Below are 120,817 nucleotides of genomic sequence, written 5' to 3'. Positions count from 1 at the left end.
TTGTGGGAAGAAAACTGGAGAGAGCAGTTCCTGCTAAGGGTTGTATGAACTCTGACTCCAGGAACAACCAATCAGGCCAGTACTGAAGCCCATTCCCTTCCACTTCATCTTGCCAGCACTGCTCTTACTCCTGCTAGGAAGCTGACTTCTAGTTCTAGAGCAGGCCAAGGGAGTGGACAGTAGAGAATAATGCCCCTCCCTAGAGCCTTGGTCAACCTTCAGTGCCCTTTCAGCTAGCCCCTTCATGCCTGCATCTCATATGGTCATGGTCCTTAACATTACAGAGTTTATTGTCACGTTCCAGGGTGAGGGTGGGGCAGGCATCTGTGGGGTAGGGTACTCACCAGGACTTTCCATCTAAGCCCATGGGGCTTTATATTTAGGAAATTCTTTAGTACATAATCAGCTGACTCTACCCTACGAAATACTTACCTACTCAAGAGTGGGAATCCTTGTTCTCTGAAGCCTTTGCTATTGGGCTGTCTTACTATCTTCAGAGGACACATATGTCCATAATCTTACCACGTCTTTCCTCCTGAAGGATTGGCATAATCAGTCACACACTTTAGACCTTACAGCCCCTGGGGTACATAGTGGAAAGATGTTGAGTCTTGGCAAAAGAACGTACACTGTGTGAAACTGGCAAGTAGTGAGGCCAACCTGTGCGAGATACGTGAACTAAGTATGAGAAGAACACACATTCTGGCCAGGCGCGGTGGCTCACACCTGTAATCTCAGCACTTTGGGAAGCCAATGCAGGCGGATCACCTGAGCTCAGGAGTTCGAGACCATCCTGGGCAACATGGTGAAACCCCGTCTCTACTAAAATACAAAAAATTAGCCAGGCATGGTGGCACGCACCTGTACTCACAGCTACTTGGGAGGCTGAGGCGTGAGAATTGCTTGAGCCCAGGAGGTTGCAGTGAGCCAAGATCTTGCCACTGCACTCCAGCTTGGGCTACAGAGTGAGACTCCGTTTCAAAAACACACACACACACACACACATACACATGCGCGTGCACACACACACACTCCATGCATGAAACTAATATCTGAATAGCACTTTATAATATGAAAAGCACATTTACACACATTATCGGTTACCAATGCATCATTGTCAGGATAAGCCCTCTGAGTTATACACGTGGATTTGCATTGTTTTAACATTCAATTCACCAAGGATTAAGCTTTTATTTTTTGCCAAGAAAACCTATATGGATATCTCAAAATGCTGTGTAGATCCTGAAAGACTTAAAAATGAATTCCATATACTTAGTGTAAGAGATGTGGGAGATAAACAGGTACTCTCACACGTTATTGGTATGAGTGTAAGATATCGATGTACATTTTGAAAGGTGATTTGTTAGTATTTGTGAAAATTAAATTGACACACATTGTGTCTCAGAATTTTAACCACCAGAAAATTTTCCTATGGAAACATAGTCACAATTACACGAAGAGTTATGCATAGGGGTGTTCATTGCTCCTCTATTTATAATGGTGAAAAACAGGTAACTTAAATTTTCATCTATGGGGAAATGACTAAACTGTAACAGTTCTGTAATTGGAATATTATCTACCAATTAAGAGGAATGGGGTAGCTGCATACAGCATGTGCTGAATGAAAAGATAAGGGACAGGTCAGGTGTGGTGGCTCACGCCTGTAATCCCAGCACTTTGGGAGGCCAAGGCAGGAGGATCGCTTGAACTTAGGAATCTGAGATCAGCCTGGGCAACAGAGTGAGACCGCGACTCTACTAAAAAGAAAAAGAAAAATCAGTCAGGCATGGTGGTGTGTACCTGTAGTCCCAGCTACTTGGGAGGCTGAGGTGGAAGGATCACTTGAGCTCAGGAGACTGAGGCTGCAGTGAGCCATGATCGCACCACTGCACCCCAGACTGGGTGACACAGCAAGACCCTGTCTCAAAAACTAAAAAAAAATTTTTTAAGTGACAAAAGCAAGTTGAAGAATAAAATGTGTAAGATGAAGCTATAAAGAATCATTCAAAATTTGGAAGCAAGAGTAAGACGGGAAGAATAATGACTACCCCCACTTAAGATCTCCGTGTCCTGCTCCTCAGAACCTGTGAATATGTTATGTTACATAGCTGGGGGAATTAAGGCTGCAAATCAGTTTACCTTGAAATAGGAGGGTTACCTTGAATTATCCAGGTGTGCTTGATGTAATCACAAGGATCCTTATAAGAGAGAAGGTGATGCGAAGATGGAGGCAGAGAGATTTGAGGATGCTATTCTGTTGGTTTTAAAGATGGAGGAAGAGGCCACGAACCAAGGAATGCGAGAAAGCAGCTTCAGAAGCTGGAAAAAGCATGGAAACATTCTCTCATAGAACCTCCAAAAGGAACATGGCCCTTCTGACATGTTGATTTCAGCCTTGTGAAACAGATTTCTAACTTCTGATCTCCAGAACTGTTAAGAGAATAAATGTGTGTTGTTTTAAGCCACCCAGTTTTTGGTAATTTGTTACAGCAGCACTAGGAAACTAATACAAAAGGAAAGATGACTACTTGATGCTTTAATGTCATGTTAAGATAATTTTTTTAACAGGCCTCTCTGAGGGTCATCTGACTTTCTAGGTCTAGATAATTGCAATTTAACACAATTGATGAGATTCTAGTCATTTTACAATTCTGTAAAACTGGCAAGATGCAGTGACATTGTTTTCTGTCCACCTAAAGAAGACACCACAGGGAGAAGGGGAGGGATGAATAAGTGGAGCACAGAGGATTTTTTAGGGCAGTGAAATTACTGTGTATGATACTACATTGGTGGGTACATATCATTATATATTTGTCCAAACCCATAGAATGTACAACATCAAGAGTGAACCTTAATGTAAACTATGAACTTTGGGTGATTATGATGTGTCAATGTATCTTCATCAATTGTAACAAATGCACTACTCTGATGAGGGATGTTGATGAAGAGGGAGGCTATGGACTTGTTGGGGGAGGGGATATATGGAAAATCTTCCTACCTTCCTTTCAGTTTTGCTGTGAACCTAAAACTGCTCTTAAAAATAGTCTTTTTTAAAAGAAAAACCTGGACTATAACATTATTGGATGAAACAGACAATCAATTATGTTAATATTGACAATTGATTTAATAGCACTGTCTTGGCTCTAAAATTGTAATTTTAAATGCATCTTTGTAGAAATAAAACTATATCTTAAACTATGTGTTCATTAAATTATTTTTAAAAGACACCACTATTTTGGTTCTTATTGCCCTGTAGAACATTAACCACCTTTGATTCTAATTTAGCAATCTTATTTTAGCATTCCTTTGGTGTTTTTACTGACTGTATATAAAATACTAGTTTTCATATCCTCTTTTGAGTTGGCTGCCGCCTTACTGGTTTCCTCCTCAATGAGTTAAATAAATCTTTGATACATATGAATTCTCTATTTGTATGAAATTTATGTTTCTTTGTTTTAGATTTATTTTGAGAATCATATGTTAACAATGATCCCATTTTTGTAAAATAGAAAACCAACAATATGGTGGGTTAGAGGAAAATGTTTCAAGCTTTTTTCAGCAGTTCTGTTTGGGAAGGTGGGAGAGAATACTAGAGATTTCTCCTGTGTTTAGTGTTTTGCAACATTTAGATTTTGTATAAATTTACACGATATTTGTAATCAGAAAAATACATTGCTTTAAAAAGTAAATATGTATGAAAATGATTCACACACAGTGTGTGCTCTCAACAAGTTTAAGATCTGGCTAAAGATAGAGACGTGCTTCATTCAACTAAATAGAAATACAAGGCCAGTTATGATAGGTGCCTTTGAAGGAAGGGGGCTATCATCTGTTGAGTGCTTATGAGATACCAAGGGCCATCTTGGATCGTTAATATAGATTCATTTTATCATCACAATGACTCTGTGAGGTAGATTCTGTCTCTCTTTTTCATATAAAAAAGCTGAAGCTGAGAGTAACTTGCCCACGGTCACACAGCTACTAAGACAAAGAGCCAGAATTTAAGCCCTGGTCTTATTCCAAAGCTCATATTCTTTCCATTTTACTGTACTACCTCCCATAGATGTTGGGACCCATGGTCTGGACTGGGTAGGACTGAAGTCAGTGAGCATTTTATACTCATTGTTGGCTCTTTAAATTGGGGCAGATCTATTCATACATCACACAGAAAACAGGCAAAAGGCCTCTATTTCTAGTATTTATCCAAACCAGCTCATGGCTTAGCCTGCTCTATGTGGTTCCCTGCCCTCCATGTGCTTATATTCTTGGCTTTGGGCTCCAGCCCTTCTTCCTTTCCTGACCCGTTTGGCTCTGCTTCTCTAGTTTACCAACTTCTACCTGCCTCGCTTGATTTTCCAACTTGCTCTTCTCCATTGGATTGGCTCACTTACCCATAAGACCTTCCTTCTGCCAGTCTCAACCCCCAGGTATCAACACCTGCTGGACAAGCTTCCCTGTCTCCCAGCCAGGAGAGTAGGATTAAACAGGCATAGCCAGGTCAGAAAACTTGAACTTTCCTGGGAATGGCATGGAAGAATCATGTGCTTAGGGGGCCAAGCCAGGAATTCAGCACCAGAGCAGGAAAGCAGGAACTTATTTAATTAAGAATGAAGTTGAAAGCTTTTTAATTTTAATGAAGTCCAGCTTATCAATTATTCCATGGATCATACCTTTGGTGTTGTATCTAAAAGGTCATCATCATAACCAATGTCATCTAGATTTTCTCCTATGTTATCTTCAAGAGTTTTATCATTTTGTGTTTTACATTTAAGTCTCTGATCCATTTTGGGTTAATTTTTTGAAGGGTGTAAGGTCTGGGTGTTTTTTTGTTTTTGTTTTTTGTTTGTTTGTTTGTTTGTTTCTGCATGTGTATGTCTGGTTATTCCAGTACTATTTGTTGAAAAGACCATCTTTGCTCCGTGGTATTGCATTTGCTCCTTTACCAAACATCAGTTGACTATTTATGTGAGTCTATTTCTGGCCTATCTCTACTGTCCCATTGATCTATTTGTCTACCCTTTCACCAATAGCACACAGTCTTGATTACTGTAGCTTTATAGTAAGTCTTGAAATTTGGTAGTGTCAACCTCTTTGTTCTTCCTTTCCAATATTGAGTTGGCTATTCTGGGCCTTTTGCCTCTCCATAAATACTTTAGAATCAGTTTATTGATATCCACAAAGTAATTTGCTGGGATTTTGATTGGGATTGTATTCAAGCTATAGAAGAATTTGGGAAGAACTGACAGCTTGACAATATTGATTCTTCTTATCCATGAACATGGACTATTTCTTCATTTATTTAGTTATTATTTGATATCTTCCATCAAAGTTTTGTAGTTTTCTTTATATAGAACTTGTACATATCTTGTTAAATTTATACTTAAGTATTTTATTTTGGGGGGTGCTAATGTAAATGTGCATATGAAAAGATATTTGACATCATATGTCATTAAGGAATTGCAAATTAAAACAACAACAAGATACTACTACACACCTGTTAGAATGTCCAAAATCCAAAACACTGATAATACCAAATGCTGTAGAGCAACAGGAACTCCAATTCATTGAAGGTGGGAATAAAAATGGTACAGCCAGTTTGGAAGACAGTTTGGTAGTTTCTTACAAAACTAAATATACTCTTACCATAAAATCCAGCAATCATGCTCCTTGATAATGTGTTATAAATTTCAAATTCTACTTGTTCATTGCTGGTATATAGGAAAGCAATTAATTTTTGTATATTAATTTTGTATCCTGCAACCTTGTTATAATTGTTTTATTAGTTCCAGTTCCAGCAGTTTTTTGTCAATTATTTCAGATTTTCTGCATAGAAAATTATGTTAACTACAAAGACACTTTTATTTCTTTCTTCCCAATCCACATACAGTTTATTTCCTTTTCTTGCTTTATTGCATTATCTAGGACTTCCAATATGTTGGAATGCAGTGCTGAGATGAAACGTTCTTGCCTTTTTTTGTTGTTGTTTGTCTTTTTGTTTTTTTCCTTGTTTCTGATCTTAGCAGAAAGCTCCAAGTTTCTCACCATGAAGTATGATGTTAGTTGTCGGTTTTTTTTTTTTTTTTTTTTTTAATAGATGTTCTTGGCCAGGCACGGTGGCTCACCACTGTAATCCCAGCACTTTGGGAGGCCAAGGTGGGTGGATCACGAGGTCAGGAGATAGAGACCATCCTGGCTAACATGGTGAAACCCCGTCTCTACTAAAAATAGAAAAAAATAGCCGGGTATGGTGGCGGGTGCCTGTAGTCCAGGTACTCGGGAGGCTGAGGCAGGAGAATGGCGTGAACCATGGAGGCGGAGCTTGCAATGAGCCGAGATCTTGCCACTGCGCTCCAGCCTGGGCGACAGAGCAAGACTCCATCTCCAAAAAAAAAAAAAATAGATATTCTTTATCAAGTTGAGGAAATTCCCCTCCATTCCTAGTTTGTCAAGCATTTTTACCATGAATGGATGTCAGCTTTTTTCTGTATCTATTAATAGGATCATATGGTTGCTATTTAGTCTGTTAATATGATGAATTACATTAATTGATTTATAAATGATAGAACAGACTTTCATTCTTGGGATGAATCCCACTCGTTCTTGATGTATTATCCTTTTTTATATTGTTGGATTAAATTTGCTAATACTTTGTTAAGAATTTTTGCATCTATGTTCATGAGAGGTATTTGTCATTTTCTTGTAATGTTTTGTCTGGACTTGGTATTACGGTAATGCTGGCCTCATAAAATAAGTTGGGAATTGTTTCATTCTTTTCCACTTTCTGGGAAAGGTTATAGGCAGTTGGTATCATTTTATATCTTTCATTTCTAATATATGCATATAATGCCATAATTTTCCCCCTCAGCACTGCTTTCACTGCATTCCACAAATTTTGATAAGATGTATTTTAATTTTCATTTAGTTCAAAATATGTTTTAATTTCTAGACTTATTCTTTGACCTGTGAGTTATTTAGAACTGTATTGTTTAATTTCCAAATATCTGAGAACTTTTCAGCTATCTTTCTGTTACTGATTTCTAGCTTAATTTTTTTTTGTCTGAGAATGCATTTTGTATGATTTCTATTCTTTTAAATGTGTTGAGTGTATTTTATCATCTAAAATGTCATATCTTTTTTTTTTTTCAGATGGAGTTTCGCTGTTGTTGCCCAGGCTGGAGTACAATGGCGCAATTTCGGCTCACTGCAACCTCCACCTCCCGGGTTCAAGCAATTCTCCTGCCTCAGCCTCCCAAGTAGCTGGGATTACAGGCATGTGCCACCATGCCCAGCTAATTTTGTATTTTTAGTAGAGACAGGGTTTCACCATGTTGGTCAGGCTGGTCTTGAACTCCTGACCTCAGGTGATCCACTCGCCTCAGCCTCCCAAAGCATTGGGATTACAGGTGTGAGCCATCGTGCCTGGCCTCAAAATGTGATATCTTGATGAATGTTCCATGTGCACTTAGGCAGAATGTATTCTGCTGCTGTTGGGTGAAGTGTTTTGTAAATGTCCATTAGGTCAAATTGGTTGATAGTACTGTTAAGGTCATCTGTATCCTTGCTAATTTTCTGTCTGATCTTTAAATTACTGAAAGAGGGGTATTGAAATCTCTCACTTGTGGATTTTTTCTGTTTCTCCTATCAGTTTTACTAGTTTTCTTTCATGGATTTTTAGGCTCTGTTGTTGCATGCATGTTTAGGATGGTATGTGTTCCTGGAGAATTGACCATTTTATTATTATGTAATGCCTCTTTTGTTCAAAGACTTTTTTTGTGAAATTAACATGGCTACTCCAGTTTTATTTTGCTTAGTGTTTGCATGGTATATCTTCATTCTTTAATTTTTAACCTAATTCTTTATATGTAAAGTGAATTTCTTATAGACTGCTTACATTTGGGGCTTTTTCTCCCGTTATTCTTTCTTTATTATTTACACTTATGACACATGATATATACACACATATGTATATAGATAGATACATACACACACACCAATGGCACCGACTTTGGTGTACATCAGAGTTACTTAAGGAGCTCGTTAAAAATGGAGATTGTGGGCCAGGTGCGGTGGCTCATGCCTGTAATCCCAGCACTTTGGGAGGCCGAGGCGGGCAGATCACGAGGTCAGGAGATCGAGACCATCCTGGCTAACATGGTAAAACCCCGTCTCTACTAAAAATACCAAAAAAATTAGCCGGGCGTGGTGGCACGTGCCTGTAGTCCCAGCTACTCGAGAGGCTGAGGCAGGAGAATCACTTGAATCCGGGAGGCAGAGGTTGCAGTGAGCCGAGATTGCGCCATTGCACTCCAGCCTAGGTGACAGAGCGAGACTCCATCTCAAAAAAAAAAGGAGATTGTGAAGCTGGGTCTCGAGGATAGGGGCCAGAGGTCCTACATTCTTAAACCCCCCTTCCCCTTAAGGTGTTTTTATACATATGATAAATTCAGTCTTTGAAAACCAGTAGGACATACATTCTTTTTTTTCTTTTTTTTGATTTTACAGAAGCGAGGGCTCAGTATCTTGCCCAGGCTGGTCTCGAACTCCTTAGCTCAAATGCTTCTCCCACCTCGGCTCTGCAAAGTGCTGGGATTTTAGGTGTGAGCCACCATGCCCTGCCAGGACATACATTCTTAAAATGATATCAAATATTAAATTGTGGATGTGATCATTCTTTATTACTTGGGGACAAAAAAAAGTAATTGTCAAAGACAACAGAGATTTTGAGTCCAGGTAGCTTGGAGAGGAAAGGTATTATTAGTGAAAAAATAAGGACTGGGGCTGGGTGTGATGGCTCACACCTGTAATCCCAGAACTTTGGGAGGCCAAGACAGGAGGATCACTTGAGCCCAGGAGTTCGAGACCAGCCTGGGCAACATACTGAGACCCCCATCTCTACAAAAAATAAAAAATTATCCCTGACTAATGGTGCACACCTGTAGTCTCAGCTACTCCAGAGGCTGAGGTAGGAGGATCACTTGAGCACACGAGGTTGAGGCTGCAGTGAGCTGAGATTGTGCCTCCCAAAGTGCTGGGATTACAAGCATGAGCCACTGCACCCAGCCAAGTCTTTCAGTTTTGTTTTTCTTTTCCAAGATTATTTTGGCTATTTGGGGTCTTTTGCAATTCCATTTAAAATTTACGATCATGTTTTCCATTTCTGCAAAAATGATGGCTGAGATTTTGATAGGGATCGCATTGAATTTATAGATCACTTTGAGTAGTATTGTCATCTTAATATTAAATCTTCCAATTCATAAACATGGGATATTTTTCAATTTATTTAGGTCTTCTTTAATTTCTTTCAACAACGTTTTATAATTTTCATTGTACAAGTCTTGCCCTTCCTTGGTTTAGTTTACTCCTATGTATTATTTTTTATGCTATTGGAAATGAAATTGTTTTCTTAATTTCACTTTTACATTGCTTCTAGTGCATACAAACACAACTGAATTTTTGTGCTGATCTTACACAGCGCAACAGGTTACAACCTGTAACTTTGTTTGTTTATTAGTTCGAATTGTTTTTGTGGATTCTTTAGAAGTTTCCATATATAAGATCAAGTCATCTGTGAATAATTTTACTTCTTCCTTTTCCATTTGAATGGGCTTTCTCAATTTCTCTCTCTCTTTTTTTGAGACAGGGTCCCACTCTGTCACCCAGGCTGGAGTGCAGTGGCATGATCTCGGCTCACTGTATCCTCTGCCTCTCAGGCTCCAGTGATCCTCCTGCCTCAGCCTCTCAAGAGGCTGGGACTACAGGCACGTCACGACACCCAGCTAGCTTTTGTATTTTTAGTAGAGATGAAGTTTCACCATGTTGGCCAGGCTGGTCTGGAACTCCTGACCTCAAGTGATCCGCCTGCCTTGGCCTCCCAAAGTGCTGGGATTACAGGCATGAGCCACCATGCCTGGCCTGTTCTTAGTATTCTCTTAAGACAGTTTATTTAAAATCTTTTGCTAGTAATTCCACTACCTGGGCTTCCTCAGGAGCAGTTTCATTCATTTCTTTATTCTTGTATACATATGGGCCATGCTTTCTTGTTTCTTTGCATGTTTCATTATTTTTTTGTAGAAAACTGGATACTTTGAGTATTAAAAGTTGGAACTCTGGAACTCGGATTCTTCTCTATTGCAGGATTTTTGTTTCTGCTTGTTGTAGATTGTTGTTTGTTTAGTGACTTTTCTAAACTACTTGTTAAAGTCTGATTTCTTTGCTACATGTGGCCATGAAGTCTGTGTTCCATTAGCTTAGTGGTCAGCAAGTGTTTTGATGAAGTTTTCTTCTTAATGCCAGGAGTCAAAAAAATAATAATAAAGAAAAGAGAAAAAGAAACTAATGCTCTTCCAAGCCTTGTAGATTGGCTCTTTTGAGGGGGGGTAGTCCTTCAATGCTTAGCCAACACATTTGCAACTGTGCCTCAGGCTTCGTGTCCTGCTTATGTGGAGTCTGATGGTCAGCCACCGGTGAAAGCTTAAGGTTCTCTCAAACCTTTACAGAGCATGTGTTCAACCCTGGGCATGTGCATGGCCTTCTTGTTTTTTTTGTTGTTGTTGTTGTTTAGGTGGGAGCTTTTGAAATCCATTATTCCCCTCAGTATCTCCTTTCCCAGCCTCCTCCTTCCCATTCTTTTCAGTCTGTATATTGCTTGTCCTAACTGCTATCTCTTGCCAAGGCTGCTGTGAAATGCTTTTGGCAAATCTTCCCAGTAAGCTGCCCCAGACCTTGGAACATTTCAAGTCAGTTGAAAAAAAAAAAAAAGGCAAGCCCTTGCACCCTTCCTTCAGGGAGTCACCAGACAGGTCAAAATACACATCCACAATTCTTTGAGAATAGGTCTGTATTGTTTCCTCTGGCAAAAGCAACTTGCACCAAGAATGTAGGCTGCCATTTTCATAGGTGCCACTGATCTGGTGATTGAGGACAGCAGACAGGCAATTTTAAATGCCAGAGTCTTCAATTATTACAATGTAGCAGCTTCTTTATACATTAAGCTTTCCCTTGGTTGGTGTAAATTGTTGACTAGATTCCAGAGTATTGCAAAAGTTGCTTCTGACAGTTTGACAGCTTATTAGTTACCTTTATGGAGGACAGAACCCTGGAATTATCTACTCCACCATTTTTAGTGACCTCGGCTTTTAATTTTTTTGTAAGGACAGCAATGCCACTCTTAACATGCCTGAGTCAAAACCAGATGTCCCTTCATTATTTTTATGCACAAATTGTCTTATCGTTGGCCAGTAGAATCCCCTCCAAAGTGGTTCCTTGTTTTTTTGACAGAATCCCAGTAATCTTTGATAGCTTCCTTGCTTTCTGCAGCAAGATGTCCTAGGCTCATCTCATACATTTACTGACCCTGACCTGGATAGCAATTTCTCCAAAGGACTCTGACTCCTTTCAGTGGGAAATGGTATTGAAAGACCAAAGGCTGGGTGCTAAAGGTTTTTTTTTTTTTGCTGTTGAGTTGTCATTGCTTCTGGGCTTTTCAGTAGAAAGAACTAGGAAAAACATATATATATATATATATATATATAATTTGTGGGATTTTTTTTTTTAAGACAGAGTCTTGCTCTGTCGCTGTTGCCCAGGCTGCAGTGCAGTAATGTGATTTCAGTTCACTGCAACCTCCACCTCCCCGATTCAAGCGATTCTCTTGCCTGAGCCTCCCGAGTAGCCAGGACTACAGGCATGTGCAACTATACCCGGCTAATTTTTGTATTTTTTGGTAGAGACAGGTTTCACCATGTTGGCCAGGCTAGTCTCGAACTCCTGACCTTGTGGTCCACCTGCCTTGGCCTCTCAAAGTGCTGGGATTACAGGTGTGAGCCACCGCATTTGGCCGAAAAAGATATTTTTAAATGTAAAAAATATAATGAGTTTATAAAGCTATTTCCAATTCAAATTTAATAGTACAGGGTTTTACCCAATTTCTTTATCTTGTACTTGTGTCTTTTTTCTCTTACCCTGACAATCTTTGTTTCTAAGTATATTAACCTCATACTTATTTGCTTAATTCTAAACAAACCAATAATAATTTAAAAATAACAATACCAATATTACTATTAACATTAAGACTGTGGAAAGTAGTTTAAGATTTGTTTGTGGTTCATTTTGTCCTTAGATCATATATCACTGGGGATGTACGGTCCAAATATTGTTTTAAAGTAATTTGAAGGTATTCTATTTGTATGATTATGCCACCAACTTGATAAACAGTGAGGTTCATTTGTTTCAGTTTGTTTTCAGTTTTTTGGGATTGATTCTTGTTTTCCTTTTGAGTTAATATTATTAAAATTTTTTTCTAATACTTTTTTTTACATAGGGTGTTACTCTGTCTCCCAGGCTGGAGTACAGTGGCACAATCACGGCTCACTGCAGCCTCAAACTCCTGGGCTCAAGCAATCCTCCTGCCACAGCCTCCTAAAATGCTGGTATTACAGGCGTGAGCCACTGTGCCTGGTCACTTAATTTCATTTTTAATTATGCTTCCAAAGATGAAACTAGTTAACAAGATACATCCAGAGAAATTTAGCTTCCATTCCTATTACTTCATCCTGTTCCCTCCTTCCCCCAGTTTTGTAAGATTGTGGTTCATACTTTTAATGTTTCTTATTTAAAAATATAAGCAAATATATGTATAACCACACATGTATGTGTGTATTTCCCTTTTTGTAAACAAAAGATGATGCATGATAAAAACTGTTCTTTACCTTGATTTTTTTCACTTCATACATCCAGAGATCATTCCATGTGAATATATGAGGATTATTTTCCTTTTTACAACTGTGTATTACTCCATTATGTGGTTGTATTGGGTTTTTTCAGTCTTTTAATATTATAAATAATGCCAATAAATAGCACTGGGCATATGTCATTCTGCATTTTTTTCCAGTATGTCTTTGGAATAGATTCCAGGAAGTGAGATTGCTCTATGTATTGACAAGTTCCCCTCCAAATGGGCTATACCATTTTGCATTCCCAGCAGCAATGTGTGAGAGAATCCAGGTCTCTTTACATCTTTCCACAGAGCCAGTGTGGACCAAATTGGTAACTCTGAGTTTTATGGCCTGGGAGAGACTTCACCTCCCTCACCATTTATCCCACAGAAATATACCACAGCTCACATCCTATTATTTTCCCTATTACATACCCTGTGCTTAAAACAAATGGGTTGCCTAGCAGGAGTGAGCAACCCTTTGTGGCAAGCCTTGTCTTGTTATGAGCCACTTCTCAAGCTTGCCTGGCTGCCTGTGGCTGAGGAAGGTTCTGAAACATGTTAAACAGCCCTGACAGCCTGATTGCTAATGAGTCTACATTGTCAGCTGCCTACACTAACCAAGTGATCTTGCCCATGAACCTGTGTTTGGAGGGTATACCCCAGTATACACAAGGCAGAATGGAACATCAGATGTTCATCTTTCTGATTCTCTGAAGTACTTGCTTTCTGTTCATTATTACCAACATTGAAATAGACCCAATGGAGGCCCTGCAAGACAGACCCATCATTGTTTTTGTTGTTGATCTTTCACCTGTGGTGCTGGCCTTCAGTTCCATTCGCTGCCTCTCCCTGTGTCTCCTTGGAGCTCTCGCCATCTTGTGGCAGGTCAGCAGGCTTCAGGACGGAAATGTCGACTTTACCTAAGTGTGAAGAAAATCAAATCCAAACTCCTTACCATGCTATACTGTATATGTTCAATGTATGCTGTTTATAATTTGCTTCAAAATGCTTCAGTACCAGCTGTGTGATATACCTTATTTCATCTATTCTAAAATGCCTATCTTTTTCACTTTTAATCAACTCTGAAATTAGGATGAATTTTACCATTACTAATATGTCATAATTTAATTAACAGCAAATTTTCTTTCTGGGTGCAGAAAAGAATGATGAATCTTACAACCGATGACATTTTGGATTCATGAATTAATTATTTAACAAAATATTGTGTCTGTCTATGAAATGATCTTTTGAAATACCAGCGTAGACTGGGGACAGTGGAGGTAGAAAGAAGGGGTGGATTTAGTATATACTTTGAAGTGGAGGAGAAACCGGTAATGTTTATTCATACTGATAAACAATTTTTACAATTCATTGTTAATTAGTTTTAATCCACACTCTGGGGGTGGTTAGTTAACATTCGAATTATCCTAATCATGAATACATACTCAGGAGTGATTAGTTATTATTTGAAAGATCCTACTCAGGTGTTTACATCCTGGAAGTAATTATACCCCAGGATATTCACTTTTTCCTATCTGAACTTGCACTAAGTCAGAAATTCTTATACTTTATTTTTGCCATGGTCCCCTTTGGCTAACTGGTGAACCCATTTCAGAGTCATGCTTTTAATACCCAAAATAAAATACATAGGATTACAATCAAAACCAATTGCGTAAGCCTGTAATTACAGCACTTTGGGAGGCTGAGGCGGCAGGATTTCTTTTTTTTTTTTTTTTTTTTTTGAGACGGAGTCTCGCTCTGTCGCCCAGGCTGGAGTGCAGTGGCGCGATCTCGGCTCACTGCAAGCTCCGCCTCCCGGGTTCGCGCCATTCTCCTGCCTCAGCCTCTCCGAGTAGCTGGGACTACAGGCACCCGCCACCACGCCCGGCTAGTTTTTTGTATTGTTAGTAGAGACGGGGTTTCACCATGGTCTCGATCTCCTGACCTCGTGATCCGCCCGCCTCGGCCTCCCAAAGTGCTGGGATTACAAGCGTGAGCCACCGCGCCCGGCCAAGGCGGCAGGATTTCTTGAGGCTAGGAGTCTGAGACCAGTCCGAGGAACACTGGAAGACCACCCCCCCATCCCATCCCATCCCACTCCTCCCCACTGCCTCTACAAAACATTTAAAAATTAGCTGGTCATGTTGCTGTGCACCTGTGGTCCCATCTACTTGGGAGGCTGAGTACTTCCCTGCCATCGCTTGAGCTCTTGGGGTGGAGGCTGCAATGAGCTATGGTTACACCACAGGCTGAAAAAACACATAAATGCATTCAAATGCAGTTATCAAAATATTAAAGATACAATTTATGACATTAACATGTCCTTCTTCACCCTCAGCTTTATTAAGGTATGATTGACAAAATTGTATGTATTTGTGGTGTACAGCATGATGTTTTGATATCTGTATGTATTGTGAAATGACTAAGTCAAGCTAATTTAAATAAAATTATCTGACATACTTATTATTATTATTTTGAGACAGAGTCTCGCTCTGTCGCCCAGGCTGGAGTGCAGTGCCGCAATCTCGGCTCACCACAACCTCCCCCTGCCGGGTTCAAGCAATTCTCCTGCCACAGCCTCCTGAGTAGCTGGGATTACAAGCGTGCGCCACCATGTGGGGCTAATTTTTGTATTTTTAATAGAGATGGGGTTTCACCATGTTGGTCAGGCTGGTCTCGAACTCCTGACCTCGTGATCCGCCTGCCTCGGCCTCCCAAAGGGCTAGGATTACAGGCGTGAGCCACCACACCCGGCCTACTTTTTAAAAAATTTTTATTTTAGATTCAAGTAGTACATGTGTATGTTTGTTACATGGGAATTAAATGTGTAATGGTGAGGACTGGGCTTCTAGTGTACACATCACCCAAATATTGAACATTGTACCCAGTAGGTAATTTTTCACCCCTTCCTCCCCTCCCACTCTCCCTCCTTTGGAGTTCCCAGAGTCTGTTTTCCCCATCTTCATGTCCATGTGTGCCATTTGTTTAGCTTCCACTTTTAAGTGAGAACATGTGCTATTTGATATTCTGCTTCTGTGTTGGTTCACTTAGAATAATGGCCTTCAGCTGCATCCATATTGCTGCAAATGACATTATTTTGTTCTTTATTGTGACTGTGTAGTATTCCATGGTATATCTCCACCACATTTTCTTTATCCAATCAACTGTTGGTGGACACTTAGGTTGGTTCCATGTCTTTGCTATTTTACATAATGCTGTGACAAACATATGTGTGCAGGTGTCTTTTTTATACAATGATTTCTTTTCCTTTGGATAGATATACAGTAGTGGGATAGCTAGATTGAATGGTAGTTCCCTTCCTAGTTCTTGGAGATATCTCCATACTGTTTTTTTGTAGAGGTTGTACTAATTTACATCCTCACCTACAGTGATGTGCTTATCATTTTTGTGTGGTGAGAACATTTAAGATCTACTTTCTTAGCAATTTTCAAGTATATAATACATTATTATTTACTATAGTCATCATGCTGTACAATAGATCTCCAGAACTGATTCATCCTCACTGAAACTTTGTACATGTTGACCAACATCTTTCCGTTTCTCCCACCCCAGTCCCTAGTAGTCACTATTCTACTCTCTGCTTCTACCAGTTCAAACTTTCAAGATTCCACACATAAGTGAGATCATGCAGTATTTATCTTTCTGTGCCTGGCTTATTTCAGTTAGTGTAATATCCTCTAGGTTTGTCCATGTTGTCACAAATGAAAGGATTTCCTTCTTTTTTTAAAGCTGAATAGTATTCTGTTGTGTATACATACCACATTTTCTTTATCCATTCATCCACTGGTGGACACTTAGTTGATTCCATATCTTAGTTAATGTGAAGAATGCTGCAATGAATTTGAGAGTGAAGGTATGCCTTCAACGTATTGATTTCAATTCCTTTGGATATATACCTGGAATTGGGATTGCTAGATCATATGGTAATTCTGTTTTTAATTTTTTGAGAAACCACTTACTGTTTTTCATAATGGCTGTACTAATTTACATTCCAACTAACAGTATGCAAGGGTTCCCTTTTCTCTATACCCTCACCAACACTTGTTATCTTTCCTGTTTTTGAAAGTAGCCATCCTAACAAGTACGAGGTGATATCTCATTGTGGTTTTGATTTGCCTTTCTATGATGATTAGCGATGTTGGACATTATTTTTTTATATCCCTGTTGGCCACTTGTTTGTCATCTTTTGAAAATGTTTATTCAGATCCTTTGCTCATCTTTAATTGTTTTTTTACATTTATTTTATTTTTTTTTAGTTTCAATTTTCGTGGGTACATAGTAGGTATATATATTTGTGGGGCACATGAGATGTTTTGATACAGGCATGCAATGTGTAATAATCACATCATGGAAAATGGGGTATCCATCCCCTCAAGTATTAAACCTTTGTGTTACAAATATTCCCATTATACTCTTTTAGTTATTTTTACATGTACAATTAAATTATTATTGACTATAGTCAGCATGTTTTGCTATCAAATACTAGGTCTTATTCATTCATTCAAGCTATTTTAATTGAGTTATTTGTTTTCTTTCTAGTGAGTTGTTTGAGTTCCTTACATATTTTGGATATTAACCCCTTATCAGATATAGTGTTAGGAAAAATTTTCTCCCATTCTGTAGATTGTCTGTCTTTGTTGATTATTTCCTTTGCTGTGCAGAAGCTTTTTAGTTTAGTGCAATTCTATTTGTCTAGTTTTGCTTATGCTTTTGGGGTCATATCCAAAAATTTATTGTCTAGACCAATGTCAAGAAGTTTTTACATTATATGTTTTTCTAGTAGTTTTGCAGTTTCAGGCCTTATGTTTAAGTATTTAATCCATTTTGAATTTTTTTAATATAGTATAAGAGTCCAATTTCATTCTTCTGCATGTGGATATCCAGTTTTTCCAACATCATTAATTTTTTTTAACTTTCTTTTTCTTTCTTTCTTTCTTTCTTTCTTTCTTTCTTTCTTTCTTTCTTTCTTTCCCTCTTTCTTTCTTTCTTTCCCTTTTCTATAAATAGAGATGGGGTCTCACTATATTGCCAAGGCTGGTCTCAAACTCCTGGGTTCAAGTAATCCACCTGCCTCGGGCTCCCAAAGTGCTGGGATTACAGGCATGAGCACCACGCCTGTCCCCCAAAATCATTTATTGAAGAGACTGCTGTTTCCCCATTGGTACCTTTGTTAAAGATCAATTGACCATAAATGTGTAGATTTATTTCTGGGCTCTTATTCTGTTTCCTTAGTCTATATGTCTGTTTTTATGCCATTACCATGCTGTTTTGGTTACTATCTCTCTGCAGTATAATTTGAAGTCGGGTAACATAATTCTTCCAGTTTTGTTCTTTTTGTTCAGGATGGCTTTGGCTGTTCTGTGCCTTTCGTGGTTCCATGTATATGTTAGTATTTTTTATTATTATTTCTGTGAAAAATGTACTTGGAATTTTGATAGGGGTTGTATTGGCTCTATAGATCACTTTGGGTAGCATGGACTTTTTAACAATATTGTGTGTTCTTTTTTATTAACCTAGTAAATAACACGATCTAGAGCAGGTCTATAATCATCACAATTTTTAAATAGTGATGAGCACAACTGATCTTATGAGATATTTGCAACAGCTATAATGTGATATGAAAATATCTTTGATATATGTTGGTGAGAAAGTTGCAGACACTGATAATGAGACTGTAATTTGTTGACTACATTCAATTAGAAATGAATAAAAATAAAGGTGTAATTTTTCCCATCAAAGTCCAAAGAGCACCCCTAAATTCTATTCACAGAACCTCAGGGGAGGAAACCTTGTACCAGAGAGTCCATTAATTAGTATAAAGGGTGTAAGAAATAATATTTCATTGGTGAAATGAATTCTGTTAAAAATATGTGCAACGGCTAGAAATTTTGTCCATGTACCTTCATGCTTGCATGAATAAAAGATAAAAATCTGGCAAGCCAGCCCAACAGTTCAGCATGTTCTGGAATGGCATCTAGGCCTCAGACTTTGTATGATCCTATATAGAGCCAGTTTGCTAGATGTCCCTAGTGATAATAAATGTTGTTTTCAGCCATTACATGTTGGGGGTAATTTGTAACACAGCAATAAATAAATAAAATAAATAAATAGTAACACTTAATAGAAGATTTTCCTGTTCCAACCAGAAGATAAGTTGATCCTGTTACCATAATATTAGGCCAACTATTTCATGTGGATTTTTTATGCAAAGGACTTGCTGGAGTTCCTAAAGATCAGAGCATGTATTAGGTTGGTGCAAAAGTAACTACAGTTTTTGTCATTGCTTTTAATGGCAAAAACCGCAATTACTTTTGCAGCAACCTATACTTGACCTACTTTACAAGGAGAGACTGTGTGACTGTTTTGGTCCCTGATTGCTAATAACTGTATGTGTCATAGAATTCAGTCTGACAATTACCTTCATTTTAATATTCTACCTAGTAAGGAGGTTGTAGGAGAGGTGACTTATGGCCCTCGCCTACCTCTAATTTTCAGAAGCTTCCTAAATCTACCAAAAACAATGAGTTTAGGTCCATTTGCAAAGCCCTAGGTAATCTGACTTTTATCTACCTCTCTGAACTTACCTCTCCCCACCTACCCTCACTTCTGTCCAGCAACTCTGGTTGTATTCATTTGCGGGGATGCCATAGCAAAGTATCACAAATTGAGTGGTTTAAATACCAGAAATGTGTTGCCTCATACTTCTGGAGGCAGGGTTTGTTCCTTATCAGGGTCTCACTCTGTCGCCCAGGCTGGAGTGCAGTGGCACAATCATGGCTCACTGCAGTCTCGACCTCCTGGGGTCAGGTGATCCTCCCACCTCAGCCTCCCAGGTAGCTGGGGCCACAGGCACGCATCACCACACCTGGCTAATTTTTGTATTTTTTGTAGAGATGGGGTTTCACCATGTTGCCCAGGCTGGTCCCAAACTCCTGGGCTCAAGCTATCCACTCACGTCAGCCTCTCATATTGCTGGGATTATAGGTGTGAGCCACCACGTCTGCCTGGGTTTGTTCCTTTTGAGGGCTGTGAGGAAGAATCTGTTCCATGCCTGTCTCCTATCTTCTGGTGGTTTGCTGGTTATCTTTGGCATTCCTTGGCTTATAGAAGCATCACCCTGATCTCTGCCTTCATCTTTACATGGTGTTCTCCCCATGTGCATGTTTGCATTCAAACATTCCCCCTGTTTTTAGCCAGGCACAGTGCCTCACACCTGTAATCATGGCTACTCGCAAAGCTGACGCAGGAAGATTGCTTGAGGCTAGGAGTTCGAGACCAGTCTGGATGATCTAGGAAGACCCTGTCTCTAAAAAAATAAATAAATAAGTAAAAAAAATCTGCCCCCTTTTTATAAGGACACAGTCATATTGGATTAGGAGCCTACCCTACTCCAGTATGACCTCATCTTAACTAATTACATCTATAAGATACCTATTTTCTTTTTTTCTTTTTCTTTTCTTTTTTTTTTTGAGATAGAGTCTTGCTCTGTCACCCAGGCTGGAGTGCAGTGGTGTGATCTCGGCTCACTGCAGCCTCCACCTCCCGGGTTCAAGCAATTCCTGTGTCTCAGCCTTCCGAGTAGCTGGGACTACAGGCATGCACCACCATGCCTGGCTAATTTTTGTATTTTTAGTAGAGATGGGGTTTCACCATGTTGGCCATGACTGGTCTCGAACTCCTGACCTCACTTGATCAGCCCACCTCAACCTCCCATAGTGCTAGGATTACAGGCATGAGCCACCGCACCCAGCCAGTTCCCTATTTTCAAATAAGGTCATATTCTAGGGCACTAGAGGTTATGTCTTCAACATATGAATTTTTGGGGAGACACAATTCAACGAATAACTCTTGCCTTCTTGCTGTTCCTCTAGCACACTAAGCTGATTTTCATTTCAGGTCCTTTGTACATGGCAAGTCTTTCTGTCTAGAACCCTAAAGAAGCCTGGCTGTTCCCTTCTCAGCATACAAATGTTATCTCATATGCCACCTTCTCAAAAAGGCCTTCCCTGATCACTCTATTTAAAATAGCCTCTCCAGATAAGTTTGTCAGCTGGCTCCTTTCTGCCTATGGATGCCAACAAAGAAGCATCATTAAAGTCTCTCTTCTCCCTTCCATCGTGTCTAAGTCAGAGTCTCTTAAAGAGCCCAAATAGCTGAGGAAGCTCTTCATTGGAGAGTTGAGGTTTGAAACAACCGACGAGAGCCTGAGGAGCCATTTTGAGCGATGGGGAATGCTCACAGACTGTGTGGTAATGAGAGATCCAAACACCAAGCGCTCCAGGGGCTTGGGTTTGTTACATATGCCACTGTGGAGGAGGTGGATGCAGCCACGAATGCAAGGCCACACAAGGTGGATAGAAAAGTTGTGGAACCAAAGACAGCTGTCTCAAGAGAAGATTATCAAAGACCAGGTGCCCACTTAACTGTGAAAAAGATATTTGCTGGTGGCATTAAAGAAGACACTGAAAAACATCAGCTAAGAGATTATTTTGAACAGCATGGAAAAATGGAAGTGATTGAAATCATGACTGAGGCAGTGGCAAGAAAAGGGGCTTTGCCTTTGTAACCTTTGACTATCATGACTCCGTGGATCAGATTGTCATTCCGAAATACCATACTGTGAATGGCCACAACTGTGAAGTTAGGAAAGCCCTGTCAAAGTGAGAGATGGCTAGTGCTTCTTCCAGCCAAAGAGGTCAAAGTGTTTCTGGAAACTTTGGTGGTGGTTGTGGAGGTGGTTTCGGTGGGAATGACAACTTTGGTCATGGAGGAAACGTCAGTGGTTGTGGTGGCTTTGGTGGCAGCCATGGTGATGGTGGATATGGTGGCAGTGGGGATGGCTATAATGGATTTGGTAATGATGGAAGCAATTTTGGAGGTGGTAGAAGCTACAATGATTTTGGCAATTACAACAGTCAGTCTTCAAATTTTGGACCCGTGAAGGGAGGAAACTTTGGGGCAGAAGCTCTGGCCCCTATGGTGGTGGAGGCCAATACTTTGCCAAACCACCAAACCACAGTGGCTATGGTGGTTCCAGTAGCAGCAGTAGCTATGGCAGTGGCAGAAGATGTTAATTAGGAAACAAAGCTTAGCAGGAGAGGAGAGCCAGAGAAGTGACAAGGAAGCTGCAGGTTACAACAGATTCATGAACTCAGCCAAGCACAGTGGCGACAGGGCCTAGCTGCTACAAAGAAGACATATTTTAGACAAATATTCATGTATATGGGCAAAAAACTTGAGGACTGTATTTGTGACTAATTGTATAACAGGTTATTTTAGTTTCTGTTCTGAGGAAAGTGTAAAGCATTTCAACAAAGGGTTTTAATGTAGATTTTTTTCCTTGCACCCATGTTGTTGATTGCTAAATGTAATAGTCTGATCGTGATGCTGAATAAATGTCTTTTTTTTTAACGTGCGGTGTAAAGTTAGTCTACTCTGAAGCCATCTTGGTAAATTTCCCCAACAGTGTGAAGTTAGAATTCCTTCAGGGTGATGCCAGGTTCTATTTGGAATTTATGTACAACCTGCTTGGGTGGAGAAGCCATTGTCTTCAGAAACCTTGGTGTAATTGAACTGATAGTTACTGTTGTGACCCGAAGTTCACCATTGAAAGGGACTACCTAAGCAAAATCATGGAATTATTGGTTATAAAAATGATTGTTGGCACATCATATACAATATATCTAAATTGAATAATGGTATCAGATAAAATTACAGTTGGGAATGAAGCTTGTGTATCATCCATTATCATGTGTAATCAATAAATAATTTAATTATCTTGAATGAAATGACAACTCTATGGATTTGGGACTGGCAGAGATTTGGACTTTCCCTACCCACTACCCCTGATTATGTTGAATGCTTCTATCACAATTCAAGTTCAAAGCTCTGCCAGGAATAGAAACTTGCTGCTGGCTAATGCTGCTCCATAAACCCACAGATTTGAAGTGTTTGGGTGGACTTTTAAAAATGACCATATCAGAAAGCATTTTAATGAGGATAAAGATAGGCTTCCATTAAAAGAAAAAATAAATAAAATAGCCTCTCTACCACACACACATCATTTCCTACTCCCTTTCCTGTTTCAGTTTTCTTCATAGCACTCATTACTACCTGAAATACTTTTATTTTCGGTTGTTTTTATCTGTCCCTCCCAACAGAATATAAGTTCCTTGAGGACAAGAAACTTGTTCATCTTACTTACTTCTGTATCATTAGCTCCTAACATAATGCCTGTTCAAAATTAAATATTTAATAAATGTTGAATGAACATTGAATGAACACTCACTTTGTTCTCCGATTGAATCTCTAAAAAATCCAATAGAATCAAGTTTCCACTGAGAAAATACAGCTTATTTCAAGCTCCTAAAGACATTCATTTCCCCCCTTTGAAATAAACTACACCTATCTAAGAGACCAATTATAAAACAATAAAATACTCCTCTCTCCCACAGTTGCCTTTTTTCTCTCTTCTTGTACTACCAGGAAACTACTTAATGGTAGCAAAAATCAGAGTGAAGAGAGGTTAGTTCCAAGACAGAAACACATTGTCAATCTTTACTCAAAGATTGTCCATCACCTGCTCTCTCTCCAGCCTGGCTAGCTCTTTTCAGGCCCGATAGGCACACATTAATGGGCCTGGCTAGACCACCTATGAGACAGAAAAGGGTGATCCCTTCCATTAGATTAACAGGCTCAGAAAAGGCTAGGGAACTAAGCTGACTTCTTTTTTTTTTTTTGAGGCGGAGTCTGGCTCTGTCACCCAGGCCGGAGTGCAGTGGTGCGATCTCAGCTCACTGCAACTTCCATCTCCCAGATTCAAGCAATTCTCGAGCCTCAGCCTCCCGAGTAACTGGGACTACAGGGACTACAGGTATTAACCACGTCTGGCTAACTTTTGTATATTTAGTAGAGACGGGGTTTCACCATGTTAGCCAGGCTGGTCATGAACTCCTGACCTCAGGTCATCCACCAGCCTCGACCTCCCCAAAGTGCTGGAATTATAGGCGTGAGCCACTGCACACGGCCTAAGCTGACTTCTTCTTTTTTTTTTTGAGACAGAGTTTTGTTCTGTCACGCAGGCTGGAGTGCAATGGCATGATCTCGGCTTACTGCAACCTCCGCCCCCTGGGTACAAGTGATTCTCCTGCCTCAGCCTCCTGAGTAGCTGGGATCACAGGTGTGCCACCACCATGCCCAGCTAATTTTTTATTTTTAGTAGAGGCGGGGTTTCAGCGTGTTGGCCAGGCAGGTCTTGAACTCCTGACCTCGTGATTCACCCACCTTGGCCTCCCAAAGTGCTGGGATTACAGATGTGAGCCCCCGTGCCCAGCCCTAAACTGACTTCTAGCTGAGATTTCTGAATGTAAGAGCTTTAAGTCAGAGCAATGGCTATGTTTTGTTCCTCAGAGGTTTTTTAAAACAGAATTGTCCACTTCGAGTTCTGACCTGCCTGAAAATTGAGTGGTGAACCTAATGACCTCCTGCCTGCTGCCTCCCAGCTCTTGTATGACTTATGACAATTACTAAGACAAATTGAGATCTAAACAAAGTCTCTTGGGGATTTTTGATTATTGTTTGCTTTCATATCTTCTTAATGATCAAAAGAGGACTCTAACAGGAACCTTTGATGTTTATCCAAGTAAGTTCAGGCTTTTCCTGCAATAATGAAAGTAAGCTTGTTTGTGGTTTGTGAAGATTTAAGCAAGGGAGGAGAGAAAAGTTGATTTTTAAAAACTGTTTCTTAAAAGACAAATCTTTAAGTGAACACAGGAAAGAATTTAATTTAACAATTTTCTGAGATCAGGTTCAAACTTTTTTCTATTTAATCTTTTTCCAAACCTGCTTAAGTCAGTAGTTTTTAAGCCCTTGTGGGTTGCAGACACCTTGGGACAAAGCATCTCAAATTTAATATGGGTGTGAAGCACCTGGTGGTCCTGCTAAAATGAAAATTCTGATTCAGTAGGCCAGGGGAGGGCATTGTTGGATGGATCAAATGCATCTCCAAGCTTCCCCACTTGGGCACCCACTTTGGCTTCAGCCCACCTCCAAATGCCCAATGCACTCCTGTTTTTCAAAGTCCACTGCTGCAGTATCCCATTCTAACTATTAATTCTTGTCAGATGCCCCTGTTACAAATCTTTCTGTTTGTACTTCACCTTCAAGTTTACCTCTGTTAGGTGTGTTTCTCTCTGGACCCTACTCTCAGTGAAAATATAATGAGCAACAGGTGATCGTGGGTTGATGAGTTATTTCTCTTTCTCCCTTGGACAGAAGACCAAGTCCACTCATCCCTCCACCACCACAAGGTAACAATGGAATTTAACTATAGCTTTCAGGAACAAAGCTTTTCTCAAAGGAAAAATTCCAAATGGTGAAATTTTTCTGCCTTATAACACACTAATGAAAAGGCTATTTTTTAGTGGTTTGGAGAGGAGGAATAGAATTTCTAATTTCTCAGAAAAAAAAATCCATACAACCTACCTAGGTAACTGCCAATCTGACCTGCTTACACTCTGCTCTGCCTCTCATCTGCTCTGGTCTCATTGAAAGCAACATTGTCTTATTTTAGAAATGGAACCATGAAACTGTTAAATGACCAGTTATTTCATGGTTATGTCCAAAGAGGTTGAAATTCCAAAGTAAGGGAAGCAACCAATTTATCTTTTTCTTTTCTTTTTTCTTTCTTTTTTTACTGAGAGATCTTGATGGCCCATGGTGAAGAGCTTCAAAGCAGCGTCCAAAGTCTTAACCATGAAAATATTTTTCTTAACTGCAAAGAGGGCTCAGTCTTCAAAATTCAAATTGTCTCATCTTGTACTGTCCGGAAGGGAGGGCAAATATTTGCATTCTGTTATGGGAGAGGTCCCTTCCGCTAAGAATGTGTTAAGTGCTCCTAATACAACAAAGGAAAAAGATTTTTTTTTAAAGTAGTTGCATTTCCTTATTTAAGAGGCCAATCATTTACATACTGCCTTACTTGCAACCAAAATAGTTCTAATGCATTTATCCACAGCACATTATGCTGATGGTAGGGACTGTACATTGTCAACCTTTAGCTCTGAAAACTTGTGACTTTATCTTTTTTTTTTTTTCTTGAGATGGAGTCTCGCTTTGTCACCCAGGCTGGAGTGCAGTGGCGTGATCTCAGCTCACTGCAACCTCCGCCTCCAGGGCTCAAGCAATTATCCTGCCTCAGCCTCCCAGGTAGCTAGCTGGGATTACAGGTGCCCACCACAATGCCTGGCTAATTTTTTGTATTTTTAATAGAGATGGGGTTTCACCACGTTGGCCAGGCTGGTCTCAAACTCCTGAGCTCAAGTGACCCGCCCGCCTCGGCCTGCCAAAATGCTGGGATTACAGGTGTGAGCCACTGCACCCGGCCTATCTTCTTTCCCAGGCAGAGTAGTTAGTTCAGAGCCAGTAAATATGGTTGCAGGAAAGTCTTTTCTTTACCATCTGTATTACTTTCCTATTGCTGCTATAACAAATTGCTATAAACTTGGTGGCTTAAAGCAACACACACTTATCATTATCTTATGGTTCTGGTTGTCAAAATTCTGCATTGGGTCTCACTGGGTTAAAATCAAGGTGCTGACAGGGCTGCATTCCTTTCTGGAGGCTCTTGGGGAGAAGTTCCAGCCCACATTCCTTGGCTCCTGGCTTCCTTTCTCTATCTCCAAAGTCAGTAATAGTGGGTCATGTTCTTCTCACATCTCGTCACTCCGACATCTGTGTCCCTCTTCCATTTTTAAGGATCCTTGTGATTACATTAGGCCACCCATATAATCCATAATAATCTCCCTGCTTTGGGGTCAGCTGATTAGTAATCTTAATTCCACCTTCATTCCCCTTTGCCATGCAAGGTAACATATTCACAGGCTTAGGATGTGGACATCTTTAGGGGGCTATTATTCTGCCTACCACACCACCACATGACAAATGTTTATTGAACATCTACTGTGCATAGAGAGCTTTGTGCTCTGCCTTAAGGGGCAATCTGGATAAGATAGGACTTGTTCAGAAAAGGGTAAATAACAATGGGAGGTGTCACAGGCTATGAGAGAGGTAAGAAGATGAGGAACTCATGCTATGTCATGCTATGAAAATTGGAAGACAGTGTGGTATGATGACTGAGGTGGTCAGAGAAGACTTCCTGGAAGAGGCAGAGCTTAATCGGTCTTAAAGAAAAGGCAGGAGTTGAATATTGTTTCTGAGCTGAATAAGTCTTACATATACACTTTTGAGGGCAGATTTCCAAAGTAGCAGATGTAACATGAAAGTACTCACTGCTATTCTAGTGATGTCTCTATGATACTTATTGGCCTAAAAATCACTGTTATACATACTAGCTCATTTGATGCTCACCACAGCCCTGTGATGGAAGTAGATAGAACAGGGAACTACATAAACCTTTCCATCATTGAGTCCCCAGGTCCCTTTCCAGGCCTAGGGCCACCCCCAGTGTCCTTTCTTCCTTGTGGCCATGGGGATACCACCTGTTTCCTCCTTTGGTAATTATCTCCCCAAGCCTAGCTGAAGAATAAGACAAAAACTCTGCACCTTCCCAGTTTCTTTCTACTATTGAAGCCAAGCACGCAGGCTCATTCAAAATTTGCTAAACTCTGGAGAAAACAGGGTAAAACCGACAGACATAAGGTGGTGACAAAAGTTTCATAATCTTACAAAGTTTGTATAATAATGGTCTCTGATCTATAGTTTCTGCTCCCCTTTTCAATGGCAAAAGAAAGTACCATTGAGTTTAGGTCCTCTGCTTATATTTTCTTAGGGCTCATCATCATCATCATTATTGTAGCAAGCAACTATGGAGTGCTTTTTATATGTCAGGCAGTGTTCTCATTGCTTTCCATACTTTAACTCATTTAATTCTTATAACAACCCATTTTATGGATAATGAGGCAGGCTTCAAACCTAGGTAGACTGGCTCTGGAATCTATTTCTAACCACTACACCATACTGCTCTACCATCTCTTCCGTACCACCACTTTGCTTTCTGCCTGTCAATATAGGCTACAATTTGAACACTTTCTCCATGAGGGATCAGTATGCTAGGTTACAGATGAAGAAACTGAGGCTGAGCAAAGTTAGACTTTTCCAAGGCAGCATTAATAGTGAGTGGGGAGCTGGAGGTCAAATCCAGCTCCATCATACCATGTTGCCTTTAAGAGGTGCTACTTTGGTGAGGTCTGGTTCTGCTCCAACATAGTAAAAAGAATTGATTTCAAATAATTCCACATGTATCAGTCCCTCTTATCATTATGGAATGTTCCATTTTTGGACGCTGTAATCAAGACCAGATTAATACCTTGAAAGGCTCTAAGATTTAAAAGGAATGAATGTCCTCCCAACACCATCTTCTATGGATTCAAATTAAAAGTAATTATAAACAATAAAATAAGTAAAACAAACTATCATTTTCCCCATGACTACTTAAATTTTTGTTTTTGAAAACCAACCATCAAATTCTTTTATAAATTCTTAAAATAATTCTCAAAACAATTTTTTCTGATGTCCTAAGCACACGTTTAAACTGTTATGTAATTCAACACTCTCTGTTATATATTAACTCCTGGAAGAGGTGTAAAAGAGTTGTAACTGTAAAGGCAAATTTGGGACAAATGAGGACAGACACAAGTGATCAGGAAGAAGACAGAACATGCAGGTCAGGTAAGGGCTTTGTGTTTACAGTTTGCAAGAATCCACCTACCATGGGTGGGATCAACCGTCTACAGGAAATCTTTCCGAAAGACTGCAGTCTATGGTAAAACTGTGAATAAGTTACTGATGACATTTAAGTACTCCCTAGAGATCTTCAGGAAGCAATCTCAAATTTAATCAATGCCGCATAATCCATAAACCTGGGAAATGCAAACATTAAGATAGGTGAAGCAATACAGGGTGGAGGAGACTATTATAATGTCTAGAGCCAACAGAAGGAAAGCAATTCTTGGAGAATTTACAAAAAAGGGAGGTTGATGGTGAGAAGTTTCGTTTATTTATTTTAACTTATTTTTATTTTACTTTAAGTTCAGGGATACATGTGCTGAACGTGCAGGTTTGTTACATAGGTATACATGTGCCATGGTGGTTTGCTGCACCTGTCAACCCATCATCTAGTTTTTAAGCCCTGCATGCATTAGGTATTTGTCCTCATGCTCTCCCTCCCCTTGCCTGCCACCCCCAACAGGCCTCAGTGTGTGATATTCCCCTCCCTGTGTCCATGTGTTCTCATTGTTCAACTCCCACTTATGAGTGAGAACATGCAGTGTTTGATTTTCTGTTCCTGTGTTAGTTTGCTGAGGATGATGGTTTCCAGCTTCATCCATGTCCCTGCAAAGGACATGAACTCATTCTTTTTTATGACTGCATACTATTCCATGGTGTGTATGTGCCACATTTTCTTTATCCAGTCTATTATTGATGGGCATTTGGGTTGGTTCCAAGTCTTTGCTATTGTAAATAGTGCTGCAGTAAACATACGTGTGCATGTGTCTTTATAGTAGAATGATTTCCAATCCTTTGGGTATATACTCAGTAATGGGATTGCTGGGTCAAATGGTATTTCTGGTTCTAGATCCTTGAGGAATCACCACACTGTCTTTCACAATGGTTGAACTAATTTACACTCCCACCGACAGTGTAAAAGCATTCCTATTTCTCCACATCCTCGCCAACATCTGTTGTTTCCAGACTTTTTAATGATCACCATTGTAACTGGCGTGAGATGGTATCTCATTGTGGTTTTGATTTGCATTTCTCTAATGGCCAGTGATGATGAGCTTTTTTTCATGTGTTTGTTGGCCACATAAATGTCTTGATGGTGAGAAGTTTTTAGTGTGTCTGGTATTGCCCAAGAGAGGGAGGTTTCAGATTTGGGGCATGGATATTTTAGTTGAATTTGCTGGTGTAATCTTATCTTGAAAAGGGCCAAGTGAGTTTGCTGCTACAGCTTAATAGTAATATTCCGTTAAGATCATCTGACTATCTTAGCTCAGATTCTGTGATCACCAGCTTATCAACGGACTTCCTAGTACTCTGATATTGGGAATGGGGGTCCTACCTCACAGACGTAAGGGTCCAATCAGCATGGCATACATAATTCTTTAGATAATACATAAATTGTCATCCAGATTATAGATCATTCTTTTATGAATCACAGGATCTCAGTGTTGGAGTATATTTAAGGGACATTTAGTTAACTATCCACCTGGTGCTGATATTCCCCTTATAAAAAGCTGACAAGGGGTTGTCCATTTTTCCTTGAGAGTCTCAAGTAATAGGAAACTCATTACCTCTTTACTTCTCTGAACACCTGTGTTGGAAAATTCTGCTTTATATTGAAAAAAAATTGTGTTACTTTATTTATTTTCGTTTTTATTTTTTGACACAGAGTCTCGTTCTGTCACCCAGGCCGGAATGCAGTGGCGTGACCTTGACCCACCACAACCCCCACCTCCTGGATTCAAGCAGTTCAAGTGCCTCAGCCTCCCGAGTAGCTGGGACTACAGGCATGCACCACCATGCCAGGCTAATTTTTGTATTTTTGGTAGAGATGGGGTTTTGCCATGTTGGCCAGGCTTGTCTCAAACTCCTGACCCCAGGTGATCCGCCCGCCTCGGCCTCCCAAAGTGCTGGGATTATAGGCGTGAGCCACTGCACCCAACCAAAAGTGTGTTACTTTAGAGCCTCTATTGCTTGGTTGACTCCTTGGGTCACATACAAAACAATCTAAATCTTCTTTAAAAAAATGTAGATAAACTCATGTCCCCGATAAACCTCTTTCCAGGCCAAATTCCCTACACTCTTTAAATCCTCCTAATATAGGATGCTTTCAAGTCATTACATCATCCTGGTCACCCTTCCATGGACAGGCTTTAGTTTCTCTTTTAATGTGTGGTCTTGGGCATGGGCAAGTGTTTTTGTAAAATTTACAAATGTAAAATATTTTCATCGCTAATGATTGACTGTCTCTTACCACTCCAGCTTCCCTCTGTCACACTTCCCCTCAGGTCAAGTGATGCTGGAGCGGCCATGAGCATTTCTGGAATACAGATAAGAGGTTGCTGTGTTGGTGGTATATTTAGTTTGGATTTAGGAGAATATATATTATGTGGTTCACTGACACTTCTATATCTAGTTAACTGATAGCTGCCTTAGTGTAGAAATGGCTTCCAGGAAAACTCCTACCACCCACTGTGCCAATTTCACCTGGCATTATGATACTAAATTGCAGGTGTGTTCGGTAGCTAATGAAAATGTTATTTTTATGGGTTTTGTGATGTTGAAGAGATTTTTCAGCTTTTTACAATAAATAGAAAATGTGCTGTGCATTGAGCTATACTCCTTATAATGGGAACATTTCATGGCATATAAATTATACCTCAATAAATCTGTTAATTGTTCTGTGCTTTCTTTTCTATTTTAAATAAATATTTGCTTTTGTGCCTAAAGTAAAGTAAAATAAAAATATGTAGCAGGATATCTACAAAACCTATACAAAACATTCTACTTAAGGGTGAAATGGAAGAATCCCCTCTGAGATTGGGAATTAGGCAAGGGGATCACTACTTCTACCTTTGTGCAACATTGTACTAGAAGTTCTAGTGAGTGCAGTAAGCGAAGAAAAAGAAATAAAAATTATAAGAATTAGGAAAAAGAAGGCTGGGCACGGTGGCTCACGCCTGTAATCCCAGCATTTTGGGAGGCCGAGGCGGGCGTATCACCTGAGGTCAGGCGTTTGAGACCTGCCTGGCCAACATGGTGAAACCCCGTCTCTACTAAAAATAGAAAAATTAGCCGAGCATGGTGGTGGGCGCCTGTAGTCCCAGCTACTCGGGAGACTGAGGCAGGAGAATTGCTTGAACCCGGGAGACAGAGGTTGAAGTGAGCCATTGCACTCCAGCCTGGGCAACAAGAGGGAAACTCCGTCTCAAAAAAAAAAAAAAAAAAGAATTAGAAAAAAGAAATAAAACTGTGTTTAGAGCGAAAAATGTGACTTTATAGACAATCTAAGACAAAATGCAGAAATATTATTACAATTAATAAGTGAGTTTAGCAATGTTGCTGGGCATAAAAATCAATATGTAAAAACAAATTGTATCTTTAACAGCCATCGTTAAAAATAAAAATAAAATATATAATTTACAACCTCATGAAAACATATAAAGTTCTTAGAAGTGGATATAACAGGCCGGGCACGGTGGCTCATGCCTGTAATCCCAGCACTTTGGGAGGCCGAGGCAGGCGGATCATGAGGTCAGGAGATCGAGACCATCCTGGCTAGCATGGTGAAACCCCGTCTCTACTAAAAAATAGAAAAAATTAGCCGGGCGTGGTGGCAGGTGCCTGTAGTCCCAGGTACTCAGGAGGCTGAGGCAGGAGAATGGCGTGAACCCGGGAGGCGGAGCTTGCAGTGAGCCGAGATTGCGCCACTGCACTCCAGCCTGGGCGACAGAGCAAGACTCCGTCTCACAGAAAGAAAAAAAAAAAGAAGAAGAAGTGAATATAACAAAGGAGACGCAAGAATTTGATTATAAAATTTACATGAAAATGAAAAAGGCCAAGAATAAAAACAAAACACAGAACACCCCCCAAAAAAACAAAGAAACAAACAAACAAAAAGCCAAGAATAGCCAAAGCACTCTTGAAGAACAAGGTGGGGAAACTTGTCTTATTAGATGTCAAGACTTAGTAATTAAGGCAGTGGCATGGAAGAACTGAAATGGAGAGCTCTGGAACAAACTCTTGTATATAGACATTTCATATATAATAGAACTGACATTTTAGATCAGCGAAGAAAGTATATTTTTGAAAGTACTTTCCAAAAATGGCTGAGCACGGTGGCTCATGCCTGTAATCCCAGCACTTTCAGAGGCCCACGTGGGTGGATCACATGAGGCCAGGAGGTCAAGACCAGCCTGGCCAACATAGCAAAACCCTGTCTCTACTAAAAATACAAAAATTAGCCAGGCATGATGGTGCTTGCCTGTAATCCCAGCTACTCGGGTGGCTAAGGCATGAGAATCGCTTGAACCTGGGAGGTGAAGGTTGCAGTGAAGGGAGATCACACCACTGTACTCCAACCTGGGTGACAGAGTGAAACCCTGTCTCAAAAAAATAAAAATAAAAAGTACTTTTCAAAAATGATGCTGGAGCAATTCGTTTTCCATATTTAAAAGTAGTAAATTGGATACCATACATGAAAATCAGCTCCAGGTGGATTCAAAACATAAATGTAAAATGCAAAAATATAAAATTTTAGAAGAAAATATAGAAGAGTATCTTGATATGTGGGTAGTGATGGATTTCTAAAACAAGACATAAAATGCATAAATCATAAAAGAAATGACTGGTAATCAGAGTGCATTAAAATTAAGAACTTCCATTTATCAGAAAACACTATTAAGAGAGTGAAAAGACAAGCCATAAACATAAGCAATAAAAGATTAGTATAACATTATAAACAGAACCCTAAGAATCTAAAAGCAAAAGAAAAACCAATAGAAATACACATCAAAAAGTAGAATAGGCTCAGAATAGGCTCTTTTAAAAAGAGAAAACTCAAATGGCCAGCAGTTGAATTAAAAGATGCTCAAACTCATTAGTAATCAGGGAAATGCAAATTAAAATCATAATACAATAGTTTTCCACACTTACTTGAATCATAAAAATAAAAAAGTCTGGAAAATACCGAGGGTTGGTAAGCATGTGGAGGAAGTAGAACTCTCATTCATAACTCTCTGTAGTATACATTTAGGTGGTCACTTCGGAACGGGTTTGGAATTATACAGCAAAGTAGAATATGTACAAATCTCAGGATCCTGGAATTTTACTCCTGGGTATATACCTTAGAGAAAGTGTAGCATATGTGTGACATTCTATCAACATTGTTCCATCATCATATCCATCAGTAGTAGGATGAATGAATACATTAATGTATATTCATTCATGCAATGGCATGTCAGATAGCAGTGTAAGTGAACTGCAATTACATGTACATGTATGAATCTCAAAAACCCAGTGTTGAAAGACGCAAACCACAGAAGCATGCATACACACTGCCAGGTTTCATTTACAAAAAGTTCAAAAACAGGAAAAACTAAACAATATATTGTTTAGGGATGCAATTATAGTTAGTAAAAATATAAAGAAAAATAACAGAATGATTACCCCAAATTTCAGGATATGATTACATCTGGTGGGGTAGAGGAGGGGAAGAAGATAGATGTGATCAGGGAGGGAAACACAAAGAGCTTTAAGATACTGGAGAAAAATAGTCTATTTTCTTTAACTTGAGTAGTGAACACATAGATACTTATTCCTTAAAATTATTCTGTAAGTTACATATGTATGTTATATATACTCTTCTGTGTATATTTCACCATTTTAGAAAAGGGAAAAAAATCAGTGCCCAGAGCTGAACATACAACTCTAGTTAATCTGCCCAGAGCAGAACACACAACTCTAGTTAATCTATCATACTAGAAGACAATCATCTCCATTCTTCTGAGTGCTCTGCCTCTGTTTATTTTGAACCAAAGTGTACTTTTATTCTTGTTAAAATTTCTCTTGCTCTATTTAGCCCTTCTTTTCACTTGTCCTTCCAGCCAGTCAAGCTCTCCCCAAAGCCATCATCATATATGTCAACCACGGATCATCCTCCAGGGGAACTGGTATACTAAAGTTTCTGAGCTAGCCAGGCTGAAATCCAAATGGCAGCCAGCAGATGTGGCAACACTTTGAAAAGTGCACTTTGAAACAGCTTCCTTACCACACACGCTTCCCTCCCTACTTCTGAAGTAATCTGTTTATAGACCCAGACTAATAATCTTTTTTATGAGAAACTTTAGCAAATCTTTTATCTAGGAAGGAAATGCCTCACATTAGGTCATGTTGATAAGATGATGAGAGAGAATATTTTCATCCAAGAATGTTGCTATTTCCTGAAGGGGTAAAATCCCCACAGGTAAAACCCCTGTGGTTCTCATAGGTAGGGCTGGTCTATCTGAGCTGATAGCACAGTTCGTCCAGAGAAGGAAGGCAGAATAAACTTATTCATTCCCGGGAACTCTTGGGGTAGGTGTGCATTTTTGACATCTTAAAGACTCACAGACCCTGAGCTGGACAAAGGTTCCATTCCTGAAGGACCTTTCCAGAATCCGGATTGCTGAATCTTCCCTGCTGCCTAGAAGGGCTCCAAACCACCTCTTGACAATGGCAAACTGGGTGGTTAACCACTGGTTTTCAGTTTTGTTTCTGGTAAGTGATGTTTGACTTCCTATTAATTAGGAAGGATTAAGGAGAAATCATGTTTTTTAATATTTGTAAAGTAATTTGAAAGGGAAAGATGATTCCATGACGATTATTGGGCTCATCAAGACCAGTTAGTTAAAAAATACAACTCTGGGTCAGATGAGAGGACAGAGGCAAATAACATGCAATTGTTCATGTTGTCTAATCACAAGTATTTGGAATTTCAATCCGTTTTCGTTTTCTGTCATCTCCCTTTCTCTTACATCTCACTTCTAACTACTACCATGAGTGCTGATTTCTATCTTTCCTATACTGGTCCCATCAAGATTTCAAAAAGTCACTGAATGTTTGAGATGAAAGTGATCTTAGAGATCATCCGGCCCAGCACTGACCACTAGAAATATAGCAAACCACATAATGTAATTCCTTAAATTTTCTAATACCTACACCGAAAAGGTAAAAATAAACAGGTGAAGTTAATATTTAACAATATAATTCATTTAAACCAACATATCAACAAATCCTTTCAGTATGGATTCAATATTGAGAATATTAATAAGATAATTTACATATTTTTATTTTTACTGAGTCTTTCAAATCTGATGTGTATGTATACCCACAGCACATCTCAGTGAGGACTCGCCACATTTCAAGTGCTCAGCAGCCCCATGTGGGTAGTGGCTGTGGCATTGCATAGTGCAGATGTAAACCAACTTATTGATTGTACAAAGGAAAATAAGACCTAGATGTCGCACAATGAATTGACTGGATTGGCATCACTCGAACCCAGCTCCCCAAAGACGTTCAGGCCAGAATCCCTTTATCACCTATGTATGCACAATCCCTTTCTCCTAACACTTGAACACCTCCTTCCACTCTCATTCTTCCATTTCTGAACCACAAGTGAGCCTGGGGCTCCCTGTGTCCTTTCTCACTTTCCTAGATTCATTACTCTTTCTCTTTTCTCCTGTTTTGCTTTTGGGTCCCACAGGCAAAACAGAAGAGAGAAGGTGTGATGCTTCTTTTTTCTCCTGTCTACCCCCCCGCCTCCCCACCAGGTGCTCCAGGGAAAAATATGTGGAGTTTCCCTGGAGGGTTGTTTGTTTTACATTTAACAAAAGTGCTTATTTTGTCAGGTTATCCCATGACATATTTTAAATGCTCAATGCCTTATATTGAGTTCCTTTTGCACTATAATGGAAAGAACACTAGTTTAGGAGAAAGGGAACCTGGCAAGTACTTTGAATTCTGCTACTAACTGGGTGACCTTGATCAAATTATTTATCCTCTCTAGACTTCAGGTCCTGTGTGTGTGTGTGTGGTTGGGGGGAATTGGGCAGGGGAGGGGAGCAGGGGATTAATAAAGTGAGTATATTAGATACAAATATAAGGGTGTTTCTAGCTCTAAAATCCACGTTTACCTGCATTTTTTTCCCCTCTCTTATTTTTTGCTGGGAGAGTTTACCAGCTATGATGGTGACTCACATTTAACTCTCTAGCTTTGAATTTTCATCCCCCACCAAACCAGCTGGCAAGCTTAGACTTCTCATTATCTCTGACATGTATTCCTATGCACTGATTTTTAAATAAAAAATAAATTACTTAAAAATAGTTTTATTCCTCCTTCCTCCCAGGTCTTGTAGTTTACCTTCTTTGTCGTTCATAGTGGAGGAAATGACAGCTAAGATGGGGAATGGAATGCCTTACTCCTAGATATCACTGTATTTCATCATTTGCTTTGCCTACAATTGATGATGGGCTGACACAGTTATTTGCCCCTGTGTCTCTTTGTGATCCAGAAATATTTCTGCTCCCTCTAAATAAACTTCTGTCCTCTGTCTTCCAAATTCTTGAGGTATCTGTGACTGTTGACTTTCTTTTCTTTCAAAGACGTTTCTCTGGAAGACACTCAGCTCTGGAAAAGGGTAACTGAGCAAAGGAAGCAGGAAGAAATTGATTGGTAAAGCAGGTTCGGTGGTGACACAACTCTGTAGCTAGCACTTATTGATCTCTTACTAAGCCCCAAGCATTGCATTAATCACTTTACACACATTATCTGATGTAAGCCTCATAGCATTACTATAAAGTAGGTCCTGTTATTATCCTCATTTTACAGGTGAAGAAATTGAGGTTTAGAAAAGTTAAATCACATGTCTGTCTGAGATTATAGAGCTATTAATTGGTGATGCTACAGCTTGACTCCAATATCACACTTTAAATCACTATATTATAGTACTAAAGGTGTGTGAGTGGTCTTGATCTGCGGAGTCTGAATAGGCCATGTCCTAGGCTAAAGGCCCTTTGCCTGTTGTGCTGAGATGGTTCTGACTCATACTGGGTCGACGGATATATACTAGCGCCCTGGAGACCTGTCAAATTACAGACTAGCACCTCCACACTTGGGCTAGAGACCAGTTGGTTGGTCCTCAAGGCAATGGGCAGTGAGTTCCAAATTTCACCTTTAGCCAGTGCAGAGACAGAATTTGGGACAGGCAAAAGCAGTCTTAAGAGCTCAAACGAGTCCAAAGGAAAAATAGATTAATTTGAAAAAAGACTCACAGTCTGAAAACAGAAAAATGTGTGTCAGAGTGTAATTAAAAAGGCAGGCCCATCTGGAATGGTTTAGTTCTTTTCAGATAGGTATTGTTATAGGTGCTAAATTTGTTCTTTGTTTCTTCAGATATCCATTTATTCACTTACTGCCATCTTTTAGGTGCAACAGTTTGAATGCTCTAGTCCAAGAAATGGCAAATGTTTCTGTAAAAATCTAGATAGTACATATTTTAGGCTTTGCAAGCCATATGGTCTCTGTCCCAACTACTCTACTCCATCATTGTATCACAAAAACAGCCATAAACAATACAGAAATGAGTAGCAGTGGCTAAGTTCCAATACCACTTTATTTATGGTCACTGAAATTTGAATTTCATATAAATTTCACATGCCACAAAATATTCTTCTTTTGATTTTCTCAACCATTAGCAAATTTGAAAATATAAAATATAAAAAACCATTCTGAGCTTGCAGGCTGTGGCAAAACAGGTAATGGGCCGTGGGCCTCAGTTTGCTCACCCTGCTCTAATCTAATGCATGTCTCAAAGTGCTAACTCACTCTGAAAGCCAGTTAGATACTGGCAGGATTGCACTCATTTAAAATGAAAACAAGTAAACACAAAATAGCCAAAAAGGCGACACTATTCCTATCCCTATCCCTTATTTACTCCTTCCCATACTCAAATTTCACTTTATTCCTTGCATGTTTTTTTTTCTTCCTCTAGGTTGTTTGGTTAGGGCTGAATGTTTTCCTGTTTGTGGATGCCTTCCTGAAATATGAGAAGGCCGACAAATACTACTACACAAGAAAAATCCTTGGGGTGAGTATTACGGTTGTCATGGATAGAATCTCTATTTTTTTCCTTATCTCTGATTCTGGCTTCTTTGTGACCCAATGCCCTGATATTCTCTAGGGCTAGGGTTGCCAGAAAAAGTACAGAATGCCCAACTGACTTTGAGTTTCAGATAAATGACAAATTATTTTTTGATATAAGTGTGCTCCAAATACTGTATGAAACACAGGTATACTAAAATATTTATTTTAAAAAGTCTGAAGTTAAAATTTAGCTTAGCATCCTGTATTTTTATGTAATAAATCTGATAACCCCATCTGGGGCACACTACCCAGACCCAATAAAGGAAACATGCAATAAAGAAAACTATTAGGCAGTGGTTTTCGAACTGGTTTCCAGAAACTCAAGTGTTCCTACGGGGTATGAGGGGAAGGCTAACTGGGCAGTGCTCCTGCTCCTGCTCCTGCCCCTGTTTCAACCAAAGCAGCCTATGTCTATCTATGAACATCTGCTTACAATTTTAAGAAAGAGTTTGGTTTTTTTTTTTAAAAAAAAGGAAAGTAAAAAAGAAAAAACAAACACAACTTGAAAACACTGCTGTCATGGAAACATACCTCTCTATCAAATAGGAGGGATACTTAGGGGAGTCTCATGGGTGCTACAGAATTCAAGGCCTGCAGAAAGGAGGGCTCAGGTCAAGGTTACAGAATCTGAGAAGCTTGGGGAAGTGGCAGATCAAAAACAGAAGAGGGAGGGAGGGAGTGGGTAGGGCACAGGGGTGTGGAGGTGACCAGCAGGAAGCATGGAGTTGAGGATGGTTCTCTCACAGGCTGATGAACCCGGATGCTGCCTGGTTAGAAGAGCATATTTGACTGCTACCTCTAGTCTATTATGCAATAACAGATAGAAGATTTTAAATCACTTTCATCTTGACAGTGTCATTTTTTCAGTAGCTTTCGGTATCCTCCCAATGTAGGATACCTACATGTTTAAAGACAGTTTGTCCTTTTAAAAAATGCTTTTTTCTCTCTCCATAATCAAAGAATCCATGTTGAGATCACAACTAATTTGAACGTTCTGTTCATGGTTTATTTCACCCTGCTGTTTTCCATTTTAAATGTTCATCCTTGATCCTTCTTTAGAAACTATAACTCCAAAGGAGGTATTAATTTGCTTTAAAAATAGCTTTTTACTAAGAGAGTGATGCAATAAATGTGACTAGTTATTAACAGCTTCATTACTACATGACCAAAATGTCAGCAGCACAAAAATAAATTATGCTGATGTCCCATGGACATTTTGTTTTTTAAAAATTATTTAAAAATTGTTTATGTATGTAGGGGGTATAAGTGCAAGTCTCTTTCTTTCCTTCTTTCTTTTTTCTCTTTCTTCCTTTCTTTCTTCTTCCTTCCTTTTCCTTCCTTCCTTTTCTTTCTCTTTCTTTCTTCTCTCTCTTTCTTTCCTTCCTTCCTTCCTTCTTTCCTTCTCTCTTTCTCTCTTCTTTCTTTTCTTTTCTTTTCTTTCCTTCCTTCCTTCTTTCTTTCTTTGTTTTCATTCTCTTTGAGACAGGGTCTTTCTCTCCATTAGCCAGGCTGGCATGCAGTGGCAATGATCATTGGCATCTCCTGCAGCCTCGACTCTCCCAGGCTTCAGCTATCATTTCCCACCAATCAGCTCACCTTGAATACAGGGACATCACTAGGTAGGTGCTGCAAGGAAATCCATATAAAATTTTTTGCCAGGTGCGGTGGCTCACACCTGTAATCCCAGAACTTTGGGAGGCCGAGGTGGGCGGATCATGAGGTCAGGAGATCGAGACCACGATGAAACCCCGTCTCTACTAAAAATACAAAAAATTAGCCAGGCGTGGTGGCGGGCGCCTGCAGTCCAGCTACTCGGGAGGCTGAGGTAGAAGAATGGCGTGAACCCGGAAGGCAGAGCTTGCAGTGAGCCAAGATCACGCCACTGCACTCCAGCCTGGGCGACAGAGCCAGACTCCATCTCAAAAAATAAATAAATAAATATTTTTTTTTTTTTGTAGACATGGGGTCTCCGTGTTGCTCAGGCTAGTCTCAAAACTCCTGGGCTCAAGTAATATTGCCACCTCGGCCTCCCAAAGGCCGGGTATTACAGGTTTGAGCCACCATGCCTAGCCACAAGTGTAGGTTTCTTACATGCATATATTGCATAGTGATGAAGTCTGGGTTTTTAGTTACCTATCACCTGAATGAACAATACCATGGTCATTTCCCTCCTCCCTCCCCCTCCCCAGAGATATCACCAACACACACAACACCAACAACCACAGTACACCAACACCACTTGACATGAAATATGCCTCCACCAAGATGGTATCAGACACATAGGTTTTGTTTTTGAGGTGGGTACTATTGTTTATTCACTTTTTCATTTTCGTATAGTAAAATTTGCTGTTTTTTGGTATACAGTTCTATGAGTTTGGGTAAACACATATAATAAGACACAGCTTTTTGTTTTAACCAAAAAAGGGATCGCTTTGTAGATTTTTTTTTTTTTTTTTTTTTTTTTGAGGCGGAATCTCTCTCTGTCGCCCAGGCTGGAGTGCAGTGGCGCAGTCTCGGCTCACTGCAAGCTCCGCCTCCCGGGTTCACGCCATTCTCCTGCCTCAGCCTCTCCGAGTAGCTGGGACTACAGGCGCCCGCCACCACGCCCGGCTAAGTTTTTGTATTTTTCAGTAGAGACGGGGTTTCACCGTGGTCTCGATCTCCTGACCTCGTGATCCGCCCACCTCGGCCTCCCAAAGTGCTGGGATTACAAGCGTGAGCCACCGTGCCCGGCCCACTTTGTAGATATTGGCTGGAAATTGCTTATGTTAATATATCTCAGATATCTTTCTTTCTTTTTTTTTTTTTTTTGAGATGGAGTCTCACTCTGTCGCCCAGCCTGGAGTGCAGTGGCGCAATCTCTGCTCACTGCAGCCTCCACCTCCTGGGATCAATCAAGTTTCCTGCCTCAGTCTCCCAAGTAGCTGGGATTACATGTGCGCACTTCCACGCCTGGCTAATGTTTTGTATTTTTAGTAGAGACGGGGTTTCACCATGTTGGCCAGGCTGATCTCAAACTCTTGACCTCAAGTGATCCACCCGCCTTGGTCTCCCAAAGTGCTAGGATTACCGGCGTGAGCCACTGCTCCCAGCCTCAGATATCTTTCCATGTGAGTGCCTAACCAGTGGTGTGCTGAAACCAGCTCATACCAGGTTGCAATGCCAGTTGCGTGCATCTCTTCCCAACTCTGCATTCAGTGGTGTTCAATGACATCAAGTTAGTGTCTTGAAATCTGCCATGGTGGGAGTATTTACATCATCAAAATTGGCAAATGCTGGAAATCAGGAGTCCCCCTCCTCCCAAAAAGCTAGTCATTAAAACATTTACCGCCGGGCGCAGTGGCTCACGCTTGTAATCCCAGCACTTTGGGAGGCCGAGGTGGGCGGATCACAAGGTCAGGAGATCGAGACCACGGTGAAACCCCGTCTCTACTGAAAAATACAAAAACTTAGCCGGGCGTGGTGGCGGGCGCCTGTAGTCCCAGCTACTCGGAGAGGCTGAGGCAGGAGAATGGCGTGAACCCAGGAGGTGGAGCTTGCAGTGAGCCGAGATTGTGCCACTGCACTTCAGCCTGGGCGACAGAGCGAGACTACGTCTCAAAAAAAAAAAAAAAAAACATTTACCATCACTGCATCACTGCATAGAGCTCTCAGCCTTTTAAGAGAATAACAATTCATTGCATTGATATGCCATAATTTATTTAAACATTCCACAGGTTATTTCTTAAATTCATGCTCACCTTGGGAAAATACAGAGAACAATTTGATTCACTATGAAGTAGAGCAGATAAGCAGCAGAGGAAGAAGTTTAAATCCATAGTCAATTATGCATTAATGACAGCAGGAGTTCAATTATAACCCCAGTGAGGGGATCTAGAGAAATGAACATACATTGGCGTATTTAAATGTGCTGCAATGAGGAAAAAATGTTTTCTCTAAAAAGAATTCATCCTATACAGATAGCCACCACAGAATATGGAACTGTGAAATTATAGTCCTATATTTTCAATTCACTTGCCAATTTTAGCTTTAAGAAATCTCTATGATTCAAATAAGCAAGTAGTGGGAACCAATGTGGAAATGCAGGATCTCTGAGATGAGCGGAGGAAATTTACTCAGAAATAGAACAGGCTGTCTGTACCAAAAACAGTCGGAGCGTGACTCAGCAGAGGGAGAAAACACAGGTCATGTGGAAAAGCCAGAAATGGAAAACAGTAGGGCAGCTTTTGTTCACCACATTGCCTGACATTCTTAGTTAGCCATTATAGATACTAGACAGATCTTGTCCTGGCTTTTTAAACTAATATCACATGTTCCTGGGTTTACGATGTAAGGAAAACTCAATTTTGTGCTTCATAGGTAACTACAAAAAGGCCAAGAAATTGTTAACCTTAACCCATATCCCTCCTTTTAGAAAGTCTTTGACAGGCACACAATGTAAGGCTGGCCAGTCAGCAGAAGTGCAACAAAAATTGCCTGGCTGCTGCTGTCAGCTTCTCTGCTACAACAACGTTGTCACACTCTATAGCAGTCCCAAGTTCATGAAGTAGACTCAGAGACCAGTTGTACAGAGTTGAGGAGAGAAGTCAGATTTAGCTGCCATGGAGTTAAGCATATTCTGTCCAGCTTATACCTAGTAAGGCCTGTTTTTCTGGGCTAAATACTTCTTTGAACCATTGATTCCTTGTCTCCTTTGCTAGCAGCTTCTACTGCTGGATCAGGTTGTTCTTGATTTATGCTGCCTGGCCACCCAAGGAAATCAGCTTAAAAATTTGCTCCTCTGAAGTTCTCCCTTCTCAAATATCTACCTGTTTAAAAATTTTACTCTAAGAGATTCGCTAGTCTTGACTAACTTTGTTCAATTTTTAAAGACATCTTAAATAGAATTGGTTAAAAATTTTAAGTGTTTTTATTATAGAACTCTTATGTGCTTATAACTGCAATATTAGAAAATACAGAAAAGAATAAAATACCATCTGTAATTGTACCTCTAAGTATGAGCTTTATTTAAAATGCAAATAAAGGTATATATGATCCTTGGCCAGGCATGGTGGCTCACATCTGTAATCCTAGCACTTTGGGAGGCCAAAGCAGGCAGATCTCTCGAGCTCAGGAGTTCCAGACCAGCCTGGGCAACATGGCAAAACCCTGTCTCTACCAAAAATACAAAAATTAGCTGGGTATGGTGGTGCATGCCTGTAGTCCCAGCTACTCAGGAGGCTGAGGTGGGAGGATGGCTTGAGCCCAGGAGGCAGAGGATGCAGTGAGCCAAGATCTCGCCACTGCACTCCAGCCTGGGCAATAGTGCCAGATCTTGTCTCGAAAAGAAAAAAAAAAAAAAAAATATATATATATATATATATATATATATATAATCCTTAGGACTCTTTTACAAGTGACAAATAACAAAATTATAATAAAGAGTATTAAGTAAAATGTTACATCCATAGAATGTTTTGCTAACATGTAATCATTAAATCCTATTATCTTTCATGTTAATAAATGTAGTCAAACATTTCCAAACTACTGTCATGGGAATTTCTCAACTCAATATTAAATTCAGTATGTTTTATGTATTTTGCAAACAGAGCCTGGCCTGATGGTGTTAGCTACTGAGAGAGAGGAGAGGCAGCTGTAGCCCTGTTCATTTGCAGGCCTCAGATGAGTGGGCTGGGTCAGTTGCTCACATGCTAGATGGTGAAATGAAGCAGCTGATGGTCTCTTTTTCTCCTCTGCTGTAGTCAACATTGGCCTGTGCCCGAGCGTCTGCTCTCTGCTTGAATTTTAACAGCATGCTGATCCTGCTTCCCGTGTGTCGCAATCTGCTGTCCTTCCTGAGGGGCACCTGCTCAGTGAGTCTCAACCACTCCTAAGTCAACTTTCACGTTAAAGAAGGAGACCCCAGACTCCTCAGTAGGACAGCCCAACACCATGCTCCTAGGAATGGAAGCTAGAAGTCTCCTTTGGTAGCTAAGGGTGTGGGTAAGGGTGGGTGAGTATTGGCATGCTATGTGCCAGACATGTTGGTTATGGGTTGGTGAATTTAATAAAGCTGGCTGGAGTCATCTGACTATGATCATTTTACATTTGTAGTTTTGCAGCCACACACTGAGAAAGCAATTGGATCACAACCTCACCTTCCACAAGCTGGTGGCCTATATGATCTGCCTACATACAGGTAACTCAGGCAATCCATGAATCTGCAGACTCCAGGGCATTCAGAATCTTGCTTCATTCATCCATCCATATGCACATTCAAAAAATATTTATCGAGCACTGGGCACTATTTGTCGGGCACTGTTCTTGGCCTGTTTTCATGGAGCTTAAGTTCTATTCCTTTGGGAATAGAGTAAGTATAAAAAAGATCTCTCTGCAATCGAGGGTTTATTGGGCACCTTCTGTGCACTCAGCATTCTGCTAAGCCTATAATGTAGGATTCTTCTAGTCTAGTGGGGCACACCTGCCATGATGTTGCTGAGATGCCTCTTAACATTTCTTTTCATCTTTCCATTTAGCTATTCACATCATTGCACACCTGTTTAACTTTGACCGCTATAGCAGAAGCCGACAGGCCACAAATGGCTCCCTTGTCTCCATTCTCTCCAGCCTATCTCATGATGAGAAAAAGGGGGGTTCTTGGCTAAATCCCATCCAGTCCCGAAACACGGTGAGTTGACTTTCTAGCAAAGCATCTGAGATCTGGTCATAAGCAGGAAGTGCACAGGTGGACATTGTGTCAGGCTGACATTTCTCCTTTCACAGACAGTGGAGTATGTGACATTCACCAGCATTGCTGGTCTCACTGGAGTGATCATGACAATAGCCTTGATTCTCATGGTAACTTCAGCTACTGAGTTCATCCGGAGGAGTTATTTTGAAGTCTTCTGGTATACTCACCACCTTTTTATCTTCTATATCCTTGGCTTAGGGATTCACAGCATTGGGTAAGATCCTCAAACCCTCATTCTCATGCCCCAGCCCCTGACCTTGCATAATTCTTTGTCCCAAACCATCCTTCACTGTCTATTTCAGTGGAATTGTCCGGGGTCAAACAGAGGAGAGCATGAATGAGAGTCATCCTCACAAGTGTGCAGAGTCTTTTGAGATGTGGGATGATCATGAGTCCCACTGTAGGTGCCCTGAGTTTGAAGGGCACCCCCCTGAGGTAAGAGCCCTATGGGCAAGGACAGACTCTTGTTAGGAGCTGTTACTGTTATTATTCTTATTATTACTCTTATTGTTATTATCATCATTATTATTAGTTCAGTCCTGTGCTGGGTCTTATGAAGGATATCCATGGGGTTCCTACCTTTAAGAAACTTCCAATATCACTGGCAACAGGCAGTTACAAGGGAATCTTGAAGAGAAAAAACTAATAGTTCTTGCATGCTGCGAGACCCTCTGCAAAGGTAATAATGATAGCCCACATTATTAATTGTGTTTATCATCTGCCAGCCTTGCTGCATAATATGGATTATTTCATTTATATATAGCAATAACCTATGAGATATTACTTCTTTTTTGTCTAAATTTTGAAACAAAAGGACAGGATTCCAAGAGATTAAGTAAACTGACAAGCTCTTACAGTAAGTAAGTAGTGGAGCTTGAATACAAGCCCAGGCCTTTTGGATTCCAGAGGTTTGAACTCTTGACCACTATACTGTCCCAAAGCTCAGCTGTGATATTCCAGTCAAATTCTGGGGGGAAATAAAGCATTCTTGAAGCGGGCTTTCTTTGGTGTTCTAAGAATATGCTTGGAAATTTTTGTTAGATACTGGGTGATTATGAAATTATGTTCTAGAGAACTCAAGGTGTGCCCCAGGGTAATTCTTGCGGATATTATAATTTACCTTTGCTTGCTCACAAAATAGGTTATATTGAGGAGTAAATGGAAGGGGAAGGTTGATTTGCAGTGCCTCAAAGTACTCTGAGAATGATTAGGGTCTTTAAATCAGATTCAGGATTAAGAGCAATAGCTTAGTTCTCATCTGGAACAGGAAAAATACATAAAACAAAAAGTCTTCTAAAGTTGGCATTTTAATTCAGCAGGAAAAGGATAAATTAATAATTTTTAGTACAATAAGATCATCATCTGGGAAAAAAGCTATATCTTCATTTCATGCCTTGCACTAAAATGTGAATCGAGGATACATGAAGCAAAAAAACCATAAAAGCACTTTAAGACCACATGGGAAGTTTTTTTCTAATACTGAAGTGGAGGAACATGTTTCTAAATAAGACAAACCACCCTGAAGCCATAAAAGAAGAGATAATTTTGCATGGTAAAAGAAATCCCCATCAGGCCAGGCCCAGTGGCTCAGACCTGTAATCCCAGCAATTTGGGAGGCTGAGGTGGGTGGATTGCTTGAGCCCAGGAGTTTGAGACCAGCCTGGGCAACATGGCAAAACCCCATCTCTACAAAAAATACAAAAATTAGTTGGGCACGGTGGTGTGGAGGGTGAGGTGAAAGGATTACTTGAGCCTGGGAGGTTGAGGCTGCAGTGAGCTGTAATCATGCCACTGCACTCCAGCCTGGGTGACAGTGAGATCCTGTGTCAAAACAAACAAACAAACAAACAAAAATTCCCATTGTAAATAAAGATAGACAAAAAATTACCAAATAGGAAAAGTATTTACAACTCACAGGCCATGGACTAATTTTCTAATATATAAATAACTCCTAGAAATCAATAAGAAAAAGCCTAATAACATGATAAAAAGAGAAATAGAAGATATGAACAGAATGATCTCAGAAATGGAGATATACCTTTATCTTAAATATATGAAATGATGCTTAATGTTATTCATAATGGAAAAAATGCCAAATAAAACTACAAGAATCTGTTAACCTAACAGATTAGCAAAGATAAAAAACCTGCTAATGTATGGTGTTGGCAAGCGTGTGGAGAAATGCTCTTATGCATTGCTGGTGAGAGTATAAACCTATACAACTGCTTGTAGAGAGTGATTTGGCAGTAGCAATTAAGCTTTAAAACTCGACTTCCAATTTATTCCACAAATATACTTAAATATGTGTTAAATTACATGCATTAAGTTATTCATTACAGTATTGTTTAATAGAAAAAAAGATTGGAAACAAGTGTCCATCAATGGGGAACTAGTTACATTTTGGGACTTTCATGCAGTGGAATAGTCTGCAACCAGTAAAACAAAAGAGACAGCACCATAGACACTAATAGGGACCAGTCTCTAAAATGTTAAATGTAAAAGGCAGGGCAGTGTGTATAGTCTCCTATCATTTGCATTGAAAAGATCATTTAAATGCATGTTCTCCAGAAGAACTCACAAAATAATAACATTACCTCTGGGGATCTGGAGGGGCAGGAGGATTTGCTTTTTACTGTTGTACTGTTGTACTTTCAGATTTTGTACCATATACATATATTACCTATTTAGAAAGTAATTTTGTAATAAGATAGATAGAGTGCTAGCTACACAAATAAAGAATAGACCACTAGCTACACTAATAAAGAAAAAACAGAGACAATCCAAAAAACACGATCAGAAATGACAAAGAGGACATTACGACTGACCCCACAGAAATTAAAAAAAAAAACCCTCAGAGACTACTATGAACATCTCTATGCACACAAACTAAAGAAAAAAAATCTAGAAGAAATGGATAAATTCCTGGACACATACAACCTCCCAAGACCAGACCACGAAGAAATTTAATCCCTGAACAGACCAATATTGAGTTCCAAAACTGAATCAGTAATAAAAAAGCCTACAACCAAAAAAAGCCCGGGACCAGATAGATTCACAGCCAAATTCTTCCAGATGTATAAAGAAGATCTGGTACCATTCCTACTGAAACTATTGCAAAAAAATTGAGGAGGAGGGTCTCCTTCCTAACTCACTCTATGAGGCCAGCATCATCCTGATACCAAAACGTGGCAGAGATACAACGAAAAAAGAAAACTTCAGGCCAATATCCTTGATGATCATCGATGAAAAAATCCTCAACAAAATACTGGCAAACTGAATCCAGCAGCACATCAAAAAGCTAATCCACCACGATCAAGCAGGCTTTATCCCTGGAATGCAAGTTTGGTTTGACATATGCAAATCAATAAATATGATTCATCACATAAAGAGAACTACAGACAAAAACCATAGGATCATCTCAGTAGATACACAAAAGGCTTTCAATAAAATTCAACATTCCTTCATATGAAAAACTCTCAGCAAACTAGGCATTGCAGGAACATATTTCAAAATAACAAGAGCCATCTATGACAAACCCACAGCCAACATCATACTGAATGGGCAAAAGCTGGAGGCATTCCCCTTGAAAACTGGAACAAGACAAGGATGCACTCTCTTACCACTCCTATTTAACATAGTGCTGGAAGTCCTGGCCAGAGCAATCAGGCAGAAGAAAGAAATAAAAGGCATCCAAATAGGAAGACAAAAAGTCAAACTATCCCTGTTTGCAGACAATATGATTCTATACCTAGAAAACCCCATAGTCTATGTCCAAAAGCTCCTAGATCTGATAAACAGCTTCAGCAAAGTTTCAGGATACAAAATCAATATACAAAAATCAGTAGCATTGCTATACCTCAACAACACCCAAGCTGAGAGCCAAATCAAGAATGCAATCCCATTTACAATAGCCACAAAAAAAATAAAATACCTAGGAATACAGCCAACCAGGGAGGTGAAAGATCTCTACAATGAGAGTTACAAAACACTTTTCAAAGAAATTAGAGATGACACAAACGAATGGAAAAACATTCCATACTAATGGATAGGAAGAATCAATATCATTAAAATGGCCCTACTGCCCAAATCAATTTACAGATTCAACACTATTCCTACCAAACTACCAATGACATTCTTCACAGAATAAGAAAAAAAACTATCTCAAAATTCATATAAAACCAAAAAACAGCCCAAATAGCCAAGGCAATCCTAAGCAAAAAGAACAAAGCTGGAGGCATCATGTTACCCAACTTCAAACTATACAACAAGGCTACAGCAACCAAAACAGCATAGTACTGGTATAAAAACAGACACACAGACCAATGGAACAGAATAGAGAGCCCAGAAATAATGTTGCATACCCATGCCCATCTGATCTTTAACAAAGTCAACAAAAATAAGCAGTGGGGAAAGGACTCCCTGTTCAATAGGTGGTGCTGTGATAACCAGCTAGCCATATGAAGAAGATTGAAACTGGACTCTTTCCTTACACCATATACAAAAACCAACTCAAAGTGGATTAAAGACTTAAATGTAAAACCCCAAACTATAAACACTGTGGAAGACAACCATCCTGGAAGACAACCTAGGCAATACCATTCAGGACATAGGCCCTGGCAAAGATTTCATGATGAAGGCACCAAAAGCAAATGCAACAAAAATGAAAATTGATGAATGGGATCTAATTAAACTAAAGAGCTTCTGCACAGCAAAAGCAACTATCAAGAGAGTAAACAAACAACCTACAGAATGGGAGAAAATATTTGCAAACTACACATCTAACAAAGGTCTAATATCTAGCATCTATAAGGAACCTAAACAAATTAACAACAACAACAACAACAAAAAACAAATTATCCCATAACAAAGTGCGCAAAGTCTCAAAAAAAAGTGGGCAAAGGACATAAAGAAACACTTTTCAAAAGAAGACACACACACAGCCAACAAGCATATGAAAAAATGCTCAACGTCACCGATCATTAGAGAAATGCAAATCCAACCACAATGACACACCATCTCACGCCAGTCAGAATGGCTATTGTTAAAAAGTCAAAAAATAACAGATGCTGGTGAGGTTGCAGGGAAAAGGGAGCACTTATACAGTGCTGGTGGAAATGTAAATTAGTTCAGCCATTGTGGAAAGCAGTGTGGTAATTCCTGAAAGAATTGAAAACAGATTACCGTTTGACCTAGCAATCCCATTACTGAGTATATACCCAAAGGAATATAAATCATTCTACAACAAAGACACATGCACTTGTGTGTTCATTGCAGCACTATTCAAAATTGCAAAGACATGGAATCCACCTAAATGCCCATCAATGGTAGACTGGATAAAGAAAATGTGGTACATATATACCATGGAATACTATGCAGCCATAAAAAATAACAAGATCATGTCGTTTGCAGCAAGATGGATGGAGCTGGAGGCCATTATCCTAAGCAAACTAATGTAGAAACAGAAAACCAAATATCACATGTTCTCATTTATAAATGATAGCTAAACATTGAGTAAATACACACACAAAGAAGGGAATAACACACATTGGGGCCTACTTGAGAGTGGAGAAAGGGTGGAGAGAGAGGATCAAAAAACTATCTAATGGGTACTATGCTTATTCCGTGGGTGATGAAATAATCTGTACACCAAACCCCTGTGACATGTAGTTTACCTCTATAACAAAACTGCACATGTACCTCTGAACCTAAAATAGAAGTTAAAAAAAAAAGTAATTTTGGGTGGGGCACAGTGGCTCATGCCTGTAATCCCAGCACTTTGGGAGGCTGAGGCAGGAGGATTGCTTGAGCCCAAGAGTTTGAGACCAATCTGAGCAACATAGGAATACCTTGTCTCTACAGAATATTAAAAAATTATCCGGGCATGGTGATGCACACCTTTGGTTCCAGCTACATGGGAGGCTGAGAAGAGAGGATCACTTGAGCTCAGGAGGTTGAGGCTGCAGTGAGCTGTGATGGCACCACTGCACTCCAGCCTGGTTGACAGAGAAAGACCCCATCTCAAAAAAAAAAAAAAGTAATTTTGGAAGGACATACCTGGGTTAATAGCACATTTCATTTCTAAAGTCAGAGTAAATTATAAGGTCATAACCAGCGATCTGTATTAGCGGACTAGTAGACAAGAGGATCTTAAAGATAGGGAGCTATTGTCTTTCTGCCCATGTACGCCGCCGAAGAAGCATCGTTAAAGTCTCTCTTCTCCCTGCCGTCATGTCTAAGTCAGAGTCTCCTAAAGAGCTCAAACAGCTGAGGAAGCTCTTCATTGGAGGTTTGAGCTTTGAAACAACCGATGAGAGCCTGAGGAGCCATTTTGAGCGATGGGGAATGCTCACAGACTGTGTGGTAATGAGAGATCCAAACACCAAGCACTCCGGGGGCTGTAGGTTTGTCACATATGCCACTGTGGATGAGGTGGATGCAGCCACGAATGCAAGGCCACACAAGGTGGATGGACGAGTTGTGGAACCAAAGAGAACTGTCTCAAGAGAAGATTCTCAAAGACCAGGTGCCCACTTAACTGTGAAAAAGATATTTGTTGGCGGCATTAAAGAAGACACTGAAGAACATCACGTAAGAGATTACTTTGAACAGTTTGGAAAAATGGAAGTGATTGAAATTATGACTGAGGCAGTGGCAAGAAAAGGGGCTTTGCCTTTGTAACCTTTGACTATCATGACTCCGTGGATCAGATTGTCATTCCGAAATACCATACTGTGAATGGCCACAACTGTGAAGTTAGGAAAGCCCTGTCAAAGCAAGAGATGGCTAGTGCTTCATCCAGCCAAAGAGGTCGAAGTGGTTGTGGAGGTGGTTTCGGTGGGAATGACAACTTTGATTGTGGAGGAAACTTCAGTGGTCATGGTGGCTTTGGTGGCAGCCATGGTGGTGGTGGATATGGTGGCAGTGGGGTTGGCTATAATGGATTTGGTAGTGATGGTGGTTATCCAGGAGGTGGCCTTGGTTACTCTGGAGGAAGCAGAGGCTATGGAAGTGGTGGACGGGGTTGTGGAAACCAGGACAGTGGCTATGGTGGGAGTGGCAGCTTTGACAGCTGTAACAAGGGAGGCAGAGGTGGCTTTGGCAGTGGTAGTAGAAGCAATTCTGGAGGTGGTGGAAGTTATAATGATTTTGGCAATTACAACAATCAGTCTTCAAATTTTGGACCCATTAAAGGAGGAAACTTTGGAGCAGAAGCTCTGGCCCCTAGGGTGATGGAGGCCAATACTTTGCCAAACCACCAAACCAAAGTAGCTATGGCGGTTCCAGTAGCAGCAGTAGCTATGGCAGTGGCAGAAGATGTTAATTAGGAAACAAAGCTTAGCAGGAGAGGAGAGCCAGAGAAGTGACAGAGAAGCTACAGGTTACAACAGATTCATGAACTCAGCCAAGCACAGTGGTGGCAGGGCCTAGCTGCCACAAAGAAGACATGTTTTATACAAATACTCGTGTGTATGGGCAAAAAACTCGAGGACTGTATTTGTTACTAATTGCATAACAGGTTATTTTAGTTTCTGTTCTATGGAAAGTGTAAAGCATTCCAATAAAGGGTTTTAATGTAGATTTTTTTTTTGCACCCATGCAAAAAATTGCTAAATGTAATAGTCTGATCATGACGCTGAATAAATGTCTTTTTTTTTAATGTGCTGTGTAAAGTTAGTCTACTCTGAAGCCATCTTGGTAAATTTCCCCAACAGTGTGAAGTTAGAATTCCTTCAGGGTGATGCCAGGTTCTATTTGGAATTTATATACAACCTGCTTGGGTGGAGAAGCCATTGTCTTCAGAAACCTTGGTGTAGTTGAACTGATAGTTACTGTTGTGACCTGAAGTTCACCATTGAAAGGGACTACCCAAGCAAAATCATGGAATTATTGGTTATAAAAATGATTGTTGGCACATTCTATGCAATATATCTAAATTGAATAATGGTACCAGATAAAATTATAGATGGGAATGAAGCTTGTGTATCATCCATTATCATGTGTAATCAATAAACAATTATCTTGAAAAAAAAAAGATAGGGAGCTATTTACAGATTATTAGGAAAGCTTATCAGCTAAGATGGTTAATACCTTGTCTTATCTTGCACATCAGCTTCTGTCTTTTTCTCATCTATTAGCTGAGTTAAGTTATAGTTGGCCTATTTGGTATCGTTAAAACTTAGGGGTTGCTTTGGTTGGTCGTGTAATACTCTTAAGAGAGAGAACACCAGTTTTGCCACCTGAATGTATTGCTTTGTTTCTTCCATAAACATTTAAAAAATACTCTCTCCATATTCACCCCATTTAAAAATTAGAAAAATAATATACATTTATTGTAGAAAGTTTGGAAAATACAAAAAATATTAGAAGTAAATAAAAAATTTCATAGAGTTCTACCACCTAGAGGAAATAATGTTTTTCCTTGATTGATATCATGGATGCTTTCCTTTGAAACATTATTTTTTGTTTTGAGACAGAGTCTCCCTCTGTTACTCAGGCTAGAGTGCAGTGATGCGATCTTGGCTCACTGCAACCTCCGCCTCCTGGGTTCAAGTGATTCTCCTGCCTCAGCTTCCCAAGTAGCTGGGACTACAGGTGCGCACCACCACACCCAGCTAATTTTTGTATTTTTAGTAGAGACAGGGTTTTGCCATGTTGACCAGACTGGTCTCAAACTCCCGACCTCAGGTGATCCACCTGCCTCAGCCTCCCAAAGTGTTGGGATTACAGGCGTGAGCCACCGCACCCGGCCTTGAAACATTTGTTTTAAAATAGTTGGCCAGGAGTGGTGGCTCATGCCTGTAATCCCAGCACTTTGGGAGGCTGAGGCAGGTGGATCATTTGAGGCCAGCAGTTCCAGACCAGCCTGGCCAGCATGGTGAATCCCCATCTCTACTGAAAATGCAAAAATTCGCCAGGTGTGGTGGTGCATGCCTGTAGTTTTAGCTACCTGGGAGGCTGAAGCAGGAGAGTTGCTTGAACCCAGGTGGCAGGGGTTGCAGTGAGCCGAGACTGTGTGACTGCACGGAGTGAGACTCTGTCAAAAAAAAAAAAGAAAGGAAGGAAGGAAGGAAGGAAGGAAGGAAGGAAGGAAGGAAGGAAGGGAAAAGAAAGAAAGAAGAAAGAAAGAAAGAGAAAGAAAGAAAAGAAAGAAAGAAAGGAAAGAAAGAAAGAAAGAAAAAAAATATGTGTATGGTATATATACCATTTTAATCATTTTTCGAAGTAAACATTGTGGCCATTACTTTACTCATGTATAATACTTTTTCACACCTTAATTATTTATCTTCATTTCCTGAGAAATGAAGAGAAGGAATGCTTTTGAGGCTATTGAGATGTACTGCTCAATTGCTCTCTGGGAAGATGTTGCCAATTTGCATTTTCACCCATGTGAAATGCATGTTCAATTTGCATGCCCACGTGAACACTCCTATTTCCCTGAATCCCAGTTAATGCTGGACATTATTACTTAAAATTGTTTTTCAATTTGAGAGACTAAAATGGTATCTTGTTTTAATATTTATTACTCTATTTCTGAGGCCAATATTTTTTTCACATTGTTGTTATCCATTTCTTAAATATGTTTTTCCTCAAATTCAGCTGGGGAATTTTCTTCAAATAAGAAATAGCACTGAATTGCATAATGTTCACTCTGTTTCACTTGTCCCATCTCTGCCTCTTCCTTCCCTAGAGATACTCAGGGAAGTTATTTGCTTGCACCAGCTTAAGAAACCTCACTTCACACAGTCCCAGTGTATCACACTTGAGCAACTGTGCAAGAAAGGACATAATTTAGTATTGCTAGGAAGTACATTTTTAGTAGTTCCTGTGCAGGTAGACGCAAACTGCTGCTTTGCAAAGATCTCAGGGATAGAAAAGCTGCTTTATTTATTTATTTATTTATTTAATTTATTTATTTTGAGACGGAGTCTCGCTCTGTCACCCAGGCTGGAATGCAGTGGCGCGACCTGGGCTCACTGCGACCTCCTGAGTTCAAGTGATTCTCCTTCCTCAGTCTCCCGAGTGGCTGGGACTATAGGCACCCACCACCACACTCGGCTAATTTTTGTATTTTTAGCAGATATGGGGTTTCACCATGTTGGCCAGGCTTGTCTTGAACTCCTGACCTCAAGTGATCCACACGCCTTGGCTTCCCAAGGTGCTGGGATTACAGGCGTGAGCCACAGCGCCTGGCCAAAAAGCTGCCTTTAAAAAAAATGTAGACAAGGTAAAAAAACATTACTATGTTAAATGTTTAAGCACTTGAGAAAGGAGGTGATGGATAAGTACTGAGTTTTATGTACCAGTAGCATCAGTCACATACTTTCCCTTTTTTGTGTTTGTTTTGTTTTTAATAATCTGCTTCTATTTCACATCTACTTTCTCTGCTGGTTTTTTAGATTAGATAAGCTGTCCTCGAAGACAGTCTTAGATTCTTAAAATTAAATCTTATTTTATTTTATTTTTTTGGAGACAGTGTCTTGCTCTGTTGCCCAGGCTGGAGTGCAGTGGCGTGATTTCAGCTCACTGCAACCTCTGCTGCCTCCTGGGTTCAAGCGATTCTTATGCCTCAGCATCCCATGTGGCTGGAATTACAAGTGCGCACCACCAGGCGCAGCTAATTTTTTGTATTTTTAGTAGAGACAGGGTTTCGCTATGTTGCCCAGGCTGGGTCTCCAACTCCTGAGATCAGGCAATCTGCCCGCCTCGGCCTCCTAAAGTGCTAGGATGAGCCACTGCGCCAGGCCTTAAAATTAAATTTTATATGTAATTTAAGAATAAGAATATTTACCATGTGCCCCATTTCTGTGCTTTTCTCCTGCTTCTTGGTCAGACTTGTAAATTTTCAGGAAATGGTCTGTTTTATGAATAACAGATTAGCAAACGAAACCATTGTCCTTTATTTTTTCTATTTCCATCTTCCAGATTTGGTGAAATTAGTAGCTTAAAAATGATACACATTGGAGAACTCAGTAAAGAATGAAGGATGAACTGCTACACAAGTAAGTCTTAAACAAGAAATTAATGTATAATCTCATTCTTAACCCTGTCTCTGTGCAGTCTTGGAAGTGGATCCTCGCACCGGTCATTCTTTATATCTGTGAAAGGATCCTCCGGTTTTACCGCTCCCAGCAGAAGGTTGTGATTACCAAGGTAAAGAATATGCACTTTCCTCTTGCTGTGATAAGAGTTACCTTCTATCAGACTACAGAACTAAATTTTTATGTTGTCACTCTGAAGGGAATAAAGAGGAACTTAGAAGCTGGGCACGGTGGGTGGTAGTCCCAGCACTTTGGGAGGCCGAGGAGGGCAGATCTGTTGAGGTCAGGAGTTCGAGACCAGCCTGGCCAACATGGCGAAACCCCATCTCTAAAAAAATAAAAAAAATAAAAATAAATTATCTGAGCGTGGTGGTGCCCACCTGTAATTCCAGCTACTTGGGAGGCTGAGGCAGGAGGATCGCTTGAACTGGGGAGGCAGAGGTTGCAGTGAGTCGAAATCGTGCCACTGCCCTCCAGCCTGGGTGACAGAGAGAGGTTCTGTCTCAAAAAAAAAAAAAAAAAAAAAAAGAAGAAGAAGAAGAACTTGGGTTTGGCATACCTCAGTTCCTCCAGCACTGGACAGAACTGGGAAAGAGGGACTTGGCCGAAATCATCAGGATGAGTCTATGTCAGAGGTTGCAAACAGGCAGCCTGGGCCAGAGCTAGTCCACAGATATATTTTGTTTGGTGCACACAATGTTTGTTTATAAAGTTGAATTGTTTGCCAACATTTAAAAATCTGGATGGAAGCTTTTGTTTGATTTTTTGAAAGCTATTTCTTGCTACTCTTGAAGAATCAGGAAACCTGATAACACTGTCATGGTTCCATATTGCAACCACTGTCTGGAGCTAAGTAGCTGCTGCCCTCTTTAGAGAGGACTTGTGTTTGTAGTTCACCACTGTCACCAGCCCTCCAGCTTCACTCATTTGCTTTATCTGCCTGTCCCTGTTGCCATTAGAGTTTGTCATCTTTGGTCTATGTGCTTCATTCACAGGTTGTTATGCACCCATCCAAAGTTTTGGAATTGCAGATGAACAAGCGTGGCTTCAGCATGGAAGTGGGGCAGTATATCTTTGTTAATTGCCCCTCAATCTCTCTCCTGGAATGGCATCCTTTTACTTTGACCTCTGCTCCAGAGGAAGATTTCTTCTCCATTCATATCCGAGCAGCAGGGGACTGGACAGAAAATCTCATAAGGGCTTTTGAACAACAATATTCACCAATTCCCAGGTAGGTCCTTGAGATCAGGAGAGTCCCAGACCAGGATGCAGACTGGCAGAAAAGAGAAAGCAATTCTTCGTTGAACCTTAAGTTTGGTACCATAGAATAGGATTATAATAAATATGCAGAAGTCAGCCATGGGAACAACTATGTTTCTGGGAGGATGTTTGAGGTTGGAGGTGGAGGGGAGTCTTCAGTTGCCCGTTATCTTCTGTCTTCTGCCAGGATTGAAGTGGATGGTCCCTTTGGCACAGCCAGTGAGGATGTTTTCCAGTATGAAGTGGCTGTGCTGGTTGGAGCAGGAATTGGGGTCACCCCCTTTGCTTCTATCTTGAAATCCATCTGGTACAAATTCCAGTGTGCAGACCACAACCTCAAAACAAAAAAGGTATAATCCCGTATATCACTTTTCATCTGGCCTGAGTCTGACAAGTCTATTGCCTTCTTGGGCTAAGCTCTTTACAATTGATAAGGAAGCAACCTATCCCTGGAGTTATGAGAATAAGTGATCACCTCTCTTGGCCAGGACATCTACTTCTACAGATTTATCATAAGAACAGGGTCTTCTTTTCAATTTGGAGTTTAAGATCACCCTGACCAAAGATGTTGGAAGGCTCGTTCCTAAGGAAGATTGTCAGAACTCTGAACATTCCTGCTGCCTAAAGTTTGCGGCTCTATAAATGTGATTTTTAAGGTCACCTAATAAGGCTATGTTCTCTCTTGCTGATTTCAGATCTATTTCTACTGGATCTGCAGGGAGACAGGTGCCTTTTCCTGGTTCAACAACCTGTTGACTTCCCTGGAACAGGAGATGGAGGAATTAGGCAAAGTGGGTTTTTTAAACTACCATCTCTTCCTCACCGGATGGGACAGCAATATTGTGAGTCCAAATAACACACTAATTCCCCTACTAAACATAAGACGAATGTCAGACGAAGATAGTGCACATGGATTAGAAGTTATTTCTTATGATTTCTTACCTGCCCTCACACTCACACACAAATTTAAAAGTGGTGGAAAGAAGAGGCAGCTATCAGGACTTGGTTTTTCTTTTCTTTATTCTTTTTTTTTCTTTTTGAGATGGAGTTTTGCTCTTGTTGCCCAGGTTGGAGTGCAATGGCGCGATCTTGGCTCACCACAACCTCCGCCTCCTGGGTTTAAGCAATTCTCCTGCCTTAGCCTACCGAGTAACTGGGATTACAGGCATGCACCCCCACGCCCAGCTAATTTTGAATTTTTAGTAGAGATGGGGTTTCACCATGTTGGTCAGGCTAGTCTCGAACTCCTGACCGCAGGTGATCCACCCACCTTGGCCTCCCAAAGTACTGGGATTACAGGCATGAGCCACAGTGCCCAGCCTAGGACTTGGTTTTTCTAACTTTTATTCCTCTGAATCCAGGTTGGTCATGCAGCATTAAACTTTCACAAGGCCACTGACATCGTGACAGGTCTGAAACAGAAAACCTCCTTTGGGAGACCAATGTGGGACAATGAGTTTTCTACAATAGCTACCTCCCACCCCAAGTAAGTATATTTTCCTCTAGTAAGATGAGTCTGCAGGGGCCATGTGTGGTGGCTTACTGCCTGTAATCTCAGCACTTTGGGAGGCCGAGGTGGGTGGATCACCTGAGGTCAGGAGTTCGAGACCAGTCTGGCCAACTTGGCAAAACCCCGTCTCTACTAAAAATACAAAAATTAGCCAGGCGTGGTGGCACATGCCTGTAATCCCAGCTACTTGGGAGGCTGAGGCAAGGAGAATCGCTTGAACCCGGGAGGCAGAGGTTGCAGTGAGCTGAGATTGCGCCATTGCACTCCAGCCTGGGCAACAAGAGGGAAACTCTGTCTCAGAAAAAAAAAAAAAAAAAAAAAAGATGAGTGCAGAGTTAGGATGTTAGGATTTAGGAAAGGTATTACAACATATTGAACACTCAAGATCTCTGGGGCAGAAATTTTTTCTGCCATTCTTAGATTCTTGGTGAAGACTGAGGAAATTTCATCTGGGGTTTTAGAAAAATAGGGTCATGATCTTGAAATTGATGAAAAGAGTTTTTTTTGTCCCAGCAAACTCCATTCAAACAGTGAGGCAAGTCGACCCACTTCTGATCTATACTACCAAACAAACTAGAGAACTGGAGCAATTCAAATGCATTTTTGCAGGGAGGGGACTCAATAATCTCTACTTAAAGTAACAAAGGTATTATCTAGTTTACTGGCCACCTGAGCTCAATCTTTCTGGAGGGTTTTGAGCATGTTACAGCACAAAAAACCCTGGTGCTATGAAATCAGCCATTCCAATGGGAAGGAGATGAAGCTGAGATTCCCTGAACAAGTAGGCAGGTGATGATCAATTCAATGCTACAAATATCCTTGATTACCTTTTTTTTTTTTTTTTTTTTTGAGATGGAGTTTCACTCTTATCGCCCAGGCTGGAGTGCAGTGGCACGATCTCTGCTCGCTGCAATCTCCGAATCCCGGGTTCAAGCGATTCTCCTGCCTCAGCCTCCCACGTAGCTGGGATTACAGGTGCCCACCACCATGCCCAGCTAATTTTTTGTATTTTTAGTAGAGATGGTGTTTCACCATGTTGGTCAGGCTGATCTCGAACTCCTGACATCAGGTGATCCACCTGCCTCAGCCCCCAAAAGTGCTGAGATTACAGGCATGATCCACCAAGCCCGGCCTTGGTTACCTTTTATAAGCTCAGCTCTCACCGTTCTAGAAGCTTTGGAGGTTGAAAGAGAAATAGGATATGGTTCTTGCCCTCAAGGAGCATACATTTGAATAAGAGATGCACACAATCACCTCAAAGCAGAATAATGCACTCCGTGAAAGAGGTTCATGGATGCTAGAGGGAAGAAAAGTCTATGGCCACATGGGGTGATTAGGAAAGGCTTCAGGAAGACAGTGGCTAGAGCACTTAGTGACTTGGATTCAGATGATCCTGGGTCCTCATCCTGGTTCTCTCCTTTTTTTTCTTTTTTTTTTGAGACACAGTCTTGCTTTGTCACCCAGGCTGGAAGGCAATGGTGCCATCTCAGCTCACTGCAACCTCCATCTCCTGGGTTCAAGCAGTTCTCCTGCTTCAGCCTCCCGAGTAGCTAGGATTACAGGTGCCCACCACCACACCCAGCTAATTTTTTGTATTTTTAGTAGAGACAGGGTTTCGCCATGTTGGCCAGGCTGGTCTCAAACTCCTGACCTCAGGTGATTCACTCACCTCAACCTCCCAAAGTGCTGGGATTACAGGTGTGAGCCACCGTGCCTGGCCCTTATTCTGGTTCTGACACTTTCTGGTTATGAGACCTTGAACTTCTGAACCCTCTGATCTTGATTCCTCATCTGTAAGACAAGGGTCATATTAGTGAATGCCTGCTCTACTCACTTGCAGGGTTGTTATGACAATTAAGTGAGACAATATATGAAAAAATGCTTTGTAAATTTTAAAGCAGCATATAAGCATAAAAGATGCTAATTATCATGTTGAATGTAACTGAAGTTTTGAGAGTATGAGGTTGTCAGGAGAGAGAGAGAGAGAGAGACTAGCAGGGACAGAGTACCAAGGAATGCTGCCTAGGTTACATGGGAAGGGAAAAAGACAAACCAGGGAAGAAATAGGAGTACACAGAGAAGTGGTGTCACAGAACCCAAGGGAGCAAATATTAGAGAAGCATGGTCAATAGTGTTGGAAGAGTAGCAGGGTCAGGAAATGTTTATTTAGCTTAAGCATATTTATAGACAGAACAGACCCCAGTACATAGAATAAAATAAATACATGAAAGAGGGGAGAGGACTAAGATGGCCATAATAAAAGATGGACAATAGTGTTAGCAAGGAAGTGGAGAAGTTGCAATCCTAGTACATTGCTTGTGGAAATGTGAAATGATACCACACCCAGGGAAAACTCTTTGGCAGTTCCTCAAAGTGTTAAACACAGTTTCCAGCCGGGCACGGTGGCTCACGCTTGTAATCCCAGCACTTTGGGAGGCCAAGGCGGGTGGATCACGAGGTCAGGAGTTCAAGACCAGCCTGGCCAACATAGTGAAACCTTGTCTCTACTAAAAATACAAAAAATTAGGCCGGGCGTGGTGGCTCATGCCTGTAATCCCAGCACTTTGGGAGGCTGAGGCGGGTGAATCACGAGGTCAGGAGATCAAGACCATCCTGGCTAACATGGTGAAACCCCGTCTTTACTAAACATACAAAAAAAACAATTAACCAGGTGCGGTGACAGGCGCCTGTAGTCCCAGCTACTCGGGAGGCGGAGGCAGGAGAATGGCATGAACCCAGGAGGCGGAGCTTGCAGTGAGCCGAGATCATGCCACTGCACTCCAGCCTGGGCGACAGCGAGATTCCATCTCAAAAAAAAAAAAAAAAAAGGTGAAAAAAATTAGCCAGGCATGGCGGCGGGCGCCTGTAATCCCAGCTACTCGGGAGGCTGAGGCAGGAGAATCGCTTAAACCTGGGAGCCAGAGGTTGCAGTGACCCCCAGATCATACCATTGTATTCCAGCCCGGGTGACAGTGTGAGACTCTGTCTCAAAAAAAAAAAAAAAAAAATCACATAGTTTCCATATGACCCAGCAATCCCACTCCTTGTTATACACCCAAGAGAAATGAAAATATATGTCTACACAAAAACTTGTGCATGATGTACATAGCAGCATTACTCATAGTAGCCCCAAAGTGAAAACAAGCCAAGTGTCCATCAATAGATGAATGGATGAGGCAAATGTAGTATATTCACATAACTGGAATATTATTTAGCTATTAAAAAAAGCAAAGTACTGAATCATGCTACAACATGGACAAATCTTGAAAACATCATGCTGAAAAACATCAGCCACCAAAGGCCACGTATTGTATGATTCCACTTATGTGAAACATTCAGGATAGGCATACCCACAGAGACAGAAAGTAGATAAGTGATCGTCTTGGGTAGGACAGGGTAGTTGGGAGGAAATGAGGACTGCTAATGTGGATGGGGTTTCTTTGCAGATGATGAAAATGTTCTGGAATTAGATAGTGGTGATGGTTGCATAACTTTGTGGCTATGCTAAAAAGCACAAATTGCACACTTCAAAGGGGTGAATTTCATGGTATAGAAACTATACCATAATTAGATTTTTAAAAAAGAGGGAGAGAGAAGGTATGAGAGAAGGAAGAAGACGGTGAGACCCAGAGCATAGTTGGAAAGATTAGCTTTGGCAAGAAAGAACACTACCTCTCCAGTAGGAGAAATTTTGAGGTAGGGATACGCTCACAGTGGATGGGTTTAATGGGAGCTAATACATACGTACTTGCTATGTGCCAGGCGTTTTTCTTCTTTTTTTTTTTTTGAGACGGAGTCTCGCTCTGTCGCCCAGGCTGGAGTGCAGTGGCGCAATCTCGGCTCACTGCAAGCTCCGCCTCCCAGGTTCACGCCATTCTCCTGTCTCAGCCTCTCCGAGTAGCTGGGACTACAGGAGCCCGCCACCACGCCCAGCTAATTTTTTTGCATTTTTAGTAGAGACGGGGTTTCACCGTGGTCTCGATCTCCTGACCTCGTGATCCGCCCGCCTCGGCCTCCCAAAGTGCTGGGATTACAAGCGTGAGCCACCGCGCCCGGCCGTGCCAGGCGTTTTTCTAATTTATTTACATGTTCTTATTTAATCCTTAAAACAACCCTATGTGGTGAGTACTATTTTTATCCCCATTTTACAGGTGGGAAAGCTGAAACAGAGAGAGGTTAAGAAATTTGCCCTTGTCGGGCATTGTGGCTCACGCCTGTAATCCCAGCACTTAGGGAGGCTGAGGCAGGTGGATCACTTGAGGTCAGGAGTTTGAGACCAGCCTGGCCAACATGGTGAAACCCCATCTCTACTAAAAATACAAAATTTAGCTGGGCGTGCTGGTGCGTGCCTGTAGTCCCAGCTACTCAGGAGGCTGAGGCAGGAAAATTGCTTGAACCTGGGAGGTGCAGGTTGCAGTGAACCGAGATCGTGCCACTGCACTCCAGCCTGGGGGACAGAGCAAGACTCCATCTCAAAAAAAAAAAAAAAAAAAAAAAAAAGAAAAGAAAAAAGAAAAAGAAATGTGTCCAAAGTCCCACAGGTGGGATAAATGTCAGAGCTGAGATTTGAGCCCAGACAACCCAGACAGACTGGCTGCACAGTCTGGCACTTACCCACTGCACTGTCCTATGTCTCTCATCTGTGTTCTCAAAACAGGGAAGGCTGAGTGCTGAGAGTGTTAAGGGCTGAGAGCATATTTGGGGTTTGTGCGCAGAAAAGGTTAAAAAACTACCATGAAGAACGTGGGAGTTAACAACCGAATTTTTATTCAAGGTTCTTGGAATTAGTAGAGGCCTAACAGAGGCAGTTTCTCCATTCTATCATTGCCGCATTCTAGCCCTTACTATTGTTCTGTTCCTACAGGTCTGTAGTGGGAGTTTTCTTATGTGGCCCTCCGACTTTGGCAAAGAGCCTGCGCAAATGCTGTCACCGATATTCCAGTCTGGATCCTAGAAAGGTTCAATTCTACTTCAACAAAGAAAATTTTTGAGTTATAGGAATAAAGACGGTAATCTGCATTTTGTCTCTCCTTTGTATCTTCCGTAATTTACTTGGTCTGGTCAGGTTTGAGCAGTCACTTTAGGATAAGAATGTGCCTCTCAAGCCTTGACTCCCTGGTATTCTTTTTTTGATTGCATTCAACTCCGTTACTTGAGCTTCAGCAACTTAAGAACTTCTGAAGTTCTTAAAGCCCATGGATCCTTTCTTGGAAAAGTAACTGTAAATCTTTCTGGACAGCCACGACTGTAGCAAGGCTTGATAGCAGAGGTTTGGTGGTTGAGTTTTACAACTAATCCCAGGTGATTTTATCAATTCCAGTGTTACCATCTCCTGAGTTTTGGTTTGTAATCTTTTGTCCCTCCCACCCCCACAGAAGATTTCTAAGGTGACTTTTTAAATAAAAATTTATTGAATAATTAATGACAAAACATAACAATAAACATAAATAATAAACAAAATTACCGAGAACCCCATCCCCATATAACACCAACAGTGTACATTTTTACTGTCACTTTTGATATGGTCTTATCCAGTGTGAACAGCAATTTATTCTTAGTTTTGCTCATCAAAAAATAAAGGATTTTCTTCTTTGCTTGATGAATGAGTCTTTTGTTACTTCTTTTTGGGCTCTCCATTTGGGAAAGAAAATCTAGAAAGTATGCTAATTGTAATTGAAATTGTATTATAATTGCAAGTCAGCTATATTGTCATCTTGTATTATTCTGTTAAAAGCGATTGTGAAAACTTGAACTCCATGTTAGGATGACTTATTTAGTCAAGAGGAGCTCTTTATCACTATTAAGGGAGTTTATTAATGTCTAGTTTAAAAAATAACAATTTATAATTTTCATAGATTTTTGTCGACTCTTACCTATATCACTAAGGAATCATTCAGCTAATAACATAAGCAAAATGCCTTCATCCTCTACCAGAATGCTTTTTATTTCTGCCATCTACCCAACCTCGGCCTACAAGGACCACACTGGCTCTGGGATGTTAGTCATCACAGTGAATCACTAGGAGAAAAGCCCAGGGCTCTTAAGAGAGAAACCTCACACTTCATTGTGCCCAGACAATTCAACTCATTATAGATTAGGAGAATGGTTCTACTGAATTAGCATTATATTATCTATTTTTTCTACCATTATGTGACCAAGAATGAACAAATGGTTGTTTCTAATAGTTTAGGAACCTCTATGGCTTGAGGGATAAAACTGTTTTTGTTTTTTGGTTTTTTTGTCACTAGTCTGAGCACAATAAAGGTAGGTCATGAACTCACGGTGGCTAACCATGTTTCATTTATTACAACAGTAAAACAATACTGATGGTTGTTTACATAGGGAGGGATACCACTGCTGTTGCCAATTTGTTCACCCGGATTTCAGCTAATTCAGGTTTAATAAGGCTTTGGGAAAATCCACAATGAAACCCTGAAGACATGATTCTTATTAGACAACTACTGACCAAATGACAACTTCATCTTCAATGACCTTGATTTGGAATCTTGAAACTTACAACGAGTTCCTAATGAGAAAGGCATCACTCTTGGTCTCTACGTCTAAATATATTGACACACTCACTTCAAGATATGATGGCTGCCAAAATCAATATCCCAAGGCTTCAATATTTATGGGAGTAGGCATAAATTCATGATTTATTATATTCATGGTAATGAATATAATAAATCCTATGCATAGCCAACATCCAAGTTGAACTGGGGATGAGCAGGATACACAGAAAGCTCCTCACCTGCTTTGAGCAAGTTTTTCTTGCAAAGTTGTAATATGAAATACCTTAATCAGCAAATTTCTTATAAATGTTTATATGAGTAGAAAATCCCTCAATTTCATTGTCACTCAAAAAGTTGATTATCTTTGCATTCTTTTGCTTGACATGTAAGCAATATGCTATTACATTCTCTAAGCCTATGCCAGGCTTTTAATTCACCTGACCATAATCCTAACCCAGGGGATAGGATTCCAAGAATATAAATTGGCTCAAAAGTAGTTCCAGTAGAACTTTACTGATTTTTAAGGCAACTCTTAACCTCTTGAGGTTGGCCTGATGGAGAGAAACCATGTTCCTCCTTAATGCCACTACGAGAGAGACGGGGTTGGGGTGGGGGGAGAGGAGGAGGCGGCGGTGAGAGAGAGAAATACTAGGCAATAAGACTCATAGATTAGAGCTAATGGCACTAATTATGTTCATACCTATCCGCAAGGAAGCAGGCAGGAGCAGACCTAATGAGCAATCTGACTGTGCTCTACATTTGGTCCACTTAAAATGAGAAGAATGTACAAGTTTTAGGTTTTTCTGTGTTTTAAGTTCCCAGAATAAATGTAGTTACAGGGTAGGGCTGCAGGTTAGGGACTGCCTGGAAGATAGGATGAAATGTATTTTGTTCATTTGATTTCTGTTTTTATTTCATCTTGAACATGTGAAAAATCAGTGGCTTTTTAAACTTTCAAAGTTGACTGCCTAGACTGATAAGTTTAAGAACACACAAGTAAATGTCAACAGTCTCTTGTGTTGCTGACACACTCAAACCAGTGCTGAAACAATTTTTGTCTTAACTCTGAATTATACATGTTCAGACCTGCTATTGAAACAAATGCATTTTGATATTTGGATTTTTCTAAACTAAACACACGGCTGTGCTAGGCTCTTTGCTCTGTTAGCCTTCTGACCATTTTATAGCTCTAAGCATGTGCTATTTTCTCCCAGAAGACTCAGAAGTGCTAGAATATTTTCAGAGGGCAAAGCCTTATAATAATTCTTACTGGAAGCAAACTAAACAAAAACCAAGTTCCAGAAAACATTGCTTCTGAGAAATTCTCAAATATCATCAAGAAGAATAATGGTTAACTTAAAATAAAAACAAAACTATGGCAATATGTTAAAGTACAATACTGCAGTAAGGGCAGAAAACACATCTAAGGTTTCACCCTTAGTGTTAAGCTTTTTAAAAGCAAAAAGGTCATGTGTATCAATTTGCAGTGTACTAAAATTGTGTTCAAAGTTTATTTCAAGTCACAGAAAATATACAAACTAAGACAACAAAATGAAGTGATTTTGTTCTGAGAGAAGGTGATGTGAGTCCTCCACCTGGCACTGATTTGAGTCATTCAAGGGTTAGGATGCAGGTCATCTTTTTTTCAATATTTCAACAAAATTATAGAATTTCCAGATTTCTTGCCAGGTATTTTTGAAAACCTGTAAGAAGAAGTTAGGATAAAGCCATTAGAAGTGAAGACAAAGCTCTCTTCGGGAAAAACTTCATGAAAAAAAATAAAAAGGCTAGGGGAGGGAGGACAGGCAAACAATTAAATCACCAGGACAGATTTGCAAGGTGTCTGTCTCCTGCCTCCTGACTCCTCAAAGCAATCAGCCCTTGCAGCAGGGTTTCTCAACCTCAGCACTACTGACATTTTGGGCTGGAGTACTAGTTGCTATTGGGAAGTGGGTGAGGGGGACCATCCTGTGCATTATGGGATGTTTGGCAGCATCTCTGGCCTCTATCCACTGAATGCCAGTAGCATGCCATACTCCCTAAAGTTGTGATGACCAAAAATGTCTCAAGACAAAAATGTCTCGAGACAATGTCCCTTACGGGGCAAAACTGCCCGTTTGAGAACCATTCATCTCTAATGACAATAGTATAGAAGTATAGAAGCCTGTCCATGATGGCAGAGATGGATCACAACCAGCTAGGTATAGGATGGAGGAAAAGCCAACACTTTAGCCATGGTATGCACAAACACCAGTAGACACATAATAAAATCTTGCCCACATAAAATTGCATAGAACCACACGTACATATACACAAATTATGACAGTTTTTTTAAAATGGTGAAAACTGAGTTTGTAGTCAAGTTAACAGTAATGTGCCAATGTCAATTTCTTGGTTTTGTACTACACTGGGTGAAGGGTACATGAGACTCCTTGTACTATTTTTCCAACTTTCCTTGAGTCTATGATTATTTAAAAATAAAAGGTAAAAAAATAGACAAAAACTTTGCCTTGTGGTTAATATGCAAGGCCTTAAACATCTTATAAGCAAAAATATAATGAAAGAAATTTCAGAAACATTTCTACCTCCACTATCCAGAAACAGTAAGCAGTAATTTTCTCACATTGTAGGGAATGCCTTCTCTGGCTTAAGTAAATTAGTAAAAGAAATAATTTTTATCTATTCCTCTGAATGTAATAGGTAGTCTATACTTTTACTAAAAAAAAAAGAATATGTGGGGTTTGTGGAATAAAACGTTAAGGTACCAAAAGTCTACCGAGCCTTCTATCTATGATAGCTTCTCATTAATTCATTTAAAGTCTAAATACATATCTGATGCATAGTTGCAGTTTAAATGTTTAAAGACATCACAAGTATGGATTAAAATGATATATTTTGTAAGAGTGGTAATTATTAACAGTTAAATGAGTTCACTATTATATAACATAAAAATAGGAATTACGGATGGGGTAAAAAGTAGAAATTTAAATTGTGCTGTCCTACCTGATAGTGGGGCAACGTGAATTTTAAACTGTTTTTAGAAAAAAGAATTGTTTATAAAATACAAAATGCTGGGGAAATTTTTTTAAAAAAGAAACACTGATACATGTATGTGTAATCAAGTTGTCACATCATTATGAAGCAGGTTACCTGGATCCTTTGTTTTTTTTTTTTTTTTTTTTTTTGACACAGGGTCTCACTCTGTGACCCAGGCTAGAGTGCAGTGGCATAATCATGGCTCACTGCAGCCTTGACCTCCTGGACTCAAGCAGTCCTCCCACCTCAGCCTCACAAGTAGCTGGAACTATAGGCACATCTCACCATGCCTGGCTAATTTTTTAAAAAATTTTTGTAAAGATAGGTCTCACTATGTTGCTTAGGCTGGTCTTGAACTCCTGGTCTCAAGTAATCCTTCCACCTCAGCCTGCCAAAGCTGAGATTACAGGGCTAAGCCACTGTGCTTGGCCCCTGGATTCTTTCTGCCTAAATGATGAGCAAGAAAAATAAGGGTAGCAGGGTACAGCGATCTCCAAAATATATAGAAACTGATGGTGATGATGGACATTTACTACCTTAAATTATGTGCTGCAATAGTTCAACATCAAAATATTCACTATAAAATAAATACAGGAAACAAAATATTTACACATTTTATTGAAATGCTTTGTATTTTTTCCATTTTGACAAGACAGTTTGGAATAAAATAATACAACTGATTGTAGAAGGATATACACCAAACTATATTTGGAGGTTTTGTCTGGGGAATGAGATTGAGGAAACAGGGCTTTTTACCTTTCACTTTCTACATTTCTGTATATGATTACTTTTATTAAACTGACCATACACTACTTTTGTCATTAGGAAAGATTATAAGCAATTCAACAACTGAACAAATATTGTATAGCTTTACTCTATCCCTACAGGAGCTGACCTACTGAAGGGTAAAGAAGAGACTAGCTGAGTGGATTGAGGGCCGCTGAGAGAAAAATCTTGTTGGTTAAGGTTAAAAGTATATACCCAGAACAGACAAGGAGCTAGTCCTACTCAGATGGAATTAAGTCTGCTCACCTATCAAGGTGCTCCAGTGGATTTCTGTATTTGTTCCTTTAAAATCAGGATACTCTGCCTTTGCTCAGGAGGCAACATGGCAATCTGGTCTGCAGTCAGTTGTAGAACCTGCATAATCAAAGCAGCCTGTACAGAGGAAAAAAAAGGTGGTGAGTTTTAATGATGGCAGCTAAAAAATACAAAACAAAACAAAAAACCCACCACCAGCTTCTGTCCAAAAAGCTACTGTAGTGGGATATGAAGCAAAATGGAAAAAGGAAGAACATTTCACACAGAAAAAAACCAACAGCCCCCCTCCAAAAAAAATAAAAAATAAAAAAAACTGGTGAGAAAAGGTACAATGAAAAGAACAAGTATAAATTAAAATACCTAAGATTAGACGATTCAAAACAGACAACTTCACGAACTCAAAGTTCCTGGAGACTAAGATGATATCTGTGAGCCCTGGAAATCCTTCAGGTTTTAATCCTGTTTTGAAAGTCTCTCTTTTTCACAAATTTTAGCCTTTCCATCAGACATAAGCTCCCCAAAATGGTCAAATATAAAAGCAGAAAGATATAATCATGGGGAATCTACTGTTGTTTTTAGGGATAAAGTAGAAAGGGAAGGAAAAAGGGTGTGGATTTTCAGATCAATCTGGCCTGAACAAGAAAAACCTGCTATTGGTAGATGAGTGTGAAATATTAAAATAAGCTGCCATTTACATCCACTTAAGAACTTCACATCCATTAAGAACTTCAGGACCAGACTCACAAATTTTCAGGTAACAATATCATAAAAGAGTTCTAAGTTAGAATAAACATCACCTCCAAAGGGACTTTGAAGACCCAGGATCGTCACATGGTAACTGTGAAAAGAGGAATCAAAAAGGCTAGAATTGTGCATAAGGAGGTAGTCAGACAGTGTTGCTTACCTTCTCATGATCCTGTGGAGTGACTTGGTTCTGCCCAGGACTAAAGCCGCCAGGTTGGCTTCCACCCTGTATATTCGCTCCTTGCATTCCTGTTCCCTGCATGACTGGGACCTATGTGTACAAAGAGAAAAAGAGAGATTTTTGGCATTTTTAATGTATAGGTAACCTGAATTCAGTAATAATGTGACAAATTATGATCTTTTTTTTTTTTTTTTTTTTTTTTTTTTTGAGACGGAGTCTCGCTCTGTCGCCCAGGCTGGAGTGCAGTGGTGCAATCTCGGCTCACTGCAAGCTCTGCCTCCCGGGTTCACGCCATTCTCCTGCCTCAGCCTCCAGAGTAGCTGGGACTACAGGCGCCCGCCACCGCGCCCGGCTAATTTTTTTTGTATTTTTAGTAGAGACATAGTTTCAATGTGGTCTAGATCTCCTGACCTCGTGATCCACCCGCCTCGGCCTCCCAAAGTGCTGGGATTACAGGCGTAAGCCACTGTGCCCGGCCAGACAAATTACGATCTCTATACAGATATGAGTAAAAAAAGCAAATCAATGACTCTGAAGATCATTTTCTACTGTCAGCAATAGCAGAAGGCAGGGTTTAGCCAGAGATCAACTAGCAAGTTCGACATACTTGCTTACAACAGCTCCAGCATCATCAACAAATACCACACAGCACAAATGGATACCACTGAATCAATCAAAATTCAGCCAAATAAGCACCGTGTAAACTGAGAGCACCCTGGAAACTAGTGCTCACTGGAAACACAAATGAAAGCCAACAGAGTCTAGAGAAAATGTATGCTGGTCCACTGGGGAAGTTACATTCACAGGGCCACCCCCTACCCTAGTTCAATCAGACACAGGTAGTTTGTCCCAAAGGGCCCTATCCCACAAGTGAGGCAGAGATGTTCATAATGTTAGAGAAGCAGAAAGGCAATGGGAAGGCCTCCAGGAAAAAGACTGCTATTAGCCCAACATTTGCTGTTTATAGCTTTCCATAGAGAACATATGGCAGATGCTTTCTGCTAAATGTAGATCAAAAAATATGACTGACTTGAGTGAAAGAACCAAGTACAGTGATATCATACTTACTGGTATTTAAGATCTTCAGTGAGTTCAACCCTTTGCAAGACTACCAGAACCCAAGGAAAAGACCTCTTGAGTACCAAAGGTAACTGTTAGAATGTCCCTATACAAGCATTACGTTCACACTCAGGCATTCACCCAGGGCTTAGGTACTCTCTTAATAAACACATATTGTTAACAAACTTGTTACCTGCTTACCCAGCAGATTAGAAGCAGCAAAACATAAAAGAAATACGGATAAACAACTGTTAGGAGCAGATACCACTTCAGCAATATGAAGAGCCAGGTGACAGCCTGACAGTGAAGGAGACCAGAAACCAAACAGGAGATAACTATGTTTTGTATTATGGTATAGACAATAATGAATCTATTTAATGATGATCTTGAGTAGTCAAAACTGATTGAACTATTTTTTTGTATCCTGTTCAAGAAAGGAAATATCAAATACATCTTATAATTTTTTATTTAAAAAGTTAAAAAAACTTGGTAGAATAGTTCTATTATCTGGAACATTCACTTACATGCATTAACTCATTTCCCAAAGACAATGGATAGATGAAACATTAGTACAGATTTGTACAGACTGCTAGAATATTATCACTGTTCTGTTCATTATCAATACTGAAACCAGAGACAAGTTTCCAGAGACCAGTCTGAACATTAACGAGCTATTATGGGTCTGAAACACCTATGAGTATAATCTTTTTTTTTTAAATTTTTTATTTCCGTAGGTTATTGGGGAACAGGTGGTGTTTGGTTACATGAGTTTATAGCAGCACAATTCAGAATTGAGTATAATCTTTTTGAAGCTTTAATCTGAGGTACTGTAATTGTGATCTAACCACTCAATAACGGCCATTTTAAGTTTCTAGGTGTGCTTGTTCTAGGCAGATAAGTACTAGCAAGAGTGACCATACATCTTGGTTTCCCTAAGATAGTCCCAGTTTATGTTTTTGCCTCCAAGTAAAGTAACAGCACTTTCTTTCATGTTCTCCTTTAGATGATAAATTATATAATCACCCTAGTAATAATAAGCCTTTTGCCCACAAGTTTCTAACTAAGTGGACTAGAGTTAATTTTAAAATCTAATTTAAAAGTATGAATTAAGGACATGTTAAGTTTTAAAAAAAGGTACAGAACAGTGAAAGGGGAAAAATAAGAATATATATTCATATTTTCCAGAAAGTAACATGAAAAATCTAATAAAAGTGATTATCTACAGGACCTAGGGGGCCACAGGGGAGACAGGCATAGGAGAGGAAGGTTCCTTTTAATTTAAGATGTGGTCTCACTATGTTATGTAGGCTGGCCTCCAACTCCTGGGCTCCACTGATCCTCCTGCCTTAGCCCAGAGTAGCTGGGACTACAGGATTCTATCCTGGCTTTTTTTTTTTTTTTTTTTTAAAGATGGGAGTCTAATATGCTGCCCAGGCTGGAGTGCAGTGGCTAGTCACAGGTGCGATCAGAATGCACCACAGCCTCAAGCTCCTAGGCTTAAATGGTCTTCCTGCCTCAGCCTCCAGAGTGCTGGCACTACAGGTGCATGCCACCATGCCTGGCTTGAAGTTCTTAATACATACATCTTTTATAGATGAACGAATATATATATTTATAAGTTAATATATTAATTTAAAATTTTTTTAAAGGTTTGAAGATAAAATTTGTATTTTCTCTTGCCTCAGATCTAATTGGCTTTATAGAATCTACTAATGAAAATGATATAAACCTAGTATTAGGGTAATAAGTTCAAGTACCAGCAGAGAGAAAGGAGCAAAATATTATCCAGAAATGTTCTTCCAACCCTTACTTGCAATGTCTTGCACCACAGAACTATCAGTAAAATTACATAAGTGCATTATGTAGTTATTTGTTTGTTATCTGTCTTCCCAACCAGAATGTAAGCCCATGGGGGAAGGGGCTTTGTTCTGTTCACACTGCAGTATTCCCCGTACCTAGATCTATGTTTGGTACACAGTAGGTACTCAATAAATATTTGCTGAGTGACAGAATGAATGCATAAAAACCATTTCTGTTACTAGGCTACTGACCATAGAGAGTACAATAAAAATCAAGGCCCACAAACACTTCAAACACAATAGAGAACAGTTTTATTCTACACATAGCAAAAAAACCCTCTATTTGTATTTCATATTACAGAGGAGGGGGTAGACACATATCCACACATATACACACACACAAATGTGCAGATAACAGGACAGAGTAGTAAAGTGGAAAAAGTAGTGGCTTCTGTTCCTTGCTCTTCCACTTTTTAGTCATGTGAATTTGGTCAAGTCACCTGAATTCTTGGGCCTTAATTTCCAAACCGATAAACTGAGGGAATTAGACGATTGATGTGTTCCATTCCAGCTCTGCCATTATCTTTCTCTCTCTCATACACACAGACATGGGGAGGAAGACATATAAAAAAATAGAAGAGAGAAGTACACAGAGGAAGGGGGGAAAAGGAAGGTGGAGCGGTTAGAAGGAAATGAAGGTGCCAGCATATAAAAACTCAGGAAGAAACACACATACCACCTCTCCACAACCAAGTGGAGATGAAGAGGGAGCATGTACACACAGGCAGAGAGACCCAAATAAAAGAGAGGAGATAAGACTTCGGTTCCAGACCTTTTAAGGTGATTATTAATAAACTGCCTTTCACATTCCACTGTTCACTTAGGCTATGTGATGACAATAAATTAACACAGGTCTCTGTAAACCTAAGATTATCTAAATGGCCACTAACAGCTCTTCATATACTCTAACCCAGGGTTCCCAGTCAGGGTTCACATTAGAATCATTTGGGGGAAGTTTTTCAAACTATCCATGCTCAGATCCTACTGATAAGAGATTCTGAGTTATACCTGGAATGAGATCCGGGCAAGTATATTTTGGAAAAAACCGTGTACATGATGGTGGTTTGTACCCCAATGAAGACTACTTTCTAACCCCTAAATTTTCAGGGGCTCTGCTCCAAATGAATAGCTACTTATTGTGGGATAAGGTTGTTTTTTTTTTTGAACTACAATCCTGATAGCCAGAAAATCACCACCCTAAGGGATAGAGAAGCTACAGGGAGATCCGAGTCTTCCCTTTCTAATAAGCTAAGAAACAGCCCAAGTCAGAAGGCAGTAATAATTAGGCTCAATAATCAATTCCTGAATAGATCAAGATTTCACTTGGATGCCAGAAGTCAGTGTTACACATACCTGTCTGGATCCCTGGGGGACAACCGCCCCCATGTTAATTGGACTGGGACCCTGCATTCCACTAGGTATAGGTCCTCTGGGGCCAGGCACTGGGCCTCTGGTATCCATGCCTCTGGCCTCCATCCCTCGGACTTCCATCGCACGGGCCTCCATCGCTCGGGCCTCCATTGCACGAGCTTCCATCGCACGGGCCTCCATCGCACGGGCCTCCAATCCTCTGGCATCTAACCCTCTTGCCTCCATGGCTCGCGCCTCCATCCCTCGTGCATCTATTCCTCGGGGATCCCTCCCACCTATAAAGAAAATTGTAAGAAAACCATTATGTAGCTACTTGCATGTACTGCAAGAATGATGAACAATCCAAGAAAGATAGAAATCTCTTCTAGTCACATTTGCCCCCTTAGCTATTAACATATGAGACTATTGTCTCCTCCCCAGTTTCTCAGATTTGTAGATAAACCTTAAAGATGCTTGCAAACCTACTGTTCCAGCATTCTTTATCCCAGATTAGAGCCTAAGACAGCTGAGTTCATTATGGCATTTGCAATGTGATCTCCCCTTACCTCTGCCATCCAAGGGTGGACCCCTCTGATCTAGCATGGGTCCTCTTGGTTCTGCCATTAGAGGTCTGGGCTCGGGTAATGGCCCTCCCCTCAGTTCATGTGGGGGTGGTCCTCGGCTCTCATGGCCAGGGACATGGTGCATGGGTGGACCCTGATGAGGTGGTCCCAAGTAACCTCTGGAGATGGAGAAAAATGTTATATTTTAAAATAGAACAAAAAAACAACAAAGTACCAACCAGATCAGTAAGTAAACATCCAACAAAGAGCTGATGTAAACAGTCTATGAATACTAACAAGAAAATAACACCAAATAGATGGAAGAAAAGCTACAGAGATATAAATCCACGTATTCTAGAATTTTGTATTTGGTTCATAATTAGGGAGGAATCAATGAATATTCATTGTATGTATGAGTTTGCAGAACAATGCATAAGAACATGAGCTCTGGATTCAGGCTGTATGGGTTCAAATCTAGGCTCTATCACTTATTAGCTGTGTGATATTGGACACATTACTTAACTTTTCCACACATCAGTTTCATGTGTAAAATGGGACTAATAACGGTATCCATCTCACAGGATCTTGTGGATTTAATAAGATGATCCAAGTAAAGTACTCAGAGCAGAGTCAGAGGTATGATCTCCATTAATGTCAATTATTATTATTGCTATTATTATTTTATTTATTTATTTACTTTTGAAATGGAGTTTCACTCTTGTTGCCCAGGCTGGAGTGCAGTGGCATGACCTCAGCTCACTGCAACCTCCACCTCCTGGGTTCAAGAGATTCTCCGGCCTCAGCCTTCCAAGTAGCTGTAATTATAGGCACCCGCCACCACGCCCGGCTAATTTTTCCATTTTTAGTAGAGACGGGATTTTGCCATGTAGGCCAGGCAGGTCTCAAACTCCTGACCTCAAGTGATCCACCCGCCTTGGCCTCCCAAAGTACTGGGATTACAGGTGTGAGCCACTGCACCCGGCCTATTATTGCTATTATTAATATTTCCACTACTATAAATTTCCCTGTTCAAGTATGTATACTAAAATTTCCAATTTCTAAAAATACAGTAGCTCAAAATGACATACTCAAGTACATAGTTCTGCCTTAGGAGAAGTGCTTATCCTTTGACAGTGGCCATAAATATTGATCTATCTTTTGAAGTAGGCAAACAGGTACAACTGGTACAGAAAGATTTTGTTCTCAGGGAAGAAGGGACAATTCTTATTTATTCAACTGTTTCCTTCTATGTTAATGCTTACCTAGGCTCTACCTCTCCAGTTACAGAAAGTAAAGTGCCTCCCCGTGGATCATTCGGAGCATCTCCTAACAAGCCTCGAGGGGTTGGGACATTGGCAGGCAAGGATCCCCGCTGCATAGCTGCTCTGGGGTCTTGCATCGGCACTGACAGGGAAACAAACGGGGAGTTACTGCTGTGAAAGACACATAAGCAAACAAGAAATGACTCTATATACCACTGACAACATAATTCAGACACCTTAGAGTGGGTGAAACCTCACCACAGCAGAATCCTCTTGCAGCTCAAGAACAGAAGCAGGGTGTAGGCAGAATCTGTGCCATGTCAGAGGTATGGATGGAATTATATAAAGAGCAAACTGGGGAGCAACCTGCCAAGGACTAGCACTGCGACCTGGAGAAACTTATGCTCCTGGTTTTCCTTCTAATCAATCTTAGTTCAAGGACCAGAGTCACAAAAGAGAAGTAGAGTCTTGGCATATGTGAACACTGCCATGGCTCTGCAAGAACCCGCTGTCTCCTTACAGACTGCTATTCCATCCAAGCCTCCTGACACCAGTAGGGAGGGAGTACAGCCTCGGACAGATGCCCATATCATCCATGTTCTCTGCCCTGTGTGAAGAGGTCAATCTTAGGCTTGTGGCCTCAACAGGAAAAAATTCAAAAACAAAAACCCAAAAACACTACCCTTTTGGGTTCTGAACGCGAGGATGACTGCCAAGCAGCTCTTTTCCTCTCAACGTCCCACCCTGAACACCACAAGCAAAAGGAAACCCACAGATACAATGGGTACCTTGAACTCGCTCAATTGATGCAGGCCCGGCGGGTCCCACGGGCGAGTGCTGTAGGGTTCCTAGGTAAGCAGTAAGTTCAAAAGGAGAAAGAGCAGACACTTAAAATAGCTTGCATACACACGCAGAAACACACACACATGGAGATTGAGATTTACACATATAAGTTAAAAAGCCAAGAGTTCATCGGCTTGCTCCAGGCTACAAAATCTCCCTAAACTACACTAGCTCCTTTGGGTCTCTGAAACAGTTTCATTTTGACCAGATAGCTTTTGAAAGGGAATCCCATGGGGGCACTGGTTTGATCTAGGTGGGAATAACCTGACATTTTCGATTTTCACCTCTGCTACTAGTTTTCCCTTAGGTCTCCTTATGAATCATTAGGAAAAAAAAATACATAAAAAGGGTAGTTTTGAATCTTCTAGTTATGCAAAGAACATAAATGTAGTTTCAGAAGCAAAACATAAAAGAAACTGCACTGAATCTGGAAGGCAAGATTCATTCTTAAGCGGCCATAACTGAAGTATGGCAATTCTATTTTTGTCACATTTTAAAGCACAAAAATTTCTGCTGTCAAACGTATCAGATGGGGAAATGCAGTGAATGAACTTTACATGATGAAAGAGAATATCACTCCACAAGAAATACTCTGCCACAGCAAGTCTTTGATAATAAACATCATGACAACAGCAAACAAAGACTAACGAGATGACATGGGTACCAACACTAAACAAACATGGCAGGGAAGCAAGAAGTATCTTCTCAAACATCTCCATCTCCTTTCAGCATTACAAATGTACAAAAGCAGCATGGATTTCAGGAAAAGACAAACTAGGCACACACGAAAAGACTCTTGCTTCCTCTGCTGGGTACTGAAGGAAACTATAAAAGAAAGCTAATCTCACTGTCTCTGCATGAAGACATCCTGGAAATACCCTCAAAACGTGAGTCATTTCCCTTTGCCAATTTCTGACAAAAAGGTGAAGATAACTATAACAGGAAGATGTCTTGTGCAAGTATGCGTTAAACAGCTAAAACCCGATGGATTGAGTGCTGGTCCCATGACAGGTAGAAGTATGACTGAAACTCTAATACCTTCTCATTACTGCAGAAATACTCTGGGGAACATATATGATCTATTGACAGTGGTGCGGTGGGGATAGGGGGGCGTACAATAGCACAAAAGCATGGGATGCTTAGAGAAAATATGAGGTATTTGGCCAGGGAGTTCATCCTGCTGTCAGACATCTAACAAGAAAAAGTTAATTCTGTCACTTCAGCAACCAACCCCAGTGTAAAAACCACAGGCTTGTATATTAATATGTTTATGTATGTATGTGTGTATACGTGTGTGTGTGTGTGTGTGTGTGTGTGTGTATTTTTTCTTTTGAGACAGGGTCTTGCTCTGTTGCCCAGGCTGGAGTGCAGTGGTGCCCGATTATAGCTCACTGCAGCCTCAACCTGTTGGGCTCAAGTGATCCTTCCACTTCGGCCTCCCAAGTAGCTGGGACCACAAGTGCACATCACTATTGCCCAACTAGTTTTTGTATTTTTTATAGAGACGGGGTTTTGCCATGTTGTCTAGGCTAGTTTCAAACTTCTGAGCTCAAGCAATCCACCCACCTTAGCCGCCCAAAGTGCTGGGATTACAGGCATGAGCCACTGTGCCTGGCCAATATTTTGCTTTTTAAATGGGTTCCACTTATAAGCCATATGCTACAAAAGAAAAAACCTTAAGCTTCTCTATGCTTGTCCAAAACAGTCTTTCCCATCATCTTATTCCCAAGGAATAAGAGTAGAAGACACTGAAGAATATACTTGGAAGTTAACAGAGGCAGTGTGGAGTGACAGAAAAAGGACAGATTCTGGAATCAAAGACTTCTGAATCTTAGCTCTGCCACTTACTAGTTGGAAGAGAGAATAAGAGCACAAAATCCAGTCCACATTACTCATACATTAATATTTACTTACCTTGTCCCCTTGAGAAAGTAACTTATTCTGAGCTTCCAACTCTTTGCCTGTAAAACTGAGGTGCTGCCACCTAACTCACAAGATTATTTATGAACATTAAAGTGGCTGGCATATAGTATGCACTCAGTTCCTTCTCTTTTCTTACCATCTCTCCTCCTAGCATTGTTTCCAACTGAACCACTGCACTTTCTTGTCCTTCAAACTCCAGTAACATGACGAAATAATGTGGAGATTTTGGGGTGGCAGCTACTGTTGTATATAGCAGTACAGCCACGGCACAACAGACGTTCATTAAGTAGGCTTTACAGACCTATGATCCCCTCCCAGTTTTCTCTGGGGTTTAAATCTAGTCTTCTACATACCCAGCCACATATTTACATGCTCATTATTAAAATTCCTTACTCAGTCAACAGATATCCATACAGGGAGAGAGAACATGTCAGTGGAATTATTAGACTAGGAATCAGGAAACAAACGATCCACTTGCTTCATTATCAATTCTTGTACAGCTGGACTCTGAATCACCAGGTGGAAAGCCTAGACCAGCACTGTCCAATAGATTTTTATGATGATAGAAATGTTCCATATCTGCAATGTCCTGTGTGGTATCCACTAGTCACCTATGGCCACTGAGCACTTGGAATGTGGCTATTGTGACTGAGGAACTGAGTTTTAAATTTTACTTAATTTTAATTAACTTAATATTGAAATAGCCATGGGTGGTTAGTGGCTGCCATATTAGATACTGTGGATGTGGAACACTTCCAAGACCAATTAACATTAGTCAGACATTAATATTTATTTACCTTGTCCCCGTTCCATGGACACTGGTCCACTTCCTGGCATTCCAACCTGAGCCTGCATTCCTCCTAGAAGATAAAGGGCAGACAAAAAAAAACACCAATTAGAACAGCAGAAAAGAAAAATTAGAACAGTGGCTGAGTTTACAAATTTCCTCATTCTGATCCACAAGCAGAAACCTACAAAGGAAGATATTCAACAATGCAATGAGAGAGAAGATGGGGTTTGTTAGTATATTTACAACTTGTACTTTATGTTTCAGTGACAGAATAGTGACTTCAATAAGAATAATTCATCTCATTGGTTACCAAACTCTTGGCAGGAAGCTCTTCTATAATACAGGAAAACAATGTCACTTACCCATGGACCTCCTGTCATGGAAGATAATTTAAATACAAGTATAACTCTATTAGGATAAAGTAGATACACAACAATCCTAAAGTAGATACAAAAAATTCCTGAGTTTGCAGAAATTTCTTTAAAAAATCTCTTCTTCCATTCCTCATCAACTTAGCTCTGCAGACTGGATTCTCTACAGAATAGAACAATTTAGAATTAAATCATTCTCCATGAGTAGTGTTGTACTCAACCTACCCTAGATTAGATAAATTAACAAAAAGCAAGTTTGTTACATAAAAAAACTTTAAATATTGGTAATACATCATGTGTTCATACAGATGTTTCATATGGGGAATCATTATTTCACTCAATCTTCTTAGTTACAGTTTTTGAATAAGGAACAGTTACAAGTATATGAGCAATACTCATTAATTGCCGATCTATACACTTTCAATAAATGTATATAGCTTTTAAATTTCTCTTTTTCCCTTTTGTTGTTTGTGCTGATTATGTTTGTTAAAATACAATTTTACGTCAGTTTAATATTATATAACAAATGTGACCTTGTATTTTTTGTGTTTTCTTCATGAGCTTTTGAACCTAATCTAACAGTTCATTCATATTTAGCAGAGTAACAACTACATTAGTTTTTATTCCTTCCATCTTACTCTACATTTATTATTACTTATTTTACACTGTCTCTTCCTTTTTTCCTTTTCTCTATTTTTGCTGGCTTGATTTCGTTTCCACTCATTCCATTTTCCCCCTTGTTAACTTGGAAGTTTTACTATGCTCTTTCACTTTACTGTCCCTTTCCCTGTTCTTATAATTAGACATATAGGATTTAACGTAAGAAATCTACTATTTCCTCCACCTAAGATATATACTTTCTAGCTGTGTATTAATTTTACCTAAGGATCCCATTATCATATTTGGCTGCACTGCAACAGTGGCTATGACAAAACTTTAGCAAGTACTGAAATGGTGAAGACTAAATGAAACTTACCTCCAGGAGCTAAGGAACCAGGGCCAGGTCCTGTGACAGCAGCTGGTATTTGCCCTGGTGCTGGAACTCCACCCTGCATAGAAGCTTGCATCAGAGGAGGTGCGCCATTGACATGCATTCCACCCTGACCAAGAAAAAAAAAACAGAGTATGTACATGCCTCTGTGGCTACTCAATATACTAAGTCTATGACCTTAAAAGTCCTCTTCAAATGAACAGCCCCAAATATACTACTAAACATCCTTTTTGTATGGCATGTCTTATGCAGCATTAGATTTGTCACACACTTTAAACTCCACAGAAGCAAGTTGCAATACACGGCATGAGCCTGGTTATATGGAACACGGTTAAGATGGAACATATTCTCAATGTAGAGATTGACAAGTCTTATCTGTGTGGCAAGGCAGCACATAGCACCTATTGTTAACTGCATGATTGGGGCTGGCAATAAGAGTAAAAAAAAAAAAAAAAAAAAGAAAAGGAAAAAAAAAAAGCCCTAAACCCAAAAAACATAAAAGGAGACTGGGACTCTTCTAAAAAAAACAACTGCTGGTAGTCCACGTTTTTAAAATTAATTTTTTTTTTAATTTAACCAATCTTTTCTCACTCCTGTCCTTAGATATAAATCTGGTTTTGGGGAAATGTGAAATTTTTTTTTTAATGCTACATTAAAACTCGTTGAGAAAAAGAGAATGTCATCTTTTCCTCTGTGCATTCCCCAAAAAACTGACTAGTCCCTTGAATTAGAAACAGTTCAATAAATAAAGAATAAAAGCCAAGTTATATAAAAAAAATTACATACACGTTTAAGGAACACAAAACTCTACAAAAGAAAAGGAAGAGCTGTATAGGAAAGTAGTTAAGAGAAAACTGGCTGTGAGGTCAGATAAAACCAGGTTCAGAACTAGATCTGCCACTTATAATTGTGTCAGTTTTTGGACAAGCTAACCTCTCTGGGCCTTAGTTTTTTTTTTCTATCTCTGAAAATGTATTTATTTATTTAGAGCAGGGGTTGGCAAACTATGACCCATGAGCCAAATTGGGCTCACTGCCTGGTTTTATAAACAAACTTTTAATGGAACACAACCACACACACTTGTTCACATATTGCCTATGGCTGATTTCATACTACCATGGCAGAGTAGCTGTGGCAGATCCTGTGACTTGCAAAGCCAAAAATATTTACTGTCTGATCATTTACAGAAAAATGTTTGCTGGCCCCTGCCCTGTACCTCTGCCAACCTGAGAGATGAAAAATGGTAGCTTATTGTAGTTTCTATTTACATTATCTTATAACATTACATATATAAATGATAATTTACTATATTATCTTATTTTGAGGTTGAATACATTTTTATATATTTACATTTCTACTTCTGTGAAATATCGATGTCTATTTCCCATTTTTCTACTGGGTTGTTGGAAATTTTCTTACTAATTTATAGGAGGCCTTTTAAAATTTATTATGAAAAATTACAGATATACAAATCATATAGAAAATAAAATAGCCACCCAGCTTAGGAAATAAATAAGTAAATAAAATAAACCAATGGCCTGTATGGTCTTCATCAATTGCATCCTGTGCTCTCTTCTCCTTAGATAACCACTAAGACGTCTTCTTAATGTTTTAATTTTATATGAATCATTACATACTCAATATATTATTTTGCAACTCACTCCACATATTTTGGGGATTTATGCAGAAACATATATCCTACATTTCGGGAATGCATCCATATTCACTTAGTTTCATGTCCGTATGCTACTGTTTTGGAGTTATTTGTGTTGACATTATGTATCCTAGTTCATCTTAACTGCTGTATGGAATTATGTTTTTCAAAGTTATTCATGTTGATACCTGTAGTTTATTTAACTGTTGTACAGTATTTCACTGGATGAATGTACCACACATTTTCTCCATTCTTCCACTGATGTACATTTAGGACATTTCCAATTTTTCACTCTAAGGCAATAAACATTCTTGTGCATGACTATGGGCTCTTTATTAGTCTGTTGTCCATCACATGTGTGGTAAATACTTTTTCTCAATTTGTCATGTCTTTGATACTTTTTTTTTCTTTATATAGAAATTTTTTAGTTTTCAAATATATCAATTTTTTATGGCTTTAGGGTTTTGCATCATGCTTTGAAAGCAAGCTTTACTTTTTTCATCAGTAAGAATGGAGATAATAAGAGTGCCAACCTCATACAATTGCTTTGAGGATTAAATGAGATAATGCATATGGAATAACGAAGTGCCAACCACAGTGCCAGGCATGCACATACACACAAAGTTAGCTTATAAGAAAAGGGCATACAGGAAGGATCTCTTTGTTTTACAAACTTGGAATCGAATCTATATTCATTCAGATGTCATGTGCTCTGCAACCTGGAAATTGCTTTTATGCCTGGAAATTGAAATTATCATCTCTGGTTCCTGACCATTCTTCTTTCAATATATTCTCCTAAAAAGAAAATGACATTCTAAGACAGATACAAAAAAACGTTAAGGGATAAAGCCCTACCAAAGACTGAGCCTGAGGGGCCTGAGGATTCTGCTGGTTCATTGACACATTGGATCCTGAGCCAGGCCCAGCACCATGGACTGGCTGAGGGTTGCCTGCAATCAGCGTTGGGATATTTGTCTGGCGATGCAGAATTTTCTAAAAAGTGAAAAGACAAACCTATGAGCTGTCTGTTTAACAAAGCAATCAGGTAGTTCCTATCCCACTCAAGGTTTACCCGACCATTTCCATAAAAGAACCAGAATCACTCACCAGGGCAATTTCCGGATCCACAATTCTCATCACTACCTGTGCTTGCAGCAAAGCATAAGCCAGTTGAGGGTTCTGAAGCAACATGTTCCGTGCCTCCTGGGGACTATTCTGGACACAGAGCTGAGAAGACAAGCAGATTCAGGTTTAATACTTATGACTTAGAAACTGATAGTGATTTAGAGCCATTCCCCTCTGAGAAATGTAATATTCAAGAGGCTCTTTATCATTAGTTTTTGCATGGCACAAAAAAAACCTTGGTCATGGCAGGCAAGAGAAGAAAGAGGCATTTCAAATACTGTGATACTATCATTTAGGAAAAAAGCCAAATTTTAATATCTACATCTGACATCTATAGGCCACAAAACTCCAGCTGGATTGTTTGGATAGCTGTGTTTGTGTACAAAAATAGAAAGCTCTTCGTACAAAATGTAAAATATACTGTGTACATACAGAATATTGAAGGTGCAAGAAATGGTGGTCCACAGACAATTTCTATTTGAGCTCAGGGAACTAATTCAAGTAACTCCTTGAAAACCTGATGTGATTTGCTTTATTCATAACCTAATGCCTCCTCCCACCTTCATTTGTTTCATCAGCTCAAACATCTGCTCTGGTGGAAGGCTGGCAACTGCTTTGCTAATGGACTCAGGGGCATCCTCAGGACTGATGGTCTCTCCATAAGGTGACTCAATGACAGGGGCACCAGTGCCAAGGCCTAATCAAGAAGAAAGTACAAGAAAGTTAGGGAGGCAAAACAAAAAGCTAAATCATTTCAAATATCTACTTTTCAGGGCTGCTGTAAGAACCAGCTGATAATTTTAGATTCTCCAGAGCTGAGAAATAAATGATGTGAAAGCCTCTTGTTTCTGTGGAGGAAAATGAGAGTGTATTCTCTGTTCTCAGAGGAAAGCTGGGGATCATGATCACATGGAAGGATAATGTTAACCTAAGTTAGAGAACTAGGCACATTGACTTCTTTTGACAAGTCATTTCAGAAACAAAAGGTTAAAAGAGAAAAATACACTAATTTCAAAAATTCCTGAAAACAGTGACAGGAAATGACTAATGCCATAGTTAGTACTACTAATGGCTTGATGAATTTGAATTCATCTTTAACTGGAAATAACTCCATAGCAATGGAAAATTTCTTCTTTTTTTTTGAGACAGAGTCTTGCTCTGTCACCCAGGCTGGAGCAACTGAAGAATTTCTAATGTCAACTTTCTCTGTTTCTTAAAGATATACACTTACTAGCAAGCCTCCAGCATGCTTAGGTCTGCAGTGACCCTATGCATTCCTACAGTGCTTGCCAGAACAGTTTTGAAACGGTTTGAGGCCTTGCCCTGCTCCATCCAGAGCAAGGGTATAGAAATTTCAGACAATTACTTGAAAAAAAATTTATAAAAAATTTTTAAAAAGATACATACAATACTTGCCTAACTCAGGCACATCAGGTCAGTCAAGTAATAAACAAGCTGTGTGGCTAACCATTTCAGCATATTCTAAAACATATCAGAAATGGAAAATCTTCATTGTTACATCTTTACTAACTCATACTGCATCCAAGTTGGATTTGTACTCACTCTTCAGCTCTTCTTTGTTCTTTTCACTGGCAGCATTGTCCACTCGAAGTGCTCTCCCACTGAATTCGCGCCCATTCAGGTTCCGCATGGCACTAAGTGCTGTCTCTTGGTCTTGGTATTCACAGAAGCCATAACCCTTTGGCTTTCCTGTCTCTCTATCGTATACCAATCTGGAGAGCAGAACCAAGTGTCAGGAACAAATGTTACACACATACAGGGTTCCTGCTAACATTGCCATGCTTCAATTGGGCCCACTGTAACATAAATAACCTTATATCTCTGACAGCCTCACAGAAATATTTTTTAAAACTTTTTCTTTTTTTTTTTTTTCCTGAGATGGAGTCTTGCTCTGTTGCCCAGGCTGGAGTGCAGTGGCATGATCCTGGCTCACTGCTATCTCTGCCTCCCGGGTTCAAGCAATTCTCCTGTCTCAGCCTCCCGAGTAGTTGGGACTACAGGCATGCGCCACCATGGCGGCTAATTTTTGTATTTTTAGTAGAGACAAGGTTTCACCACATTGGTCAGGCTGGTCTCAAACTCCTGACCCCAGGTGATCCACCTGCCTCGGCCTCCCAAAGTGCTGGGATTACAGGCGTGAGTCACTGTGCCCTGCCTAAAAAACATTTTTAATGAAAAAAACATATTTTAGGTAAGAATAAATGTGAATTGTATAGTATATCAATTATCTCAATAAAGCTGTTACAAGAACAAAATGTATGTGAAAAGTCACCAGTAAAGAAAACCTGCCATTATTACTAAGAGCCAAATCTGTGGTGATTTTTAAGCTCCCACCATGAAGTAAAAGGGGATCTCACCTGAAACTAACAACAGGTCCAACCTCAGAAAAGATGTCCTTCAACTGCTCTTCAGTAGCTTCATAAGGAATGTTCCCCACTAAGGAAGAAAATAGGTAACATTAAAATTCTGAGTTTATAACATAGATCTTTAGTGAGAAAGTAAACAATAGAGCATCTACTTATATCATCAAATATAAGATTCAAAATAGTGTTCTCCAATCCCAATTCCATTGTATTTCTTCAGACCTCTTAACAAAGGAAATATGCCACTGAAACTAAATACAAAATGTGTAGGTACTCTCAAATGTTAGTTCTCAGACTGATCTGACAAGTGTTAGATTTTCCTTAACTTTGTTGCAAATAAATACTTCGGCACTGGTATTTACCTAAAGATCTGCAAGTTTCATCAGTGACTACAAAAAATATCAATGTTATTTAATATAATTTTTAAAACAGGTTCATATGTATTTCCACACATACAACATTTAAGGAAGAATGACGATGAATGTAGTGAAGGATGTTTAAAAAGTATTCTGAACTACTTTGTCATGTCCCTTTCAAATGGTACTCTAAAATAATCACACGTATTTTTAAAAACAACTTATTTCAGCCAAAAAGATAATTCAGAATCGTTTCGATCCTTTTTAAAATTCCTCTGAGGAGGTCTTAATAGTTCATTCATTCATTCACTTACAAGCCCTCTCAGGACACCAGGTGGCCGCTACCACTATTGATGAACTAAAATGTTACAGATAAAAAGCAAAGGATGAAAGTCCTTAGGAGAAGACAGGAAGTGGACACTAGGATCTATACTCTCAGCATATAGTCTGTATTCTGGGGCAGAGGATGAGAAGTAGTACGGGACAGTGAGGAGCTGTTGCCGTGCGCCTTCTCCTCTAGAGAATAACTGAAGCTCATGAAAGGAGAAACGCACAGAAGCTGAACGCTAGTCTAACTTCCCCACTGATATTGCGGAAAGCCTACGAGATCTCGGCAGAATGGGAACATCCCTTTGCTCATGAGTCCACCAGGTTGGACGCCCTACAGGATAGGCAGGGAGAACTGCGCGTCCGAACCGTCAGCGGCTCCGGTAGCGATTCATGAGATAGGAGGTGCAGAGGGGAGTCCCTCCCCGAGGCTTGACTCCAACGAATTCCTCTCACCGAACACAGAACGTAGAGAACGATCCACCGCTGGGTCTCTCACAGTCAAACCCGCCATAGCTCTGTTGAGTCGGCTTCCGGTGCGCCAAAGCACACTTCCGTACGGAGCACAAGCCCAGCGCTGGGCACGCTTCCGTACGGCGCGTGAGCCGGAAGTGCCTGGGCGGAACGGACGCAGAGCCCCTCCCCTGGCGACATTCTGTTAGCCGCAGGCGCGAGTTGCGTCCGCCGGAGGGCTAAACTCCCACCCCTGAGATTAACTCTGTTCCGAGCTAGATGCAGGCGAGTCCAGGCTAATTTGAAGGGTTTCAGCCTGCAGACTTCCTTCTTATTAATTTTCTCTTAGGTTGATGCAAGTACTCCTCAACCATAATAAAGGCGCAGCGGCTTTACCATGGTAACAGGGAAGTCCTTTGCTGACAGCTGTGGCGCTTGCATTTTAGTTCCGCCCTATCAAGGGAGGGAAATGCTTGGGCCCGTCCCAGCAGCGTGCATATTATTTGCTAAACCTCTGCGTATATGGAGTGAGATGAGGAAAGGGCATGACAGCCGAGAGAAGCATAGTTGAAGAAATGGGAGAGGTAAAGGGAGAGCAGACCTCTGTCCTCGTGTAGTCCGTGGGTTCCATGTGCTTCGTGGGGGGGCGGGGGGGCGGTGGGGCGGGGGATTCTGGCAGGCAGAGTATCGGAAACAGAAAACGTCATTCATCGGTTTTTCCACAGTTTGGTGCCCACGCGCCTGGGATATGGCATGCAGGGCAGGTCGTTGTATCAACCCGGAAAGGCAGACCCTGCCGGGGTTGGAGGAAATCCAGAGGGCACCTCAGGAGGACAGGGTTAGGGGAGAAGCAAAGGAAGGAGCCAAGAGCGCTACCTTTGAGGGACTTGTCCGAAAAAGGAAGACAGTAAAGTAGCCACGGAATTGGAGGCATGGACGTTTTTATTAATTCCACATGTATTAAAAGTATATGGGCCGGGCGCGGTGGCTCACGCCTGTAATCCCAGCACTTTGGGAGGCCGAGGTGGGCGGATCACGTGAGGTCGGGAGTTCGAGACCAGCCTGACCAACATGGAGAACCCCTTTTCTACTAAAAATACAAAATTAGCCGGGCGTGGTGGCACATGCCTGTAATCCCAGCTGCTCAGGAGGCTGAGGCCAGAGAATCGCTTGAACCCAGGGGATGGATGTTGCGGTGATCCGAGATCCGCCATTGCACTCCAGCCTGGGCAACAAGAGCAAAACTCCATCTCCAAAATAAAAGTATATGAAATATGATAAATATTTAGAAAAAATTGATAAGTGCTAGTTTACACCGTGGAGCATATCACTTTAAGAAGTAATTCTGGTAAAGATGGAAAGTTTGAGAAGAGTATTCCCATTTCCATGACTCTGGAGTCCCATTTGCAATCACTGTGTGACCAAGAGGACACCTTGTGTAATGGAATGGTCCAAAACGAGATTTACAGCTCTGTAGAAGGCACAGTTTCAAAGAGTTTTGGTGTGTGTCATTGTTCCGTTGTGGTGAACTTTTGCTAAATGCATGTACGGCTGAGTATATTTCTAACTCAGTGTTTGGCAAACTTACATAAACAAAAGATTCACCTGGGGTCTTTAAGTAAGAGTATAGATTACTGGGGCTCCACCCCAGCCCTATGGAATGGGACTCCAGGGAAAGAACTTGGGAATCGTTATATTTAAACAAGTACCACTGGCGATTCTTAGGGTCAGGTAATTTGAGTAGCATTGTAGTTATTGAGGTAGCTTTATGGCAGCATTTAAGACACGCATGCTTTCTTATGAAATTTCCTTTAAAGTAGTTCTCAAAGTTCTCAACCCTTGTGGAGGAGCATTTTTGGAAATGTACAGTGGCATTTTGAGTTGTTGCAATGACTACTACTAGGGGAAGAGAAGCCAGAGATGATAAATGGACTGCCATGTCCAAGGCAGTTCTACACAATGAACCCCTCCCCCCATTGAATGCCAATAATGTCTCTCCCCTTGAGAAACACTTAATATCAGCCATATTAGACCAAATGGACCCTGGATCTGAAGGCTATGTTGCACTGCCAGCCTTGCATAAATAATTTGTACTTTAGCCTTCTTACAACTGTGTAGCTGATCCCAATGAGTTAGTAATAATAAAAGCTAACATTTATTAAGCACTTGCTGTGTCCTCATTGTATTAGTTTTCTATTGTTGTGTAACAAATTTCCACAAACTTAGTGGCTGACAACACTCATTTATTAGCTCACAGTTCTGTAGGTCAGAAGTTTGGGTGGACATGAGTGGGTTCTTTGCTTAGAATCTCACAAGGCTGAAATCAAGGTGTTGGACTCTTATCTCGACTCTGGGAGAAGAATCAGCTTCCAAGTTCATTTTTCTTGTTGGCAGAATTTGGTTGGCTGTGGTTGTAGGACCGAGATCCTTGTTTCTTTGCTGGCTGTTGGCTGGAGGGCTGTAGCTCTTAGCTCCTAGGGGCTTCTTTTTGGTCCTTACATGTGGGTTTCCACATCTCAGAGCCAGTGATGGCACATTGAAACCTTCTTATGCTGTGAATCTCTGACCAGAGATTCTCTCTTTTGACCAGCTAGGGAGAACTCTGCTTTTAAATGGCTCTTGTGTTTTGGCAAGGCCTACCCAGATAATCTTCCTGTATTAAAGTCAACTGTGCTATGTGAAAACCTAATCATGAGAGTAAAATCCATTATAATCACAGTCTTAGGAATTATGCAGGGCAAATACATCAAGCGGTCAAGAAATCTTGGAGCCAGTCAATTATACGATTTTATTGATAAACATATCTAAAGAAGTTTCAGTAACTTTGCCTAGGTCCCACAACAAGCAAGCTAAGGCATGGTTTGAGCTCAGGTTGCTCTGGCTCCAGAGACTGCTTAATTGTTGTATCTCCTGCCTCTCAATGTAACTGAGGAAATGTGGATGGCTCAGCATATTTTGTCACTGTTTTGGGAAAGAGTATAGAACATGTGACCTGGTGATGGTGGGTCCGTGGCTCATAACAATGAGCTACTCAAGAAAAGGGTGGGGGATTTAGTCAAGGCTTGTTCTGCTATCATCAGCCATCTGTGGAAAATAGACTATTGGTTCTATGACTTCAGCAACCAACTTCACTCTACTGGTTATAAAAGAGGAGGTGTGTGCAAGGGATGTATCCTAAGTGCTTGCTTTTTTATATTTAGATTTCACTTATACACTGTGTGCTAGTGACTCCTGCCTCAGTGCCTGTCTTGTGAGAGTCTTTCCCTTCATTGATATACTCCCTGAGTGGCAGCATTTCCTTTACCTCCAGTTTATAGCAAAATGAAGACAGAAGGTGGGATGTTTCATGCTGTTGTTGATGTTATGACTGAGCCTCAATTAACGATATAGATATGGTATGAAAAGGTAGGGGGAACACAAGCAAAGAAGCATTTCTACAAAAAATGGGACTAAATATATAGGATAAATGTTATTTGGGGCTTTGAATGGAAGAGAAAGGGAACCTAGTGGAGAATCAAAGAATTTGGGAGACCACAGTCATGATTTGTGGGGCACTGGCAGAAAATTTTGTTGAAAAGTCCTGAGTTCTTAACCAGTCATGTCGATGACACTAAGAATCTTGAGTGAGGTAAACGTAAATGAAACAAGCAAAGATATTCAAGACTGTGAAGGCACAGAGACTTGGATTCTTTCTCCCAGTCATAAAAGATTAAATTTCTAAGGCTGGAGTAGATACTACTTCATGTTTGATCCATGTTTGAACCTCTTCAAAGAGTCATGGAATAAAATCCTTCATTGGTCCCGCAGGAGATATCTGGAAAGGCAGTAACTCCTGGATAGTTGTCATTGCACGAAAAACGTGCCAGATGAGACTGGTAGCATTACCTGTGTTAAGAGAAATCTTCAATGAGCAGCGCCTGCAAGAGCTAAGGAAACTTGTAGCCAGAGAGCACCTGAATGCTGACGTGGATCCTGATCAATATCAGGATGAAGATATCAGTTGGTCTGCTTTCTAGAAAGAAATATCATTCTTAAGTTCTGCACTGCTGCATTATCAGGCTGGTTCTACAGCAATGTCTATACTTTCTGGGAATATTTGAGGGTTCAGCCCTGTGGCTACTCTACAGAGAGTTGTCTAGCCCGTCAAAACTGGTCATGTTTTAGCATTTTCATTTTTTATTTCTTAGCTAATAGATTTTATTCTCAATACACACTGCATGCATTTCTTTTATTCCTTTCCCAGAATCCTGTTCCTTCAAAGAAGGTTCAGAGTTGTTCACCTGCTCAAAGGATGTGTTATGAGATATGTTGTTTGGTAGAAGGCCAGGGAGTTCAACTGAATCGGAGGAAGATTTGCCCTATTCTTGGCCATGGCATGGTGACCTCTTATTACTGAATAAGGACTGCTTCAAAGCCAATCATTGGGAAAAACTAGGTAAGAGGAAGAAGTCTTTGAGTTTTTGTTTTGTTTAAGAACCAGAACAATAAGATACTGTTGGCTAGCACATGGCATCCAGGGTTTAGCAAAATGAAGGTGAGTGTTCACCAGATAGCACTCAAACTCAAACAGTGTGCTGTTGGATAAGTGTGGCTGGGTAAAGCATGTGGATAATGGTATCAGATTGGGGAAAATGGAGTGATAATGACTAAGAAGAGCTAACATTTGCGAAGGGATGTATAGATTACAAGGCTTTTCTACATGGATCTCATTTGATTCTCACAAAACCCATGAGATCATTTTAGTATGTTACCTTTTTTTGTAGTAAAATATATATAACTTAAAATTTACCATTTTAGCCATTTTTTAAGTGTACAGTTCAGGGTCATTAAGTACATTCATATTGTTGTGTGCCAGTCTCCACCATTCATCTCCAGAATTTTTTTATTTTCCCAAAATGAAACTCCATACCCATTAAATGCTAACTGCCCATCCCCTTCTCCCAGCCCCTAACAACCACTGTTCTACTTTCTGTCTCTATGAATTTGACTACTCTAGGTACATCATATAAGTAGAATCATACAATATTTGTCCTTCTGTGGTTGACTTATTTCACTTAGCATAATGTCTTTAAGGCTCATCTACGTTGTCCATGTGTCAGAATTTCTTTAGTTTTTAAGACTGAATATTTTGTTGTATATATATTGTATATAAATACACCACATTTTGTTTATTCATCTGTTAATGGACACTTGGGTTGCTTTCATCTTTTGGCTATTGTGAATCATACTGCTATGAACGTGGGTATACAAGTATCTCTTTGAGTCCCTGCTTTCAGTTCTTTTGTGCTCAGAAGTAGAATTGCTAGGTCCCATGATGTGATTGATTAGTTTTAGGTGTCAACTTGTCTGGATTAAGGAATAACTAGAGAACAGATGAAGCATTAATTTTGGTGTTTCTGTGAGTGTATTTCCAGAGGATATTGGCATGTGAGTGTGAGTGGACTAAGTGGGGAAGATTTGCCCTCAATGTGGGTAGGCACCATCTAATCAGCTGGGAGCCAGGATAGAACAAAAATAACAGAAAGATCTTTCTTGCTCTTGCAGGTGGGATACACTCTTCTCCTGCCCTTAGGCATCAGCACTCCAGGCTCTTTATCCTTTGGACTCTAGCAGCCCCCTGGGTTCTCATGCCTTCAGACTTGAATGGGGCCATGCTACTGGCATTCTAAGGTCTCCAATTTGCAGAAAGCCTGTTGTGGGACTTATCAGCCTCCATAATCACATGAGCCAATTCCCCTAATAAATCCCCTCTTATATCTTTCTCTATATATACAGCCTATTGGTTTTATCTCTCTGGAGAACCCTGACTAATATACATGGTAATTCTATGTTTGATTTTTTGAGAAACTATCATACTCTTTTTGACAGTGGTTATACCATTTTACATTCCTACAGCAATGCACAAGAGTTCCAATTTCTCCATATCTTTGCCAATATTTGTTATTTTCTGTTTTTTATAATAGCCATCTTAAGGGGTGTGAAATGGTGTTTCATTGTGGTTTTGATTTGTATTTCTCTAATGGTTAGTGGTGTTGAACATCTTTTCATATGTTTACTGGTCATTTGTATAACTTCTTTGAAGTTCAGGTTCTTTGCCCATTTTTAAATCAGGTTGTTTGTTTTTTTTGTTGTTGAGTCATAGCAGTTCTTTATATATTCTGGATATTAGTCCCTTATGACATATATGATTTGCAAATACTTTCTCCCATTCTGTGGATTGCCTTTTCACTCTGCTGATAGTGTCCTTTGATATACAAAAGTTTTTAATTTTGATGGAGTCCAACTCATATATTTTTAAATTGTTGCTTGTACTTTTGGTATCAGATAAAAGAAATCTTTGCTAAATCTTGTTATGAAACTTTCCCCCTATGTTTTCTTCTAAGAGTTTTATAGTTTTAGCTCTTACATTTAGGTCTTTGATCTAATTTGAATTTGAGTTAATTTTTGCATGGTGCAAGGTGAGGATCCAACTTCATTTTTTTCTATGTGGACATACAGTTTTCCCAGCACCATTTGTTGAAAAGACTTTCTTTTCCCCATTGGATGGTCTCAGCACCCTTGGTGAGAATTATTTGACCATATATGCGAGGGTTTATTTCTGGGCTCTTTATTATTCCATTAGTCTGTATGTCTGTCTTTATACCACATGGTTTTGATTACTGTAGCTTGTAGTTTTGAAATCAGGAAGTGAGAGACCACCAAGTTTTTTAAAATTTTTTTTTTTCAAAATTGTTTTGGTTCTTTGCGATTCCTTGAATTTCCATACGAATTTTAGGGTTAATTTTTCTATTTCTGCAAAAACATAATTGGGATTTTATTTAATAATAGGGATTGCATTGAATTTGTAGATCACTTTGGGTAGTATTGACATCTTAACAATTTTAAATCTTCCAACTCATTAATATGAGATGTATTTCCATCTATTTGTGTCTTCTTTAGCTTCTTTCAGCAACATTTTGTAGTTTTCTGTGTACAAGTCTTTCACCTCTTTGGTTAAGTTTATTTCTAAGAATATTATTATTTTCGATGCTACTGTAAATGGAATTGTTTTCTTAATTTCCTCTTCAGATTGTTTAATGTCAATATATATACATAACTCATTTTTGTGTGTTGATTTTGTATTCTGCAACTTTGCTGAATTCATTTACTAGTTCTAACAGTTTTTTGGGGGAAATATTTACAGTGTTCTACCTGTAAGATCATATCCTCTGCAAACAGAGATAATATTACTTCTTCCTTTCCAATTTGGATGCCTTTTGTTTCTGTCTTGCCTAATTGTTCTGGCTAAAAATTCCCATGCAATGTTGACTATTATTTATCTGGGAATGTCTTAATCTGTCCCTCATTTCTGAAGGGCAGTTTTGCAAGATGTAGAATTATCTGTTGACATTAAAAGAAAATTCCTGTGAGTTTCCCAACTGTGGGAGTGGGAAAGGTAGACCCTCCTCTCCTGAAGACACACCCCCACTGGAGAGGCTGAAGGTCTGTTTGCAGAAGTTTCCAGCTTTACCTGGAGCTGAGTCAAGTTAGAGAGCCCAGTGAAATACAGAGGTAGAGGAAGCATCAGAAAGGACCCAGGAGCTTGCTGGGACCCAAGCAGCCCATTCCTGCCTGGCACCACAGGGATCCATCTGGAGGGCGGCCAGAGGAGTAGGGGGTGAAACTACACAGGGAGAAGGAATTCTCTAGCTGAACTTTGTAACAATTTGAATGTGGCAAGAAGCCTCCTGGCCAGAACTCAGTGGAGGGCGTGAATTGGGCATGCATACTTCACAGGCAGAGAGAAGAATTAAAGCCCTTTTCTCTCACAGCTGGGAGGCGGATAGCCTTGAGCAAGGTTTCAAGCCCTTCTCACTCCTCGCCTGGAAACAAACTCTGGGCTGTTGGTCAGGGCACGGTGGGAATGAGACCTGCCCTTCAGTTTGTGTGGGAGCTGGGTGAGGCCTGTGACTGCCTGCTTTCCCCTACTTCCCTGACAACCTGCATGACTCAGCAGAGACAGCCATAATCCTCCTAGGTACACAATTCCAGTGACCTGGGAATCTCACCCCCATCCTCCACAGCAGCCTCAGCAAGACCCACCCAAGGAGGGTCTGAATTCAGACACGCCTAGCCCTTCCCCCATCTGATGGTCCTTCCCTATCCACCCTCATAGTGGAAAACAAAGGGCATATAATCTTGGGAGTTCTAGGGCCCTGCACACCACCAGTCCCTCTCCACGCTACTACAGCTGATTCTTTCTGGAAAGCACCACTTCCTGGCAGGAGACTAACCAGCACAAAAATAGAGCATTAAATCGCCAAAGCTAAAGACCCTCACGGAGTCCATTGCACCCTCCACCACCTCCACTGGAACAGGTGCTGGTATCCACAGCTGAGATACCCATAGTTCACATCACAGGACTCCTGCAGAAACCCCCAGTACCAGCCTGGAGCCAGGCAGACTAGCTGGGTGGCTAGACCCAGAAGAAAGACAACAAACACTGCAGTTCAGCTTACAGGAAGCCACATCCATAGGAAAAGGGAGAGAGTACTACATCAAGGGAACACCCCATGGGACAAAAGAATCTGAACAGTAGCCTTCAGCCCTAGACCTTCCCTCTGACAGAGCCTACCCAAATGAGAAGGAACCAGAAAACGAACCCTGGTAATATGACAAAACAAGGCTCTTCCACACCCCCCCAAAATTACACTACTTCACCAGCAATGGATCCAAATCAAGAAGAAATATCTGGTTTACCTGAAAAAGAATTCAGGAGGTTAGTTATTAAGCTAATCAGGGAGGGACCAGAGAAAGGCGAAGCCCAGTACAAGGAAGTTCAAAAAATGATAGAGGAAGTGAAGGGCCACATTTTCTTAATCCAGTCTATCGTTGTTGGACATTTGGGTTGGTTCCAACTCTTTGCTATTGTGAATAGTGCCGCAAAAAAAAAAAAAAAAAAAAGAAGAAGTGAAGGGAGAAATATTCATGGAAATAGATAGCCTAAAGAAACCACAGTCAAAAACTCAGGAAACTTTGGACACACTTTTAGAAATGCGAAATTCTCTGGAAAGTCTCAGCAATAGAACTGAACAAGTAGAATAAAGAAATTCAGAGCTTGAAGATAAGGTCTATGAATTAACCCAATCCAGCAAAGACAAAGAAAAAAGAATAAGGAAATATGAACAAAGCCTCTAAGAAATCTGGAATTATGTTAAATGACCAAACTTAAGAGTAATCATTGTACCTGAGGAAGAAGAGAATTCTAAAAGCCTGGAAAATGTATTTAGGGGAATAATCGAGGAAACCTTTCCCGGCCTTGCGAGAGACCTAGATGTCCAAATACAACATCTGGGTCAAAGAACACCTGGGAAATTCATCGCAAAAAGATATTACCTGGGCACTTTGTCATCAGGTTATCCAAACTTAAGACCAAGGAAAGAATCTTAAGAGCTGTGAGACAGAAGCACCAGGTAACCTATAAAGGAAGGCCTATCAGATTAGCAGCAGATTTCTCAGCAGAAACCCTACAAGCAAGAAGGGATTGGGAACCTATCTTCAGCCTCCTCAAACAAAACAATTATCAGCCAAGAATTTTGTATCCAGAGAAACTAAGTATCATATATGAAGGAAAGATACAGTCATTTTCAGACAAACAAATGCTGACAGAATTTGCCATTACGAAACCACCACTACAAGAACTGCTAAAAGGATCTGTAAATCTTGAAACAAATCCTGGAAACAACATAAAAACAGAACTTCTTTAAAGCATAAATCACAGAGGACCCATAAAACAAAAATATAAGTTAAAAAGCAAAAACAACAAAAACCAAAGTACACAAGCAACAAAGAGCATGATGAAAGCAACAGTACCTCACATTTCAATACTAACATTGAATATAAATGGTCTAAATGCTCTGCTTACAAGATACAGAACTGCAGGATGAATAAGAACTCACCAACCAACTATCTGCTGCCTTCAGGAGACTCACCTAACACATAAGGACTCACATAAACTTAAAGTAAAGGGGTGGAAAAAGGTATTTCATGCAATGGACACCAAAAAAGAGCAGAGGTAGCTATTCTTAGACAAAACAAACTTTAAAGCAACAGCAGTTAAAAGAGACAAAGAGGGATAGTATATAATGGTAAAAGGCCTTTCCAACAGGAAAATATCACAATCCTAAATATATAGGCACCTAACACTGGAACTTGCAAATTAATAAGACAGTTACTAATACACCTAAGAAATGAGATAGATAGCAACGCAATAATCGTGGGGGACTTCATTACTCCACTGACAGCCCTTGACAGGTCATCAAGACAGAAAGTCAACAAAGAAACAATGGATTTAAACTATACATTGGAACAATTGGACTTAACAGATATATATAGAACATTTCATCCAACAACTGCAGAATAAAACATTCTATTCAACAGCACATGGAACTTTCTCTAAGATAGACTATATGATAGGCCATAAAATGAGCTTCAATAAATTTAAGAATATTGAAATGATATCAAACACTCTCTCAGACCACAGTGGAATAAAACTGGAAATCAACTTCAAAGGGAACCTTCAAAACCATGCAAATTCATGGCAATTAAATAACCTGGTCCTGAATGAGCATTGGGTCAAAAATGAAATCAAGATGGAAATTAAAAAATTCTTCAAACTGAATGACAATAATGCCACAACTATCAAAACCTCTGAGATTCAGCAAAGGCAGTGCTAAGAGGAAAGTTCATAGCCCTAAACACCTACATCAGAAAGTCTGAAAGAGCACAAACAGACATAAGGTCACACCTCAAGGAACTAGAGAAACAAGAACAAACCAAACCCAAACCCAGCAGAAGAAAGGAAATCACCAAGATCAGAGCAGAACTAAGTGAAATTGAAACAAACAAAAATACAAAAGGTAAATGAAATGAAAAGCTAGTTCTTTGAAAGATAAATAAAATTGATAGACTATTAGCAAGATTAACCAAGTAAAGAAGAGAGAAAATCCAAATAAGCTCAGTAAGAAATGAAATGGGAGAGGGCCAGGCGCAGTGGCTCATGCCTGTAATCCCAACACTTTGGGAGGCCAAGGCGGGCGGATCATGAGGTCAGAAGATTGAGACCATCCTGGCTAACACAGTGAAACCCCGTCTCTACTAAAAATAGAAAAATTAGCCGGGCATGGTGGCAGGCGCCTGTAGTCCCAGCTACTCGGGAGGCTGAGGCAGGAGAATGGTGTGAACCCAGAAGCAGAGGTTGCAGTGAGCTGAGATCATGCCACTGCACTCCAGCCTGGGGGACAGAGCAAGACTCCATCTCAAAAAAAAAAAAGAAATGAAACGGGAGATATTACAAGTGACACCACAGAAGTACAGAAGATCATTCAAGGCTACTATGAACACCTTTATGCACATAAACTAGAAAACCTAGAAGAGATGGATAAATTCCTGGAAAAATACAACCCTCCTAGTTTAAATCAGGAAGAATTAGATACCCTGAACAGACCAACAACAAGCAGTGAGATTGAAATGGTAATTAAGAAAATTACCAACAAAAAAAGTCCAGGACCAGATGGATTCACAGCAGACTTCTAGCAGACATTCAAATAATTGTTATCAATCCTTTTGACACTATTTTACAAGACAGAGAAAGAAGGAACCCTCCCTAATTCATTCTATGAAGCCAGCATCATCCTAATACCAAAACCAGCAAAGGACATAACCAAAAAAGACAATTACAGACCAATATTTTTGATGAACAGAGATGCTAAAATCCTCAACAAAATACTAGCTAACCAGTTCTAACAACATATCAAAAAGATAATCCACCATGATCAAGTAAGTTTTGTACCAGGGATGCAGGGATGGTTTTACATACACAAGTCAATAAATGTTATACACCACATAAACAGAATTAAAAACAAAAATCACATGATCATCACAATACGTGCAGAAAAAGCATTTGACAAAACCCAGCATTCCTATGTGATTAAAACTCTCAGTAAAATCGGCATACAAGGGACATATCTTAATGTAATAAAATCCATCTATGACAAACCCACAGCCAACATAATACTGAATGGGGAAAAGTTGAAACCATTCCCTGTGAGAACTGGAACAAGACAAGGATGCCCACTCTCACCACTCCTCTTCAACATAGTACTGGAAGTCCTAGCCAGAGCAATCAGACAAGAGAAAGAAATAAAGGACATCCAATTGGTAAAGAGGAAGTCAAACTGTCACTGTTTGCTGATGATATGATCATGTTAGATATGAGTTCTAAATTTCTTTTCAAAGAATTAATATGTCAGTATGTTCAATTCTTTGCCTTCTACTTTTAAACTTAACTTCCTCGTAAAGCAACCTTTTTCAGTTACCTACTCCACCCTGACTCATTCTGATCACCTGCTCCACCCTACATTCCAATCACCTGCTCCACCCTAACTCATTCCAATTACCTGTTACCTGCTCTGCCCTGACTCCCTCCAAAGCACTCACCCCGTCATTCTCTTTAAATTAGCCAGTCAGAATTAGTTTAGCCTGTGCGGTCTAACCCTAGCCAATAGGAGAACAACATAGCAGCAGGGGCCATGTGTGTCAGGGATAAGAACCCCTTCCCCTCCCTTGTCCAAATGTGTGCTCACCATTGTTCCATCTGTAAGGGCGCACCCTTCTATACAGAAGTAACTAGCCTTGCTGAGAATTAAAAACAAAATTTTATATTTGAGTGCTATTTGTTTTGCAGCACCGAAAGTTTATATATAGCAGTCATTTACCTTGAAAACCCTAAAGACTCCTCCAGAAAGCTCCTAAAACTGATAAAAGAATTCAGCAAAATTTCTGTATACAAGATTAATGTACACAAATAAGTAGCTCTTCTATACACCAACAGTGACCAAGCAGATAATCAAATCAAGAACTCAACCCCTTTTGCAATAGTTGCAAAAAAAAAAAAAAACACTTAGGAATATACCTAACCAATGAGTCAAAAGACCTCTACAAGGAAAACTACAAGCCCTGCTGTAAGAAATCATAAATGACACAAACAAATGGAAACATCTCCCATGCTCATGGATGGGTAGAATTAATATTGTGAAAATGACCATACTGCCAAAAGCCATCTACAAATTCAATGCAATCTCTATCAGAAAACCACCATCATTCTTCACAGAATTAGAAAAAACAATTCCCAAAATCATATGGAACCAAAAAAGAGCCTGCATAGCCAAAGCAAGACTAAGCAAAAAGGACAAATGTGGAGGCATCACACTAGCTGATTTCAAACTATGCTATAAGGCCACAGTCACCAAAACAACGTGGTACTGGTATAAAAATAGGCACGTAGACCAATGGAACAGAATAGAGAACCCAGAAATAAACCCAAATACTTAGAGCCAACTGATCTTCAACAAAGCAAACAAAAACATGAAGTGGGAAAAGGACACCTTTTTCAACAAATGGTGCTGGGGTAATTGGCTAGCCACACGTAGCAGAATGACACTGGATCCTCATCTCTCACCTTATACAAAAATCAACTCAAGATGGATTAAGGACTTAAACCTAAGACCTGAAACTATAAAAATTCTAGAAGTTAACATTGGAAAAACCCTTCTAGACATTGGCTTCAGCAAGGATTTCATGACCAAGAACCCAGAAGCAAATGCAATAAAAAGATAAGTAGCTGGGACCTAATTAAACTAAAGAGCTTTTGCACAGAAAAGGAACAGTCAGCAGAGTAAACAGACAACCCACAGAATGGGAGAAAAGCTTCAGAATCTATACATCTGACAAAGGACTAATATCCAGAATCTACAACGAACTCAAACAAATCAATAAGAAAAAAAACTCACAATCCCCTCAAAAAGGGACTAAGGAGATGAATAGACAATTCTCAAAAGATACACGAATGGCAAAAAATGCTCAACATCACTAATGATCAGGGAAATGCAAATCAAAACCACAATGCAATACCTCCCAAAAAAATTAGCCGGGCGTGGTGGCGGGCGCCTGTAGTCCCAGCTACTCGGAGAGGCTGAGGCAGGAGAATGGCGTGAACCTGGGAGGCGGAGCTTGCAGTGAGCCGAGATTGCGCCACTGCACTCCAGCCTGGGCGACAGAGCGAGACTCCGTCTCAAAAAAAAAAACAAAAAAAAAATACCTCCTTACTCCTGCAAGAATGGCCGTAATAAAAAAAACAGTAGACGTTGGTATGGATGTGGTAAACAGGGAACACTTCTACACTGCTGGTAGAAAGTAAAACTACTACAGCCACTATGGAAAATAGTGTGGAGATTCCTTAAAGAATTAAAAGTAGAACTACCATTTGATCCAGCAATCCCACTACTGGGTATCTACCCAGAGGAAAAGAAGTCATTATTCAAAAAAGATAACTTGCATATGTATGTTTATAGCAGCACAATTCATAATTGCAAAATCATGGAACCAACCCAAATGCCCAGCAATCAACAAGTGGATAAAGAAACTGTGGTATATATATATATGATGGAATACTATGGAGCCATAAAAAGGAATGAATTAGCAGCATTTGCAGTGACCTGGATGAGATTGGAGACTATTATTCTAAGTGAAGTAACTCAGGAATGGAAAACCAAACATCATGTGTTCTCACTGATACGTGGAGCTAAGCTATGAGGACACAAAAGCATAAGAATGATACAATGGACTTGGGGACTTGGGGGGAAGAGTGGGAGGTTGGTGAGGGATGAAAGACTACAAATATAGTGCAGTGTATACTGCTTCGGTGACAGGTCACCAAAATCTCAAAAATCACCATTAAAGAACTTACTCATGTAACCAAATACCACCTGAACTCCAATAAGTTATGGAAAAATAAAATAACAATTAAAAATTTTCCTTTAAATATGGTATTCAATTCCTTGTGGCCTTCAAGGTTTTTGCTGAGAAATCCACTGATAATCTTATTGAAGATCCATTGTGCATGATGAGTTACTTTTCTCTTGCTGCTTTCAAGATTCTTGAGGGGGCCTTAGACTTTGTATTGTATTCCTTTACCTCTGATCTCTCGCCCCCAGTTTCTGTGAGTCTGTAGTCCCCCTGCAGTGTTCCATGTCTTTGGCTTTTGTTAGAATATAATGTGTCTTGGTATGTACTGCTTTGGGTTTATCCTACCTGGAGATCATCAAGATTTTTGGATTTGTGAATCAATGCCTTTCCTCAAATTTGGGAAGTTTTCAGCAATTATTTTTTCAGATAGTTACTCTGCTCCTTTCTTTATCCCTTCACCATCTGAGATTTCTGTAGTGCATATATTGGTCAGCTTGATGGTATCCCATAGGTCTCTTAGTCTCTGTCCACTTTTCTTAATTATTGTTATTATTTGGTCTTCAGATTCAATAATTTCAAAGGATTTATCTTCAAGTTCACTGATTCTTTTTTCTTCCTGTTTGAATCTACTGTTGAATCTCTCTAGGTGTTTTTCAATTCAGATACTGTATTTTCAGCTCCAGAATTTCTATTTGGTTCCTTTTTATAGTTTCTCTTTGTTAATATTCTCTTTTGTTTATGTATTGTTTTTCTGATTTCCTTTAGTTCTTTGAGTTTTCATTTAGCTCTTTGAGCATATTTAAGACATTTTGTCTTTGTCCAGTACTTCTGATGCTTGTGTTTCTTCAGGGACAGTTTCTGACAGTTTATTTTCTTCCTTTGAATGGGCCATATTTTCCTGTTTCTTTGCATGGTTTGTTATTTTTTTGTTCTTTTTTAAAATTGATCATTCAAAAAAACAGCCACCTCTGCTAGTCATTACAAGTAGGTTCTGTGCCACGGAAGATCTTCACTAATTAGCAGGGCATGCTGTCAGCTTTGGGATCAGCCCCATGTGAAGTCTTAAGGTCTTCTTAGGCCTCTTCTGGCTATGCATTTTGCCTTGGCCTGGGTATCTGTTGTTGTTGTTTTCCAGTTCCCTTGAATGCATGACTGCTTACAAATGTCTCAATTTCCTGAAGTCTCAGCCCTGCTTCTCGGAGGGCAGGCTTAGATGTTCTATTGTATTCCTCTACCTCTGATCTCTTGCTCCAGGTATATGTGAGTTTGTAGGCCCCCTGCAGTGTTCATGAGTAGTGCCCACCATTTCCTGTGGCTTTTCCTGAGCCTGAGTATCCAGCCATGCTGCTTTTCCCTGTCTGACCTCCGAATTAGGTAAAACAGAGACCAGTACACCTCAGGCAGCCCCTTGACAGGTTAGAATGTTGCAAATAAAGCCCACTCTCCTCTCTCTGGGGTTCCAGGGAGGGAATTGGCAGTAGGGCTTCTGCTTCCCCAGGTGTGCCAAGAGGGAAGGATGGGGTACAGGCAAGTAAAAATGTCACAAAATTTCTAACCATTTTGACTGTGTCTTTTTCTTGACTAGGTGTTTGCTTGGTTGCTATAGAACTTTGAGTATTTTTCAGACTTCCTATAAAGTTATTGTAGCCAGTCTGTAATACTGTAATTTTTTTACAACTTATAACACAACTTTTATTAGAAAAGTTATACATAACATAGCATCAACTATCTTCAAGAACAATGTTAAACCCGATAAGCAAAAAAACCAGACTAACAAAACGTGTAACAAGAAACCAATGACCTTTCTAAAATCAAACATTCAATTATCTACAATGTCTTTTTACAAATGGGGAAAACTCAATGGTTTACAGGCACAGCATATTGAAAATAAATCTGCAATAGCAATTTTTTACAGTTAAACTCTCAAGAAACGGAATCATTAAAACAGTAATGAGTTCACAAATTTAAAACATTTCACATAATTTTAAATTATTGGGTATACACTGAAGTTTGAATTTCAAAAGTGATTTTTTTCCCACGAAAGTGTCAACACTTAGGCTAGAACTTTAAGTGTTAATTTTGCCCTAAAAAGTTAAGACATATTCTGATAATCATAATGGTCACATGATTTCTGATGCTATCTGGTCTGTTAATATAGACCTTTATTTGGATGTGTTTTTCTTCAGTTAAATTATGGGAAACTGGATATAGGATTTCGTTGCAAAGCTATTAAAAGTTCCAAACACAGGAGTGTGCAGCACTGGAAAAGCAGATCAGTACTAAAACTTATAATAAATATCAGGGAAGCCATTAGTTTTTACAGCATTGTCTGCTTAAAGGTTAAGTTGACCTGGTGTATAATTTCCCATCAGTCTGTCCTTGTAGTAGATAGGGCAATTTCTGTTTTCATGATCTGAATACTCAAATATATCCAAACATCTTTTTAAAACTTCGATTTATAGCTCCTAGAAAGTTATGTTTTTTGATAGTCACTCTACTCTAATCAGGCCTATTTCTGCTCATTTTGGAGCCTCACTAAAATGACAGATTTCGAGATAGCCAAGTTCATCAGAAAGACTCAAATGGAATGATTTACATGATTTACAAAATAGAACACTTTAAACCAAGTCAGTCCTATCTTTTTGTAGCTGAAGGGTATCAGTCATAACACAATTTCACGTACACCTTTGCTCATTAGGGAATTACACTTAAAACAAATCTCAAGAGGGTGACCTTTGTTATTTCAGGTACCATCGCTAAGGAGGGTGGTTAACAAGAAGATTGCCAGTGTTACTACTGATGGAAAGGCTTTTTTTTTTTTTTCTTGTCAAAGACTCATACCATAGTTTTAAATTAAACTGTCAGGCATTTTCCCAGACAGGTTTTCCTTTCCAGAACGAAGATAAAAGTTCCTTTCCAGAACTAAGATAAAAATCATGACTTTCAACTGCCACTCAACATCATTGCATGCACCAATATTGCACACATCTGTTCTGAACTGTTAATCTTCTGAGTCCTTGGGGTGCTGTTTTCTCCATCAGAACACAAACACATCCATCTAATCAGTTTCCCTCAAAGATGAAACTGACAAATTTAATATACTGGGAAAAAAATGAGAAAGAAAAAGGCAAAGACTTTGTACAGACAAAAATCCAAGTTTTCTCAAAGGGTTCTGTGTCTCCTACATGTGGGGGCAATTTGTAAGCACTAGTGAAATGAACACTAGCAATAATGCTTCTAGCTCCTCATAAAATATGGAACTTTGGCCCAGGTGTTGTGATGATGTTACTGTACAGTTCTTCCTGTGTCAGCTCAATAGCTTGCTGCTTTTTAAGAACCAAGAAGCCGTAGAACTTTGCAGCAGCTTGTTTTCTGTTTGTGTTTTGACATAACTCAAGCAAACTGATAGATTCAGCTCCAGTTTTAGCAAGAGCTCACTGAAGACCATGAAGCATCTGCTGAGTCCTTTTCTTCCATCTTCTTTCTTCCTGATCTTGATCACCCCCTGAAACATCTTCATCCTTTTTCCCTTCATCATCTTTTTTTTCTTCCTTTTCTTTCTCATTCTCTTTTTCTGGCAGAAGTTCTAGCTCTGGTATTAGCTGACAGATATTTGGCGGTTCTTCTTGGGGAAGCTCTACAGGCAGTATTTCCATCTGCTCAACCTGCTGAGGAGGCATCACAGGCTCTGGGTTAATTTGTCCAGCTTTTCGCTGAACTCCCTGAGGTGGTGGTGGAGGCATAGCTGACTCATCCAGGTTTGTTCTGCTGGCCTCATCACTGACTCCTGGAGGCGGCTTGGCTCTTCCAAAATGGGCTTATCAATAACATCATGCTGCTGATGTAGCTGTTGCTGGTCCTCTCTAGGAACCTCTGGATTTTCAAGTTCTTTGAGGAACTCATCCAAATTATCTGCCCCTCCTTTCCACCTTTTTCTAAGGTCTTCTGGTACAAGTGGTGTAAGACAGCATGTAAAGAGCTTCAGTAGTCTATTATTCCACAAAGGCTGAGCAGGTAAAGAAAACAGTTTTTCTACTCCTCCTGTCTCTTTCCACATCACCTATTTCTTGGTGGGTGGTGCCAGATCCAAAGTAGTAACAATATCAGAATAATCATTAAGTTGGGCTCTAATTGTCTTGCTATCCAAGTTTTTGACACTGTCAACAATTAGCTTCCTCTTCCTCTTGGCGTTTGTTTCTTTAACAGTTATATCAATAGGTTCCAATGCAAATGCTTCTTCCTCATTTGGAACAAATGTTGTTTGATCAGTCATAGTTGGCTGGTTCAACAGGATTCACTGAATCAGGACTATCAGGCCCACCCATTGATGTATTATCATCCTCACCCATATATCATCATGTGCAGGCTGCTCTGGCAACATCACCTCTGCCTCAGAGAGGGCAGGGGGATCATCAAAGGTACTACCATCATTATTACTAATAAGTTTGTCATCTAATATTCCACCATCATTTTCTTCTCCAAAATTATTATCTTTATATTGGTCTTCATATTCTAAATGGTTAATTTTCTCATTCAGATTGCTGGTGCTCTGTTCAGACTCTAATAGGAGATTAGAAGCAGTAGTGCCTACTAACATGTCATCATCCTCAAAAGCACTGCCTTCTCTCATCTCACGATCATCCATTCCAAAATCGCCAAAACTATTTTCTTGTAAAATACTGATATTCCCAACTTCTTCTCTCACGGTTATTTCTTCCACTCTACTCTGACCCAGGCTGAACTCCTGGGCCACATCGATGTCATCTAAGTCAGGCAGGGCCTAATCAAAGTAATGAAATTATTCAGGTAAAGTAATGGTGTTATAAGCTGCTTCCTGATTTTCCTCAGGCAGGTCAACACCTGGTCAAAAAGCCATCTTTATCTTAATGAACGCTTCATTACAGTCTGCAAGAAGATATTTGGCTTTCCTGTGATAGATTCAAACTACTCCCAGTAAGAGATGTCCTGATGTCCGTAATGCTATCTTCACCTTTGGTGAGATGATACTCTCCATGCTGCTCTCTAAATTACACTGTAACACAGGGGCTTTGGTTAGCTTCTTATCCCAATGGGCTGCTAGCCAAATTTTGGCCAGAGGCCCTCTTACTGAGGACAAAATGTGCATAGAACATTGTTCTGGTTGGCTATGAAAATAGAAGGAAACCTTGCTCTCCAATGGGAGTTGGGCGGGCTGGGTCCAGTCTATATTATTTTTTAAATGTTTTGTCAATTGAGAAAAATGACGAAATAAGTCCCAATCATTTTAGATTTATTTGCCAAAGTTAAGGACATGCCCGGGAGACAGGTCTGTGCCTTTCTCCAAAGGTGATTTTGAGGGCTCCAAATTTAAAGGGGAAAGGGTAGGATATTGAGAAGTAAACAATTTTCATGTAAGAGGGGATAGGGAAAAATAGTCATTCATGCCTTTGTCTGGTTCAGTGAATCTGCATTTTTTAAATATAAGATAACATAGGATGGCCGCTTCACAGATGCTGCTGCTGCCAGGAGCCCCGTACTATCAGCCATGGTCAACCCCACCTTGTTCTTCAACATCACCGTCGATGGTGAGCTCTTGGGCCACATCTCCTTCAAGCTGTTTGCAGACAAGTTTCCAAAGACACCAGAAAAATTTCATGCTCTGCGCACTGGAGAGAAAGGATTTGGTTATAAGGGTTCCTGCATTCACAGAATTATTCCAGGGTTTATGTGTCAGGGTGGTGACTTCACATGCCATAATGGCACTGCTGGAAAGTCCATCTACAGGGAGAAATTTGATGAGAAGAACTTCATCCTAAAGCATACAGGTCCTGGCATCTTGTCCATGGCAAATGCTGGACACAAACAGTTCCCAGTTTTTCATCTGCACTGCCAAGACTGAGTGGTTGGATGACAAACATGTGGTCTTTGGCAAGGTAAAAGAAGGCATGAATATTGTGGAAGCCATGGAAAGCTTTGGGTCCAGGAATGGCAAGACCAGCAAGAAGATCACCATTGCTGACTGTGGACAACTTATTAAAGTTTGACTTGTGTTTTATCTTAACCACCAGACCATTCCTTCTGTAACTTGTGTTTTATCTTAACCACCAGACCATTCCTTCTGTAGCTCAGGAGAGCACTCCTCCACCCCATTTGCTGGCAATAGCCTATAATCTTTGTGCTCTCATTGCAGTTCCCTTTGGGTTCCATGTTTTCCTTGTTCCTTTCCATGTCTAGCTGGATTGCAGAGTTAAGTTTATGATATGAAATAAAACTAAATAACAACAAAAAGGCTGGGCACGGTGGCTCATGCCTGTAATCCCAGCACTTTGGGAGGCCGAGGCGGGCGGATCACCTGAGGTCTGGAGTTCGAGACCAGCCTGACCAACATGGAGAAACCCCATCTCTACTAAAAATCCAAATATGCCGGGCATGGTGGCGCATGCCTGTAATCCCAGCTACTCCGGAGGCTGAGGCAGGAGAATCACTTGAACCCGGGAGGCGGAGGTTGCTGTGAGCCGAGATCGCGCCATTGCACTCCAGCCTGGGCAACAAGAGTGAAACTCTGTCTCAAAATAAATAAATAAATAACAACAAAAAAAAGATGACATAAACAAAAGGGGCAGAGGAAAAATCTGGGGAATCTGCATTTTACCTAAGATAACATAGACAAAATGGGGCAGGGGAACACTCAGATATGCATTTATGTCTGGTGGGCTGGGGGCGACTGCACCTGTAAAGATAAGCTATCAATTTGCATTGCCATGGTGAAATTTTAACAACTCACTAGGAATTTCCTTGTGGGCAAAATATGGCGGAGGCATGTAGCTTTTCATCTCGTAACCATTTTATTGAGGAACCAAAAGGGGGAGGCAGGTTTGCATGACCCAGTTCCCATTTTGACTTTTGCCTTTTGCTAAATGAGTTTGGGGGGGGTCCCAAAATTTAATTTCCTTTCATGTTTCCTCTCTTTTTTATTTAAAATCTTTTGGAGGAAGCATTTTGAAAGGAATATGGGTTCTTGGCTACAGGTTGTTTTTTCCTCCCTTTTTTGAGCTGGTTTCCTGTTGCTGGGATAGTTTATTTCTAGAAGTTTAGGTCCCACATCTCCAGGAAGGCTCATTCCTAGGAAGTCACGCCCATTGTCGCTAGGAAGGCTCATTTCTAGGAAATTGTGTCCCACGAAGATTTAAAAAAAAAAAAGGGAGAGGAAGAAAGGAAAAACGAAAGGAAAAAAGAAAGAGAAAAAAATATATATATATAGGGACCTAGGTCAGATTTATAGCAACAAAAGGAGCGCAAACCTGGAAGCTGGGTCAGGCTATATTATTGCTTCCTCAATTAAAGCAATTCTCTGGGCAATTACTACCCCAGCCCTTTCAGTTGTGCATTAACTTATTTGCAAGCACATACCGTAACAACATTGTAAGCAGAAACAGAACAGAACACAAATTATTATTATTCCTATTATAAGCAGTAGCTTCTGCCACCAAGTTCCCCAGGATCCAAACCAACTACTCAACCAATTGAGTGAGGGTTTTGGATCTGACAGGTTGGTTATCTGGGTTTTCATATCAGTCATAAATCAAGTTATGTTCTTCGATTCATCTGGAATATTATGACGGCACAGGTCCCCCCTTGTGCTGCGATGAGTATATCTAAAGCCATACGGTTATATAGCACAACTTTCCTTATAAGCATGACCTCATTGCTTAGCAAGGCAATACTCATGAGGCTATCATTCAGGGCCTTTTGGGTGTAATTGGGTAAGGCCTGTATATGCCATATAACATCTTCAATACCTGTCTGTGGTACAAAGAGTAAAGCTAAGTGATCATACCATTGGAATACCTAACATGTCCAATGAAAAAGGTTTGCTGGTTTTGGCAGGGTCTGGATTATGTGTCCTTGTGCCCAAGCATAACCTAGGGAACATCATCCTAACTACCCTAGAGGTAACCACGGCCATAAGTTAGTGCCACATAGCCAATATGTCCCATTTGGAGCTATCCAATAAATACCTGGTTGCTGCACCCAATCGGTGGCATTCCAGTCAGCGTCTTGTAATATGATAATGTGGTCACAGCATTCTCCAGGTGTCCACCCCGTATCTCTCATACTGTTTGGCCATAGGTCCTTGATATGGTTTCTTCGCTCCCAGCACAAAGGAGCATTTTGGCTGAGTTGGCCAGACGAAGGGGTGAGCCAGATAAATCCAGCCCAAATTTGCATTAGTCTATTTTGAAAATGGGCTGTTGTTTGGGGTGTGGTTACCACCTTCTGTTTTAGCTGGGGGGATGCTAAAGTGAGAGCTAATGACCTGGTCCTTTCCATTCAAAATCTTTTCCCATGTCCCTTGTTCTTAAGAGTGTTTTTAATGGGCCAATTATAGGTATTGTCTTTTGTTATCCCAGCACTAAGAATACCAGACCATTTCTGTGATGTGATAAATTTTTGGTATTCTATCCAGTCCTGACCTTGGAAGGGGGGTATCCACCATGGCAGGCTGGAGCCACTGGAAAGAGGCATGAGTCTGCATATCCAGCAGGTGTTCTTTGTAATCTGTCTGCATAATGCTGAGCCCATTGTAGAAACAGGTTTGTTTCATGGGCATCAGTGGGTGGCAGTGGCAAGAAGGTGTAGGGATATAGGATTAATAATAGCAAGGTTGCGAAATTCATTTTAGTTACTAAATGGTGTTAAATCAGACAAAGCAAGTGCCCTGTCATTTATAAGACAGCAGTTGCCAGTATATCTAGGACAATAACTGTAATGGTTACTGTACAATAAACAGAGGCGTTCCCTTTGTATACAGGCCTGGTCCTGTGCTTGGGTTTAAGCAGTCCACAACGGCTGTTGTCTGCTTCTAATCCTGGGTTGCAGGTTGATGTTTAGTGAACCGGAGGTGAAGGTCTTTGGTGGGAGTTACAGTCCACTCAGGAGGTTGTGCCTTTTTAAGATGAGAGATGTGAATCCATGAATCTATACTCTTTAATTTTGCGGTACATGGATATTAGTCAGTAGTGCCTGGTACGGGCCCTTCCATCAGGGTTGAAGGGAATCCTTTATTAGATGTTTTTTCCAATAGATGAAATCTCCAGGTTGCAGATCGTGACCAGGCACCTTATCTTTGGGGAGCGCACTGTGAAAGGAATTCTTTAACAAATCTTGTTTTTTTCTAAGATGATAAATGAGTCCCTCACAATATTGCAATATATCTCCCTGAGAAAAGTTGGATTGGTTATGTTCATTCCCATACACATGGGCCTTCCTGTTATAATTTCATAAGGAGACAGTTGATGTTTTCCAAAAGGAGTGGATCGGAGTATAAAGCAGCACTAGGGGTAGTGCTTTGGGCCAGGGGAGGTGAAATGCCTCTGTGAACTTAGCCAATTGTGTTTTAATTATTCCATTGGTCCTCTTCACCAGGCCTGAAGACTGGGGATGGTTGGCACAATGGAAATGTTGAAATATGGGCCAAATTTTACAAATATTTTGAGTAACCTGGCCAGTAAAGTGTGTTCCCCTGTCACTGTGAAGTTTACAGGGGACTCCCCACAGTGGGACAATTTTTTCTAGTAGGATTTTTCCAACTGTCGTGGCTATTGCTTGCCTGCAGGGAAAAGCTTCAACCCAATGGTAAAACACGCAGACCATTACTAAAACATACTTGTAACGTTGAGATGATGGCAGCTGGATAAAATCAAGCTGTCGTACCTCAAAAGGTCAGCCGGAAGGGGAAAATGACCCTGGGCCCCATGGAGGGGTTTTCCTGGGTTATGTTTGGGACAAATAACACATTGAGAGTAAACTTTTTTGTTTGTTTTTTGAGATGGAGTTTCGCTCTTGTCGCCCAGGCTAGAGTGCAATGGCGTGATTTCAGCTCACTGCAACCACTGCCTCCTGGGTTCAGGCGATTCTTCTGCCTCAGCCTCCCAAGAAGCAGGATTACAGGCACGTGCCACCATGCCTGGCTAATTTTTGTATTTTTAGTAGATACAGGGTTTTGCCATGTTAGCCAGGCTGGTCTTGAACTCCTGACCTCAGGTGATCCTCCTGCCTGGGCCTCCCAAAGTGCTGGGATTACAGGCATGAGCCATGGTGCCTGGCTGAGAGTAAACTTTTCGCGCCACTGTGAAGGATGGTTTCCAGTAATATTGTTTACACCAGGATATTATTTTATCTGGATTCCAATGGGTTAGATTATGAACATATTTCATAAGGGACACCTGACATTCCATTGGAATAATGGGTTTCTTGGAATGGAATAATTAGGTCCACACCATATTTCAGTTTTGGGAGACAAGTATCCTCGTGCCTGTTTCCAAGTAGATTTCTCTTTTGTAGGAGCTATGTTCTGGGTTTCTTTCAACATGTATTTAAGTGTTTTGGGTTTTATGGCCATTTTCCAACTTGGGGCTGATGGCTTGAATGCTGCTCTTTTAGCTGTGGCTTCAGCAAATTGGTTACCCTGACTTACTGTGGTGTCTAATTTTGAGTGACCTGCGATTTTTTTTAAATTTTATTTATTTATTTTTGAGACAGAGTCTCTCTCTGTCGCCCAGGCTGGAGTGCAGTGGCGCCATCTCGGCTCACTGCAAGCTCTGCCTCCCGGGTTCATGCCATTCTCCTGCCTCAGCCTCCCGAGGAGCTGGGACTACAGGCGCCCCCCCACCACAGCCAGCTAACTTTTTGTATTTTTGGTACAGACGGGGTTTCACCATGTTAGCCAGGATGGTCTCGATCTCCTGACCTCGTGATCCTCCTGCCTCGGCTTCCCAAAGTGCTGGGATTACAGGTGTGAGCCACTGCGCCCGGCCAACCTGGGATTTTTATAATTGCCAAGCGTTTTGGTGTTAGAACAGCTTCTAACAACTCTGATACTTGTCCATTTTTTATGGGTTGCCCTGAAGGGGTTAAATATCCTCTCTCTTTCCATAACATCCCAGTCATGAGCAACCCCAAAAGTATAGTGGCTGTCAGTGTAAATATTTGCAGCCTTGTCTTTTGCCAATTGACAAGCTTCGGTCAGGGCAACCAGTTTGGTCACCTGAGCTGATCTGGCTTGGGGGAGAGGATTGGCTTCAATTACCTCTAGTAAGGAAACCACAGCATATCCTGCTATAAAATTTCCATCCTCTCCTCTTAAATAAGACCCATCTGTATACCATTCTATCTCAGCATTATCCGGTGGCATCTCTTGTAGGTCTGTCCTGGGGGTGAGAAGTCAGTCATCAGAACACAGTCATGAGGGGGTTTTGTCAGAAGGGCCTGGCAAGACAGTGGCCAGATTAAGATTATTACAGCAGGAACTAGTAATATTGGGAGATGATAAAAGCAAAATTTCATAAGAGGCTAACCGGTTGACAGACAGATATTGTGTATGATGAGAGTTTAGAAGGGTCTCAAGAGAATGTGGCCCAAAAATGATAAGGGGGGAGCCCATAATTATTTCTTCAACAGACTTATATGGAAGGGCCATGGCTGCTATTGCTCTCACACAGGGAGGCAGCCCTCGCGCCACAGAGTCCAGCTGTTGGCTATAATAGCCTATAGGTCTCTGATGATCACCATGTTTCTGGGTCAGTACTCCAGATGCAGTACCTCCAACTTCATGTATGAAAAGGGAGAAAGGCAATTTGTAGTTTGAGTGCCCTAAGGCTGGGGCATTAGTCAGAATTTCCTTCACTTGTTGTACAGCTGATTGTCCCTCTGGAGTCCACATGATGGGATCAGGTTGTTCATTTTTTTTTTTTCTTTTTTTTTTTTGAGACGGAGTCTCGCTCTGTCACCCAGGCTGGAGTGCAGTGGCGCAGTCTCGGCTCACTGCAAGCTCCGCCTCCCGGGTTCACGCCATTCTCCTGCCTCAGCCTCTCCGAGTAGCTGGGACTACAGGCGCCCACCACCACGCCCGGCTAATTTTTTTTGTATTTTTAGTAGAGACGGGGTTTCACCGTGGTCTCGATCTCCTGACCTTGTGATCCGCCCGCCTCGGCCTCCCAAAGTGCTGGGATTACAAGCGTGAGCCACCGCGCCCGGCCAGGTTGTTCATTTTTTAGGTATGGACACTGAAGTTGAGCCATAAGGGAGAAATTTGGTATCCAGTTTCTACAATAGCCTGCCAGGCCCCAAAATACTCTAAGTTGTTTCTTAGTGACGGGCATTGGGAAAGCTAAAATTCCTCACTCTGTCAGGGTTAATACCCAGTCCTTTGGCAGAGATAACATGTCCCAAATACTTAACTTCAGGTAAGCATAGCTGAAGTTTGTCTTTAGACATTTGTGTCCCTTGGTCGCTGTTTGAGTAAATATAGACTATCTTCCTGAGAGGAAGAGAGTGTGTCTGAACAAAGGAGAGTAGATGAATATTGAGCCCTGGGAAAATATTTAATCCTCTAAATCAGCTTCTAATACTTGGGAACAGTAAGTGGGACTTTCTGTATACCTTTGGGGCATTACAGTCCACGTATATTGCCATTCTTTCCAAATAAAGGCAAACAAATATTGTCTGTCTGGTTCTACAGGAATACTAAAGAAGGCACTGCAGAGATCCACAACTGAGAAATACTGGCTGGTAGTGGATATAGGTGATAGAAGGGTTTGTAGGTTGGGGACTACTGTGTGCCTGAGAATTATGATATTGTTTATTGCCCTCAATTCCTGCACAAATTTCCATCCTCTCCCACTTAGTTTCTTTACAGGGAATATAGGGCTGTTTCAGGGGATTGTGCAGGGAATAATGAGCCCGTTTCTCAGATGATCTTGTATGATAGAAGCAATTCCATCTATGGCTTCCTTTTGCAGAGGATAGTGTTTAAGGTTGGATAGGAGTTTCTTTGGATTTATCTCTACCTTTATTGGAATGGCTGAGAATACTTTCTCTGTATCTGTATTTGACTGAGACTATAAGTGGGAAGACACATCCTTGAGCAAGTGCTCCGCTTCTGGTGTGAACAGGAAGATTGGGGAAGCTAAAAGGAGTTTTACTGCTTCCTGCTCTGTATTCCAATGTTCTCTCTTCTTCCCTAATATTTCCTTCTCTGTCTCCATTTTATTTTCCTGGTCACGAGATGACGTTTTAACATTACTAGTACTAAATTGTACATTGTCAGGACATTTTTAAATATGGTATTTTTGGTCTCCTGGCTCCAATTCTAAAAAAGTTTCACCTTTTGATGAAAAAGAGATATGGGCATTATGCATGTTGAGATCACAGCCCAAAAGATTGACAGGGGCCCCAGTGCATATTGGAAACATATGGGACCTACTGAGTGTGACACACTTAGAGCCTGCGACAGGGTAGTGGAACCTGATGAACCGTAAGGTACAGGTTTGGACTTAAAACATGAGATCATTTTATTAGACACACCCACCATGTTAATTCTTTCATTACTCTGAGGAATGGGGTTTCTAAATAAGGTGGGATTTATCAGAGATAGTCACATCTATGTCAGTTAAGGCAGTTGTAAACTCATGGTTTATTATTATATTAATCTCCCCCAATTGGTTTGTCAGGGTAGAATATTTGGAGAGGTGAAACCCCTGTATTTCCTTGGAGCATCCCTTGTCTTCCTGAGTTGCATTCTGCCTTTTCTTTTGCTTCAGCCTAAGGCAATCCATCATAAGGTGTCTCGGTCATTTACAGTTGTAACAGACTGGGAGGGAAGAGTCCTCAGACCCAGGGAGCTTAAAATGTTTCTGGGGCTGAGAGGCTTGAGAAGTTAATTGCTTTAGCTGTAAATGCATAACTTGGGCAATCTTCTGTTTTTCCTTGTTTTATCATAGTGCGGGATAATTGGTCAGCTAAGTTAACTAGTTCATTAGTTCTGGCTGTGGTCCAATTTGCGTTTTACAAGGGTGGCTAAATCATCATCTAGTCTGTTTAAGAAATTTGCATTTAATAATGTATCATTTTTATTGTTTTCAAAGCCATCAGCTGACATCCCACAATATTGTTTTAAAGTTTTATCAGAATGTGTTAAATAATCTAAAACTAATTTATTTGGGTTCTGGTGGCATTGTTGGATTTTATTCCAATCCACGACCCTTTGGAACACTGAAGGAATGATATTTAATAGAGTGGTTGCTCATTCCTGCACATCTTTGTGCCTGTCGTCTGGATTTGGGGGGGCTGGTTGTTGTGGCTCCATTGGGCCTTCAGGGGTCAAATCTGCTATAGGGTCTGACCATTGTGCTTTTCCCAGCCATTCCTTAGCTTTAGCTTCTGAGACCAACATGTGGACTAGCTGACAAAAGTCTGAATGACCTGGGTCATAGATTCTGACAATGAGCTCAAATACTCAGACCCAATTGGATCTTTATGGGGGTCAGGAAATTCTTTATGCCTCAGAATTCAGCCTTTGACCAGGGTGTTGGTAGACGATTACCAGGGTTCCCCTACCTGTTAGCAGTTGTTCCCAAAATAGGGTGATCATGAGAGATGTCCCTGCACAGTCCCCCTTTTCCACATCTTCCAGATGAGATGTTGCCATTGGAGCTGTCAGGGAATTATGAGGGGGTGGGGTCTTTGCAGTCAGACTCTGAACTGCTTTCTGTTGAGCAAGTGTTAGACATGCAGTAGAGGCGGGGGACAGATCTGGTCCAGGAAGTTCAGATTGGTCAGGGTAGAGTAGGGGTGTAGGGGGAGGTGCCAAGGGGGAAGTAAGGAATTCTGAGGATTTCTTTAAGAGAGATACAAGATTAGAGAGTTCTTGATTAGCATTTCTAAGTTGTTTGTTGGCCTCCTGTAGGGAGATGAGGTGGTTGTCAGGCCTCTGAGCCCGCACCTATACACCCAGATGGCCTGAAGCAACTGAAGAATCACAAAAGAAATGAAAATGGCCTGTTCCTGCCTTAACTGATGACATTACCTTGTGAAATTCCTCCTCCTGGCTCAGAAGCTCCCCCACTGAGCACTTTGTGACCCCAGCCCCTGCCCACAAGAGAACAACCCCCTTTGACTGTAATTTTCCACTACCTACCCAAATCCTATAAAACTGCCCCACCCCTAACTCCCTTTGCTGACTCCTTTTTTGGACTCAGCCCGCCTGCACCCAGGTGAAATAAACAGCTTTGTTCTTCACACAAAGCCTGTTTGGTGGTCTCTTCACAGGGACGCGCGTGACATTTGGTGCCGAAGACCCGGGACAGGAGGACTCCTTCGGGAGACCAGTCCCCTGTCCTCACCCTCACTCCATGAGGAGATCCACCTATGACCTCGGGTCCTCAGACCAACCAGCCCAAGGAACATCTCACCAATTTCAAATTGGGTAAGTGGTCTTTTCACTGTCTTCTCCAGCCTCTCTTGCCACCCTTCAGTCTCCCTCTCTCGCTACCCTTCAATCTCCCTGTCCTTCCAATTCCAGTTCTTTTTCCTCTCTAGTGGAGACAAAGGAGACACATTTTATCCATGAACCCAAAACTCCAGCACCAGTCATGAACTCGGGAAGACAGTCTTCCCTTGGTGTTTAATCACTGCGGGGACACCTGCCTGATTATTCACCCACGCTCCATTGGTGTCTGATCACCGCGGGGACGCCTGTCTTGGTCATTCACTCACATTCCCTTGGTGGCAAGTCAATTGCAGGGACGCCTGCTTTGGCTGTGGCTGCTCGCCCACATTGCAGCCCAGGGCTGCTCACCACCCCCCTGCTCCATGTCTCTACCCTCTATTTTCTCTGGGCTTGCCTTCTTCACTATGGGCAACCTTCCACCCTCCATTCCCTCTTCTTATCCCTTAGCCTGTGTTCTCAAAAACTTAAAACCTCTTCAACTCTCACCTGACCTAAAACCTAAGCGTCTTATTTTCTTCTGCAACACCGCTTGGCCCCAATACAAACTCGATAATGGTTCTAAATAGCCAGAAAACGGCACTTTTGATTTCTCCGTTTTACAAGACCTGGATGATTTTGGTCAAAAAATGGGCAAATGGGTCTGAGGTGCCTGACGTCCAGGCATTCTTTTACACATTGATCCCTCCTTAGTCTCTGCTGCCAGTGCGACTTGTCCCAAATCTTTCTTCTTTCTCCCCTGTTCCTTCAGTCTCCATCCCAAGCTCTGAGTCCTTTGAATCCTCCTTTTCTACGGACCTATCTGACCTCTCCCCTCCTCCCCAGGCTGCTCCTCGCCATGCCGAGCCAGGTCCCAGTTCTTCCTCAGCCTCTGTTCCCCCACCCTATAATCCTTTTATCACCTCCTCTCCTCACACCCGGTCCAGCTTATAGTTTTGTTCTGCAACTAGCCCTCCCCAACCTGCCCAACAATTTCCTCTTAAAGAGGTGGCTGGAGCTGAAGGTATAGCCAAGGTTAATTCTCCTTTTTCTTTATCTGACCTCTCCCACATCAGTTAGCGGTTAGGCTCTTTTTCATCAAATATAAAAACCCAGCCCAGTTCATGGCCTGTTTGGCAACAACCCTTAGATGCTTTACCGCCCTAGATCCAGAAGGGCCAGAAGGCTGTCTTATTCTCAATATGCATTTTATTACCCAGCCTGCTCCTGACATTAGAAAAAGCTCCAAAAATTAGATTCCGGCCCTCAAACCCCACAACAGGACTTAATTAACCTCTCCTTCAATGTGTGCAATAATGGAATAGAGGCAGCCAAGTAGCAACGTATTTCTGAGTTGCAATTACTTGCCTCCACTGTGAGAGAAACCCCAGCCACATCTCCAGCACAGAAGAACTTCAAAACACCTGAACTGCAGCAGCCAGGCATTCCTCCAGGACCGCCTTCCCCAGGATCTTGCTTCAAGTGCCGGAAATCTGGCCACTGGGCCAAGGAATGCCTGCAGCCGGGGATTCCTCCTAAGCCATGTCCCATCTGTGTGGGACCCCACCGGAAATTGGACTGTCTAACTCGCCTGGCAGCCACTCCCAGATCCCCTGGAACTCTGGCCCAAGGCTGTCTGACTGACTCCTTCTCAGATCTTCTCGGCTTAGCAGTTGAAGACTGACGCTGCCTAATCGCCTTGGAAGCCTCCTGGACCATCACAGACACTTTGGGTAACTCTTACAGTGGAGGGTAAGTCCGTCCCCTTCTTAATCACTATGGAGGCTACCCACTCCACATTACCTTCTTTTTAAGGGCCTGTTTCCCTTTCCTCCAAAACTGTTGTGGGTATTGACAGCAAGGCTTCTAAACCCCTTTAAACTCCCCAACTCTGGTGCCAACTTGGACAACATTCTTTTATGCACTCTTTTTTAGTTATCCCCACCTGCCCAGCTCCCTTATTAGGTTGACACATTTTAACTAAATTATCCACTTCCCTGACTATTCCTAGGCTACAGCCACACCTCATTGCTGCCGCTTTAATACTTTTAGAGGCCCTCAAAACCACAAGCTATGCTCCACTTACTCGCTGCAGTTCCCGTAACTTCCAAAATCTATTTTCCTCCTCACACTTCCTGCCCCCTGGCTCCTTCAGCTGTACTTACTCTTTGTTGAGTCTCCCACAGTTACCATTGTTCCTGGCCTGGACTTCAATCCGGCCTCCCACATTATTCCTGATACCATATCTGACCCCTATGACTGTATCTCTCTGATCCACCTGGCATTCACTCCATTTCCCCATATTTCCTTCTTTCCTGTTCTTCACCCTGATCACACTTGATGGCAGTTCCACCAGGCCTAATCGCCAATCACTGGCAAAGGCAGGCTAAGCTATAGTGTCCTCCACATCTATCCTTGAGGCTACTGCTCTGCCCCCCTCCACTACCTCTCAGCAAGCCAAACTCATTGCCTTAACTCAGGCCCTCACTCTTGCAAAGGGACTATGCATCAATATTTATACTGACTTTAAATATGCCTTCCATATCCTGCACCACCATGCTGTTATATGAGCAGAAAAAAATTTCCCCACTACACAAAGGTCCTCCATAATTAATGCCTCCTTAATAAAAGCTCTTCTTAAAGCTGCTCTACTTCCAAAAAAGCTAGGGTCATTCACTGCAAGGGCCATCAAAAGGCATCAGATCCCATCGCTCAAGGCAACACTTATGCGAATAAGATAACTAAAAAAGCAGCTAGCATTCCAACTTCTGTCCCTCACTGCCAGTTTTTCTCCTTTTCATTGGTCACTCCCACCTACTCCCCCGCTGAAACTTCCACCTATCAATCTCTTCCCACACAAGGCAAATGGTTCTTGGACCAAGGAAAATATTTCCTTCCAGCCTTACAGGCCCATTCTATTCTGTCATCATTTCATAACCTCTTCCATGTAGGTTACAAGCTGCTAGCCCGCCTCTTAGAACCTCTCAT

At 40.6% G+C, this 120,817-nt stretch overlaps 2 protein-coding genes, 1 non-coding gene and 4 pseudogenes across 6 annotated transcripts; 5 read left to right on the top strand and 2 right to left on the bottom strand.

The window, feature by feature from the left end:
* The first annotated feature begins 20,988 nt into the window (after positions 1–20,988).
* On the top strand, positions 20,989–21,810 carry LOC100581992 (annotated as a pseudogene).
* Positions 21,811–34,750: 12,940 nt separating this feature from the next.
* NOX1 (NADPH oxidase 1) lies at positions 34,751–66,021 on the top strand. 3 transcript variants are annotated; one of them, XM_003276445.3, is made up of 13 exons: positions 34,751–35,014; positions 38,287–38,382; positions 44,180–44,290; positions 44,532–44,616; positions 44,954–45,105; positions 45,201–45,382; positions 45,471–45,603; positions 56,227–56,319; positions 57,203–57,438; positions 57,655–57,817; positions 58,163–58,309; positions 58,829–58,953; positions 63,842–66,021. In XM_003276445.3, exons 1-13 carry the CDS (start codon positions 34,970–34,972, stop codon positions 63,966–63,968), a joined length of 1,695 nt encoding a protein of 564 aa, XP_003276493.2. In that variant the 5' UTR covers positions 34,751–34,969; the 3' UTR covers positions 63,969–66,021. The 3 variants fall into 3 exon arrangements, with proteins under 3 accessions (XP_003276493.2, XP_003276494.1, XP_004092518.2); XM_003276446.3 differs by lacking the exon at positions 58,163–58,309; XM_004092470.3 differs by lacking the exon at positions 44,180–44,290 and having other exon boundaries at positions 34,765–35,014.
* On the top strand, positions 51,397–52,489 carry LOC105738079 (annotated as a pseudogene).
* A 359-nt stretch (positions 66,022–66,380) lies between the features above and the next one.
* Positions 66,381–87,914, bottom strand: CSTF2 (cleavage stimulation factor subunit 2). 2 transcript variants are annotated; one of them, XM_003276444.4, is made up of 15 exons: positions 87,805–87,910; positions 86,660–86,738; positions 85,845–86,014; positions 84,842–84,978; positions 84,264–84,383; positions 84,012–84,149; positions 81,488–81,611; positions 80,148–80,210; positions 77,373–77,432; positions 76,585–76,726; positions 75,326–75,501; positions 74,763–75,055; positions 70,471–70,581; positions 69,558–69,683; positions 66,381–67,192 (listed from the first exon to the last, which is right to left on the bottom strand). In XM_003276444.4, exons 1-14 carry the CDS (start codon positions 87,860–87,862, stop codon positions 69,561–69,563), a joined length of 1,794 nt encoding a protein of 597 aa, XP_003276492.1. In that variant the 5' UTR covers positions 87,863–87,910; the 3' UTR covers positions 66,381–67,192; positions 69,558–69,560. The 2 variants fall into 2 exon arrangements, with proteins under 2 accessions (XP_003276492.1, XP_003276491.1); XM_003276443.4 differs by lacking the exon at positions 77,373–77,432 and having other exon boundaries at positions 66,970–67,192; positions 87,805–87,914.
* Positions 85,513–85,645, top strand: LOC115833448. The gene has a single exon (XR_004028880.1). It is a non-coding gene; the product is annotated as a small nucleolar RNA SNORA9 (small nucleolar RNA).
* A 17,916-nt stretch (positions 87,915–105,830) lies between the features above and the next one.
* Positions 105,831–107,717, bottom strand: LOC100590357 (annotated as a pseudogene).
* A 362-nt stretch (positions 107,718–108,079) lies between these two features.
* Positions 108,080–108,644, top strand: LOC100581659 (annotated as a pseudogene).
* The last annotated feature ends 12,173 nt before the right edge of the window (positions 108,645–120,817 follow it).

Source organism: Nomascus leucogenys, chromosome X (genome assembly GCF_006542625.1).
Source record: "Nomascus leucogenys isolate Asia chromosome X, Asia_NLE_v1, whole genome shotgun sequence".
In the NCBI taxonomy this organism is placed as follows: Eukaryota; Metazoa; Chordata; class Mammalia; order Primates; family Hylobatidae; genus Nomascus; species Nomascus leucogenys.
This window is presented reverse-complemented; position numbering and strand designations above follow the sequence as displayed.

Excerpts from the sequence above, each read along its gene's own strand:
- CSTF2 (XM_003276444.4), bottom strand. The coding sequence starts at position 87,862 with ATGGCGGGTTTGACTGTGAGAGACCCAGCGGTGGATCGTTCTCTACGT. Across the intron at positions 80,211-81,487 it reads TGGTTCCTTAGCTCCTGGAG|GAGGAATGCAGGCTCAGGTT; the intron begins GTAAGTTTCATT and ends TTTATCTTCTAG. Across the intron at positions 77,433-80,147 it reads GTCCATGGAACGGGGACAAG|GAACCCTACAGCACTCGCCC; the intron begins GTAAATAAATAT and ends CTGCTTACCTAG.
- NOX1 (XM_003276445.3), top strand. The coding sequence starts at position 34,970 with ATGGCAAACTGGGTGGTTAACCACTGGTTTTCAGTTTTGTTTCTG. Across the intron at positions 44,291-44,531 it reads TCCTGAGGGGCACCTGCTCA|TTTTGCAGCCACACACTGAG; the intron begins GTGAGTCTCAAC and ends TTACATTTGTAG. Across the intron at positions 45,383-45,470 it reads TTAGGGATTCACAGCATTGG|TGGAATTGTCCGGGGTCAAA; the intron begins GTAAGATCCTCA and ends TGTCTATTTCAG.